The sequence below is a fragment of the Aulostomus chinensis genome, chromosome 8 (genome assembly GCF_037954235.1).
Source record: "Aulostomus chinensis isolate RoL2024-O1b breed Wild chromosome 8, RoL_Achi_v1.0, whole genome shotgun sequence".
Lineage (NCBI taxonomy): Eukaryota > Metazoa > Chordata > Actinopteri > Syngnathiformes > Aulostomidae > Aulostomus > Aulostomus chinensis.
This window is the reverse complement of record NC_141327.1, coordinates 3,557,501-3,696,428: the sequence shown is the minus strand read 5'-3', so window position 1 is coordinate 3,696,428 and position 138,928 is coordinate 3,557,501. Positions and strand designations below refer to the sequence as shown.

General features: G+C 46.4%; 10 protein-coding genes across 26 annotated transcripts in view; 5 read left to right on the top strand and 5 right to left on the bottom strand.

Moving 5' to 3' along the window:
• Positions 1–18,850, bottom strand: part of sh3pxd2aa (SH3 and PX domains 2Aa) — a 118,501-nt gene extending 99,651 nt beyond the window's left edge. The window contains exons 1-4 of one of the 7 annotated variants that reach the window (XM_086210499.1): positions 18,757–18,850; positions 18,584–18,691; positions 18,324–18,462; positions 2,055–2,135 (exon numbers count right to left, since the gene is read on the bottom strand). In XM_086210499.1, the coding sequence (XP_086066625.1) occupies positions 2,055–2,135; positions 18,324–18,419 (177 nt within the window). In that variant the 5' untranslated portion in view covers positions 18,420–18,462; positions 18,584–18,691; positions 18,757–18,850. Of the gene's footprint in view, positions 1–2,054; positions 2,136–18,323; positions 18,692–18,756 lie in introns of those variants that run through there. The other 6 variants (XR_015117520.1, XM_086210503.1, XM_086210504.1 and 3 more) reach the window with 6 other exon arrangements.
• Positions 18,851–20,293: 1,443 nt separating this feature from the next.
• On the bottom strand, positions 20,294–29,014 carry stn1 (STN1 subunit of CST complex). Of its 2 annotated transcripts, XM_086210508.1 has the most exons (11): positions 28,305–28,431; positions 27,809–28,159; positions 26,693–26,784; positions 26,105–26,200; positions 24,468–24,545; positions 23,859–24,032; positions 23,396–23,507; positions 23,169–23,319; positions 21,346–21,468; positions 21,186–21,258; positions 20,294–20,907 (listed from the first exon to the last, which is right to left on the bottom strand). In XM_086210508.1, the coding sequence occupies exons 2-11, from the start codon at positions 27,835–27,837 to the stop codon at positions 20,741–20,743; spliced, it is 1,095 nt and encodes a 364-aa protein (XP_086066634.1). In that variant the 5' UTR covers positions 27,838–28,159; positions 28,305–28,431; the 3' UTR covers positions 20,294–20,740. The 2 variants fall into 2 exon arrangements, with proteins under 2 accessions (XP_086066634.1, XP_086066633.1); XM_086210507.1 differs by lacking the exons at positions 26,693–26,784; positions 27,809–28,159 and having other exon boundaries at positions 28,305–29,014.
• LOC147256856 (STE20-like serine/threonine-protein kinase) lies at positions 28,778–49,957 on the top strand. The gene is made up of 19 exons (XM_086210506.1): positions 28,778–29,574; positions 29,664–29,834; positions 31,860–32,024; positions 35,131–35,179; positions 35,328–35,477; positions 37,346–37,418; positions 37,612–37,806; positions 38,253–38,334; positions 39,198–39,329; positions 39,744–40,502; positions 41,148–41,278; positions 41,980–42,103; positions 42,316–42,495; positions 44,664–44,793; positions 46,469–46,593; positions 46,707–46,898; positions 46,983–47,108; positions 47,287–47,400; positions 48,269–49,957. The coding sequence occupies exons 1-19, from the start codon at positions 29,560–29,562 to the stop codon at positions 48,413–48,415; spliced, it is 3,060 nt and encodes a 1,019-aa protein (XP_086066632.1). The 5' UTR covers positions 28,778–29,559; the 3' UTR covers positions 48,416–49,957.
• Positions 49,729–69,306, bottom strand: LOC147256855 (uncharacterized). 2 transcript variants are annotated; one of them, XM_086210497.1, is made up of 55 exons: positions 69,146–69,306; positions 66,656–66,736; positions 64,908–65,354; positions 64,706–64,753; positions 64,045–64,098; positions 63,897–63,944; positions 63,664–63,798; positions 63,486–63,587; positions 62,432–62,497; positions 62,229–62,309; positions 61,969–62,019; positions 61,228–61,389; positions 61,038–61,118; positions 60,908–60,952; positions 60,071–60,193; positions 59,702–59,989; positions 59,564–59,614; positions 59,465–59,491; positions 59,335–59,361; positions 59,175–59,237; positions 58,993–59,097; positions 58,849–58,911; positions 58,481–58,516; positions 58,328–58,381; positions 58,096–58,167; positions 57,786–57,848; positions 57,410–57,481; positions 57,307–57,333; positions 57,185–57,220; positions 56,524–56,559; positions 56,302–56,418; positions 56,066–56,194; positions 55,871–55,951; positions 55,718–55,768; positions 55,538–55,591; positions 55,356–55,415; positions 54,856–54,882; positions 54,697–54,747; positions 54,515–54,577; positions 54,288–54,335; positions 54,088–54,204; positions 53,845–53,985; positions 53,660–53,764; positions 53,423–53,548; positions 53,271–53,336; positions 53,015–53,179; positions 52,787–52,927; positions 52,293–52,445; positions 52,097–52,213; positions 51,869–52,012; positions 51,623–51,763; positions 51,397–51,546; positions 51,244–51,315; positions 51,040–51,075; positions 49,729–50,327 (listed from the first exon to the last, which is right to left on the bottom strand). In XM_086210497.1, the coding sequence occupies exons 2-55, from the start codon at positions 66,717–66,719 to the stop codon at positions 50,278–50,280; spliced, it is 4,932 nt and encodes a 1,643-aa protein (XP_086066623.1). In that variant the 5' UTR covers positions 66,720–66,736; positions 69,146–69,306; the 3' UTR covers positions 49,729–50,277. The 2 variants fall into 2 exon arrangements, with proteins under 2 accessions (XP_086066623.1, XP_086066624.1); XM_086210498.1 differs by having other exon boundaries at positions 53,015–53,176.
• Positions 69,307–81,585: 12,279 nt separating this feature from the next.
• Positions 81,586–85,396, top strand: LOC147256854 (small integral membrane protein 26-like). Its single transcript, XM_086210496.1, has 2 exons — positions 81,586–81,837; positions 82,586–85,396. The coding sequence occupies exons 1-2, from the start codon at positions 81,714–81,716 to the stop codon at positions 82,750–82,752; spliced, it is 291 nt and encodes a 96-aa protein (XP_086066622.1). The 5' UTR covers positions 81,586–81,713; the 3' UTR covers positions 82,753–85,396.
• Positions 85,397–86,322: 926 nt separating this feature from the next.
• On the bottom strand, positions 86,323–93,345 carry LOC147256853 (uncharacterized). Its single transcript, XM_086210495.1, has 6 exons — positions 93,193–93,345; positions 92,963–93,103; positions 92,772–92,852; positions 92,552–92,682; positions 92,215–92,464; positions 86,323–92,037 (listed from the first exon to the last, which is right to left on the bottom strand). The coding sequence occupies exons 1-6, from the start codon at positions 93,274–93,276 to the stop codon at positions 90,499–90,501; spliced, it is 2,226 nt and encodes a 741-aa protein (XP_086066621.1). The 5' UTR covers positions 93,277–93,345; the 3' UTR covers positions 86,323–90,498.
• Positions 93,346–96,721: 3,376 nt separating this feature from the next.
• Positions 96,722–100,554, top strand: LOC147256852 (eukaryotic translation initiation factor 4 gamma 3-like). Its single transcript, XM_086210494.1, has 12 exons — positions 96,722–96,886; positions 97,072–97,431; positions 97,568–97,708; positions 97,809–98,045; positions 98,175–98,279; positions 98,374–98,781; positions 98,863–99,070; positions 99,200–99,291; positions 99,417–99,503; positions 99,602–99,683; positions 99,791–99,931; positions 100,137–100,554. Exons 1-12 carry the CDS (start codon positions 96,800–96,802, stop codon positions 100,358–100,360), a joined length of 2,172 nt encoding a protein of 723 aa, XP_086066620.1. The 5' UTR covers positions 96,722–96,799; the 3' UTR covers positions 100,361–100,554.
• Positions 100,555–101,082: 528 nt separating this feature from the next.
• LOC147256851 (pre-mRNA 3' end processing protein WDR33-like) lies at positions 101,083–108,126 on the top strand. The gene is made up of 16 exons (XM_086210006.1): positions 101,083–101,195; positions 102,249–102,443; positions 102,967–103,035; positions 103,207–103,311; positions 103,682–103,777; positions 103,957–104,108; positions 104,500–104,597; positions 104,786–104,912; positions 105,458–105,612; positions 105,870–105,948; positions 106,410–106,520; positions 106,600–106,685; positions 106,843–106,935; positions 107,064–107,191; positions 107,266–107,388; positions 107,719–108,126. The coding sequence occupies exons 2-16, from the start codon at positions 102,264–102,266 to the stop codon at positions 108,124–108,126; spliced, it is 2,010 nt and encodes a 669-aa protein (XP_086066132.1). The 5' UTR covers positions 101,083–101,195; positions 102,249–102,263.
• A 3,844-nt stretch (positions 108,127–111,970) lies between these two features.
• mtmr7b (myotubularin related protein 7b) lies at positions 111,971–127,007 on the bottom strand. 3 transcript variants are annotated; one of them, XM_086210491.1, is made up of 14 exons: positions 126,740–127,007; positions 124,891–125,016; positions 121,503–121,665; positions 121,229–121,386; positions 120,985–121,113; positions 120,732–120,866; positions 120,480–120,612; positions 120,277–120,386; positions 118,778–118,903; positions 118,591–118,640; positions 117,525–117,725; positions 115,917–116,051; positions 115,642–115,768; positions 111,971–114,943 (listed from the first exon to the last, which is right to left on the bottom strand). In XM_086210491.1, exons 1-14 carry the CDS (start codon positions 126,770–126,772, stop codon positions 114,578–114,580), a joined length of 1,992 nt encoding a protein of 663 aa, XP_086066617.1. In that variant the 5' UTR covers positions 126,773–127,007; the 3' UTR covers positions 111,971–114,577. The 3 variants fall into 3 exon arrangements, with proteins under 3 accessions (XP_086066617.1, XP_086066618.1, XP_086066619.1); XM_086210493.1 differs by having other exon boundaries at positions 114,726–114,943; positions 115,596–115,768; XM_086210492.1 differs by lacking the exons at positions 124,891–125,016; positions 126,740–127,007 and adding an exon at positions 123,749–123,871.
• Positions 127,008–129,127: 2,120 nt separating this feature from the next.
• LOC147256849 (uncharacterized) overlaps positions 129,128–138,928 on the top strand; it is a 66,632-nt gene continuing 56,831 nt past the window's right edge. For 2 of the 7 annotated variants that reach the window (XM_086210482.1, XM_086210486.1), the window contains exon 1: positions 129,128–129,343. The gene's annotated coding sequence lies outside the window, so the exon portion shown is untranslated. Of the gene's footprint in view, positions 129,485–130,108; positions 130,222–130,253; positions 130,396–137,486; positions 137,645–138,928 lie in introns of those variants that run through there. The other 5 variants (XM_086210483.1, XM_086210485.1, XM_086210484.1 and 2 more) reach the window with 5 other exon arrangements.

The following is a 138,928-nucleotide window of genomic DNA, read 5'->3' as shown; positions in this document are numbered from 1 at the left end:
TCCAAAGCTGTGGTTCAGACACCCACCAACAGTTTCCGAGCGCACCTCCATGTATCTTTTGTCTTGGCTTAGGGGGGCTGCTGAGAGCAGTAGGGTCTCTTCAACACATACAGTTAATGTCTGGATGGGAGAGGCTCCAGGACGTACTGAAAACAACGGGACCAACAACGGGATCAAACATGACCATCAAAGGCATCTCGCAATGGACAATCAAGGGAACTTTATCTCAGGTCGCTGTACCAGCCGAGACATCAGGCTGGTTTCAGGTCAAAGTGGGCACTGCAGCAGTCGGAGAATGTCACTACTGAGCCGTTACTTCCAATCCACAATGTGGCTGCAATATGCATACAAAAGCAGTTCAACAAATATGAAAAAACGAACAAGACGTACATCAGGTGCTGCTTAACTATTTTCGTCGCCACGGCATGACGTTCCGTTGCATTGCTCCAAAAGTTGGCTCCGGTTTGATATTTCTTGGATGGGACAGGCAGCTGCTGCGGCTTTAACCCTCACAGCTAAAATCGGAAATCCCCAGTTTTCTTCAGTTATTCTCAGTTTTATTCAAAGATAAAGTCACGATGAAAATGGAAACCAGAGAAAGTTGAGCACGAGCAGTGGGGTGCCGGTGATGCTCTGCTGCAGTGTGTAAATCCTGGACAAACACAGCTGTGAATTTTCACAATAAGAGTCATTGACCAGACAGCTGAGCAAAACTCTGCTGTGCAAGAACCAGGTTCTTTGACAACTCACTAAAGTACAAACCGAGTTTGAAGACCTTTGCCCCCCCATTGTCAGACAAAGCTAACAAAATCAATCTCGCCACTGCTGAAGAGGGGGGATTTTGTGCCACGACCTTCACAAGCCATTAAGGTTTATTAGTTTCCTCACAGGAGCACGCTTGCATACGTTCTGAAGCTCAGGAGGGAGACAAACCTACAGCTATGTTTTGGACTTTTCTAGAACATACATCAAATATATCGTCCTTGTTTTTACATGTTTATACGTGTGTATTTCATTCCACATTGGGATTAATCAGGGAGAGAGGCGAGTCTATTTCCATCTCACACAGCCCCGCTGCTTATCAATGGGACCTTTCAGAGAGGACCTTTCCTCCACTGATTGAAACATCATTTCCTGCTGGACCAGCACACTGAAGCTATTGATATGTGCCCCCTGTTACTTTCTCACTACAGCCCTTTCATATTTACTCGTGACCCAAAGACTTCTGGTGCAAAATGCATATGGTATCAGTTTGCAGCAGGCTGAGGGTTCAAGGGGCATAAATGTGCACAGACAAACATTTTCTCAGTATGGAAAAGTCAATCGGAATCACAGAGCCAGAGTTTTACTGCCTTAGTCCCAAAGAAGGAACTCATGACTTTCAACATAACTGTAAAACATCCGAGTCAAGTCCTGAGGACAGAAAAAGAAAGACCTCCTCTACAAAAGATTATATTTAAAGCATCCACCAATCAGTGAAACCAGCTCTGGAGAATCGAAAGGCGACCCACTATAAAGAATTGTACATTAAATAAGACTTCCATGTGGATTTCTTGCTTGTACTATAAAAAAGGCCTGTCAGCTCCCTGACGTTTTGAGGGCAACACAGAGATGAGATGAGATGAGAGAGAAGGAGAGAGAGGGTGTGAGAGAGAGAGAGAGAGAGAGAGAGAGAGAGAGAGAGAGACAGAGAGAGAGAGAAGAAGAAGAAGAAGAAGGAGAAGAGAGAAGGAAAGATGGGTGCAGATATAGACAGAGCAGAAAGATTCGGTGCATTGCTGAGTCTCTAAGAGGCTACGGGATATAAACCATGTCTCCCCTGCTCCCCGACCAATTACTAACAAACACATTGATTCATTGAGGCGACGAGGTGTGGAGAAGAGACACGGCGGCAGTGAGCAGTCGTGAGGCTTACACATTAATCTATATAAAACAATGCTGCAAATTCGCATGGCTGACGTGTTTAAAATAGATCAGCTGCAATGGAGTTGAGGACTTCAATGCAAACACGGCCCACAAGGTGCATGCAGAAGAGTCTGAGTGATGCAGATTACCTGTAGGTCAAAGAATTTGCTGTATCTTCTGTAGATGATGTGAGAGGTGTTGTCAGAGTAGGTGACATTGATGAGATATACCTGCCAAGAGAGGAAAGGCAAAATTAAAACCACCACAAAGTATAGAAAACACCATCGGAAATCGTCGACTCAGCATCAGCATGCACACCGTGGTCTTACGGTAGCAGTTGTTTGCTAAATTACAAAGAAAAACACCAGGTTACACCCAGCAGGGACTGGGCTCTCAAGTTTGTGTGTGCTGGACCCGACCAGGACTATTGTGACCGGTTTGTTTGGGATTTTGCGATTTGGATATTCATCGTTGTTTAAGGCACAGGTTTGTTCGTTTTTTTACACATTTCAGCTTCATTTCGCTTCCCAATTGTACATCGCCAATTGACCCCATCAAGCTGTCCTGGTTGTTCCTCCCCCTCTGCTATTCTGGAACCAGCGAACCCGACCAGCGGCTGGCATCACGGTAGGTCGTTGCACCACCTGGGTGCCGAAATGAGGGAAAGCTGTATTTATAGTGGCAGTTGATGAAACTCCGACAAGCAGGGACATATTAGTGCGTCCACATTCAATATGTGTGGCCAAAGCTTTGAATATTCATAATATGATGAGCTGAAGAAATTGTATTCTCCAAAGGCCCAGTCGCTATGGTGTGGCGATTATGAGGAAGAGATTAAAAAAAATGTGGCCCCAGTTTATCAGGATGGGTGGGGACAGGGTGCGATGCAGAGCATAAGAGCCAAGCAACCCAACAAACTTAATCAAACAACAGCTAAACCTGTGTGGAATCAATTTAAGAGCTGGAAGTTGAATGCGAGAGAGACAGTAGACTGCAGTCCTCTCAGCAGCATTCCAATCAGACTCCTTCAAAATTTCTTCCACCCAATTAATCGGACAACACCATGTCTGGGATTTTAGCAGGAGCATTTAGAGAACACCAACATGAAGCACTGAAGTGTGGATGCAGCAGTGAGCACCAACAGTTAATGACTGTCGCTTGCAACTACTCCTTTTGCACTAAAAACCATTTGCACTGATTCATTATTTCTGTAACATTTTTGTTCTTTTGTACTATTTTTTGTTGGAACAGCAGTGGATCTCCATACTTGTCTAGTCTGGTGGTATGACTACTCTACAGCGTGTGAATTAACAATTGATTTTAATATTTCTTAACCAATTACAGAGCATAATAAATGTATGTTGTACAAGAAAAAAAAAAAAGAAAGAAAGACCAGTTCTTCTGTACATAATTTTCCATCAAGCAACGAATCAATTCTGTAGTACTTGAGGCACTTGTTCAAACAAGTATAGCTTACAGTCAACATCCTCACACACCCCAGGATGAATTCCGCCAACACGAATGTTCAATGACACACGTTCATAAATCTGCCAAAGGCTGAAAGCTCAGGGTAGCGACCTGCTGGCCTCTACTTTTGGCTGCAGCAATGCAGCAAGACTGATAAAATTTAGATGGAGTCCATTTATCTGTCAGGAAGATTTAAGTGAGGCTGTAATCATCACTAATCTAGATAGCCAAGGTAACAGATCAAGAGGCCAGGACAGTTTCATCACAGTTGCTACGAGCAGTTGGAATCCCTTCCCTGCTGATGTAGAGATGTTCGCAAAAGGGCTCCGGACATGAAATTACTCAAGAGGATGGGTTGTTACGTAACATTAGGCTTCAAGCTTAGGAAGGGGAAATCAGACAGAGTTACCGGCTAACTGGTTCCACGTCCAGAATCTGCTAACGCTGTCTGATTCAAAGGCATTACCACTAAATCCACAAGGTTCCTTCAGCTCAACGCAGGAGACGCCACTCCCACAACAGTTTTGCCGTCACCACTATCCCATCCATCATCCATGTTCTATAACGCTTATCCGTTAAGGGTCGTGGGGGGGTGGAGCCTATCCCAGCTAACATGGGGTGAGAGGCGGGGCTCACCCTGGATGGGTCGCCAGTCTGTCGCAGGGCCATCGGGAGCAATTAGGGGTTCAGTGTCTTGCACAAGGACACTTGGACATGGTCAGCGGGGGAAGTGAGGATCAAACCGGCGACCCTTCAGTTGCTGGACAGCCACTCTACCTCTGAGCCACGCCGCCCCCAGCAACCACTATTACATTTACAAAAAAAATTGCCCAAGTGTGAGCACGTTGTTTTTGGCCAGTGACAATGTTGTGATATACATGAAATGTTGAGAAAAATGCTGACACTTCAAGTGTGGAACTCCGGTATGCCTGCAGGAGTCTACGAACCTGGTCCTCATTGAGCAGGACTTGAAACACTTCATCCACAAGATATGTTGTGCACCATAGCACTGCCTGTTTTTCATTTTCATTACATCACTATGAGAGGCCTTTGGTAAATTAATCCTAATGAAAAATTAAATGTGGACAGCACTGTGGCCTCACAGCAAGAAGGTTCCGGGTTCGAGCCCCGGCTCGGGCACAGGATCTTTCTGTGTGGAGTCTGCATGTTCTCCCTGTGCCTGCGTGGGTTCTCTGCGGGTTCCAAAGACATCAAGAGGGGACCAGGTTAATCCAGACTCTAAATTGACCGTAGGTGTGACTGGGAGAGCCAATGGTTGTCTGTCTCTATGTGTTGGTCCTGTGATGGACTGGTGACCTGTCCAGGGGGAAACCTGCCTCTCGCCCAAAGGCTGCTGGGATAGGCTCCACCCCTCCCGTGACCCTTAACAGGATTAACGGTAGAAAATGGATGGATGGATGGAAATAATATATACAATTATTTATAATTTTGATATTTTTCATTGACAATTTAATCGGTAATCAAATTTTGAACAAATTCTCACCACCTGCCTGTTTTTTCACCATATTAAGACCTACAACAACGTCGTGATCATGAGGGTTTGTACGATATGGACGGGTGTAAATTGTGGTGTTTAGCCAGCTTTACTGCGTCTTAACAGTCAACCGGGTCGTATTTAGGGCTGCAAACGATAACGCAAACAATATTTTTATTTGCCATTTCTGTATGTCTCCCCTTCACTCAGCTGATGCATATGGGTGGTCATACGCATTACAAAGTCCTCTAACTCAGTATACGGTGATCTAGTGTTCAAGTCCCATCATAGATTTCCACCTTTGCCTCTGAGGTAGAAGTCCTGACCACGAGACCGCAGAGGAAAATAAGAATTTAATCATCTGGACCAAAAAAAATCTAAATTGTTGTCTTTGTGGTGAACACACAGGAAACTATCAAACTTCAGCTAAGTAGATGTCAACAAACATTAGCTTGTAATTTTTTCTTCTTTCTTTATCAATTACGTTCCACAGGCGTATCAGATAACCTGCACACTGCGTATATTTTATGCAGGGTTCACGACTGTACATCCAGAATGGCGACTGTGAAGTGATTTACAATTACAGGGGTTGTTGTCGCACAGCCAAAGCATCCCCGATAAGTGAACCGAACACAACAGACTAGAAACGCACTTTGCCTGAATCTGCCGTGAACACAGAAACAATTGACTTTGCTTCATGTATAGCATTCAGATGAAATAAAGGCAACGTGCTTCCCTGGTGAGCAATTTTTACCGCATGCTCCAGCAAGCTCCATCTTTCAGACGGCTCTCGCTCTCACGCACTCACACCTGCCAAAATCTTCCAGAGCTGAGTGGAGATGAATATGGTTGAGTGAAAGACCCTGATGTTGCCGTAGGAAAAGCAATAGCCTGAATCAAAAGATGTTACACAACAAAGCCAGGGGTTAAAGGCCTCATTGCTGCTGGAGGGGGCTCAGCTGCCGATGGCGAGGAGCCAGTGCAGTGTGTTCCCTCCCATGCAAACACAGATACTGGCATCCAGACACTGGGACTGTCACACTGAACTGACAAATTTGGTCTCAGCACAGTAGGGTGTCACCACACTGATTAGTTTTGGCATTTATTGCTAGGAAAATGTTCTCCCCAGGGTACAACTGGGTCACAAAATCACGAAAGCAAAACACTGGTTTCTGCAGCTACAGTGAGTTTTCTGTCTTTGTGACTATCAAAACTGCACTTCAGTATTGCTGACAGAAAATACAGCGCTGTAAAAGTGAGTTACCTGTTAGTGTCAAACTAGAGCTCATCCCGGCTTTTAAAAGTAAGTTTTAGTATCTTTAGGAGTCATTATCACATGATCAAGAAATGAGAAAAGAAATGTGGAAGAAATTAAATTTTTACAACAGAGGCTTTACACACAAAATTAGTCATCAAACACTATCCCGAGGGCCAACTACTCAACCCAGAGAGTCACCAGGCAAACTCAACTCACACAAACTGACAGTAAACCAGATGCAGCTCTCAGTTACTAGCAAACCTCCTCAGTGTGGAGTACCCGCGACAACACAATAAGACCAGGATGTTTTACAAGAGAAAATAATCACAGCCACACAATAAGTTCGCCATTTCTTCATAATATTGCAGAGCAAGGCAATGAAATAACTTCATTCTATGTTTATATATTTAACAGTTGATAATGTATTAGGCTGCACGGTGGTGCAGTGGTCAGCACTGTGGCCTCACAGCAAGAAGGTTCCGGGTTCGAGTCCCGGCTCGGGCACGGGGTCTTTCTGTGTGGAGTCTGCATGTTCTCCCTGTTCCTGCGTGGGTTCTCTCTGGTACTCCAGCTTCCTCCACAGTCCAAAGACATGCAATTTGGGGACGAGGCTGATTGATTCTCTAAATTGACCGTAGGTGGGAATGTGAGTGTGAATGGTTGTTTGTCTCTCTATGTTGGCCCTGTGATGGACTGGTGACCTGTCCAGGGTGAACCCCGCCTCTCGCCTGTAGATGCTGGGATAGGCTCCAGCCCCCCGGCGACCCTTCATGTAGGAATAAGCAGAAGACGACGATGGATGGATAATGTATTAATCCCAACATGCATTTTTAGCTATAGCCACCAGGGGGTTCAGCGAGCCCTACAAGCCAACCATACTACCTTTATCATTCCCAATTCCATCTTTGTTTTTATCTTCCACTTCTTTGTTCATTGGGACACAAAATGTTTGCTAATGACCTTTTTCTCATGATTAAAACCAAATGTTGGTCAGCCTTAGGAGAGACCCTTCATGATAAGAAAAGTGCAAAATGTGTAGGTTTTGTTTCAGTTAAAATGGTGTGTGTCTGTGAGAGAATGAGAGAATGAGCGAGAGAGAGAGAGAGAGAGAGAGAGAGATGCTCAGTGTGAAGTTAACAGTAGATATTGCGATGATGATAAATTAATGAAATGCCTTCACTCTCAGCAGATGTCAAACAAAACAAAAGAACTTCACTCAGGTCTGGACCAATTCAAGCATGAATTTAAAAAAAACACACGCGTACTGGTCTGTTTATGGTGTCACTTATTGAGCCATAATAGTTTTATTTCAGACTGCACAAGCTTCACAAATTCTCTCTCTCTCACTCACACACACACACACACACACACACACACACACACACACAGATTCACTCGCCCTCTCACCTGTGAGAGAGCATTGGCCCCGGAAGTCAATGTAACTCAAATGGAGGATGGAAGCAGTGCAGTTTGTGTACAGCAGAGGGGGCTGTCCCTCAGGCCAAGATCCTGAACCTGAAACGTTTTGATGACGTCTGGTATGCTAACGCATCCCATCCATTACCATTCATTATGCTAAGCTAACCAGCGGTCAGGCGGTTCCAAATGCAGCAGAGAGGAGAGGGGGCTACCTATCCTCGTCTGGCTCTGGGAGGATATCAAAACAGCCAATTTCCCAAAAAGTTGGCATGTTTCTTTAAGTCAAGCGACCGTGTGTTTCTAAAACCTAATCACGGAGACGGGTCTTTGAGTCCTTTTTACAACACCATGTTCACAACTTTAAGCTAATAGATGATGTTTGACAAACCTTAACCAAGTGGATTTTGAGGCTCAACCAAACCAGACCTCACCTGTATTGACACATCAGTATACATCATTTCATTTCAGAAGGCTATTTTCAGTGAAAACTGTTTAAAATTGTTTAAAAAGTTCACCAAACTACACGAGCAGCAGGGAGAATATACGGTTTCTGGCTCTGCAGAAACATGCGGAACAACCCGCCAGTATATAACAGCCTGTAGTTATCACCATGACCTCCGGTATATACGCACATATTTATGCGGAACTACATCTGATACCATGACTGTGTGAGCGTGCGTTCTATAAACTCCCCTGACCCTAATGGTATGCCAGAGTATCACCCCCCCCAGCAGGCCTCTGGGCTGCTAATTCAACTCAGAAGCCAACCAAGCTGAGCGGAGGTACAAGATAGGAGCCGGGCTGCAAGATGTGGGCTCCCTCACTCTGGAAGCAGATGGATATGTGATGACAACCGCAGTGGAAAACACAACCAACAAGCATCCAGGGTCTGCCCATGCCCAAAATATCCAGCTTAAACCTAATGCCCTCCCAGCCCCCAGAATATTCTCCTTTAATTCACTCAACACAGCCTGTAAACGATGGCAGTCAGAGCCACTGCCTCTCACGATGAATAAATAAACATCAAAACATTTTTTCATTCACCCATAATGGAATCTACATAGTTTAGCTCGCAGATTCCGAGGAAGTAACTCTTACAACACATGGAACAACTAAAATGAGCCGATGTGCTACGGGGCTGACTCACAGCTCAAGTACACCCAGTCGTGAGTGCATGTACAGCCAAACTGTCCTTGATCAAGCATGCGGGGAACACAAAAAAAAATGACTCACTCAAATTTCCATGTGGCCATAAGCTGTTTGCCGGTTATATCAACCTATAGAGGATGCAAGATGCACCATGTCCATGGCAGAAACAACAGAGAGGACAACACCATGCGAAAGCAACTCTCCAATGTTCATTTGGGGATTTTAGAACCGCAGAAATCAAAATAAATCTTGTGGTTGCAGGGAGACATTCTTGTACTACAGGTACCCAAGGGGCGATAAAACATCACTGCAATTCCTCCGTGAAGGCTGAAGCTTGAAGATGGTCATCACCTTTGTCTCACTGACATCTCATTGTCTCCGTTTGGACAGGACAGACAGGAAGACGTCCTAAACTAAACGGGACACACGACTACAGCAGGAAACTACGGAAGCCGGGAGCGGCATTCTCTTAACTTGGTTATTTCAAGGCCACAAGATATTAATAATTAGAAAAAGCTGTATCTTGTGCCCACTAATTAATAAAATTGAGGGAACAAGTGACATCTCAGTACCGTGAAAACCACTAAAATGATGGAACAATTTAGATCTCACGGTTATATTTTGTGTCCTCTAAATGATTGATTTTTCTGCCTTTGGCCACTCCAGGGCTCCGTAGCACAATGAGGACGCTGAATCATTATTCACTGGGCGGTGGATGACTTTAAAGGACTGGACGTGAGTAAGCGAGCAGATGCACAGCCGTCTGGGTGAATTTTTCAGTGGCTTTGAATACTTTTTATGAAAAATATCAAAATCAACTTAAAAACAAGCTATTGTTGATTTTGAAGTCAACAAAAGCTGGTTCTTGATCACAGTCGACAACAGTAGTAAGATCTGATATGTCAACGTTCTTTTCAAAGAATTGGACTCATAAATAAAGGAAACACAAACAATGGAGACATATAAAACAATTCAAAGCAGGCATTTGGGGCCTCAATGTCCCAGATAGCAAGAAAAGACCTTGTACGTCTGTTATTCCCAAGGAGAGAGAAGGACTTGAAGACGACATTTTTTATTCATGCTCAGAAGAAAAGAGAAAAACATGAATTCTTACGACAGAACAAATTGGACTCCTGATTATTCCATCATGTTCATCTGAAATGGTTATGAATATTCAGTTAACAGCTCTCCTGAAGGAATCGTGTCTCTAATAATACGAATATTAGCACACTGCAGAGCACAGATCGATGATGAATAAAGAGAAGGACTCACAGTTTGGAAGGAGAGCTGGAAGCCGGTCCTCGAGTGAAGAAGGCAGAAGGAGAGTGTTTGGTGGGGCACAGAATGTGGGCCTAGCCACTAAATGCAGTGAACCCCGCCTAAACGACTAAATTTAAAGTAACATATAAAACAGACACACATCATACTTTCAGACCACGAAAGCAGAAAAGATAGAACTACAAAAGGCCAGGTTGGAACATTTCTCATCTTTCCACATGGAACCACAGCTGGCCTGTTTCATAAGCTGCATTTAGCCAGAGAGGTTGACAAATGGTAATAAAGCTGGACAAGTTCTTCAAAGCTGTCTCAGGAAGGGGGTGTGGTCTTTGGAAACCCCTGACAATTGATTATTGATATTTTTCCCATTGCCAAAATGGTTCCCTCTGTCAAGCCCACACCAGGCCTCGACTCCCCTGAGCTGTGGTCACTGTGGTCCACGGTGAATAGACCCGTCTTTGTCTTGGTGGTGGCCGCAGACTCACAGAGGTAAATGTGGATGCAGCAGTTACATCCTGGAAGCTTTGATGCCTCCCTGACCTTGACCTCACTGTTACGCAACAGACAAACAAGATGGTCTTGTAGTTTAGCCCAACAAACTGAAGGGCAGACCAGGTCACGCACCTCACCGAGACGGATTAGAAGCACGGCTTCTGAGAGTTAGTTAGCAGCTCTTTGATATGTGATTTTGCTAATGGTGAATAGGAGAACTAATTGGCCTCATGTGCTGCCTTGGCTTAATTCCTATGTGGCAGGGATTTAGATTTCCATGACAACAGAGCAACCCACTTGAACAAGTGTTTTTTTGGGTTTTTTTTTTACTGTCGACGCGCTTGTCTTCTCTTATCGGTGTGTAAAAGCAGCAGGCTGACTGGTCTCTGACGACTGGTCGAACGAGATGTTCTGAAGCCAAGGAAGAACATTTCATTTCCTATGAATTTTTCACAATAAAAGTCAAAAGCAGGAAATGTAGGGTTTTCTTCATCAGCAGCAACACAACAGGACTCCTACGCAGCAGAGGGTGCAGCACACTAAAGTACCAAGTGTCTTTTAGGGTCATTTGAGTCGTGACAAGTCAACAAGTCATAGCTCAACCACAAGTCTAGATTATAATTAATGTCCCTGAATCATTTCAGCGTTTTCCTTTGTTTACACTGCTGACACCACGTTCCTCGAGCACAGGCCTAATTTTCGTGGCCTTGCTATAACCTCACAAAAGACTTGTTGTTGTGCTGTTGATTCATTCTAATTGGCACTCCGAGTTTACACACCAGGACCTGTTTACAAGTCAAGATGGGACAAACTAAAAACCAGTCATCTGTGTCACCAGGCTGGTCTCGTCCTGGGCTCGGAGACACCTGACCGAGTCACTGGGCTGATCCAGTGAAGGAATACTGCATTGCTTAGTGGTGACTGTAGGCATTGACTATTTGTATGATACGGAATCAAGTCTCCCTTTAAATGATAGTAGGTTGGAAAATATTCATAGATTGGTAGAATGTATGTTTCATTAAAGATTGCCAATTGTTAATCGAATCATTGATTTCTAATAGTGGTTTTGTAGCTAAAGATATCTCCTCATGCTCATCAAGTTCATCTGTTCTCATAATTTTTCAGCCAATTTCCCTGACAATCATGTAATCTCCCAAAATAGGGCTGGAAGCAAGACCAATCTTTTTAAATTTCCATTTCTTCCTGCCTCATTCCCTCTTACGCAGTAATTCTCCCGCTCACACAAAAACACACGGCAGACGACGCTACCGCAGGACGCCATCACACTCGGTGATGTCAGCAATGATCTGTTCAGGTCGTTGTGCCACGAAAGCACAAACCAGAGCCGGCAGAGCGGAGACCTCCCATGATGCCCCACACACGCTATCTATCTATCTAGCCGCAGATCATCGGCAATCTTGGGTGACGCACATCGAGCCATTACGAAGATTGCCAGGCAGCCACAGGGCAGAGCGGAGCGCTCCAACATGTGTCGTTACCTTGATTCAAACCGCACACAACTGAACCAAACAAGAATACTGCAGTGCATTTAAGACCGATGTGGGAGACAATCACAGCCTCTGCTATTGGACACATGAAAACAACCACGAGCATGCATGTGAGGTCCCGCTAATAATAGTGCCGGGAGGTTTTGTCTACCAGCCGTGTCAGTGAATGCAACATGATCAGTGTCAGGGTAAAGCAACATCAACAACAGTCAGGTTTCATTTTAAACTAGGGTTTTGAAACTTGAGCTCCGTCCACACAAGAATGTAGGATGAATTTACATCCACACCTGAAAACACAAAACTCATGAGAGTTAACGTACACTTGGCAAGTACGTACGAAGCAGAATGGCCACTCTGTGGTCACTCGTAGAAATCCCTGGGGAGGGGGGGGGGGCATTTACTAAAAGTACCGTGACTATAAGATGCGCTAGGCAGAGGAAACAGACTGGTAGCTGTTGCAAATAAAACATAACAACAAAGTTGAGCAGTAGCGAGAGCATTATCTATCGCCAGGGAAACCATGGCGACGGGGAAGAAGTACACACATTTAGCAGGGACGCACTCACAAAAGGCAGCCTTTGCTGTGTGTCGTGTATCTGGTAGAAGATGACAAGATGCTTCACTCTGTGCTGGATGTCTGGACGTAATCTGGAGGCAGGAGGGTGGCGACGGCCACACAGACTCAGGCGGTTCACAAGCATTAGCAGTTTTCCAGCTAAGTAGAGTTAAGTAACATGCCGGCCACAGACGTCCTAATGTCGGCTGTTCTCTGGTCAATTTCTCTGGAACAACAACACCAACAAAATTCTGTTAGCAAACTCAACATGGTGAGTAATGCCTAGAACTGCTAAATGCTAAACTGACCTCGGAAAGTACATGACAATGTTTTTTTTTCCCAGGGATCATGTGATGTACTGAACAAGTCATCGTGTTCAGAGGTGTGCTGGCGTACACCTCCAGAGAATCACCACAACAAAGCAAACCTGGAGTTTGGAACTCCACTTACAGTTTGAGCAGTGTGTGAGGCCCAAACATGGTTACAGCTCTGCGATGGAAATAAAAACGTGTTAGGCGTGGATGCAGCCTCAGCATCAGGCACATACACCTCACTAGACGTTCTGACTCTCCTCACCCTCCCACAAACACAGACCTTGAGCACTTCCAGCTTGTCATCAAACTCTCCCTAACAATAGCAACCCAAACAAAAGCCAGCTTCATAAGCCTCCCGCAGCATGCGCCTCCCAGTTAGGTGTGAGCATCTGAAAACTGGGACCCTTTTCACCAAACTTTCCCTCTGTATTTGATGGACCAATAAATATTTGAGTGGGGAACAGCTCTCTGAAGAGATGTTTTATGGCGCCAAATAACAACATCGTCTTCTAGTTGGGGCCTTTGCGCAGCACAGGAGTCTCTAGAAAATGAAATGTTATGGGACTGGGACTTGTAGGGGAAACAGAAGCTTAAAGTAAACATGGTTGTGCCCAAACTCACTTTTATCACCTCCTCCAGCAGACAAACACACAGGTCGTTCCAGGGGGGGGGAAGTGTGTGATGCTTGTTTGCGACTCAGCGGTCCAGCTCCCCCCAAGGTCCGGCGAGCACGTCCCTTTGACAAAGCGTTGAGTCTTACTCCCCCTCCTCTCACAGGATAAGCATTTCCAGCTGGTTTCACACACATTACAAATGAGATTCAATGGTCGCCACAGATTGTGTCTTTCTCTGGCTTTCTCTCCTTCCCTCTCTCTCTCTCTCTCTCTGCTTCTCACAGTGGCTCGCCTTGTCTCCTGAGACAGGGTAGCTAGGGAAACTAGGCCACAGACCGGCCCGCTGAGACAAAAGAGCCCCAAACACTGCACAGCTCTGCTGGGCTCAGCTCTGACAAGCTCCTGTTACACACTACATGCTACACTTTACTGCACATAAAGAAATCGCACGACTTCTCCACAAGCTTTCCTGTTGACTTCAGGAGGCTCATGTTACTTCAAAGTACTCAGTGGAAGCAATAACTGTACATTATATCAAAAACAGTCCATTAAATCACTGTCTGTAAAGAATACACCCTGCGTGGGATTCTTACATGGGGCTGACCTATACAGCACAATTTACATTTCAGTGTTTTACAGCTCTGGTTCCTTTGCTGTGGTCCAAATCAGTTGGCATCAACGTGGAGCGTTAAGGGTTGTTTTCACACTGAGAAAAACTAGAGCACGGCAAAAAAGTGCACCTGCTTACAGGAGGCACAGAGGCTCCAACTAGCAGAGTACACTGGTAGTGGGGTCGGGCCGAGGTCGGATCACATCCAACTCCTGTGGCAGCTGGACAAAGATTGTTGTTGCTATTAAGCTTTGTAAATTTAATTAATTTATTGCTGCAGGGCGCCTAAACAGACTTCTACTGACCTCCACTTTATTAAACTGGAGTCAGAAACTAAAGAAATCTCACAGCTTTGACAAATTAAACTGAAGATATCAGAGTTAGGACACAAAATAAGACATTACTGGGAGAGATTCAAGTGAAACACCGCCGTAAACAAACGCAAAGCACCAAACGAACCCACACAGGTACCAAAGCAGGGCTGGAACCAACTACCAAGCAGACTGATCATGCAAAATCACTGGAATTTAAAGCTGTAGTACATGTGATTGTTTCATTTGTTGCGCCACATTGGTTATTTGTTGTTATGTCTGCAATGTCAAGTATTCGATTCTGATTAGGATGTTAAATATGATTTGGGCTGATTTTTTTTTTCTTTTACCCAAAAACATCAACAAAAGGCGCCTGCGTATGATGGAAGATTTCCATTCTTCCTGCACTCTCCCTCTTTGCCACTGCCTCTGAATGAGCATCAATAGAAACCATACCACTGTTTTCCAGTCACAACTCTCCACTTCAGAACTCCAGTTTATATCAAAATGAAAAGAAACTTTATGTTATTGGCGCTATTATCAGCAAACTAGCTAAATCAGTGCGACAGCAGTCCCTCTCACTAGTGAAGAGTGCTGGTTCATGACGATTTGTGGGTCTGACAGTGAAGGATGGTCTCACCACTGCAGGGACATTTGACCTGGAGGGGAATTCTGGGATGATTTGGGGACGCAGGGCTGTTATCAGCGGAGAACCTGCAGCCAGCATGCTGCACCGTGCCGGCAGACCAGCAGGTCCTGACCGTCGCGTGCCTGACCACTCGCCAGCAGCCGTGACCGGTCAGTGCTCATAGTCCACGGCCACAACAGCTTACGTTTAAATCTGCAAATTGTAGGTTTAATCCAGATAAAACTACCACAGATTAAAGTTTGTAACACTCACCTAGCAGCTACTTAGAATGCACATAAACACAAGTACTACACGAATACTACACTAATAACCACAGTCCTCTGCTCTTCTCCACAAGAAAATACTGGGGGGCGACACATATGATCCTAAGGCTGAACTCACGCAAATAAAAACTAATAGTTTTTTGACCAACTCAAGTGAGGAAACTGGCAAATCTGGCAGAGAGAAGTTGAGAGAGCTTCTCAAGTTGAATCTCAGTCGACCCGGGGGATCCTGGCAACCCGGAGGGCTTCACTAATATTCTCAAACACGAAAGTCTCTGAATATGTTTTCATCTCGACACGAACGCTACTTCATCTACACAGTTGGCCCAGGCCCAGGAGGACCACTCGGATCTGTAAGAACATGAACTGGAATGAGAATATACACCACTGTAGCACAGTGAGATGCTTTTCACCTCAACATCAAGTCTGAATTATTATTTCACTCTTTAATTCTGTGCTTATGTGAGGATGAAATAAACACAGTAATTGTCACACAGCAAACCTGGGGTCAGATGACTATCCCAGCAGCTTCCAACAGCTGGTGGCTAACTGCAACCCAGCCTCCATGTGGAGGCTGTTGTGTACTGTACTTGAGGAGTACCGGAAGGCATCAGTGTGCACACACAATGCACAAAGAGCGTGAGGAAGAGAAAGAGAAAGTTTCAATAGAAACCCATTTCTTGGTTTTGCCCTGGGGGCCCTGTACAGTGATGCTTCACCAGTGTGACAGTCTAGGGACCAGTTCCATACAGCCACCTCATACTGTAGCTCAGCAGGAAATCATCCAAGTCAGGTTCATGCATGCGGTTTCGTCCCGAGCGTGAAAATGGCTTGAATAGAGAGCTGAGGCGAACATTTTGTCAGATTTCATTCATAAAAATCAGGTGTACATTTGCTAGCTCCAAAATGAGCATCATAATAAATCTAAATCTTCCTTAAACAGATTAAATGAAGGGAGGATTTGGTGCAAAAATACTACCAGCTGTACCTAATAAATTGGTAAGTGCATGCATGGCGAGAGCTTTGTGACTTCCTCTTTTCGAAACAGAACAAGTGTGCTAATTGTGCCCGGCTCATACCGCTAGACTCAGGGGTCTGCAAGTCTGTAATTGCATATGAGCAAGATCCTGTTCTTTTCATGGCGGTCATTTATTATGACTTGTTTATGAGCTGGAAATAGGAGGTGAGCTGAAGCCGTGGTGTGCGCAGCTTCTACACAGACGCTTGCTCAACACAAGAGGGGTATTGATGAGCACAGCCACAGGAGACAAGGATCAGGAGGGTAAGAATAATCACTGAAGCCTGTCTGGAGATTTGCTCCAAAGGTGGAAGAGAAAGTGTCTTACTATCCTGATAAATAAATAAATAATATAATTAATGTATATAAAACAACTGACGATAACACATTAACGCGGAATATTGGACCGACACATTATGGGCCTGGACAGCTATCAAACAAGCCCCGTGACGGGATCATTTTGCACCGACTGATGAAGATCCCGAGACACCATTGAAAGCTCAAAAGCAGCAACTTAAACGAGCCTCGCTGTGACATCATGGGCTCAGTTGGCCGCCAGTGAACTTGAGCGTTTTCACTGAACATCACCTCAGAACTTGACTTGAACTCATGGACAAAGATATGATACGTGCCACAATAAATGGGTCACAATAGGAAATGATCACCATTTATTTTGGTATACGATTTACAAAAATGTTTAAATGAATGCACAAAATACAACTTGCTGTGCATCGCCTGGACTGTCTGATATTATGTAAATCCCATTCTAGTGAGAACCCAGCAGACACACGACTGTGCAGCAACATCTACAGGAGTGTGCGTATCGATACCAGGAGCTGGAATGTCGACACAGTATCATGACTACAAATATCAGGATTTATGGCTGGATTGATTTTTATGGCACGGCCCTGCTTAGAGATGAGTTTTGATGTACGGAGAGGAATATTTGAACTAAGTTCCGGGTCTTTACACTCAAGTCCTCAGTCAAAACAGTGACAAGTCTGAAACTTTGGGTTTCAAGTCCTGAACAAGGGCTCATTATTGCGTTCATTATGAATGTAAATACCACCGCAGAAGCAGGGATGCATGATAATATCAGCATGTCATCGGTTTCTGCAGATGTTTTTATTCATCTTTTTAATAAAGCGGTATCAGTCTGCTGGCTGATATCCCGATCAGGTCCCTTCTGCTGCTACTTCTCAATAGTTACATGTTTTTAAAGTAAATGTAAGTATCATTTCAGCCTGTATTTACACTGATAATATCAACATTGGAAAATGTCACCTACTGCTATCAGCATATGTGCAAAAAAACAACAATCCAACATAGGCACACTTGATTAGTGATAGATACTAGTGTATGAAATAGAAGAGTGGGAGCTCAAGTCTTCCATGAGAAAAAGTTCAAGTCCAAGTGAAGTCACTGGTGTTGAAGTAGTTTTTCCTCTGACTTCGATTGAGTCTGAAGTCATGCAATGTGTGACGAGTCCACAGGTGCAGTGGTGATGCAATGAGGAGGAACCGTCTGAGATGTTACCCAACACGAGTGTCGTTACCTGCTGGGGTTACAGGGTTTTATGTTGCATGGCTTCGGTTCGACGTCAGCGTAGAAACGCACAATCAAGACGTTCACGGGATGATTTTTTTTCTCTCTCTTTTTTTTAATTCAATAAAAATGCAGGATCGACTGGTATTGCATGAACTTGAGAATACTGGATGAATCACTTCAACTAGAACTGCATGAAAAGCAGCCAGACAGATGCACCACACAAGGGTGATGTATCCACGGATGACCTGGACAAGCTGCATTAGCAGATATGATGGGACACAGGTATGACAGCTCCGCCATGAACTTATGCCAGAGTGTCATTGAGCTCCTCGCACAGCAGTTCGGACACATTTATGGAGCAAACGCAACGTTCGGGGGTCCTGTAAGACCGGGAACAGGCCACACTGCTCTCAACTCCAACTGGAACAAGGTGGCATTTAGCTGACATCGATGAAGATGAGAAACTCACGTAGTGTTTGGACGGATTGCGCCTCTTCTCCACGTCCACCACTTTCACGTCCAGCACCGTCCGGAACTGCATCTTGACCCTGCAAAAGCTATGCATAAACGCGGCGGGCGGGCGGGCAGGCAGGCGGCTGCAGCAGCTCCTATCACGGCAGAGAAATCACAACATTCATCGCTGTGTCATTTCACAAGCGCCCACTTTGGCAGCTCCCATCCGTTGACAAAACGATCATCAATCCGATTAGAAACTTATCAATAGTCCACCTCGGCGGTACACACGGCGCCCAGTCTCCAGGCAGGGATCTATTTTCACGCTGCCCACAGACACACGGGCTGGCCAGCGGCGGAGGAGGCACTGATGAAGGCGGTCACCTTAAAAATAGAAAAAAGTGAAGCGAGTTCCTTTGTGTCTGCCTACAAAGGGGGCATCTGCATACCTGGAGGTCACGGTGTATGAATGGAGGCTAGCCGGTACATCCAGCGCCAAACCCCTCCTGCGAGCTCCAGCAGGCGCAGTGAATTTAGGGAAGGAGTGGGACGGGCTTCGCTCACGTCCTCGGGGCTACTTGGAATAAAGCACTCAAGAAAAAAAATATTTGGCTTCCTCCAATCAGATATGTGCCTCTGCGAGCCGCCGATAGACGGCGTGTTCGCTCGGTAAATAACTTTCCTCCCCGCAGGAGGGGAAGTGAAAGGTGTTAAATATGACGATGGGTTCCCATTGTAGCTGCTTCATAAAGACGTCCCACTCGGCTGTGGAGGAAAACGTGACACCGGAGCTTACAACCACTTTAACACTACGCAGGCTCTGAGTCATGAGCTGCTTTCTGGCCGGAGACACCAACAACTGGAACTATGGATACAGATGTTTCGCGGGCGACCAATCAGCAGCGTCCTGCTCGATATGATGGAGCCAATTAACGACTAAACGCTGCCCCCCTGTGGCCACCGTCTGTAAGCGTGCTCATGGACGACTTCAAACTTTCCTCCCCTCCAAAGAAAACGGATCCATTGAGATGGTTTTCTGAACATCCAGAGCCTCGTCAGGAGCACCTTTTCAATCCTCCATGAACTCATCGTTTTATTCTGCTAGCAGCTCCTAACATCAGCTGTAATGATGTCAATGAAAATATTTAAACATTTTAAAACATTCATACATTTCAAGTTCCCGGGAGGTTTCATGTTTTAACTGCAGCCTTCTGATAAATTATTAGGGATGCTGATCAATATTTGATCAATAATTTCCAGGGCTCGTGCCTTTAGAGAACGTTCACCTACCTTTGAGAAGAACATTCTGGGAAAGAGCGAAAACGATACAAACATAGCACATCATATTCTCAGAGCAAGACATTTTAGCTGGGTGTGCTACCATTTCGAGCCTAAGGCTGGAATTCCAGCTGGACAGCTGCTCACGGGGCCCCACAGCTCCCCTCCAGGGGCCCTAAAAGCTCCAAGCTTACTGTGTGTCAGTTGCTTTGTAGTGATAATTTGAATATGCATGGAAAAATTAACAATGGCCCCAGGGCCCCAGACCTGAAGGGCTTCGCTGGCAACTGGTTTCTTTACCAAATAAGAAGATGGACATGTCTCCACAGTGACCCTGCAGCTGTGCTTTGCCACGGTGAATCTCTTTATGGTATATATCACGTAGTATCGGTTTTGGCATGAAACCAAATTCAAACTAGAAGCAGTTGGAGGAGCAATGAGGCCCTTTGCAGCAACAAGATCGCTGCGCAGCATCCACTTGGCAAGAGCTGCCATTTTTTAATTCATCGCAAAAAAATCCCCCCAGCAAAAGGAAAACTTCAGCATTCCCACTAAAATCATGAGTCAAATCACAATCAGATCTTGTGACGGACAGAAACGGCTGTTGTTTACTGCAGCGTGAGACAGCTCATATCTAGAGAGTAACTTTGATACTCTGATAAAGGAAATGCATGGTGGGCAACATTAACAGAGAGGGTTTGGCAGTTGTGCGTGTATTGTTTAATTGTTCTTGTGGGAAACTTTATGAAAAGACTTCGAGAGAAACAGGAAACTCTATTCCCAAAAGCGGCAAGAGTTAGAGGAGCACCAGTTGAGGGGGGTTCAGGGGTCCTGGGGGGTTAAGCCTCCAAAACATTCATCTTCGGCCATTTATTTATTTAGATGGAGAGTGAAAAAGAACGACGGCTGATGACTTAGGCTGCTTACGTAAAAAGTCAGCTTTGAAGCTTCCCTGACAGCTGTTACAGCTTCACATACATTTAAATTGAGGTCATTTATAAAATATTAGTATTATAAAATACAACAAAAACGTGCAGCAAGTGTAGGGCTTGTGCACCCTATTTACATGATCGATTAAGTCAATACAAACAGCACGACCAGGTCCAACTAATTAGAAGTTCCCATTTTAGAGTGATAAGCTACGCTGGCCCTTCTTCACTCACATGAAAACACAGTATAATAGTTTTCGCTGGTGCTGATGATGTCACTGTTGCACTCCAGTGATTTGAGGACCAGCTCCAGTGCCTCTTTGCTCACATTGAGACAGAACCGCTGCCTCACTGCAGCCAGGATGTGAAGGATGTGGCAGCCCTTGTCAGCATCTGCAGACACACGTGGAAGCAGCTGTCAGCACGCAGGTCAAGCAGAGCCGGGGTCAGTCATCCAAGGGAAGGGAATCAGGGCAACCACAGAGATCAACTGTTTAATAATAATAATAATAATAATAATTTAATAATTAATAAGATCTTTGGCAAGCTAAAGCCTTTGGCTCCGTAGTATTCTGTCAGAATAATTACTGCCATTCTTAACATTCTGCATCACAAAGGAAAGTTGTTGCTCTGCTCCATCTTCATCTGGAGCAAACGTGACATCTACTTACACTTGGTTCTCCTGGAGTCCTCCCTGAGAACATCTTTTACCGCCATGAGCAGACCTTGATCCTGCACAGTCACCTGGTCAGAGACGACAGCATCAAACACACGCTTCCATCCACCAAGAGGAGCCAGTAATCACTCCTAATCATCTGAGAGATTTCTTACTGAATAGACTTCATCCTGCGACTTGACCTTTCGGTAAACGACACCCTCGTTCTGTAGAATCTGTAAGGCCTCTCTGAGAAGCTGGCGCAGCTGCTGGCATGCAGACGGACCGGCCACCGGCTCCTAAACAGCCAAACACCGTCACACATACAAACCTGCTGAAGTTCAGCTTGAAATACCACAATATCACAACGCTTCAGTCAATATGTGAATCCTTAATGATATCACTTCCTATCACCCATCACACAAAAGGTACTCTGAATAGGAAAGGGCCAACTGTTCATTTCACCGACACCTCACACTCAAAACCTCCCTCACTGGCCCTTTGACAACCTAAATCCTTCTAGCTCATCCTGGAGACCCAGTGGACAACTGAGCCGGATTTGATGAGGTTCCCTCAAAGCATCGCAGCGATATTGTGTCAACAAAAATTGGGACGCATGTACGCACAGACAACTCAAAAAAAGAACTCTTCCAGCCGACTGTTTTCACTGGTGCAGGGGCATAAGAAGATTCAGGGTTTGGGGGGTTTTTAATCGCCGATCCACTTCTGATGGCTCCTTAAATCTAACTTTATAGTCAGCAGAGACGTAAAAAGACAGATTTGACCAAACTTGGGACAACAGGGGCAAGATACAGCTTCTTGTCTCTAAACCCGCAGCAGACCAAAGGAGCAGCTGATACTGACTGACTGTGTTACTCTGTTGTCAGTAATCTAATTGATGATGAATTAAATATTAATTTTAGTAACATTAAAGTTGGTTTTTTTTCCAGTAAAATACATTTACACTGTTGTTGCTGAAGGGACTGTTCAAATTTACAGATTAATTTCATTCAGTAAGAAAAAAAGATGGGTTTATCATTTTAGATCGAAAAATTGTTTGAATATTACGAACGCACCAGATAAATAAGGCCATGTCAGACGAGATGTTATGGGCACTGACTGGGTTTGACGCTGGGAGCACTGGACACTGCATCCCGTCTTCAATGCTCTCTACACAGGCTTTCTGACAATTGTGCATGAACAGTAAAAACAAAGACTGCAGAAATATTCAAACAAAATTTGAGAAAAAGGAATAAAAAAAAAAAAACCACTCACTATCACCTCTTGAGTTACAAAGTGGTATTACAAGAACCACAAGCTGCCTAAGCTCAGATTTCTGCAATACAATACATAGTTAAATTTGATATAAATTCCAGACTGTTATTTCTTCCCATTCTGCTAATAATATTAGAACATTTCAAGTTAAAATATCTTCACTGGTTCCTTTAAATACAGGGCTTATATACATTTTAACCAATAAATTTACATTAATTTTTCACCTCTATGAGGAAAACTTTAACAATGAAAAAGTCTCTGTCTCTGAAATCTGTTTAAACATTAAAAAATAAATTCAAATCATGTAACAGTTTAACAGCATATATGTAACTAAACTTAATGACAAGCGATGTGATTCTATACTGCATAAATATATATATGCAGTACCTCAATACTCACCAAAAGACATTCCCAAAGTTGAGCTTACAAGAAGTACATGCACTCTAAAATTCAGGTATTTGTGAATGATGTTTCCATGACTTTTCCAAAATGTTTCTGGTTTCGTGGGTTTCTTTTTTCCCCAAAAACTTTTCCAGACCTGGAGAGTGCTCCTTAAATTCCATGGATTTTACATGACTGAATCAACCCTATAAATGCCACCCTCCTGGACAGCACCTCCAGCCCTGCTAGCATTTATTTTGTTCCTCCATCACTCTCTGCTAAGGACTCTTCAGGTACATCTCTGTTATTTGGAAAAGACTCGCACGTTGTTATCCTGGCTTACCTGCTCTGCTGGTGCTGTCTGGGTCCGGCTGGAGACAAGAGTTTGCAGGAGGTCCTGCACATCATAGGGCCTGAAACTGGTCACCGACTTCTGCTTCAAGAAGTCCTTGATGATATTTGTTGCCTTGCTGAGGGAACTGATGGTGGCGTCACTGAAAACCAGATAAAGAGCGTTCTAGATGTCTGAGGTGATACAGACACATTTCCTCACAGCGGGAATCACTGTACCTTGTGGCGTTCTGTTGCAGCTGGAGTGGTTTGTCATAGCACTTCCTGTAGAGCTGAGGAACCTCCATCATCCATTCTATCTGCACCGCCATCACTGGGTCGTTCACTTTATCTGGAACACACACATCCACAGACACACACATGATGAACAGCAAGTGGGGGGAGATGGAGTGTACTCTCACATGAGGAATGTGGGGTTGTGTATGAGTTGAGGCACATTTATGGCACGATGAGATGATATTTCAGAGAGGATAAAGAACGTCCTTTCTTTGCCCGACACTTCAACTGTGTCTGTGTGCGCGTGTGTGGTTGTTGTTTTTTTTAAGCATTTGTTGTTACATAGGGAACAAACTCAGTTAAAAACAGAATTCATTTTTCGTAGAAGTAGACTGAGTATTTGTCACCCCCCGCACACACACACACACACACACACACACACACACACACACACACACACACTCACAGTAAGAGGAGGCCGTGATCTCTCTCTGCTGCCTCGACGTCTTCACCGGCCCCCTGACACGGAGCAGCTCTCCGATCTCCAGGCAGCAGCGACTCTGCTGGGCCTGTCTCAGCTTCTTCAGCTCTGCCACCAGGTTGAAGTCCCCCTGAGCCCCGTCACTAGGTTTTACTTTCGCTGGAGATAGAAAGCAGGACAGCGTGTATGTGCATCAGTTAAATTATTATGACACTGCAGGGAAAACAAATGTGAAATATGAAAACATAATACGTTGCACTCTTAATCACTACACATAATATCATGTGACCAGCAGATAAAATATGACAGACTCACTGATAATGACGGCGCAATGTCAATTTCTTTTTGTTTGTCAGCATACAGGAGAGAGCGGGAGGGCTTATTTAGGTTGAGTGAGGGAGTGTTGATGCTAGGAATTACTAAGAAGCACGTAATGTTGAGATGTATATCATGATAAGTAGTGCTGCATCAATTCCTCTAGGATTCACCTCCACCTTTTTATCGAAACAGGCGTGTGAATTCATGCGGCTTCATCTTACCCATCAAGACCACACAAGCAGACCAATGATGAGATCCATACATATGCAAACTCACATTTGTCAGGCTCCGCCTCCTCTTTCTCAAGGTAATTTTTCCAACACAAGCAGTTTATTACACCCGTGCCATCGTCCACTGTCAACAGAAGGAAATGTAGTCACAAGCATCACATCATTTGAGTGCTTCTGCACAGCAACGGGTGAGCATCGTACACGTGCCAGCTGACACAAAATCTGTCAGACATCATCGATGTTCACCTTGAGCATGAAGGGTATCCCTTGATGTGTATGCATGTATAGCAATAATCCAACTATTGCTCTTCTAAACTGGACAATATTTCCATTATTTGTTTTTGTACATGAGCCTCTTTAGCAATATTCATTCATATTCCTGTTTACATGCTACAAGCAAAATGTGACAGGATTCAAACGATGACTGCCCACATTACGGCCCCACGTTTCCTTCCAGAATTTGACTTGAAATCTTGGTGTCATGCTACAACTGGTTTTGAGTGTTTTTGTGATGATGATGCAAGGCTGAGCTTAAAGACGGTGTTTAAACACTCACCGGAAGCTGGAGCACACACCTTTAACAGGTTCAGTGCCATACAGCATCAAAAAATGCTCAGAAAACACCAATAGGATTTCATAGTGCCATTATGATAACATGCCAGCTTCTGGAAAAATTAGCTAGTTTGCCATCTTCCCCAGAGCCAGACAAGAAAATAGATACCCTCTGTGCGTGAGTTAGGGCGTTTAGACGCACTGCTGGTTAGCTTAGCACGATGAATGCTAGTGGATGGACAGGTTAGCATCCCTCCATCAAAAGTCATCAAATGTACTTTTCTACAAAAAAATGTATTCCTGCATCAATAAAAGAAGGGTTTTGTATATCACTGGCCATGAAATAATAATCTAAAATTATGAGGCATTGTAATTTTAGAATTAGACACATAGCCAGAACTACTTTACCAGCTGTGAGCAGTGATTTGACGAAATACCACAAAACTTCAGCAAACGAAAAGAAACAATGGTTGACGAGTCGAACACTCTGTTAGAGAGGATGAGGAGGATCACTTCTGGACAAACCAAGACCCTGGTCCTGATCTGGCCAGAATACACAGAGGAGAAACTGCAGGTTTTAATAGCTGAGTGGACAAGACAGAGCACTGCTAACCTACCCATCCACTATTATTATTATGCTAAGCTAACTACAAGTCAGCTGGTCTCTCCAGGTCTCAGCTCACAAACCCAGAAACCGAAGAGATGTGTATCTGGAACCATCTTGTCTGGCTCTGGGGGAAAATAGCAAAAAAGGGTATTTCCCAAAAAAGGTGGCGTGTTTATTTGAAGATGTATGCGAATCTGCAGCACACATCAAAAATTGAAATCTTGCACGTATTGTTTGATTATTGCTTACTCTTACAATGACTTTATTCAGGTTAGGGTCATTAGAAACTGCAGTTAACGTGGTAGCATCTTACTCCAAGAATTGTCAACACACCTCAGGACATTACCATCCACGTAAACCTAGCCAGAGTTTTGCTCACTTTAATACAGTGGACCCAAAAAACAGCATTCACTGTGATGAATCATTGATTCATACAGCATCAACATTATTGTTTACACAACACATAACGCTGACAGCTTCTGACAAATGATTCTACACAACAGTTTCGCTCCATACACAATTACCTCCGTAGCAGAAGAAGTCGTCTCTTTCTCTCTTGTACACCACAATCCCGAGAACATCCACTTTGTAGATTGGATGCGAATTGTAAAAGTAAATGCCTAAAGACACATGGAGGGACACAGAGCAAAAAATGAATACTCTCAAAGCAGCTGCTGTCATCATCAGGCATCAATCCCTGAGTTCCCACAGGAGCCAGCTGTCCTGTCAGAAGGGGCTGATCCTGGACTGCTTCTCATTTTATAGAAAACTTAGCTTGGAAGGCTGGTCAGACCTCAGTGATAGAGGTTTGGAAATGGATCGATATGGCTGTTAAATCTTAAGCATATTACGTTACTGACACGTACTGCAATTACATTTCTTTAGATAGGATGTGCAGTCACAAGTTTTATTCTGGAAACGCACTGGGCATTTCACTGCTATCTAATAAACTCATTATAATAAATTAGAATTTTGGTTAGATATTCTATCACCTGTTCAGTTACCAGGAGGTCAGACACCGAGACATGCGATGTCACTTTAAAGTTAGTTAAAGGAACTGCACTTAACTGGTTCAGGTCATATTTACTAGGTCGATCTCAGTTTGTACTCACTAATGATAAACCCTCGGAAACCACTGCAGTCACTTATGGTGTTCCTCAAGGCTCTGTGCTTGGACCAATCCTCTTCACCCTTTATCTGCTTCCTCTCGGTCACATTATTAAGAAACACTCAATTCATTTTCACTGTTATGCTGACGACACACAGCTGTACTTATCAATGCATCCTCATGAAATAAATCAGCTGACTAAACTGGAGGCCTGTCTGAAGGAGATAAAAACTTGGATGACCCTTAATTTCCTTTTATTAAACTCCGATAAAACTGAAGTCCTCGTCCTGGCCCCAAAACATCTTAGGAGACACCCTATCTAATGAGACAGGTACCCTGGAAGGAATTACCTTGGCCCCCAGCACGACCGTAAGGAACCTAGGAGTTCTTTGATCAGGATCTGTCCTTTAATGCCCACATTAAGCAAATTGCTAGGACTGCTTTCTTTCATTTACGAAACATTGCTAGGATCAGACACATCCCGTCTCAAAAGGATGCAGAAAAACTAGTCCATGCTTTTGTCTCTTCCAGGCTGGATTACTGCAACTCCCTCCTACCAGGCTGGACTAATAAGTCCCTAAAGACTCTCCAGCTGGTCCAGAATGCTGCTGCCCGCGTGTTGACGAGAACTAGTAGAAGAGACCATGTCTCTCCTGTACTGGCTTCTCTGCATGGCTCCCTGTCAAATTCTGAATAGAATTCAAAATTCTCCTTCTAACATACAAAGTCCTCAACAGTCAGGCACCTTCATACCTGACAGAGCTCCTAGTCCCCTATGATCCAGCTAGAACCCTTCACTCCCAGGATGCAGGGTTACTGCTGGTTCCTAGAGTTCTAACAGTAGAATGGGAGCCAGAGCCTTCAGCTAACAGGCTCCCCTCCTGTGGAACCGTCTCCCAGTTTCAGTCCGGGATGCAGGCACCCTCTCGACCTTTAAGAGCAGACTTAAGACCTTCCTTTTTGATCAGGCTTACAGTTGGGCTGCTTAGGCTGGCCCTTAGATCTGCTGCTATAGGCTTAGGATGCTGGGGGATCTCCAATGGTGCACTGGGCTTCTCTCTACTCCTCTCTGTCCTCCTATATGTGTCATACATAAATCATACTCATACATATTACTAACTCGTCTTCTTCTCCGGAGGCTCCCCTCATACCAGATCCCGGTTGCTGCTGGAGGAGGCTGCAGACCTGAAAAGGCTCAAGCTGCCACCCGTAGCTCCACCTGTTCACGTCCCCGTCTGTCCATCAGTCTCTTCCTTTCTCCCACTCTTTCCTTCTGTATATCTGTCTTCCTCCATTATCTGTCTCTGCCCTGCTCTCCTGCTCTCTTTCCCCCCAACCGGTCACAGCAGGAGGCCGTCCCCATTGAGCCTGGGTCTGCTCGACGTTCCTGCCTGTTAAAAGGATATGCTTGCTCATGGAGAAGTGTTGGGAGTAAATTCATTGAAGGAGCGTGGTACTAGACCTGCTCTACCTGGAAAGTGTCATAAGATAACTTTTGTTGTGATTTGGCGCTACACAAATAAAATTGACCTGACTTGACTATCGTGTTCAAAACAATAAAACGGAGCATATGACAGATACACCTGCGTGTGTACTGAGGCTAACGTTGGCGTTACCTGGCACCTGACGGGACTCGGTCATCTGGAGAATATCCCTGACATACAGCCTGGCGAAGGCACTAAAGATCGGGTCCAGTCCCCACAAGATGGAGGAGAGCTCTTCCGTAGGGTCCGTGGTGGCTGCCTGCATTTTATCATCTCCGCTGAAGCAGAGGATTTGGCTTTACCTCAGTCTCTTTCCGTTTTGAGTGTTTAGCAACAACGTCGCAAAAGTTAAGCTAGCTGCGGCTGCCCAAATAAGGGTCACGTGACGCATGCTAAACGTTTAAAAAGCATATTTTTATTTTTAAATCGACATCGAAGCGATCGTTTGTTTACCTGTTTGAGTGAATGTAGTGGCAGAATGCAACCATTTTAAATTAAAAAAAAGTCTTTAAAAGTTTAATTTGCATTTTACCGTCCGCTCCGAAAAAGCGCGCCCCTGTTTCGCGAGGGTGTCTGGGACATGTCGTTTTACAGACACAAAGCGTTGAGCGCTCTGCTGAGGCGGTCTGGAGTGCTCGTCTACAGCCAGACACGTGTTACAAATAACGGTTCACAGATTAGGGGGTCTCAAACATGTCCCCGATTCGACGTGAATGATCCGAACGGGTCCCGGTGCACGGTGTGTGTATGTATCTATGGGTTCGGTCTCCCGTACAGGTGAGGGCAGCAGAAGATTCGAAACGACCCCTATCGCTCACTCCGGCACGAGGACTTGACAAGAGAAGAGAGAGAAAGAACGGTTCTCTGTCTGGCGTGCGTGCGCGCGCGTGGACGCGCGTGGACGCGCAGGGACAGTAAATCCGCTAGACTACTAAACCCTTCCCACACCAAGGAAAGATGACGGGTTTTGCAGTTTTAGCGATTGTTTACTGTACGGAAGAACTGTAACGTTGCCCCTTCCTATCCTCCACGTTACTCATGCGCGTCTTCTGTGGAATACAACTGTTCGGGAGAGGACGCCTCACTCCTTTTTTTCCCTTTGGTTGGGGGGGAAAAGCAGCCCACAGGGTAGTCGGGCAAGTGGGTCGGCAGGAGTTGGAACAACGACGAGCTTCCCGTCCTGCTTTGTACTAGGTGACGGTTTGAGTGGCTTTTTAAAGTCGAAAGCGTTTATAATAACCTTTTAGTTGTTTTTTTGGGGGATTAAGAATGATTGAGAAAACTGGGAGAGAGAGCGATTCCCTGGACTGGACCGAAGAGTGTCAAAGGCTAAGCTAGGCTGTATGTGTGTTATCAGAGCTAACGTGACACTGCTGGGAACAAATGGATGTTAATCACTAAGGTTAGCCTGGATCCATGTTACCACCAAGACTGAAGTTACGATAAACAAACAAACAGTCTCAACTTTGAATTCCTCTCTCAACTTTCTAGTTGAATGACCAAGGAGTCAGTATGTCGTTTTTTAATTTCCGTAAAATATTTAAATTGGGAGCCGAGAAGAAGAAGAAACAATACGAAAACGTACGCAGGGATGAAAATCCAGAGGAGATATGGGACATTATTGGTGAACTGGGAGATGGAGCGTTTGGAAAAGTGTTCAAGGTAGGTAGTCCAACTGCTTGACCTGCGTGTTCTGAATGTGGGCCAATGTTTTGTAACCTCCCTATAGCCAGAAGCCCTACGTGATGGTGCCAGCACTGTCATCTGAGCCTGGCACTACTGAGACCCACCCACCATCTGCAAACCATTACTGCTGCAGCCCTGTGACAGGAGAACCATCACACGGACTGCTGAGGTCCTTCTCTGGGGAAGGGGTCTATTCGTGACAGGCTTCTCCATCACGAACTCTCATACATCAGCAGGGGTCGAACCTGGGAGGTTTTCCCAAGCAGGCAGCTCCATGCACGTTTATTAGAAACTTCCCAGCTGTTTTCAGCAGCCAGGAGGAGCTGAACCAGCGACCACATTGGGATGAGTTAACACCAACATGCTGACAATCCCAGTGAGCACTGATTAGTCATTACTGCTCTCGCCAATGAACACTGTGTGGGTCTAACTTGGCCTTCATTTTGACCTAAAAACACCTGTACAGTTTTATGACTTTGGCTCAGATTGGATGCTATCAGGGTGACAAAATCTTTCAGACAGCTACAGATCATCCATAGAAACAAACAGAACCTCTGAACTGAGGTTTAGATAAAGTTTGAATGCTTGACTTTGAATGATTTTTCTTCCTGTTGCGCAAAAGAGGTAATAAATAACAAAGGCACATAAAGCATCAGCATCATCATGATTTTAAGCATCTCCATCACATCAGACAAGAATTTCCTTTGTTGTTGCTGCCACAAACAGTTGGCATCTCTCTGATATGATATTATTGATTATTTGAACAATTTTATCTGAAAACTGATAAGGTTCAGGGGACTGTGATTGATGTCGAATGTGCCCATTAACAGAATCGATTACTTTCATACCACAAACTCGCAAAAAGCAACTGAAAATAATCCCTTCTTTTCAAAAACAACAAAATAAAAATGACTGCGGAGGTGTGGAAAAGGTAGAGCAGACATTCAGTAAGAGTTTCAAAATACAGATGCACCTTAGATGATGAATCAGGAAGCGGTTCAATAATTAGATAGATTTTCAGAAAGGACGCCTGGCTTCAAAGCAATCTCCTTGTCATCATTTTAATGGTTTGACCTTAATGTTTATCTGTAGCCAGAAGCCTAATTTGCCTGCCTGACAGAAACTGTTATCTCACAGGAGAGCGCTACAAAGTCAGATACCAGGAGCTCTGTGGCCAATGAAAACTGTTTGCTTTGCTTTTTTGTTGATTGTTGCCAAATTCTGTTTTTGGGGCCTCAGAAATAGACTGACTTACCCAAGATTTCATCCTGGTGTTACTTGGTGTCATTCGTACACTAATCTTCTAATCTTCTTGCACAATGATTTGGTCACAGGTTGCATTCCAGACCACCAGCAGGACTCACATGAGCTACATTCACAGTTGGAAAAAGGAGAAACTGCCACGAAAGCTGTCTCTTTATCGTTAGAATTTCATGTTTCTGCAACTGGTTGTGGTTCGGCTCCATTAGGTCTGCTCAGGATCGATTGCTGTGCAGCCATACCAGTTTAAATGCCCCACTGCATCGACGCACCACTTTGATAGTTACCGGTATATTGATTTGTCATGAAACACAAGCTGTCTACTTTAGCACTGAGTAATAGATTATCATTATTTTTCGTGGCGTGTATAGCAGACCACAGAAAACGGCAGGTCACCAGGAAGTAGCTGCATCCCATATCGCTGTGGCGACCTCATTTAGCACATCCTGCCAGAAGGGGGGCCAAAACAAACAGAAGAAATTTCCACTTCAACAAGAAATGTCTCTCGGCCTTCTGACTTACATTGACCCACTGCTAAGCAGAGTGTTTATTTGTTGCTTTTAGATACTCTTTTGATGCAGTTTTTTTTTGGGGGGGGGGGGTGTTTTTTTCTTGTTTAAGGTCAAGACCCGTATACAGTTAGAAAATATGTCTGTCTGTACTTGATCATGACGCTGGATGAGCAAGAGCTGAATTAGAAACAATTACCATGCGACCCCTAATAACATTTGTGTCTTCCAGGCTCAGAACAAACAGACTGGCGTCCTCGCTGCCGCCAAAGTTATTGACACAAAGACAGAGGAAGAGTTGGAGGACTACATGGTGGAGATCGACATCCTTGCCTCTTGTGACCATCCAAACATCGTCAAACTGCTTGATGCTTTCTATTACGAGGGCAAACTCTGGGTGAGTAGAGGGAAGAGCTCCCTGGAGTGACAGTGACATCAGTGTTTACTCAAGAGGAAAATATGGACCAACTGGAAGACAGTGATTGAATATAGACTATGCAGTCAGTAATGTGTTTTCTAGCTCAGCTTGCACAGAGCAAAAGCTGGAGTGACGGTAAAATACCGGTTTCAATTTTTCAGTTTATGTTGCTGTAAATGCCATTGTTTGTGTCAGCTAATAATTGGCCACTGTCGGCTCTGCATGCCTCACTTCACTATAAATGCGAGGGTTTTACAGTTAATGCAAATGTTATGTTCGCTGTAGCTTTCTTATCAAATTTTGAGGCCAAAGTTCTCATGCAGAAAAAATAGCTTTTAAAGCTGTTAATCATCATACCAGTTTATTATCTGTCAACCACTGATATAAAGTGCTGCAGGGTGGGTGAATTTTTGTAGGCCAACCTTAGGCAGAGTTACCGTCACCCCGGATTCCCTCGACGGACCACCAGTGAGATTACGACACTGGATTTTGAATCATTGCAGAAAAAAATGCTGGATCGAAAAAAATGAGACTTGCACGTTTTTTTTCATAATGATAATCTTCATAAATGAACATGACTCTTTCTTTTAAAGCATAAATGCAGTAGGAGGCCACATACGCATGACTTCGGCATCACCTCAACTGGCTTTATGCTTCTGTTTTTTTGGCTGATGACTTCTATAGACTTGGTTAGCCACTTGTTGGCATACACGGTTTTGAAGACATCCACAGAACTCAACATTAAAATATCTTAGCGTTGTACACAGACTCTATTTCAGGCATTTATCAGAAAAACCCCTTTTTGAAAAATCCCCTAGACTCTGAGATGAGGGGACCCAGACATTCAATGATGCAAATGCACATCGATGTTTTTGGACTCATTCCCGTTCCACTCTATTGGAGGTCACATGTGGAAATTTGGTAAGATTGGTCAGTATCAATACCAGTAATTTCTATGAATCTTGATGCCAAATTCAGCCCCCAAATGATTAAAAACAATCTCATCAAAGTATATCAAAAATCGGCTGCAAACACAGTTAGTCTCCCTGCACGAAATGTGTTTTGAATTTGTGGGCCTTGACATTTTATTGTTTTTCCCTGGCGAGTGGGAAGGGATGGTTGAACAATGGTATGAGGATGAGCATGCTACAGTTGGTGGATACCCCTGACAGTTCCGGGCAACACACCATGACTAGAGATCAGTGGCCTTCCAGGCTTTCTAAATGGTCTCTGCTATTATTATTATTATTATTATTACAGGCCTTATGGATTTGCCATCAAAGGCCTTCTCATCTGAGAGACTGTGCACTAATCATAGTGTTTACGTCATCATCTGTCCCTCAAGCTACATGGATTACCAGAAACGGCATGCTACTTGGTTTCTAAACTGATAGCATTAATTGTACTGGGCTCTTTGTCTTCAGCATGTAGTAATATATCAGTGGAACATGTGCCAGGCTGGATTGTTTCATTTTTTTCATATTATTCTAATTTATAGCAGATTATGGGTACGAAGCATCAGGGCTTTCCTCTGTGTCAGTACAAAGGCATGGTACAGTAGGGTCTCTATAAACCCTTATGACTACCTGGGTATTTAATTTCAGTGGTTTCATTGAGCACTCAGCCTTTTCCTCACCATTGTCTGGTGAACAATGGTCCGAGCCTAATGGAGGTAGCCTGTCGATGTTTATCTTGGCTTGTGTGGCACCTGATCGTGCGAGGAAGAGAGTGTCCACATCATTTCCTCCTACAGATGAAAGGATTTATTCCACACAGTCCCCTGAGAGCTGACCTGCTTGATAACTTCACTGCAGATTGGGGTCACCCACTCACCCCTGCTGTGTTGTGCTAAAGTTTCAGTTACCCACCTAGGCTCTCTTTTCATGTCATTTGATTGTGATGTCGCTGGAATTTTCCTCCATTCAGGCCTTTTACATGAGATCATTTACAGTCTCACATCCTCCCTTTCTGTGCCATATGAATGGGCTTTAAAATATTGGGTACTTACTTCTCCGTGCATTTGCATATGAGTCAAATAAACAAGTGGGAGAGGAAGCCACAGCCCTGGTCCATGGTTCCTCTCTGCCGGCCGACACTTGGACAAACCACTGTGGGAGCCATTGTACAACAGCACAGCCGCTAAAACAACAGCACGCCTACAGAGAAACACTAGAATGTTGTGGATGTTGAATAGCTGAGATTGTTTGGAGACTTGAGTCATTGTAAGGGCTTTGTTGTTGGAAGTGGATCAGTCTCGAAAAGCTCTGTGAGAAGTTAGAGGTTCTCTTTTGATTGATGGCTACCTATGTTATTAGATCCCTTTTGAATATAACTAAAGCTTGTGCCGCAACTTACACATCAACCACAGTCAATTTCTCAACGGTTACACATTTGCGGAAGATCAGCTTCACTTCCACTTTTTTAGGAGTGATAACTGGCCACGTGTTCCCCAAAACTGTGTACAAATGAGTTAGTACCAGGCTCTAAGACTAGCCTTTGGTTTAGGCCACAAGCACCAGATGCTTTGCCTCACCTACCACATTTATCCCTGCCTGTCTGAGGTGCTGTGTTCACACTAACTTTAATCCTATTTACAGCAGAAGGTTGAGCACAATATAGCTAGCTAGCAGCTGTGTGAAACCATTTTCACAATGTAGCCCCAACTGGGCCAATCCTCTTATGTCAGTGGCCATATTGAAAGCTTCTAAATGCCTTAAAGGGCTCAGAGTCTTCATTCATGTAGACCAGGTGGAGGTGTAGGCCTCAGCATAGAGGCATAGATACAGGATGATCATCATGCTGATGAGATCCCTGTTAGTGCTGTGTATACAATGTTCACAATTACACACATGTGGCCATGTGCTCTCTCAACCTGAGAACCTTCCAGAGACTCACAATGGATTGGAGAGGGCATTGGGTTCAACCATAGCATTATTGCTCCATGAATAACCTGAACACTCTGCTGTTGTCAAATACCTTTTCTGACAATAATGTACACAGTTTTAGTGCTGTGTATTCTGCTTAACAGTAATGTTTTACTATTTGGAAACTATACTGAATGTTCCTTTTTCCTCCACATTTGCAGATTCTCATTGAGTTCTGTGCAGGAGGGGCTGTGGATGCCATCATGTTAGGTGAGTCAGCAATTCCACTCACGTAATCGTGATGACGTCAAAACAAAAGCAGCACTTAAGGAAAATGTCATTTGCATGGCATCAGAAGGCCTTGAAAGACTGATACATGTTCTGAGCAAGTGCCTGTGTGTCCCTCACCCTCCTGTAGAACTGGAGAGACCCCTAACAGAGCCTCAGATCAGGGTCGTGTGCAGGCAGACTCTACAGGCCCTCGTCTACCTCCACGACAATAAAATCATCCACCGAGACCTCAAAGCTGGCAATATTCTCCTTACGCTGGATGGTGACGTGAAGCTGGGTAAGTCAGATCCTGTGGTTTGGACCAGAGGGTGCTACAAGGGTTAGCTGGAGAACCTGTGTCATCATTAGGTACCCACTGATATTATATTCCCTCAGAACATATTTTTAAACTGTGTAAATGAAGGTTAAGAACTGGCTTTGTCTCACTAATTTATTTTTCCTGTTTCAGTTTTGCATTTATTTTTGACATTTGTGAAAGGAAAAATTCTAAATGTGTTTATGGTCTAGCAATGCAGACGAGGCCTTTGGCAATATTCTTCATGTATTTTCCTCGTGTGGTTCCTCATTTCTGGAAAGGGCACAGGAATGCACAATGCTGCCATCTTGTTTACGCCATGCTCGCCTCCCAGATACAGTGTAGGGTTCAGTTGTCCCGGTAAAGTATTGGTTTTCATTGCTCAGCTCACACACAGGTCCTTCAGAGAAACTGTGTCGAGTTGAGGTGTCACATGGCGCCGTGTAGTTCAGAAAAACAAGTACTACAAAGCTCACCACTCTGATTTTCAAAGCCTTTAAAATGCCAGAAGCTTACGAGTTCACATGATCCTTCCAGGAACATATATGCTGCTTGGTAATGTACCTTCATGCTTGTAAAAACCACTTGAGAATAATGGGACATTCTATGCGCTTTACTCAGAGTGATGCTGTTATTGTTACCGAATAGCAGATTTCCAGGTTTAATCAGAGAACCGGGGTCTTATTTTTCACATGATTGCTACCAGTTACCAGTTATAGTTACCAATAATAACTAAGGGAACAGCCTTTGCATAATTTAGTTCCCAAGTAGGGCTGGTCAATATATTGATATAGTATCAAGATCATGATGTTAAAATTGAGATTGTTTTCGACTTTAAAGACTGCATTACAGTAAATAATGTCATTTCTGGACTTGCCAGACTTCTAGCTGTGGTGAGATCTGCATTTGCTCACTTGGCTGTCACATCCAGATTAGTGATTAAGTATCAGAAATTCAACAGTGTTTACATTTTGTGAAAGAACCAAAAGTCCTCTCTACATCAGTGTCAGATTAAATTATTTGGGCAAATATATTGTGATGTTTAATTTTGTCTCTATTCCCCAATTGCCTTAGTCTCAAGAAAAGATGGTCCAGTAGCCCAAAACAGCAACCAAGTAGCCTCCCTGTGCACCCCCCCCTCCCCGAAACACCGCGTCCATCCATGAGACATAACAAGCAGAGCGACGGTCACTTCAGTTGATAAATCATTGTGAGGAATTGGGCAGACGCTGCCGTCACCACATGACCCATCTCTGTCTTTTGAACAACGGTTGAGGTCTGGTAGAAGACATAATATGACTGTTTTACAGGCTGGGTACACCTCTCTGTCAACTGTAACTTAGATTCAAGGAAAGTCCAGAAAAAGTGAATGGAGAACTTTACAGCTCCCATGCCAAGAAGAGTTACCGGTCTGTATCCACAACAGCAGTTGCTTGTTTCTGCTGCTCAGTGTGTTGATGAACAGCAGATGCAGTAATGTAGCTTTTAAAGATGGCTATGAGTCACCGGTGGAGGGAACACACAACAAGCAGCCAGTGTCCTGTGACATAACACACACAGAGGTGCCTGTGCAGTTGCCTGCCAGTGCTTACTCATACACGTACATAATGAAAGCATGGAATTAATGTCGTCATGCACATATAAGACGGGTGTCATAACAACATGGCGTCTTATGCTGTGTAATTTTGTGTTCATTTTATGCCCTGATTGGATTAGCAGTTGTTCTGCCTCAGGGTACAAGTGTTCATGGGGGCTTTGATTGGTTTGTGTTACTGCATTGGGAAAATAAATGATAGCAGTTGAGTTCCTTTGGCTAATCTCTGGCTTTCCTTTAATCACATGTCCTCTAGCTGACTTTGGTGTGTCCGCCAAAAACACCAAAACGCTCCAGAGAAGAGACTCTTTCATTGGAACCCCTTACTGGTGAGTGGAATGTCAAGCAAAACAATAATCTCTTATTCATTAAATATTCATTTCCTGTCCATTTTTTTTTTTAAATCCCCAAAATAATCTAAAAATCATTTAGTTTTCCTTTTCCCCTGTTTGGCACTAAACATCCGTTGACTCAGAACCTCCTGGTAGTGACTTTTTCTCACCACTGCACGTTTCCTTCCAGGATGGCTCCCGAGGTTGTCATGTGCGAGACTTCCAAGGACCGTCCCTACGACTATAAGGCTGACATCTGGTCCCTCGGTGTCACCCTGATTGAGTTGGCCCAAATTGAGCCGCCCAATCATGAGATGAACCCCATGAGAGTCCTGCTGAAAATAGCCAAATCAGATCCTCCTACGCTGATGCAGCCGTCACGCTGGTGAGTCACAGCGAGGAGGACCAGAATTATCAACAGCAATGTGTTTGTTGTACATATTCCTACTGACAATATTCAAGATTTGCCCTAAGCCAGATACATTCCTTCATTTATATATTTTATAAAGTTACGAGAAAGCCACCACCAAGTTAAAGTTTACAAGGGTCAGCTGCACTACGATTCTGTTGGTTTGATTACAGTCGATAGGTGGATAATTAGCTGCATGACTGCAGCACATAAAATTACATGTAAGAGTAGTTGAAAACATTATTATTTCAGAACTGTGTAAAGAAGCTGTGGTCACTGCTCTTCAAATAGCACGCTGGCCATGATTGGCAGTTAAACCAGCTTGTTTACTTTGTGCCCTTCTGTCAGTAGCATTGACATACATTGGCTACTTTGAACCACTTCAATAGGAATTTGAAGGTCTATGTTTTCCACTTTTTAAGGTCTCCTGAGTTCAGTGATTTCCTAAAGCGATGTCTGGACAAAAATGTGGACAACCGGTGGGGTGCGCCACAGCTTCTCCAGGTACCTTTGTCTATCGAGTATTTCAGTGTCTGTCAGATCCTCCGGCACCGTGCGTTGCCACTAAAATAATCCTTGTTTCCCACACACACACACACACACACACGCGCGTCCCATCCCATCCCATATGCAGTTACCACCTGCTATTCAGAGTCCTAGACAACACCTGCTTACCAGCGTGTTGTCCAGCACCATGTGTGCCTGCCAGGCTGACGCTCATCCCCTTTTGCCTGAGCTCGCGTCAGCAAAGTAGGCTGTTCTTTTTCCATAGGGTTTAAGGTGCTTGCAATGTCACAGTCACTTACTTACAGAGAGACAAGCAGCAACAGGGACACATTCTCACACACACACACAGGAAATACTTTACGGTACTGCAGCGCAGGGATTCTTCTGTTCAGAGGAGGACTCGATGGGCTTGAAAATAGAGAATAGCGCTCTGCCACCAGTGAAGATTTTGATCTCCAAGAAGCTGCATATTCTCAGGCCAGCCATACAGTATGTGCAGCAGATTTCTAAGGCAAAGAAGGTGAGATTGTTTGTAGTCTTATCAAGGAAGTCTGTTGTTGTATTTAGTTACTCGTTATAAATGCACTCAGTAGGACAGTTTCATATCACAGGAGATGGGCAAGAGCAGGTCATTACTGTTGAGCATGTGTTTGGCCCATTCAGTTTGTGTCACATGTACTTTCAACATTTATTTCTGTTTCTATGCTAACCATCTGACAGTGCTTTTACTCCATCAGTTAATCAACATGTCATTAACTGTTAAAAATAAAATTGCACCCTGATTTCTAAGCATTTGTTTTGTTTTGCTTTTTATTTTATTTTTTTATTTTGGTTTTTGGTTTTTTTGCTCCATTGGACAGCATTCATTTGTGTCTAGTGTGGCAGACAGCAAGCCTCTGAGGGAGATTATAGCTGAGGCAAAGGCCGAGGTCACCGAGGAGATCGAAGAGCACCGAGAGGAAGAGGAGGAGGAAGAGACGGAAGCACATCTGGTGCGTAAACATAAGACAGCACTGGTTTTGCTGTGTGTTGGATATGTTAAAGGGGTCCTAATCTGTAGCCATTTGCTGTGGAATTTACTCAAGCTGAAGCCATCATTCATTTCCAGTCTTGACTGATTTTTCATTTTTTGCCGAACTATTTGACTGATCAGTCGCCTAAACCCCTGAGATATTCCATTCACAGCAAAGGGAGAAACCAGTTAGTTTTCATTTTGTGGTTATTTGGAACCGACTAATCTTTGTCCCTGTTCTTGTGAATGGAAACAAGTTTAACTAATGATCAATAGCAAATTTGCTTCCAATCATGCAATTGAGAAATGTTTCAGATCTAATAGTGTCACAACTTCAGTGGACCCCAACTGTTGACTGTTTTGCTGAAACCGAGTCTCTCTGCCTCTGCCCTAGGGTCATAAACGCGCCCCGTCTGATGCCAGCGTTGCCAGCTCCGAGGATGAGAAGATCCCTCTTTCTCCCTCCATCTTGGAATCTGTACCTGAGAAAGCTGAACCAGCTCTGCCCACACCTGTGCCCAATGAGCTCCCAGTGGCCAACCATGTGGTAGACACAAGCTTTGTAGAGGAGCCCGCTGCACCTCCAGCAGGGGAACAGACAGAGGAGACTCTAAACGTTCCAGCTGAGGATGGAGAGAAGGAAGAGAAATCGGTGGAAGAAAAGCAGGAGGCAGCAGCAGATGTTGCCTCACCTGAAGCAGAGACAGAACCAGCAGCACCTGCGAAGGAAATGGAGCAGCTGCAGATAGCGATTGAGGATGAAAAAGAAGTGGACACAGCTGAGGTTCCAACCAATGCGGATGCCACCATGGAGAGTTCAGAGGTCACAGAGGCTCCTCAGGAAGAAAATATGGCTACTGTGGAGGAATCAAATACACAAGCGGAGGAGGAGGAGGACCCATACAGACATCTTAAAGTGACTTTGACCCTACCAGGTCAAGAGAAAGTTGGAGAAAATGGCAAGAAGCTTACAGAAAAGGAAAAACTGCATACAGAAGATGAGAAGACTGTTCGAGACAAGGCAAAGGATGACAAGGAGAAAGATTCAGACTCAGGAAGTGGCTCAGCTGCAGATAACAGCAGTGTCGACCTGAATCTGTCTATCTCAAGCTTCCTGTCCAAAACAAAAGAGCCTGGATCTGTTTCTATACAGGTAACATTCAACACACACACACACACACACACTCAAATTCAGCAATATTATCCTCTACACGGATACATTCAAAGCCATTTCTCACCAGTGCCATGTGAGAATGCAGGAAATTAGGATGTGAATTTACGGTTTGATGTACGTGCAAACCAGATCCACAGCAAATTGTCCACATTGCATTGTTGAGCATTCATCCAAGAAAGAATGAGAACTGGTGTGAGATGTTGCATTGTTTGTCTACTGGCAGCTCCCCTAATAAAACCAATGAGACGCTGTCCCATGTTATGTGCAGCCAGGGAACTATCTGCAAGCTATGACCTGTAGTTGAACAGCAAACTCTCTGCTGGTGAGATTGAGATTCTTCTGAAAATGATATCCTGCAAAGTTGTACACGCTGCAGCCAAGATGGTGGCCCTCCACCTCCACATTTAAGAGGAAGTCATGCGGTCATGGTGGATGTCACACTTCTTCATGCTGTTATTTTCATGAACAGAGTTTGTATTTTGTTGTTGTTGTGTAAATAACCACAACCCTGCCCCTTAAAATAAAGGCTCCCAGTCAAGTTGTCGAATGAATGACTGGTGACTCTGTGATGAAACCCATCGAGCTACAAATCAAACTCAAAATGTTCCTTTCATTTATTACCAGGATACCAGGCGTCAGAAGAAGACGCTGAAAAAAACACGCAAATTCATTGTGGATGGAGTGGAAGTTAGCGTGACAACGTCAAAGATCATCACCGACAACGACACCAAGAATGAGGAGATGAGATTCCTCAGGTACAAAATACACCTGCTCAGGCATCAGTTTGAAGTCTGTCACGTCATTTTTTGCTGAGTGATGAATAACGCCCAGAAATAATTACCGCAAACAATATTATTGTCATTTTTTTAATACCATCTCAAACTGCAATTTTTGTTCAAAGGTCAGAAAGCTGGATGGGATGCTTTAGACGAGTGGAAGGCTCATTGCATTGCCACTTTTCGTTACTTCTGCTTTGTAACAAGGTCTTAGGGTTCATTCATGTTACAGGGTTCTACTGTCACATTTGATTTGAGGCCAAAATGTTCCCACACTGGAGCTGAGGAATGCACCTTCAAAACCGAGTTACTTGGTCTTCCAAACTTCCTTATTTTTAAAAGCTTTGTGGATGGAAAATCACTTATTAGTCTCAAGTAATGTTAACTTCATCTGGTGTGTGTGTGTGTGTGTGTGTGTGTGTGTGTGTGTGTGTGTGTGTGTGTGTGTTTGTCTGGTGAAGTAATTACTGAGATAGATGTAAGCACTGTTAATCAGATAAAGTAAAAATGATTTGCACAGGAATCTCTGTGTGAATGCCGTCTCTGTGGGCTTCTGGCTGTTTTTCGTAGTTGAAGTTGTACTCAGTTACGTCTCAGAGTGTCTCCAGAGGTCGTGCTTGCTCTCCACTGTGACCTGCTTTCTGTTTATCACCATGTTTGTTTCCACCCACCCCCATTAGACGCCAGGAGCTGAGGGAGCTGCGCCTCCTGCAGAAGGAGGAGCAGAGGGCCCAGCAGCAGCTCAGCAACAAGCTGCAGCAGCAGAAGGAGCAGATCTACCGGCGTTTTGAGCAGGAGACCACAGTGAGTCCCCCATTTCAGAGCTGTCTTGGCCCTGGCTGCTACCTTTACAAGTAGGGCCAGCTCATGTAATAATCGTTCTCTCCTATATTTCTCAATCACCACAAAAATGGGCAATCTATGTTTGAAAAGTTAGTTAAGAAATGATGTAATTCATCTTTAAAAAAGGAAGCCCCTGAATGCATGTTTTGATTAAATGACCATGTATCCTGCAGAGTAAGAAGCGCCAGTATGACCAAGAAGTGGAGAACATGGAGAGACAGCAGAAGCAGACCATCGAGAGGCTGGAGCAGGAGCACACAAACCGGCTGAGGGACGAGGCCAAGCGCATCAAAGCCGACCAGGACAAAGAACTCTCCAAGTATCAGAACATGCTGAAGAACCGCAAGAAAGAGGTTCGAAATATGATCACGTCACCACTCTTTACTCCTCCTGTCAAGTTCCTACACATATTAGAAGGTTCTGCTTGGACATGCTTCTCTCATACGTCTGTTAAGTGTTTACGTAACTGCCTGGTAGCTGTGCAGGGCCTACGTCAGCCTGTGCTGCCACTCCTCATTCGTTTTGCATGCAGGACTCATCTATCCACAGCTTTTGTCTCTTTTTATTTCCATCATGGTTGTCCAGGCACAGGGCAAACAGGAAGTGGGACTTTCTCCAAAGCATGTGAGAAATGCTCTCATGAAACGCTTTAAAGAGGATATTATCCAAACTCCACCGGAGGAGGTAATGAAGGTTGAGTTTGCTGTGGACTTTGACCTTTGAACATCACAGCTTCCTCTCAGTTCTTACATACACATTTCTAAAAAAAAAAAAAAAAAAAAAAAAAAGCACAACGGAACACTGATGAGCCTTTTATTGACTGCTGTTTTTTTCCTCCTGCATGAGTTTGACGTGTCCTGATAGTGGCAACGTGTGCTGAAAGACTAATGTGTAGGAAGGTAATATTTGTGATCCACAGGGACTGGCCCATGTTATGATTCAGTCCTTTCAGTTGTCCTCCTGCACCCTGTGCAACGCTCCCATACAGGATGTAAGTTAACCCCACGCCTCCTCAGACTTGGACCTTGTGTGTCTTAAATCATTACTTATTACTCCAGAGACTAGACACTCTTTTCTCAATACATTACTATGTGCCAACGACTCAACACCAGACACTTCCTGTGAAATATGAATCACTCTAGAATTAACAGCGGTACCATTAAGCACCCATCCCTTAATTTCCTCAGGTTAGCCCCAGGGTCGAAGAGGTATTAAGATGCATCAGCTTTAATTACATCGAATATGAGGCCTTAGAGGGATACTTCACCCAAAAGGTGTATTTTGCCTTTCATGTTCTCCCAAATAGTTTTCTTTAAAGTATAAATATGTTTTTATCTCCTGCATCTCCTCTTTGTGGCTCCAGAAAGCAGAAGCCACATACGGCAACTTGTTGCCAACAACAGTGACAACCAGCAGCAGAACAACAGCAAAACTGCCCAGAAACGCCTGTTTACAACCTCTCAAATGCATCCCTCAGTATCGTCGACGTCTTCTTTGTCTAGCATTGTGCTCAGCAATGCACAAAACGCCTACTCATGAGTACTTTAAAGGCAAGATGCCTTTGTTGGGTCAAGTGTCCCTTTTTTAAATTATTTTAATTAATTTCATTGAAAAATTATTGAAACTAATTTAAAAAGGTGTTATGTTTTCACAGAATGGAATAGATTCTAAAGTAAACTGTCAGACGTCTAGCATGTGTTTGATTTTGTCTGAACAGTATGAAGCAGCTCAGTTAACATCTGCGACTGTGCAACAGCTCCAGCAGAATCAGGCAGTTGTCAGTACAGAAAACATCTCACACCTTGTTACTAACCAGCTAGCATTAGCTTGTTGCCTCAGGATGTCAATGTGTTGTTTTAACCCTAAAGGGGCCGATTACGACTTGAGTTATGTCAAGAGCATGAAAACGTGACGTATGCGCTGCAGCCCACGAGCAGCAGGTGGCAGCTGCAAGGGTCTCTGCGCACCAAATTTACCAAGCAGCCTCTGTGAGCTGTGCTGAGAGGTCATTAGTCCTCGGTGCAGTTTTTTTCTCTTGTGGCTGTGAGGTTGGCATTAAGTCTTATTCTAAGTGGTTGGTCTGATTGATTTTAACAAATATCTAAATGTGATTGTTTGACTGCTATCGAAATTGCAATTAGGTTTGCAGTATCGGAGGGATTGTGCAGCACCGCTAAGTGGTGGTAAAAAGGTTTTTGCAAGTGTTACATTGATCTGGGAGAAGCCTAGGGGTAGCCTGTTCTGGTCCTTGGCACGAAACAGCAAATCATGAAGCACCACATGAGAGTGATACATGTCAGCTTCTGCTGTGTGAGACGAGCCAAGTAGGCCGGAGCACCGGGACTTAAAAGCAGGTTTAATTGTTTACTGTCTGGTTCATCGGCTCAAGCCGTGCTTAGCCTGCGGTTCGTTTGGCAGAAAGCCCGAAGGCCTGCAAATACACACCGCTGGCCTCATAAGTCTTGGCCTGCTTCAGCGGCAACGACAACTCACATCATGTTCTGTGTTGTCCTTCTCCCAGGAGCAAGAGTTTCTTCAGAAGCAGCAGCAGGACCTGGACAGCGCTCTGAAGAAAATCATCCAGCAACACAAACATGAGCTGGCAACCATTGAGAGAGACTGTCTCAACCACAAGCAGCAACTCCTCAGGGGTGAGCAGGACACACCGTCCCACAACGCCGGGAACGTCTCTCCATTGTTTCTCATGGTCGTATTAGTCAGTGTCAAATACAGGATGTGTGTGTCAGGTTTTTGTAAAAATCAGTAAAACATTCTGTCATTTTACACAGATGTAGCTGCAGGTCTGTTTGTTTTTTTAAGTTTTTCTATGCTAGTTGTACTTCTAGGAAAAGCATAGTTGCAGTGACCACATTTTAATCCCGTAATCTTTAAAGAAACCGCAGAGGCATTCATGTTCTCCGGTCATCTGTCCGTCTGCTCCACGTGTGTGGGTGTGAAACCTCAGTGTCACCTGAAAGGAATTCCCTTCAATTTGCCACAGGGGTTCACTTCGATTCAAAGAATGATTCCATTTTGGGGGTCACAGGTCATTGTGACTGCACAAAATATTTTTGGGACAGAACTATAATTCACATGCTAATTAATAACCGAATTCCTGATACCCTGAAATGATGCCATTTACATCCAAGAGGTCAAAGGTCAACTTCAATTTCGTGGAACAGCTACAGATAAGAATATGAAGCAAAGACATGTTCTTGTGCTTGGGATGTCACTCACACAGAAAACCCAGTCATCGATGAGCAGTGAGCAAATTGCGCACCAAAATTCACGCAATATTTTCTCCTCTTTGTGTGTCAGATAAACTTTGTTTCAGTTTTCCACTCCACCAAGCTGTCGTTTCTCCACCTCCTCTGTCTCATGTGGTGTCCTCAGCCTCATCTTTTCACCTGAGAGTGGGGGGGTTTCCCTGAGGGGTTATAGCATGTTGGAGGATCATGCTCGTCCCCCCCCCCCAGGTCACCTGGTAGAGTTTTGGCATGCTATTCAGGTGCTGCAGTTCAGACTGCTTCACTGCCACCTCCCCTTGTTCAGTCACCAGCCGGTGCAGTGCACCTCACTGGTCTCCGATGAAAACATGATATTTGTTGTCTTTGGCTCAGGGCAAACACACCACATGTGGAGTGAGTCAGATAAGCAGTAATCCTGCTCTCTTTGGAGCAGCTTGGAGCTCTCTGACCACATTCCTCCTCACAGCAAGCGCAGCCCCCTCCTCCTCAGCAGCTCATTAGCACGGCCTGGGACTGCAGCCACACAAATAACACCTCTCAGGAATGCTCAGTGAACCGAGCCACGGGAAGTTCTAACCAGGGTTCATAAAGAGCTTTCACAGGGAGAAGAAATTATACTTCTGTAAATAAAATGTTGGGGGACATAAGCATCCTAATCAGGCGTTTTAAAGTGACCAGGGCTTTGCAGCAGAGGCTCAGTGAATGAAGGCGAAAGGATATTTTCCACTAAACATCTAGACTCTTAATCTGTTTTCGTTGTACGGAAGCGCATGAGACTTCCCAGTGCATCTAATTGCACCTTGTAAACTCAGAAGATTGTATTTGTTCTGTTTTTTTCTCTGAAATTGACAAATCTGTCATGCATGGCTGAGTAAAATAAGAGTCCTATCTTCAAAATGGATAAGATAATCCTGTCAGGTTGCTTTTATAAGGTGTAAAGCTTCGTAGTTTGTCTTTTGGCTTGTAAGGAAGTCGTAGGTTGGCAGGTAGAATTATTCATCTGTCAGATATTTGCCTCCCAATAAGCCTGTGAGTGGTTCACCTGTTCATCTTTGCTGGCTTGTGTGTTTTCACGCAGCTCGGGAAGCTGCGATGTGGGAACTGGAAGAGCGCCATCTGCAGGAGAAACACCAGCTGTTCAAACAGCAGCTCAAAGACCAGTACTTCATGCAGAGACATCAGCTGCTAAAGAGACACGAGAAGGTACAGACAGGAAACCAGCTTCAGTGTAGATCCCCTCCATTAGCCTTGCTATCACAATCAAATCCTTCAGCACATATGAAAAGGCTCTTTTCTTGGCACGTGTTTCCCTGCAGGAAATGGAGCAGATGCAGCGCTACAACCAGCGTCTGATTGAGGAGATGAAGAACAAGCAGACGCAGGAGAGAGGCCGCCTGCCCAAGATACAGCGCAGTGAGGCCAAGACCCGCATGGCCATGTTCAAGAAGAGCCTCCGCATCACCGGCGCGGCCATCACCCCCGAGCAGGAACGGGACAAAGTCAAACAGGTGATGGCCGACACATTGCAGCTGTTCAGTCAGTTTTTACACGAGTATCAGCCTGTAAGACATAAAGGTGATTCTGTTTTTCAGTTTGCTGCTCAGGAAGAGAAGAGACAGAAGAACGAGAGGCTCCACCAGCACCAGAAACATGAAAACCAGATGCGAGACCTTCAGCTGCAGTGTGACGCGAACATCCGAGAGCTCCAGCAGCTACAAGTAAGGATGTGAAATGTTTTATAGAAAGATTAATTCATAACTTTGTGCACATGTTGTGGGCAATTCTCCATATAAGGTACAGTCATTTGGTTCACCCTTCCTGCCTTAGAGACAGCAGAAAAACAGAGTAACGTACAATCTCTCGGTTGGTCAACACCTGGTTCATGTGTGCCAACAGAATGAGAAGTGCCATCTGTTGATCGAACATGAGACCCAGAAGCTGAAGGAGCTTGACGAGGAGCACAGCCTGGAGTTGAAGGAATGGAGGGAGAAACTTCGCCCCAGGAAGAAGGTATCCGTCCTCCGTACATACCTGGCCCCCTCACTCCGACTCCAAAAGGAACATTTAAGCTTTTGGCAGTCAAAGGTCGAAGATGAAGTTGTTCAAACTTAGTGGATCACTGTGTTGTTTGGACACAAATGAGGCAAAGTTCAACCCAATTTTTATTTTTCGGGACCTGGACTGAGCGATACCCATCTCCAGCTGACAGCTGGTGCATAGGGATCACGTTCAGCCAGGTCAGAGAGAACATGGCAGTTTCAGGCTGCGGATTTAACAACCAACAGTTCACACAGAATGTCTGACATGAGAGGGACACTCGTGACCACTTCTGTGACAGAGGCACATTTTTCAAGGTTCCAGGATGCATCAGCAGACTGGAGCCTGTTGAAGCTGCTGTGAGTTAGTGGGAAACGAGTAACCTCACTAGATGGGAATCGCTTGTCCCAGGGCAGGCAGAGGGAGATTTGGAACGATTCACACCAGTTGGTAATGTAACATAACACGAGTCCCAGACCAGTTTGGTATTCAGCCGAATGGACCGGACTGGTTTACTGGACTCGACCACCAGGTGTTGCACTTCTGCCAGCAGTTGTTCTATTCAATGTGAACTGTCTCCCTGTTCTGAAAACATTGCTGACAGATTTAACTAAACCGTCATGAGAGGTCATGAGCTCACTTGGCGGTGTCTCCTCTGATCTCTGAGCCAGACCAGAACAGTTAGTGGCTTAGCTAAACTACTGGCTGTTGTGGGGCCAGTTGTGTTGTTTACATTGTATTAAAGTGGTCACTCAGAGAGAGAGAGAGAGAGAGAGAGAGCGAGCGAGTGAGTGAGTGAGGCTGAGACCAACGTGGGTTTTTTTTTGCGTGTGCCCTGCAGGCCCTGGAGGAAGAGTTCGCCAGGAAGCTGCAGGAACAGGAAGTCTTCTTTAAGATGAGCGGAGAGTCGGAGTGCCTTAACCCTTCCACCCAGAGCCGCATCTCCAAGTTCTACCCCATCCCCAGCGTCCACTCCACCGGGTTCTAGGAGGAAGCGGAACACTCACAGACTTGCACAGCGCAGGTGGACTGGAACGATTGAACCTGTGCTACTTTCCTGTTACACCCAGACAACACCAGAGGATGTGGGAAGGCTCGCTGTCTCCATCTTAATTTTCTTCTCTTTGTCATATATTCAGTTATTGTGAAGGAGATTTTCAGTTCTCAGCTGGAAACCTGCAGTGAAGAAGCTCCCTGGCTACCTTTTTCGGACTGAACCATTTTTTTATGAGGAATTCAGTGCCTGTAGTATTTGACATTTTGGGCTTTTAAATTCAAATGAATGATGATTATTCTCTGCTGGACTCTTTCTGGTTAGACGTTTGCACTAAAGAAATGATAGCCTTTTTATACCAACTCAAACATCATTCTGTATCTTGATACCGTTAAATCTAGACCAGCAACCTGATCACTTCAAACTAGAATGTATTTCTGCTCAAAAAAAAAAGAAGAAAAAAAAAAAGATGCAGCACAGTAAAACATACAGTATATTTTTCTAAAATCATACGTATCTTTGTGTCTAGTTTAGGCAGTGATTTTTCTCCATCAGGGCTATTTTCTTTTCCTTCAGAATGCCTTCCTGTCTCGAGACTCGAGACGCCAGCAGTAAATGGGGGAAACCATTCTCTCGTTCGCTGGGAGCGGTGGATGAGACGTGGGTCACCTATCGATGAAGCAGCGTGTCAGAGCTGTCTCAGGTCGCACTGCGATCCTTGATTCCACAGCAGCGTCATTCAGGGACAAAGAAAGGATTGGAAAGTGTATGATAATAATAATAATACAGATACACAAACTTCCAAGCACAAACAGCTTTCAGTTTCAGCAGGGTTATGATGTGTCTTGATTATTTTGTTCTCTTCATCTGCCTCTTCGTCATGCGTTTCATCAGCAGGTGGATCATGAGCGGCCTGCATGGCTTTAGTTCTCTCCCTCTGTAGAACGGTAGAGTTTCGAGCGAGCTAATCGCCTTCGTACTGCAGAAAAGCTTCATGGATGTAAAACCCGAGGCTTGATTTCATTCAGCTTTTATTGCATCCGTACTCGAAGGAACACAAACAGAACTTCAGCTCCTTGCATGTTTTTAAAGCTGTGTATTCTCAATTTTAGTGTCGTATTTGATGCAGTGGGTGCAAAACAATGGACCTGACTGGTTTAGGCCATCTTGACTTCTGATTGGCTCATTTTATCATCTCATTTCTTTGTCACTGAGCGTTCGTCGAAGGTATTTAATGACACGGCTGTTCTGTACAAACCCACAATGCAGGAGTGCTGTGCACCTGTTTACAAAATGATACTCTCAAATCGCAGCAGCTATTTATTTTTAACATGTTAACATTTCACTCAGTCTTTCAAATGATCAGCAATATAATTAAAAAAAAAACGAAAATGAAGTAAAATGATTAAATTCTGAATGTCGACTGAAAAACTCCATATCAGGACCATTATGCATTAAATAAATGTATAGATTTAGAATGCCTGTGTAATGTAGATTTTCATTTTGCTGTAAATAAACCATTTCCTCTTTACTACACTTGTGTTTAAGCCTTACTTGTGTTGTATTCATTTAAAAAAACAAAAAACAAAGACACACCCACAACAGTAAAAGTCCCATCTTCATTCAGTCCCCCGCCCCACTGATACACACCCGCCAGGGTAAGTCAATACATACAATCCCACACACACACACACACACACACACACACACACAGCTCAGCATTGCGGATAATATTCAATTTTAAAAAATCCATCAGTTCAATTATAGAAAAATAAAGTACATCATTTTGTGAGAAACATCCCTCGTGTGCTTGAAACTACGCATGTAGCATCCTCCATATGTGCATACCGAGCCTCTCAAACCCCAGCGTTCCTCTTGGTTCTCCTCGCGATCCAAGAGTAGTCTCCTGAAGAACACACAGTTGGTAGAACGATCAGCTCCTTCAGGTTAACTTTTGAAGGGTGAAACTGATGAAAGATGTATTTCCAGCAGAAAATGCTGCCGTTTGACCATAGAGAGCTGAGAAAAGTCGCTGAAACGATGTTGAAAATTGACGAAACCCAGAACAAAAGAGCTTGAAGACTTAAGTCGTAGGAAAGATGGTGAAAACTAAAAAGTTACAAACACGAGCAGTGGAACAATACAGTTTTCCATTCACTTCCACAGCAAGAAACATTTTTTTTTATGTATTAAAAAGGCAGAAATCCAAAAATACTGGCATTCATTTCCTGAGAGCAGAACATTTTTATATATGAAGAGTTTCTGTACCTGAAAGTATGAAGCTGCTTTAAGAGAGCAGCTAACATAAAGAATAAACTTACGGCTCTTTAAAGTGTGAATGCTAGCTGAGAAAAAGTGTCCTGAAAATGAAATGTGATGAATATGAACTGAGACAATCTGCTGAAGCAATGCTGCAAATAGCTGAAGCGCATTGAAAGGAAACCAAAACCGAAACTAACAGAAAGATGAAGAGAGCTGCTAACTGAAGGAACCAAAAGTTTGGATTCATTTCGATCAAATTTAATCTGAATATCATGAAAAGTAGGAAAGGTAGATCGCAGATCCCTGTTTTGATCCCAGTTTGAAGAACCCCGAAGCAAATCAAGCTGGAAACTCACCTGTGTCACCTTTTGGACCAGGAGGACCTTGATCACCTGACAGACGGATGGAGCCAATTAAACCTTGGTTGGTCATTAAAATCACTTGAGACAAGCCAGCACAGCGGTGACGACGACGACGCGTTTGACATCACTATCTAGTCTGACTCACTGTAAACACCGCGACAACTCTTATCACATTTCCATTCCAGTGTTAGTGAGTACCTCTGTCTCCTTTGGGCCCTGGGAATCCCATTTCGCCCCTCTGCCCCGGCAACCCCATGATGGCTCCGTGAGCTGCGGAGGACATATTCGCTGTCAGCACTCTGAAGGCACGAAGCCAGTTTCCCATACTGGTGAGAGCTATGTTTTATTTACTTCTGATGAATTCCACTAAATCAGTGACATTCGCCTGGGAGCCAAACAACCGGCTGTATCCAGGGGGCCCCTGGGGGCCAGGTGGCCCTGGCGGCCCTTGGATGGCGTGTTCGCTGGGATTCCGTGTGGGTTCACGTAGCAAACCTCGAGCTGGAAGACAGGTCACACACGCGTCAAACAGTCGTATCCTTGAGTTCTGCGACCAGCAATGATTACGGTTGCTCACATTGTAGATATTCCACCAGATCAGTGGCGTTTCCATGGGAACCAACCCAGCGGCTATGTCCAGGGGCACCCGGTGGTCCTGGGGGTCCTTGGAAGACATGATTGGTGTAGTCCCTTATAATGTCATGCAGCACACCGTGGGCTTCAGAGGGAGGGGGGGGGGGCGGAGGGGTGGAATGATACAGTCACTGTATTAGCAACACAAAGGGCCTGAATTTGACCACAAACTCCTGGGTAAGAGACTTACATCTGATGTATTCCACGAGATCTGTAGCGTTTCCATGAGTACCAAACCATCTGGTGTGGCCTGGAGGTCCTGCGGGTCCAGGTGGTCCTTGTGGACCTTGGGTAGTTCGCTCATAGTGGCTAGGGTCCAGCAGCAGACTGTGGGCTTTGGTTGAAATGTGCAGAGGTTTAATTTGTGATGCTTCTTCCACTTCACCAGTGACAAACGACGAAGCTCACACTGACTTACATTTGAGGTATTCAACCACATCCACCACATTTTCACGGGAACTGACCCATCGACTGTGTCCCGGAGGACCAGGGGGTCCTGGAGGGCCTTGCACCACATCCCGGAGAAGACCATGAGCTGCATGTGGCGCAGAGTCCAGTATTAGGCTTCTGACATCAACTGTGAATTTTGACATTTGTGCTGTGTGACCACCTACTTTTGATGTAATCAGATACTCTGACAGCCATACTGGGGTAGTCCGCGGCATCCAGGGTCCAGTCTCTCACGCCAGAGACACCTGGCACTCCCGGGGGTCCAGGAGGGCCTGGTGGACCAGGACGTCCAAACATAGCTCCTCTTGCACCTTCACCTGGTGACAAAAGAAAGTGCCAAACCAGGATTGGTAAACCCTGATTACACTCAAACAATCTGTAACTAAATATAAAATAAAAATGTTGGAGCTCTTTTTTTTTGGTACCAGGTGTACTACTTCCAGTTTGACATCATCTAAAATACACTGCAGTTTTGTTTTGTTTTGTTTTTTTGTGATCCATTTGATCACTTCGACCAACACATCCAGCCAACACAGGCCATCAGCCTGTCTGTCGACGCTCAAAGTGAGAATGCGCTCAAGCAGAGTTGCTAGTCACTGACTTGAAGTGACACGGGAGAAGATCAATGGGTTTGACTCCTGCGTTCCTTCAAACTCACTGTTGACATAATCCTGTTGTTCTGCTCTCAGCGGCTCCGAGTTGGAATGCCCAGCATAGGACACCAGGCTGCGAACTGGACCAGGGGGACCCACAGGTCCAGGAGGCCCAGGGGGGCCAGGAGGTCCTCTCAAGTCAACACCTATTGGAGGGAAATGAAGCAGATGCAGGTGGACATGTCTGGTACCATTTCTAAAATGTTTCCCTTAAAACAACGAAGCAAACTCACTTTGCAGGTAATCACGAATATCTGAGCTGCCGTAGCTCCCAAGTCCTGCTGGTCCTGCTGGTCCTGATGGTCCAGGTGGACCAGCTGGTCCTGGTGGACCTGGGACACCTGGGACACCTGGGATACCAGGAGCCCCCTGAGGGCCCATTGCTGTTTCATATCCTGCTGGCCAATGACAGTGAAGAGTCGTTAGCTTCAGAAATCCACTAATTGGACTCAAAAGCAGAGCTGGCTTCTTATCTCTGTTGTTTCTTACCTGATACAAAACCTCCAGGAGGGCCAGGAGGTCCAGGGGGCCCAGGGACACCTATCATCCCCCTTTCTGGTGACAGACAGGAGCTACGGTCAAACACATTCATGTTCCCACAACACAAGACCTTTAAACAGGTAACTGTTCTTACTACACACCGTTCATCAGACTGAGAACACGGTCTGCCACTGCCTGGGTGTTAAATCTACTGCTCCCATGTCCTGGAGCTCCAGGAGGTCCTGGTGGACCAGAGGGACCAGTGACAAGGCTTCTTACGTCCTCTCCTGGACACAGACAATCAACACTCTGATGAGGCTTAACTCAACAGGCTCTTAAGACTGGGGTTGTGGTTCCTACAAGACATACAACTTTTTAGTTAGGCCAATAAGACTTACGTTGTAATAGACTGATGATGTCACTGACAGCGACGGAGCCAGGTGGTCCTGGAGGACCAGGAACCCCAGGAGAGCCAGGAGAACCGCCACTTACTCTGTTCTGACCTGAATAATAGGAGGAGAGTTTTACCAGCTGCTCGAAGTGAATGTGATTGAATGCAACATTATGATTTCAAAAATCCTACTCTGGATGTAGGCAATGACTCGATTGGCCACATCATCCATCGCCCCATCTGTTGAGAACCCATGGGCACCAGGGGTCCCAGGTGCCCCAGGAGGACCTGGAGGCCCGGGAGGCCCTGTGAGATACTGCCTAAAGTTGCCATCTATGCATAAAGAGAATTTGATATGAAATTCATTGTTACCAACTACACACGTGCCTTCACTCTAGTGATACGTTAGCCAAAGTGAACGACTCCACTACTCACTCTGAAGGTACTCTGCAATGTACTGGCTCATGTCACTGGACCCTGACACACTGCCATCTCTTCCAGGCTGTCCTGGTGGTCCTGGAGGGCCAGGTAGGCCATGTCTGACTATGCTACCTGGAATGACCAGACATAATGTTATTTTTTTTGTCCCTCCATCTGTCTCTGAGAACTAGCCATCAGTGGCAGGATGGTCGTACCAGTGGAGACTTCAGCGTATCCTGGGGAACCAGGGAATCCTGCATCACCTGTGAGGAAATTATGGTTAGCATGTGTTTGCTGACTTGTACTGAGTGACAGACGGTATCTGAGACGCTTGTGTGTCAGTATTCATTGTGGTTGAGTCCTTCTCCTTTGGTGTAATGAAACAGGAACAAAGGCAGGTTTGAAATTTGGTGTCACAGACAAACATTTGCCTTTAGTTTACCTTTAGGTCCTTGTGGGCCTTGAGGTCCAGCTGGCCCCATAGGTCCTGGCTGACCTGGGAAACCTGACGTGAAAAACAAATCATTAATCATATGGAAAGCTGGAATTTGCAGTGTTGACTTAGTAAATATCACCATGACCACTCATGTACCATTGATGGCAGAAAAATAGGAACATACATACCAGAACCAGAATCCCCTGGACTTCCCGGCAGACCCGGCTGACCTGGTTCACCTGATTCAATCATCATTACATTAAGCAAAAGATTATGTGTATGGTTCTAAATAATATGATGCATGCAAAGTTGTCTCATAGGCACAGAAAGCTTGTTCAACTTCTCACCTGGGTAACCTCGTGGTCCTTGTGAACCTGCGAGAATGACATAAAGCAGAGCTTTGTGATTGATGAAGACAGTGGTGGTGACTCAAAACGCCTCAGACACTACCAGATGGACATGTTTTCATCCATGCCACTAGGAGCCTATCCCAGCTGATACTGGGCGAGAGGCAGGGTTCACTCGGGACGGGTCACCAGTCTGACGCAGGGCCATCAGGAGCAATTAGGGACTTAGTGAGGATACTTGATAGGACAAGGATACATTGACGTGGTCACTGGGGTAGGTGAGGACCAGCAACCCTTCGGTTGCGAGACGGCCACTCTACCTCTGAGTCATGATGCCCCCCCCTTCCAGATATTTGAAGAGACTGAATCTTCAAAGGACAACTAAAACATGCATTTACTGATTTCTTCAGTTTTAAGCATTAATCCATCATACAAGTGCAGTTATTTCTACGAAATAATTTTGTGTAAAAAAAAGACACTTCTTAGATTGTCAAGCTTACCTGCTGGACCCTGTGGGCCCTGGGATCCAGGAGGTCCTGGTGGTCCAGAAAAGAAGGTTTCTAAGACCCAAAAAAAAGGGAAGAATGCATTAGGTACACCAACCAAAGCCATTAGAAGCTGAATATGAGATGTTTCAAGACGTCAACTATCAAAGATCTAAAGCTTGATTTTGTTCATCAACCTGACGTGGGTACAAAGCTTCCAGGTTCTCCTCTTGGTCCTGGTACACCAACACCTGCAAGACCAAACACAGATCAATATAAAATGTATTGGACATGTCACCTTTCATGTGAAAACTGCTGGAATCATTCTGTATGCAGATGATGTGTTGATCTATGTGGTCATTTTTTTCTGTTCTTACCTGGTTCTCCGGGGGGACCTCTGCGTCCTGGGGGACCTGGTCTAGAACCACCTTATTATGAGACAAAGGAAGTTGAATAATCAATACTTTGATCAGCTAAAAAACTAAATTGTGTGTGTGTGTTAATGCTCATGCAAATAGTGTTTATCATACCAGGAGGACCCTGTGGACCAGGTGCTCCAGGAGGCCCTGGAGGTCCCGGTGGGCCAGGAAGTGCAGCTGCTGAAGATAGAGCTGTAGGAATGAAAACGAGGGGGAAAACAAAGTGCATTAAAATCTAAGACACTGTTTTTATTGATATTGCTGGCAGATGGTGCTACAGTAAAGTAAGGAACTAAAAGTACTTACTACCAGTTCGGGTGGCACTGACAGTTTCTGACCTTGAGGAAATGATACCAGGCTCACCGGGGATTCCTTGCTGTCCCCTCTCCCCCCTGTCTCCTGTTTCTCCCTTCTCCCCTCTCTCTCCCTTAAGGCCTAAATGATTATATAAGTGTACCATCAACACTCTTTTCAACAGATACAATCCTCTCAATTTTTGATCCATCTCAGTTGCCTGACATTTCTCAAAATGCTGGATTTACCTTGTTGTCCTGGGACGCCAGCAGGACCAATGGGACCAGACAAACCAGGAGATCCAGTTGGGCCTGGAGGCCCAGGTGGTCCTGGTGGTCCAGGGATGGCCACAGTATCTGAGCCAACTGGGGACAAAGTGAGACACACACAAAAAAAATCTCTTACATATAAGAGAGCAGCAGGTTTTAACGGCACGTCTGTATCAGTCCGACAATTGTCGTTCTTCTTACCTGGAGCGATGACTTTTCCAGACGGACCCGTTTCACCTGCAACACACGGCAATGTTACGCGACAACAGAGGCACAGTTATAGAATTATGTTAATAGTTTGATGACTGACAAAAACGTCTGTAGCATTTTCTTTATTGGAGAACCAACTTCAGGCAAGCATGGACGCCTGGCAAGTCTTAGCACATGGTTGGTACAAAGGGCTTTTCCCATAAAAGCATCCATAACATGAAGCAATCATGTGCATTCTAGCAATCTGATATTAGCTTTTAGCTCAGAGTTCCACTGTGTCCCGTGAACGGCAGTCTAACAGAGCCGCTGGTATTGTTAAAAAGCTGCAAGGCTTTGTTTTGTTTTGTATATTTGAAATTTGTCCAACCCATCCACCTTTTACATTCCATCTTTCCCTTTAACTTTCCTGTACATGCTGATGACTCCCTGGTGTGTCTGTTCTGCGCATGTCAGTAGTTTGGACTGTTTCATTGGTTTTCTGTCCTTCTGAGTACTGAAACATTTTATTGTGTTTATTGTTGTTTGTTTTATTGAGTACATAAATCGGCACAGCATAATGAAGTGCTACACAAATATACTAGATTCCTTTTGACAGATTGTGATTTCTTGTGATTGCTGCTTATTTTCCGATACACAGCAAATGAAGCATTACCTTTAGCGCCAGGCTGCCCTGGAATTCCGGCGATACCTGTGACAATGGGTCACATCAGAATATGTATGTATATTGGAAGCTGTAAAGGGATCAAGAGTATGAATATTGTATATTTCTCATACCTGGTGGTCCCTGAAGCCCTTGAATACCTGGGGGGGGGGGGGTTGTCAGGTTATTCAAATTAGGAATGACTGAAGGCAGGTGATGTGACTGTGTGTGGGGTACCTGGTGAACCGATATCTCCAGGAAGTCCCGGCGGTCCTCTCACACCAGGAGGTCCCATCGAACCTGCATCACCTATGATTTACACACAGACTGTCGTTTACTAGAGCAAGAGTTGGACCTTCCCCCAGCTTTACCTTCCTGCTGTCGGCATAATGGGTGCTCAGCTTGTGTGCCTGATGTTTCTAACTGTAACTGAATTTACATGTCCACTGACGTGTGCTGTGGCTCCGGTCTGGTCCCATCATTCATCATATTACAATACACCAACAGGATGGTGACATCACACATTTCCATAAAAGGATCTCGGTGTCAGTATAATGTAACACCTCTGGCTCATTTAGACATAACATTCAGGAGACGTTTGATATCACCTCACCTCCAAGTCCCTTAGATCCCTTTGGTCCAGCAGGGCCTTGTGGTCCAGCTTGTCCAGGTTCCCCTTAAACCAGGAAAACATCCAAACTAAAGAAAAACTGAAATTTTTGACAACTTTGTGCTTAGCTGCGTGTGTGTGTGTGTGTGTGTGTGTGTGTGTGTGTGTGTGTGTGTGTGTGTGTGTGTGTGTGTGTGTGTGTGCGCGCGTGTGCTGTAAAGGCAGGTTCCTGTTCCTGACTGTAACTTGTTTTCAAGAGAAAAAGACCTCATTTAACTTGAAACCACACATTAATTATTACTCTTGGCCACACCTGCAGGTCCACGCGTCCCTCGCTCTCCCTGATCTCCTTTGAAACCTGGCAGGCCTGGGGTTCCTCGATCACCTGCATTACAGTCACAACTATCAACGCAATGCCCAGGCAGTTACTTTATCAATACTGTCATTGATAAATCTGTTGATTTTCCACGTAGACCAAGTAATGGAATCCTCTCATGGATTTCAGCCTCATTTCTATTAAACTCTGTCTGAAGCCTTAAATGTACCTTTTTCACCTGGAGCTCCTGCTTCGCCTTTGAAACCCTTTTGACCAGGAGCACCTGCAGACAAATGATCGTTTACTTGAAGCACATATTTGATACCTAACTGCCAAATGGTAGGAAATAACAGACAAACACTGATTGTGTTGCGTTTTTTACCAGGACTTCCTGGGGCACCGTGCTCTCCCATTGCACCTGAAATAAATAAGACGCACTCAGACCGTCTCCATCTTCATGTAGCAATTTTAGATGTAACGAAACAATTATTTTAGGACCATTTAGCCTTCGAGTAATCACTTGTATGAGTACTACAGTACTACATGTGTGCCAGTGTGTTTTCTCCTCACTGCCACTGGTTTGTGTTCAGTACTGATACTAACCATCCGTTTAATCACAACACTTGCAACTTGGTTTTGTCAAAGTGCCAAAGTTCCACTTTTTATGTGTAAGGGGTGGAATTTGCCGCTGACGTGAACCAAATGGAGCGAGCTCTCGCTTTTTAAGGAGCTTTTAGAAGTTCCCCTCACCTTTGGGTCCCATTGGTCCGATAGCACCCAGAAGACCAGGATATCCTGGCTCACCCTGAGTTCCTGTCAAAGTTAGAGTTCAATATGAAGGACTGAACACCTCACCGGCTTCATTATTGGTGATATAAACGATTCATTATCAACCTTTTTCTCCTTTTTCTCCAAAACCAGGTGGTCCAGTCTCTCCACGGGGGCCTGCTGCCCCATCCCTGCCCCTCTGGCCAGGTGGTCCTTCAGGACCTGCTTCACCTATTCAGACAAAAGACTCAGCCTGTGTGCTCCCTTTCGCGAAGCGTGCCATGAAACCAAACCAAATCAAACACTACCTGCTCCTCCCTTGGGACCTCTTGGCCCCTCTGCTCCTGGGTGACCAATAAGTCCAGGAGGACCTGAAGACATGAGAGGAAAGAGAGGAGACGGATGAGGTGGGGAGTTCCTCATCAAAGTCATTCAAACCAAAACAGAGGACAAATCTCTCAGTCTTACCTGGCAGGCCAGGAAATCCACTATCGCCTGCAAGAGACGGACCACATGGCAGTTTATTGAGCCTGACTTTCACATCTGACACTCTTCAAGCATGAAATTAAAAATCGATGAAATAAAAAAGGATTCTCACCTTTTGGTCCAAGTGCCCCTGTATCACCTGTGAAGAAAGAGTCGGTTTAGTGAAGCAGGTCGTCGGAAACCATGTCCAGATCAGTGTTTGTGCACACACCTTTAGTTCCTGGCTCTCCTTTAGCTCCTTTCAGGGAGTATGTAAGTGTTTCTAGAAAGAAAAGAATGAGTCATTCACACGTGGTGCAGCTGCCTGAAGACCACCACCTTGCTTGAGCTGCAGGTAATGAGTCAGTACCTCTAACATCATCTGAGCGGAGCTCAGCTCTGACCAGCTGCTGGACGGCCCTCCGCAGGTCAGCACTGTCCTGGACTGAACCACCTGCTCTGGACCTTGCAGTCCCCAGGTTGATCCCGTTGTCAGAGTGGGCCAGCGTGGAGCCAGAAGAACTCCTCTCAATATATGCCGACTCCAGTGGGTCAACGATGTTGATGCCAGAGGAGGTGCGGCGGCTGGTCCTGGCTGATGTGCCAGCGATGGCTTCTAGAGCGTCAACACGGCTCCTGAGACGTTTGACCTCTTCACCTGTGAGAGCAGAGGGAGCATGATTGAGACCCGCAGGACACGCTCACGGGCAAGTATGAGGAGCGGGAGAATCTGTCGTACTCAAAGCGATGAGTCCAAAAAGGAGGCCCAGGAGCAGGAGCAGGCTGAGCAGGAGGCCCAGGAGCCACTTCCACCAGCTGCAACATGAGCAGAGCCGCTGCAGGGATTCGCTGTGAGGAATCTCTGATGAACACAAGAGTTGACAGATGGAGTTATCGTTTCGGCCCTGTTTGACAATCAACTGTCAATCAGTCGGGCTTTCATGTTACTAGAACTACACAGTTGATGTAAGGAGCCATCAGGCTTTGCTTCCTGTCTGTGAGACTAAACTGAGGGATAAAAAAGTCCCTAAATGTGCAAGAACAAATTAGTGCATGAGAACATTGAATGAGTGAGGCTCATTTTCCTTCCACCGCACTTACATTTTCACAGTCTTAGTAAAGCAATTATTGTCTTACACACAGTCTACATAAAAGATTACATGAAAGTAGATTGAAAAGCCAAGCACAGGTTTCATGTGAATGAGCTGACATGAGGACCACTGGGATGTGAACTGCAGCAGCGAAATGGAAATGAAACCCTGCGTCTGGTTCACAAACCAACATTCAGACTCCAGAAAAAAACTCCTTCAGTGGCGATGCAGACGTTGGCGCCTTTATCATCGCATGAAAATGTCAACGAAGACATTTGCTAGTTCCTATCAACCCTAACCTATCAATAGAAAAACAACCATAAGAAAGATGTGTTGTGGTTTGACGAGGCGATTATGAGACACACTTGATGGACAAACACACTTCTGCTGATTCCTAAACACTCGGAGCTACTTTGGTTTTGGTTTTTGCTCACTCACTCCTGTTTGACATCTCTTTTCAGCACTGTTTCAGGTGTAAACTGTACCTCCATAGGCAGCTTTGTCTTTAGTAGAAGCATTCAGGGTGGCAGCTGTGAAATATTAAAACATCCGTGAACGATAAATGACACAATTAAGACAGGGAAGTCGGTCGGTGACTGTCAGGATGCGTTGTACCTCTAACGTCTGCACCTCTGTCCAGCGAGCTGGATGTCAGCTTCTGTTTCTCACTCTTCAGGGAGTCCTCTGAGTAGGTCGCTGCATGGAGGGCAGAACGCACACCCATGATCAAGAGGCTCATATACTTGTTGTAGTAGTAGTGGTAGTAGTAGTGGTACTGCTGGGTGTGGGGAATGTTGAGTCGTACCAGCAGATACGGAGGAAGGAGCGGACATGAACTGCTTCCCTGTGTCTTTGGCCATGATCAGCCGCTCAGTCTCCTTCTTGACCGGAGCGTTCTCCTTCTCTATCAGCACAAACTTGAAGTCTTTGCTGGGGGCTTCATCAATGATGGGACTGCTGGGTCTCACTGTAACGCACGCACGCACGCACACACACACACACACACACACACGCACACACACACACACACAATGATTTCTCTGGGTCATGAAATTGTTTTTTTTTGTAGTTTTTTGATAGTTGTCTTGGCATTGATTTCATTGAGGGTGAGAGAGTTGAAGTACTTTCACTTGGAAACAACAAACTATAAGAAAGTTTTAAAAATAGTTCTTAAACTTAAAGACCTGCAGCGTCACACGGCTCCGCTGCTTCGGGACATGTTCACAGTTACCTCAGAAATTACAGGATGGACGTTTCAAACTTTATTTTTCTTTTAGGCCTCAAGCACACATGTTGATTGTTGCAGTGCACTTAAAAATTCCAAAATGGAATTTAATACTCTGCAAATAATAAGCAGAAAACAGTAAGTGGGGGGGGGGGGGGGGGGGGTCAGGAACACCACCTCGATTACGGTATTCTAGGGAGGCCATGACTCAGAAAGGTTGAGAACTTCTGTTCTAAAGGTCCTAATTGTCTTACAGAATGTTAAAAGTGTCTTGTCTCCCCAGCAACTCTCATTCTGAAACCAACATGTCTTCTGTCTCACCTGTGGTTGGACTGAGTCCAGCACCCGAGACATTTTTCTGCACTCCGTAAACTGTAAGACACACAAAGACATTTTGAGAAAAGAAAAAAAAAAAAAGGCCACAAGAATGAAGATTTCCTCAGCACAACTGCAGATTCGACTCAGGTGACAAGTGCGTCAGAGACAGAACAGTAAAGTACAGACTGTGGAACACACACTTCTTCCTAACATGTTCAGTCAGATATATCAACAATCCTGGTAGAACCATAAAGATGGCTTACTGAATTGTGAGTGGGCTGTGGTGGGAGAGAGGACAGTGGGACTGGTACTGGCCAGGTTATTCTGAACACCGTAGACTGGGACTGGAGCAGACAGAAGGGGGGAGACACACACACACACACACACACACACACACACACACACGGTTAGTGAGCCCCTGTGTAGGCTGTGCTGAAACTGCGGTGGCAGGTGAGGAGGAGCTCACCTGTGTTGCTGGCAGAGAGGCTGCTGTTCACTGGAGGAGCGCTGAAAGTCATGTTGTTCTGAACTCCTGGACACAGAACACAGGAGACGCTCGGGTCAAGGTTCTGGTGACCTGATCTACTAACTTAGTCCAAAACAACACGTTGGACCGCTCCATGCGGCCTGGTGTTTCTATCAATACTGCAGCCTTTAAAGAGCCTATCTTACACGTGTCACCTGTGGGTGTACCTGTATTTACTCATCATACACACACGTAGCGTGTTTTACATCACGTCCCCTCGTTATGAGAGTCTAGTTGAAGCTGGTCGTGGACCTTTACCTCCTCGTTCTTCACATTCCCTCTCTCTCATGCACCAACAGCTTCCTGAGTTATGCAGGAATTTCAGGAAATGCCATGAAAAATTCCTTCATTTGCAAGGAGTTGGACCCCCGGGACGATGACCAGATTTCAGTTCCCACCACTTTCTAATTCAGACTGGATTTCTACACTCTTACTTCAGGATCACACTCGTGCCTGCCGCTCAGCTGCTCTCCACATTGATAATCGCTGGTTGTTCAAATGATCAGCCCGTCACTGTCACCTTCTCCAGCCTTAACAATGTAAACCATCCTGGTAATTCCATGTGCAACAACCAGGTCTTTTGCCGACATATAAAATCTTGAACCTGCACCTGGTCCCGCCCCTCTTCAACCTTTCAAATATCCGATTGAGTTCTAGTGACTGTGGGGGCCATGGTATCCTTAATTTATTAGCTAATTATGATTTAATTGATCATAAATCTATGTTTCACGAAAGGCAATGTGAATTACAGGTGGAATTAACCTGTCTAACTTCAAATTCTGGCACAGGAAGCGGTGTTAGGCTGGATTATTTCTTTCTTTGTAAAGTGGCGCAACAAAATATGTAGTGTATAACATAGACCAGGACACCAGGCTCAGAGCTCCCTGGGGATTCTCTGATCATCCCACGATTAAAAGGGGTTTGATTCATTCGCGATAATCTGCACGGACATCTTCTGAAAACAAAGGGAACCCCTGGTGCATGTTTGACTGACCTGTCTGATAGAGGGTGGATGTGGTGGACAGGTTGTTGGGGTTCGTACTGTAAGTGTAGCTGCTGCTGCTCACACCTGCAGGCCAAACACCACCATAGTTTTCTAGAAGTAAAGACACATGCAGAAAAGTTAAAAGACGGAAAGCCTGGTCTAGGATCTGTAAAGGATAGAAGAGGACCTGTGGTGGTGCTCTCAGACACGGTCCTGGCCTCCACTGCGGCCTTCTTGGGGATGGGCAGGGAGTTGTTGGACAGAGGGGGGCTGCTGGAGCGGTTTCTCCTCAGCAGACGCTTCACATCGTCCAACTCCGTCCCTGCACAGCACAGCAAAGAATCCAGCAGAAGTCTCAGCTCCAGTGCATGACAGCTGACAGTGAGACTAAAGTCTGCATGGACAAAGACTGGGACTCACAGCTGGCTGAAGGAGAGGCACTCTGAAGTCGGGCTCTGATCTCGCTCTCTGAAATAGAGACAGGCACATGAGTCAGCAGTCTAAGAACCTTCAGAATAAAGGTTTGGTGTCGTTTAGGTATTGAACTGGTTCTGGAGCATCACGGTACCTCTGCTATGAGACCGCCCTCTGGTGGTGGTCGTTGTGGTTACATTTGAAGAGCCTGCAAGAATACGTTCATTCAGTGTGAGTGCACGTGCAGGTCTGTCTGCCTGTCTGCCTTTTTTGCCTGCCTTTCTGTCTGTCTCACTGCCTACTTGTCTCTCTGTCTGTCTGCTCGCTTGTCTGTCTTTCTGTCAGTCAGCCTGTCTCTCTGTCTGTCGCTCATCTGACTTTCCTTCTACCAGAAAACCTGTGTAACCACAGAACACGTGATATCACCACGAACTCTGACTGCCATGTTACCTGGTGGTGGTTGAATCACCTGGCGGCACCACAGAACGTCCACCACTGGAGTTCAGTCTGTGTCCTGTGTCTCGGTTGTCACATTGATGGCGAAGTCTGCTTTATAACACAGTTTTTTCCATCTTTGACTCAAACTATGACCTAACCAGATCGGTCAACACTTCAAAAAACATGCAGCGCCGCTCAGTGTTTAATGTGGTCGTCCGCGACTGAAGGATCCTGGTGGACCTTCTCTTTGTTCCTGCGGTGCTGGTTTGTACCACATTCAGCAAATAGAATAGCAAGAACTTGTTGTCATTCCATGTAAGAATCGACACACGCACACACACACACGCACACACACACGCACACACACACACACTCACCATACTCCTTCCTGTTGTACTCTGGAGAGGAGTTTGCGCTGGAACTCTCTGGAACATGATGACAAGTAGAGATCACGTTAGCCTACATTTCCTTTTGTGTTGTTGTAATGCTGATTCCACTTTACTTTCCATCGTCTTTCAGTTCTTTCTCTTGTGTTCTCAAATGCGCGATACAAAAAAGGCTTACTATCATGTGACTAACCATCAAAAACCTCAGCGAACGCTGCAGCCATGGTGGTCTTCCTCTCCTTTAGAACCGGTGAGTAAGTGAGAGAGGATGACCCCTTCCTTACTTCTCCAGATCTCTCTCCACTGTAGCTGGTCTTGGTCACCATGGAATCACCTAGCCCTCTTCCCTCCCCTCCGGAGCTCCCAAAGCCGGAGGAGATCCCAGAAGACCCCCCTCCAGCCCTGAACCCTGCCCCTGAGCTCCTTGAGCCTCCTGAACCTCCTCCACCTGACAACAGAGCAGAGGAACCTCCTTGTGTGCTGGTACTGATGCTGCTGCCTCCTCCGCCTCCCCGGCCTCCTCCCGATCCACCTGAGCTGGAGGTGTAGGAGCTGCTGGATGTGATGAGAACCGAGCCGCCCGTGCTGCCCGAGCCCTTTCTTCCACCAGACAACCCCCCAGCACTCAGGGAGAGATCACCTAGATGGAAGGACAGGTTCAGATTCAGTGATCAGCATTTCAGTTTGGTGTTTTCCATCCGCTCTGCGACCGGCTCAGACATGAAGCTGCCTGCTGGGCCTGAGAGCGGCTGATCACGCGAAGACAAGACACCACCGGTGAGGTTAATATCATCATGAAAGCATTTTTGTCATGATTTCCCAGCCAAGCCTCTGCCTGCCTGCTACTGTGCCTCAGCATGTCTTATTATGGCAACGTTCACACTAATTGGTTGATTTATAACACGCCGGCGGTGCTGCCCAGGGCGAGAACTTTCCCGTGGAGTGTGGCCTGGGTGACCTGCAGCTCCCCCTAGTGGCAGAGTGGCTGTACACGCGGTACAAACATAACATTCCCAGCGTGCTTTACAGCTGCACCAACACCAATGAAGAAATAAACCTAAACAGTGGTTTGATAGTGTGCTGAGAATTATACCTTGACTTTGCACTTTGTCACATTAGATGTTCCATTTTGGTTCAAAATCCAAAAGAAACACCGCTCGGACCGTATTCACCGTCCAGGAGCAGGTCGGGCAGGTGGGCAGGGAAAGTCCAGGAGACACACATAGCGGAACATGTGGCCATAGTGGACTGCTTGTGAGCCTGTGTGCAGTTTTAGAGCTGACAGAATGCAAATTTTGAAGGCATAAAACACTCCTAACCCTGATGTGATATTTGTTTGAAACGCTGTGTGTTCATGAAGACGGTGCAGGTGCAGCAACGCCCGTGTGTCATGTAAAATGTCTTTTGTGTTTTAAATGTCTTCAACGCAGGGATGCAAAACACAATTCAGGGGAAACTTGACAATAAATGTGTATCGTGTCGAGCCACACTCGGTTAGACTGCCCCCAAGTGGTCAAAAATAACACAAAAGGAGCCTGAGTGCGAGTTGAAGTTGAATCAAAGCTGCGTGGAATCTTACAGCGAAGAAGTGGCCGCTTGCATTCATGACTGCTGGCCCAAGTAGCCTCGCGGTACCTTTCATTGCCGCTGTTATTTATTTTTTATTTTATTTATTTATTTATTTATTGCGGTTTTGAATGAGCAGATTTCACTGGAAAAACATTCAATCACTCTGTTGTGTTACGGGTTGATTTTATGTGATAACAAATTGCTATCACCAAATAATTAATCAAATGATTATATATATATATATATATATATATATATATATATATATATGTGTGTGTGCGTGTGTGTGTGTGTGTGTGTGTGTGTGTGTGTGTGTTGCTTTTGCAGATAGTATTTTGTGTGTTTTTGGTGTTTGACTAGACGAGGCCTTACCTTTCATATTTCCTCCGCTCCCCCCGCTGGAGCTGTACGTCTTGGTTGTGATTATATTGTCCATCTGATGGCTGTGACTCACTAAAACAAAACAGAACACGAAGCTCAGTGTCTGCGCTCCAAAAGATTCATGAGGGAGGAGTGATTCTGCTGTGCTGGAAAGCAGGGATCAACCCCTGAACACAGGCAGCTCTCCCTGACATTGACTCAGGGTGGGATTTTGCCCTCAGGCTGATGTGCTTACAGTCTTTTTGTGTCATAATTTTGTGTGATCATATTTCTCTCCTTTGCAGCTGCGTCTCCACGGGCGAAGGCTCTTTAGAATCCCACATGCCTCTTATTAAAAGGCTTTACCTGGAGCTGTATAGAAAGGGCGTAGCTCTTTGTTCTCATTATAAATGTCTCTGTTCTTGAAAGACAGAGAGAAAAAAAGAAAGAAGAGAAAGACCTGCAGTGATGGATGAAACGGATCGCAGGTCTGGGTCATGCCTGGAGCAAAGGACAGGAAATCTTAACTGAAAGAATCATTAATTCATGAGGCCGAGGGCATGTTTGCACCGCTGCCACGTTTGATAATGATATCTACAGTCGAGGAGGGAGGGAAGGGACCCGGAGGGAAGAAGCACACAAACACCTGGAAACAAAGTCAACCTCAAATGCTTCAGAAACACGGCGTCACTCTGTAAATCACACCAACACCACACATGGAAACATTCGTATATTTTTATTCACTTGCAGGGATTCAAACAGGTTTCTTTGGAATCTAAAAGTTTATCTCATACATTTACAACTATCACCTGTGGACTCGCGACGTCCCCGTCTGACCTCAAGTGTCAGCGCAGCGCCGATCTGGGCAGGTTTTGAGGTTTCTGATTGAATCGGGCAGGAAATGCATCCAATCTTTTGTTTGCTTTTGCCACACCTCTGTTCAGGCTGCCTTCTCACAGCTGTTGTAGAGGCCGGCACTTACGAGGGATTAGAGATGTAAAAATATGATCACCTGGGGCCGATTTGGCCTCCAGTGCAGTTTCAGGTAAAACGTTTTCCATCATACAAACATGATTTCTCACGTTCTGGCTGTGCGGCACTTCGCATAAGCGCCACGTTCTGTGTGTGTCTGAGCGGTTATGTTCATGCATGACATTCATGAGAATAGTCCGTATGTTTGCTTCAGCGTTTAAATTTTGGTAAAATCCGGTGGCACACATTTATTTCATGATCAGAAATGGTTTTCAAAAGTGACATCAAACATTTCTGAAATTAGATTTTTGGGGACTTTTTCTCTCGATTTGAGCGCCACCATGTATAAAATGTTCCAGTGATGGGAACATTTTCAGTATGTTCTGATTGCACGCGTTTGTCTGTAAAACTGCATTTCTCATCTATTAATTGTGTGGTTCTCTGTGTTCCGGGTTCGGCTGGTTGGAAGTATGGTGGTGATCTGCACTGCCGTCTGCTACAGTGTCTTATTTCTGACTGCCTCCAGGGGGCACCAGAGTCTGGTGTTCTGCATGGTTTCTTCAAAGAAACATCGAGAACCTTCACTGAACAGTAAAAATTATGGGAGAATGCAATGAGTGGCGACGGAACCAGCAGAGACGAGTCCATCCGCGCACTGAAGAAAGATCGGAAGAATTTGGACTCATCGTCCTGTGTAGCTGCTGCATCGTCTAAACGTGGTTTTCCATCTCGATCCAACGCTCAACAATGAGAAAGAAACTGTGTCCTCAAATCAAAACCCAACGTACGGACGAGGCCTGTTTTTTTTTTTTTTTTAATTAAATGAACAATCTGAGTGGTGATTCCACAAATAATTGTGTTGAACTTCTTTATTTTCATGTTTGAAGCGACTAAAATGCCATTTCTGCTCTTTGGAGATGCGAACAAACCTCTGAAGGTGGCATGTCAGAGGTCTGGTAGCGTTCAGTGAAAGCAGCTACAGGACAGGAGGCTCGGTGTATTTTAAATGTGACCTGACAGGATATGTTGGCTTTCCAGCTCAAGAGAATAATAATAATAATAAAAACCACCCTCAAACATCTCAACTTCGCTGCTTTGACCTGTAATGCCGATATCAGCAACTAGAAAGTCAGAGTCTTGAGCTTCAGCCACTGCTAACCGAGCGCTCCAGCTGCATTAACGCAGTACCTACAATGTTATCAGAGGTTTTCAAACAATAACGCTGAGTCATAAATGCTGAGAACATGAATTCAACACGGCTGCGCGGCCAGTTTTCATTATCAAGTACAGTCACTGTGTGAGATGTAAGCTGTGTGCTCGGGGGAGCAGTGAAGCACTGTTACAGTCGAGCACCAGCTTTGTCTCCAGACGTGTGGAGGCAGTTAGCATCTACATCAGAGTACTCAGGGCAAAGTCCAGTTTTTGAATGTTAAAAAAAACAGCTGCACCAGCAGCTTCTGGGACCAATAACATTAATGCATGAGTTCTTTATATCTTATAACTGAAAAGAGTAGAAAGAATCTCCTTTACCTTTAGATCATGTTTACAGAAAAGAGGATCCGTCCTCCTTTATGCCTCCAGCAGAAAAATCTGTCTATTCACCACCTTGCAGAGTTTTAAATCCAGGTGCTAAGTGAAGCTGCGGTCCCTTCACGTGCCAGGAGTGTTTATGTATAAGATTAGTCTGACTCATAACTTCAGCTGACAAGTCCCAACAAAGTGGAGGCGGCCGTTACTTCAGCCCGTGAAATGTTCAAGTGCAGAAAAAAATAGCCCCGGGCTCCATAACTGAACGAGACAAATACTCATTTAAAAAAAGTAAGAGTTGTTTTTATCGGTGCGTAAAACTCTTGTTTGGCTAATTGCTTTTGTCCGAGTCTCTTCAGGGATCAAGAGTGAAACAGAGGAAGTTATAAATCAAGAAATTAAAGAGAATGATACAAACTTGCTTTTGGCAACAGCAGGGCTGCCGGATTTGAACCAATACCAAATAAGGGCTCCGTCACACCTGTGCTGGCATTGCCACACCAGTTGCCGTTTTCTTGTAAAAACTGATTTTAAAGTTATATAATCCTGCACCTTCCTTGTCTTGGTTTTCATGCTCCACTAAGCACTCTCATGTCCCCCCTAAGCTGGACTTGCTAGATGGTCCTCAGGTGTCCCCCAGGACATCTGCTCAGGCTTCCCTCTCCGGCCTGAGATGCCCACTGAGCCGGCAGCACACCTGAGCCATGACGGCACTGTGGTGCATTCATTTAGTCTCCGTGGAGCAGAGAGATTCATTCAGTAAATACACACGTGCGCGCGCACACACACACACACACACATTCACATTCAAACAAATGTGGTTATTTTCATCCTCCACTATCAGATCAGATGAGCTCAGATAGACTTCAACAACAGGAGCTCACTCGTTCAGTCAGGGCAAGGAGGGGCTGATGAATAGAACGAGTAAACCGAGAGACGGTAGAGGGCCGAGCCTCCTGTATATATTACAACTGTCATGTCTCCCATCAGCCTTCATGAGCTCAGCACATTAATGTCCTCCTCCAAACCCTCCACCTGTCTTCTAGACCCCATCCCTACTAAGCTGCTGAAAGACTCTCTACCCCTCGTTAGCCCCTCCCGCTTAGATATGATCAATGTGTCGCTGGTGTCTGGTTACGTCCCACAGTCCTTTAAAGTAGCAGGAATTAAACCCCTCTCCAAAAAACCAAACCCTGGATCCAGAGGTTCTGGCCAACTACAGACCAGCATCAAACCTTCCTTTTCTCTCCAAGGTTCTGGAGAAAGCAGTTGCTAAACAGCTCTGTGACTTCTCCACAGCAACAGCTGATTGGAGTCAGGTTTCAGGTTTCAGGTTCATCCTAGCACAGAAACTGAACAAGTCAAAGTTACCAGTGACCTCCTACTGGTACCAGATGAGGGACTGGTCTCTGTGCTGATCCTATTAGATCTGTGCAGCTTTGATACCATTGACCACCATATCCTTCTACAGAGACTGGAACATGTCATTGGCATTAAAGGAACCACACTAAACTGGTTCAGGTCATATTTACCAGGTCCGTCTCAGCTGGTACTCACTAATGATAACCCCTCTGAAACCACTGCAGTCAGTTATGGTGTTCCTCAAGGCTCTGTGCTTGGACCAGTCCTCTTCACTCTATACCTGCTTCCTCTCGGTCACATGACCAGGAAACACTCCATTAATGTTCACTGCTATGCAGACACACAGCTGAACTCATCAATGATCCACATGGAACAAATCTGCTGACTAAACTGGAGGCCTGTCTGAAGAAGATAAAAACATGGAGGACCCACAATTTCCTTTTATTAAACTCTGACAAAACTGAAGTTATTGTCCTGGGCCCAAAACACCTTGGAGACACCCTATCTAATGAGACAGGTACCCAGGATGGCACCACCCTGGCCCCCAGCACTACCATAAGGAACCTAGGAGTTCTTTGATCAGGATCTGTCCTTTAACTCCCACATTAAGCAAATTGCTAGGACTGCTTTCATTCATTTACTTCACATCGCTAAGATCAGACACATCCTGTCTCTAAAAGATGCAGAAAAACGTCATGCTTTTGTCCTTCCAGGCTGGATTACTGCAACTCCCTCCTACCAGGCTGGACTAATAAGTCCCTAAAGACTCTCCAGCTGGTCCAGAATGCTGCTGCCCACGTGTTGACTAGAACTAGTAGCAGAGACCATGTCTCTCCTGTACTGGCCTCTCTGCATGGCTCCCTGTCAAATTCAGAATAGAATTCAAAATTCTCCTTCTAACATACAAAGTCCTCAACAATCAGGCTCCTTCATACCTGACAGAGCTCCTAGTCCCCTATGATCCAGCTAGAACCCTTCACTCCCAGGATGCAGGGTTACTGCTGGTTCCTAGAGTTCTAAAAGTAGAATGGGAGCCAGAGCCTTCAGCTAACAGACTCCCCTCCTGTGGAACCGTCTCCCAGTTTCAGTCCAGGACCCAGACCCCCTCTCTACTTTAAGAGCAGACTAAAGACCCTCCTTGTTGATCAGGCTTATAGTTAGGTCTGCTTAGGCTGGCCCTTAGATCTGCTGCTTTAGGCTTAGGCTGCTGGGGATCTCCCATGATGCACTGGGCTTCTCTCTCCTCCTCTCTTTCCTCTCTGTCCTCCTTGAGTGTCATACATAAATCATACTCATACATATTTCTAACTCATCCTTTTCTCTGGTGGCTTCAGGCTCCCCACATCCCAGATCCCAGTTCTGCTGGAGGAGGCTGCAGACCTGAAGAGGCTCAAGCTGCCACCCGTAGCTCCACCTGCTCCTGCCTGTTAAAGGAAGGTTTTGGTGGCTGCTGTTGCAGGATGTGCTTGCTGATGGAGAACTGTTTGTTGTTTGTTGTTGGGTGGAGGTTCATTGAAGGAGTTTGGTACTGGACCTGCTCTACTTGTTAAGTGTCATGAGAGAACTTTTGTCTCTTGTGGGTGGATTGTTACCGTCTTCATCATTCATTCGTCACTCTCATCGTGTTCCCTGCTCCTCCGTGTTTTCCCGTGAGTCCTTGGTTGTCAGTCTTGTGTAGAGCTTCGTTTTGTTTGTACTTTGAACTTGTCCAGGACTTAGGCCTGTTGACCCCTTTTGTTGATATTTTGTATTTCCCTTCCTTTGGACTTTGAACCCCACTTGGTTTTACTTTGCCTTTTTGTAATGAGTTTTTGTTGCACTCCCTTGGCTGCCGTCTGCATTTGGGTCGTGTTTCCTTGTTCAACCCTGACAACAAAATTGTAAAAGAACTAAATACCATACATAAACCTTTGACTTTTTGTAACTATATAAAGAATTATGTATGTGTGTGTATATATATATATATATACCTACTACCAGTAAAAAGTTTGGACTCACCTTCTCATTTATTGCTTTTCTTTATTACTATTTACACTCTAGATTCTCACTGAAGTCATCAGAACTATGAATGAACGCACATGGAATTATGTAGTAAACAAACCAGTGTGAAATAACTCAAACACGTTTTATATTTTAGATGCTCCAAAATAGCCTCCCTTTGCTTTGATTACTGCTCTGCTCACTCTTGGCGTTCTCTCCATGAAAGCTTCATGAGGCCAGGTCATCAGGTGCAGCCCTCCATCACTCTCCTTCTTGGTCAAACAGCCCTCACACAGCCTGGGGGTGTGTTTGGGGTCGTCGTCCTGTTGAAAAATCAATGATGGTCCAACTAAACCCAAACTGGATGGGGTGGCGTGTTGCTGCAGGACGCTGTGGTAGCCATGCTGGTTCAGTGAGCCTTCAATTTTGAATAAAACCCCAACAGTGTCACCAGCAAAGCCCCCCCCCCCCCATCACCCCTCCTCCTCCATGCTTCACGGTGGGAACCATGCATGTAGAGACCATCCAGTCACCTTTTCTGTGCGCACAAAGACATGGTGGGTGGAACCAAAGATCTCAAATGTGGACTCATCAGACCAAAGCACAGACGTCCACTGGTCTGATGTCCATTCCTTGTGTTTCTGGTCCAAACAGATCTCTTCTGCTGGTTGCTTTTTTTTGGTAGTGGTTTCTTAGCAGCTGCTGGACCATCAAGGCCTGATTGGCGCCGTCTCCTCTGAACAGCTGGTGTAGAGACGTGTCTGCTACCAGAACTCGGAGGCGTTAATCTGGGCTCTAATCTGAGGAGCTGTTAGCTTGTGATTTCTGAGGCTGGTGACTGGGATGAACTCATCCTCAGCAGCAGAGGAGACTCTTGGGCTTCCTTTCCTGGGGCGGTCCTCATGTGAACCAGTTTCATCGTAGCTCTCGATGGTTTTTGCACCTGCACTCCGGGACACATTCAAGGTTTTTGTAGTTTTCCCGACTGACTGACCTTCAGTTGTTCAAGTAATGATGGACTGAGCTGATTGGTTCCTGCCATAACATGAATTCTAGCATTGTCAAACGGAGCTGTCAGCTGTGTAGCAACCTGACTTCTGCTCAGCTCAGCTGATGCTCCCGATGTCAGATCGATGTTTGACTGTCACCATCTGGATCTCTGGTGTTTGGAGATGATTGGGAGGAACTGGAGAAGATCTGGCTGAGACACGGAGGGTCGCTGCCGTCGTGACTTGTCAATCATCTGTATTTGACTCTACACGAGACTGTAATTTAGAAAAGGAGCAGAAAACTTTGAAAGTGGCGAATGAGACTCCTGACGTTTACTGTGGACATAAATCAAGTGGAGAGTCATTTTCTCATCACGCCAAAAGAATGTTCTGTCTTTGGCTGTAAGTCAGCGCAGTTGGCAGCTGCAGAAAACGCTCGCAGCTCTCACGTCCTGACCCTGACAGCGGCGTCAACCGTTGCCGAGCACCGATGCGACACCAGAGCTTAAGATGCACTGAGATGGGTGGAGGCTTCCTCACACTGCAATTCAAAATCCAGTGAATAAATGCATGCAGATAAATGTGCTGAATTGGTGAGATTTATCAACTGCAAGTGGGAAATAAAAAAAAAATACTTTGAAACTGCAGAACTTTTCCTTTTGGCTCCCTCCACGCTAGTCGCTCGCCTTCATGACGTTTGCATCTGGAAAAATCCGAACAACGACCTCAGGGCGAAGTGTTCCGTGGACTTGATGGAACCAGGAAATAACCTCAGTATTTTCTGCAGTTTGTCAACGTTTGAATCCATTTCAACTAATTATTACTGAGTAACAATCACTCATCAACCAGCAAATCTATAACCTCCAGGTCAGATCGTTTCATAAGAGGTGTGACTCAAATATCGCTCAAGTAAACACAGCAGCATGGACACATCCGAACAAAATAAACAGAGACATACCAGGAATTTGTGATCTTCTGGTACAATTATACTGCAGGCTGTTTCAACAAGTCTGAAACCACTTCTCAATGAAACCTGTCAGGAATAAATTCTTCTCTGACATGGACGCTCCTAACGTGACTCACGCTATCTGTTGCTTTAAAACAACCCTACTTTTCTGTAAAAGTGTGGGAGTCATGATGCTGTGATTCATTTGACTTCCAGCCTGGTTTTAGGCTAAAATAGTTCCGGTGACCCTGCTGAGAAGCTTTTATGGTTCTTCTGCCTTGTTTTCCGCCCTGAGCTGAGGGAGGAGTACACCAGAGGTATTTGTACCCCCAAACACTGTTACTCATGTAGGCTTCAGCGGCAACATGTTCCCCAAAAAAAACAACACAAAAACAAAAAAACATTCAAGGCTGTAGAAATGTGGAAGTGAACCTACTCCAGATTTTGTGTTTCTGTGCCGTGACAACGACTTTCCCTCATATGAAAAAATAGAACATGATTGCGATACGCCGGTCTAGTTACGATCAGTAAATGTCACAAACAAGGTTGATTTAAAGTCAAATCGCAACAAAAAGGATCTCGAAGCTTTACAAATAGAGGAGATCTAACACCGAAGAATAATTTATTGTGACCCAGCCTCTAAAGGCCGTCAGGAGGGGAGCCCTACGTTTCTGAGAATCATATTTCCTCATCCAGACGCACATCACCAGGTTCCTCATGATTTAATTCTATCTTATAATCTCGAACCTTTACTCAAACCTGACTGAGGCCCAGCTGACTCTTTTCAATGATGACCTGGCCAACTGGCGACAGCAAGAATATTCAAATAAAGCCCTCCATCAGCTTGCGTCTCGTCTGAAGCAGACACTCCAACTGAACCTGCAGGGCTGCCTCTTCCTCCACGATTAGTTCATGTGTTGTACAGATGCAGAAACATCAGAAGCACTGTGTTGAAAATGAGAGAATGCAGAGGTCAGTGTGCAGCAGTCAGCCTGGACCCGCGGCAGGTTACGTTTGAACCCCACCCGTACAACGTAGCGGCCCGATCCCGACTCACATAGCTGGGATGGACATGGAGCTCATCAAGTAGATCTAAGTCTACCTTCTGTGGACTACATCACCTATCAGCAGTGAGCCTTGGAGACTACATTTGGCTTGTGGGAACTAAGAGTGGTTTTGGCGTGATTCTGACTTGCTGCCCTTTCGGGACTTTGTTTTAACTATTTCAATGATACCAACTCATGAAATGTAAATGCATCATTTGTCATGTTTTGTTTTAAAATGTTTCAGTCCCGCTGCAGTTCCTCCCACACAGAGAGGCTTGCAGCTTATTCAAACTCTGGAATCGGATTGGTCCCCACCATCGGCTGACTCCATCTCGCCCAGGGATCTGGATCAGTATCGGGTCTGGAGAGGTGGATCCTTGCATCCCTAGTTTGGACATGTCGAGGGATGAGAGAGGGATGTGTTTTGATCTGTGTTCCAATAGTTTGAAGCTACAAAATGAAAAGAGTTGCAGCCAAGAACATTCTTTTGGAATGATGACTCTCATGAAATTATGAGCCATAGACACAAAAAGCTGGAAGCTCCATCGATAAATGACAGGGTTTCATTTTGAGTCAAATAGGTGATCGACGACCCCTCAAGCCTTTCCTTCAAATCATCTCCAGACCCAAAAGATCAGTTCATCGTTCAATCAAATTTTATTCTTAAAGCTCAAAATTTCAAAGGAGAGTTTGCCTCAAGGAGCTTTACAACGTCTCCCCCTCAATTCAGGGTGAGGAGGACCCAGGGAGAGTCCCAGTAATCCCTGAAGTAGACGTCACAAGTACGTGCACACAAATGTATGCAAAAGGTCCCAGATGCCTGTCCTTGTCTCCTCCAGGAGCAAACCAAAGAACCTAAGCAGTCAGAGTTGGGCTAGGAAACACAGCTCTACTCTCTACGTAGAGACACAGAGAAAGAGAGAAGGAAGGGAGGGGACCAGGGGACAGAGACCAAACAGAGACGTACGTCACTTAATTTGAGTCTACAGTTAAACTGACTAATTCAGGGTTGGTAGGTCAGTAATCTCGACTGTAGGAGCTGCAGCGAGACTGACACCGACAGAGTCAGGGGGTCTGACACACTCGCCAGGCTACGGTGACCTGTTCACGGACAACGTTCCAGAATTTTCCTCGAAGGCTTGAGTGACTGTCACAGACTGAATTCTGACCAGTTCTGAGGGCCTGAAACTGAAGTACCTCAGACACACGCAATGCAACACACAGAGGTGGCGGATCCTTATACTCTCTTCGGTCCGCCGCTGCTGCAGATGTGTGTGTGTGCCGACATCAGCACTCTCACTGAGTCCATCGCTTTTAAAGCAAAAGACAACCCTGTTGAATTGTTTACTAGACTCTTCCATACCATGAAGTTCTACTTTTCTACATTCAGAATATCCGGATGTCAGTTCACGTATTCCTTTTTAATATCAGAAACACAGAATCTGCCTTTAAAGTCACTCAGAGAACTTTTTCAAAGGCGGCATCGTGGCGAGGCGACGTTCTTCTCTCCTTACTGCGGATCGTCATGTGGTTGGAGGTCAACAACAAGGACTTGGACAATTCATGAATCATTTCATATCTGACAAGTGTCTGAAGTCCGAGTCTCGGGCCTACAGTTCTGCTGCCCTTCTGTCTGAGTTCACTCCATTGTTTGTGTTGAGTGTTTGTGAACCCACCAACAGCGAACCGCCGGTGAATCACACACGCTGCTGTTCAGAGGGAACATGGGCTGTCCTGGCAGCCTGTCAGTGGCCAAGAGGCATTCAGGTGGCAGCTTTGACCTTTCAATCATGTATCACCAACAATGGGCCAATAAATCAGAGGAATAAGTGTGGCGTGACTCATGTTTAATACATGAAGTAGCATGAGCAGGGACTCCAGCAGGATCCCACACTCCTCCTCGGCTGCTGATTTCTGTTGACTTGTATACCATTACATCATACGACTGATCCCATGAGACCAAAGGCCTCCAAAATAAGCATGCATCGTTTCATTCATTCATTCATTCATCGTCTTCCGCTTATTCCTTACTAGTAAGGGTCGCAGGGGGTGGAGCCTATCCCAGCGTCTACGGGCGAGAGGCGGGGTTCACCCCGGACAGGTCACCAGTCCATCGCAGGGCCAACACATAGAGACAGACAACCATTCACACACACATTCATACCTACAATAAATTTAGAGAATCAATCAGCCTCGTCCCCAGTTGCATGTCTTTGTACTGTGGAGGAAGCTGGAGTACCGGAGAGAACCCACGCAGGAACAGGGAGAACATGGAGACTCACCCAGAAAGATCTGGTGCCTGAGCCGGGACTCCAACCTAGAACCTTCTGTATGTGAGGCCACAGAAACACACATAGTTTGTGCATGACAACTCCAATCGTGGTGCCATATTCTCTAGTTGCTGTGGAATTTCTCAAATAACTTGCAAGTACACCAAGAACCGATGATCCACTGACACGCGCCGCTCATCCTTGTCCCAGCACGCTTAAAGACAAGGGGGCTTCTTCATCTTTAAATGTTACAGAAAGGTGGGATTGAACGTTTGTCTTCATGAGCGATCGCACTCATCCTCCGACCAGCGGGAAGCTTTTCTGGCTGAGGAGGGGCTGAATCCTCTGTCCCTGCTCCAGACCCCAACAGATGCAGTTCTCATGACAAGAAACGCATCAGGAGGCAACGACGGGCCTCTTAAAACGGACCAGCACGCCAACAAAAAGTGTTTGTCTTGCAATTAAGGACTTTTGAGATGGAAATTGTTCAGCTTTTGCGTATTGGTATTTACGTGTATTTTCAAGTGGCGTGGCCCTCTAACCAGTCACCTTCCAAAACAGTCTAGAAACGATGGAGCACAGTCAGATCCACCACAAAATGCTGCAATCTTAACACTGAAGTCCTTATTTGTTGGTTTATAATATAACCCAAAGAAAATAAACCTACAAATGATTCAGCTCTATAAATTCATTATCCACCCAGTTACATCAGAATGGAGAGAAACACAAATGTCACTGCATAATTTCACATAAAATCACTGATAAATGGTCTCCTGCTGCCCCCCTCTGGAGGGTGAGAGGAACTCGGTCACTGAGCCCAGGTGAGCGTCCGGTCCCTGAGAGGCTGTTAACACCTGATAGAGCTGAGAATCAGACGTAGGAATACACAAATACATAAAAAGTAGTTTCAAACACGGTGAAGGGTTACAAACATCTAACAACAGACAATAGAGACAAACACACCAGCAAAACTCAGAAAAGACATGTTTAAGGCTGAAGAAAATATTTAAAAAATTTTAAAAAAAGGCCCACAAGCTGAAATATAGATTTATATTAGCTATCTAGTTTGGTGTGAATGTCCACAATATCATATGAATCTTAAATTTTACCCCATGTTTAAGTTTATGTCTGCTATTTTATTATTATTATTATTATTATTTTCAATTTGATATTATTTGTATTTTTTTTCCGGTATCTTTCATTATAAGGTATCCTTGGGTTCCCAGAAAGGTGCCAAAAAAAAGAAAGAAAAAAGAAAGTATTATCAGCATTATTTAAAGTTTTAAAGAGTGTGAACACAACAGATTCAAGACGAGACTTCACACATTCCTATTGCAGTGGGTTTGGTAGATACATCTTGACAAATATTCCATCTTTCTCTCATTCTTTTTTTTTCCCTGTTGTTTGCTTAGTTTTCTACAAAACATTGCAGCCGAGGTCATGTTTTTGCTCCGCTCCGTCTCGGCTGCTTCCGGAAGCTTTCACGCGTACTTCCGGGTTGACTGTCAGTTTAGTCGTAGCGTAGGGAGGACAACCCCGGCGGGAGAGGTGTGGGGAATGATTAGGAAAATGGGAGGGGATAGGAGGGAGTGGGACTACCCAGTGATGACAGCAGGGGGGGAGACAGCAGTGCCAGATAGGGAAAAGGTGGAGATGATGGATACATAGTGAGGCTAATTTAACAGAAGAGGAGAGGAGGGGGAGGGGGAGGGGGTGACTTTGGGCAAGCATTTAGGGGTGTTGGACAGGAGGGAGGATATGGGTGGGATTATGGATGATAGGTTCACGATGGCAGAGTTGGTGAGGGCTATAGGTAGGGCTAAGCACACGGCTCCAGGGGCGGATCAGGTGGGGTATGTTATGCTGAAGCACTTGGGTGAAGGGGCACTGGAGGCACTGCTGGGGCTGTACAGTAGGGTCTGGGAGGAGGGCAGGATACCAAGGGTGTGGAAAGTAAGCAGTGGTGATTCCGGTTAGGAAGCCAGGGAAGGATCCCACTCACCCTTCAGGGTACAGGCCCATAGCCCTTACCTCCAACCTGGGTAAGGTTATGGAGCGGTTAGTGTATGTGTTGGGGGGGGGGGGGTAGCTGGGTATCAGATTGGCTTTAGGAAGGGTAGGAGCACTATGGATGCAGTGGTGAGGTTGGAGAATGAGGTTAGGAAGGCTCAGGTAAATAAGGAGTCAGTTGTGGTGGTGTTTTTTGATATTGAGAAGGCATATGATATGATGTGGAGGGAGGGGGTGTTAATTAAACTGCACATGCTGGGGGTAGGAGGGAGGGTGTTTAACTGGGTGAAAGATTTCCTGTCTGAGAGGGTGATACGGGTTAGGATAGGGTCTGAGGTGTCAGGTGAATACACAGTGAGCAATGGCACACCACAGGGCAGTGTAATTGGTCCACTGTTGTATAGTGTTATGATTAATGATGTGTTTTCACGGGTAGGGGGGGGGTGTAGGGAGAGCACTGTTTGCTGATGATGGGGCGCTATGGAAGAGGGGTAGGGACTTGTAGTGGGTAAGGTACAGGAGGCTATAGATGTGGTGGTTGAGTGGGGCCATGAGAGGGGGAGCAGGTTCTCAGTAGATAAGACGCAGACAGTGTTCTTCACTAGGAAGAGGGATGTGGTAGGGAGCTAGAGAGAGTGGGGTCCTGTAAGTATTTGGGAGTAGTTTTTGATAGTAAGTTGACTTGGGTGGAGCACATTGGGAGGGTTGAGGGCAGGTGTAGGAAAGTGATGAATGTGATGAGGTGTTTGTCAGGTAGGGACTGGGGGGCTAGCTTGGCACTAGATTATGGTGTATAGTGTTATGGGTGTATAGTGTATGGGTCGGCTGCTAAGTGTCACTTGCGGGTTCTGGATGTGGTCTACAATAAGGCACTGAGGGTGTGTTGTGGGGCACTAGGGACGACACCGGTGGCAGCACTGCAGGTGGAGATGGGTGAGATGCCCCTGGAGCTAAGAAGGAAGCAATTAATGGTGAGGTTTTGGGCTAACCTGCAGGGTCACTCAAGGGTGCATCCAACCAAGAGTGTGTTGGATGAGTGTTGGGAGTAGGGGGGGGGGGGCACAGGGAGCACTTTGGGAGGATAGGGAATGTACTGGCTAGGGAGCTAGGAGTAGGGCACATTAGGGTGAGTCAGTCAGTGGTGTACCCAGAGATGGCACCGTGGAGGATGGAGTGGCCAGAGGTGGACTGGTGTTTGTTGGAGTTGAGGAGGAAGGGGGAGGGGGAGGACTTGGTTAGGGCTCACAACCGGTGTATGAGAAGGGTGTATGGTGGATGGGAGAAGGTTTATACTGATGGATCGATGGACATGTGGCAGGGAAGGTGGGACAAAGAGTAGGAGGGTAGGCACTTGTATAGGGTTCAGAGGAGTGTGCGGCCTAGAGGGTGTAGGGGTGGAGGTGGGCAGAGGCGGGAGGAAGTAGTGAAGGTGAGGCTGAGGCTGGGACACTGTGGGCTGAACGGGACTTTGAAGGTGTTAGGGAAGCACGACACAGGGCTGTGTGAGGGCTGTGGTGAGGAAGAGTCCGTAGAGCACGTACTCCTGAGGTGTGGCAGGTATGAGGTGGAGAGGAGGGTGATGAGGGACAGGTGGAGGAACATGGGGAAGGGTGAGATCAGTCTGGAGGGAGTTCTGAGGATGGAGGATAGGGAGAGTGTTAGGGTTCTTTTAGAGTATTTGAGGGATACAGGACTGTATGATAGGATTTAGGTTTAGGGACTGTGTTTAGGATTTAGAGGTAGGATTTAGGTGTAGGGGTTAGAAGTAGGGAAAGATGGTGTTCCGCGATGGGACCGAAGAGGGCGGTAATGCTCCATCATGTTGGTTGCCAACCGCCGTAAATACCGAAGAAGAAGAAGAAGAAGCCTTGTCATGGCGGCGCCCTGACAGCTCTAGGTGAAACCAGCTGTACATCTGCGGCTTACTTTATTCACGAATAAATCCACCGAGCAGAGCAGCCCGCGGTGATGACGGTTAAAGAAGTGTTCAGGTGGAGCAAACGAGCGTCCATCGTTTACGCCATAGGCGTCTGGACGATGTTGGGTTCCTACAGTTATTACGTCTACACGGGTCGCTTCGACGAGGAGAAACGTGAGTCCCCGTCAACTCTTCACATTCCGGCCCAACTGAAGTCAGGCGACCAGTTGAGCAGCGTTACCTTCTGTCACCGTAAATCGACAACTCCGTCGTGCTGGTCCTTCACGTTCAAGCATTCTCCCTGTCGCGGTGCTAGTTAGCATTAGCAAGCTACTGGGTTATAACGGAACTATTAACACCATACTGAGGGTTTAAACAGATATAAAAAGTTACTGTACTTGTACTTTTCTATTCTTGAATTATTTTGTTGATAGTACTTAATAATTATGTTGTAGTTCATTCATGACATTATGCCCCCCCTCTGTTTTTAGTACATAATTACAAAACAGAATTATTGAAAAGCAAATGGTATTAATGGGGTCTGTAGCAGCAGATATGGGCCATTTAAAAACACCATCATATGTCATCTGTTCAGTGTTGACTCTCATCTTATTTATTATAAGGAAACAGTGCAGTCAATATGTGTTTTACAGGTTTCTCCTCCTTCTTTATGAGGAAAAAAGCAAATTGTGCTTTTTGAAATGCTCAGTATTTCTATGTGTTTTGCAAATATGCTCAACAATGTAAACATAACTTTGTATTTATACAATCAATGCCTTCTTCTTTTGCCTATTCAAAAAACAAACTAAATAAAAGTGTTGTACTGGAGCTATCTCGCCGCATCCATGGGCACTTGGCGAACACATTGCAGCCTCTGCTCAAATATCTCATGATTCTCAAGTGCTGCCTTCTGTCCCACCAGCTCAGACTCAAGAGGTGCAAGAAGATCCCAAGCAAGTCGTCTACCAGAGTGGAAACCTCAAAACTATCATCACCTACAAGGAAGACTTTGTGCCATACACTGAAAGGATCTCCAACTTCCTCCAGTCCTTCAGCAGCGGGCCGGGGACCGAAGACAAGGACGAATGAACAGCTGCATCTCTGTTTGAGACGCACGATGAACGATGAACTGTCCTGGGAGGATCTTACTGTCACGAGCACAGGAAATGCAACTGCCTTCCCCCTGTGCAGCCATAAGAGAGCCGCCATTTGTGTTTAGACGCTAGTAAGTCTGCCACCAGCCAGACTTGTACCATGAAACGATAAACAGCATCGTTTCATGGTACAAGTCTGGACTAGGTCCCTGTATACTGTGTATATTCGTGTCAAACTGTCTGTAATAACTTCTGACAAGCAGCTTTCAGAGGAGGCGGGAACGACGCTGGGCGGCCTCGAAACACCCGATAGAACTGAGCTCACATTTGAAGACGTGTGACCAAAAATACTGTGTGTGGGATCTTCAGGACATCAGGGGGCTGTCCACTGGCCGCACTGATGCCACATCCTCGTCATCAGTCGTCCGCCTCTCAAATGGCTCAAAAGTTCGAAAACAATCCGGGTCTTCGTGGGTTTGAGAACCTGCTGTCAGCTGAGAGGAAAGTTCTAACAGCAGGAGAGCTCCTTTGGTTTCTGGTCAGTCAGGGGGCGTCAGGTTTCCCTGTACAGCGGCTGATGTCCCAAATCTGCCTTGTGATGAATTGTTTGTATGGTTGATGCAGTTGTAGTCCATCACTATGGATTTGACTCCTGAGATAGAAGTTTATGAACCCGAAAAATGCTCTCGATGCATGAATGGAGTAAATGAAACTGAGAGACGCGTACGCCACCATCGTGGGCTTCAGTGGCGAGCTGAGACCAGCTGACGGCTGGTTAGCTTAGCGCAGTGGGAAGGGTTAGCATACCTGCACACGTAGCAATAGCAAGTACCACTATACTGGACTGAAGTGATGCGACTGGGTGTGATAGTAGTCGTTGATCCACAAGCAAAAATGTATCAATTATTCATGTCTTCATCTTTTTAATATCCGAGTCCGAGACGCTACAAGGTTTGTTATCCTGGTGGTGTTTAATGTTTAGCTCGGGTCACCGTAACTTTTATGGTTTGGCACAGTTTGGTAAAGCATGTCTGGGATCGAGGCCAGGTCTACGCTGGGGCAAGAGGGGGCACTGCCAACTAGCCTACTGTTTTCAGACACCGTCGGCTGCTGCACGTGGGCCCTGCAGGGAACGGTCCTGGCTCCGTTCCTTTTCACCCTCTGCACTGCAGCCTTCTCCCACCACACACCCACCTGTCACCTGCAGAGGTTCTCTGACGACTCTGCAGTTGTCGTCCTCATCTAACAGCTGCAGAGAGTCCAGAGAACTGACCCAGGACTTCCTAGACTGGTGCCTGAGGAACCGCCTCCAGATACACGAGGGGCATAGAAAGCCTTCCAACATAATTATTATTATTATTATAGTGAATGTGCTAAATGTTGTGACCATTAACGCCACGACAGTCAAATGAATCCAATAATCCCCAGTGTTCCCTCCAAGGAGAACGCCCCTCTTGAGACTCTAGCAATGACTGCTGCTGACACAGAGGACCCTGCTGATCCACAGAAGAAGAAGAAGAAGAAGAAGAAGAAGCTTCTTGAAGGTCACCACAGACGAAGCTGCTGCACATCCTCAGCAACAAGGCCAGGCCGTAGCTCTTGAGTTGCAGTCCTGTCTCCTGTCAGAGACACTGGATGCTGAGGAAGACCCACTGAAGTGGTGGGGGGAATTCCAGAAGCTCTGTCCTTGGCTTTCCAAGCTGGCAAGGGAATATCTGTGTACTCCAGCCTCAAGCGCTGCTTCTGAGAGGAAATATGGTGCCACGTTAGCGCTCTTCTCCAAAACACGACCATGTGACGCCATGCTCTTTGATTGAGTGACTGTCTTGATGGTCTAGTCTGCAATGTTCTTTGAGTAATTAGTAATTAGTTACTGTCTGGAATTTATTTGGTAGTGTTTGCAAAATTTTTGAGGACATGAATCTTTCAGTACGTTCTGTTTCAGTACAATAAAATATGAGGAAGTTCATTTTGTTCTTAATCACTTCTATTTCGTCTTCGTATTATTCGTCACGGTGAATGGTATTTTTATTTTTATGTTTTATTCTATTTTATTTATGATACATATTCATTTTGTAATTTATTTTTTAATTGTAATGTATTTACATAAAAGCAATTGTTTGTGTTTACGATCAGTATGTACTTCCTTTGTGTCACACAGTGGTGAGGTTGTCTTGTCCTGGGTTTGTTTTGTCCTGTCATGTCCTGTTTTATTTTGAAAAGTAACTCGTCTTTTTGCAGGCCACTTGCCCTTCCTCATGGAGTTGAGCCCATTGTTGTTGATGTTTCTCGAACTGTCACATCGGTGGATTACTCAGAACAAGAATATCTCTGGTCTAAAAATATCAGACCAAGAATACAAGATTCCTTTATTTGCTGATGACGTTTTAATTAGTTGGTCAAACCCCGAAAATTCAATTTTGGAACAACTTTCATTCTTAGATGCTTTTGACTCGGTCTCAGGCTATAAACCGAACATCCAAAAGTCCCAAATACATACTTCAGTTCCAAATGTAGCCAAAACATTACCTCTAAGATTCAACTAAAATGGGGTCTGGAACATATGAAGTATCTGGGAGTCAACATCCCAAAAGATTTGTCAAAGTTATACAACTTCAGTTTTGATCTACTAAAATAAAAAAATAAAGGAAGATACGAAGAGATGGAATCTTATTCCGATACTAAGTTTTGAATCTCAGATTGAGTCGGTAAAAATGAACATCTTGCCAAGGATACGATAGCTACTCCAGACCCTCCCAGCTGAAATGAAAGATAAACAATTCAACGAATGGCATAAATTATTATCGCGCTACATTTGGCAGGGGAAGAAAAGACGAGAACAAGGTTGCAAACTCTTCAGTTGTCAAATAATGAGGGTGGACTGGCTCTTCCCGACCTAAAAGATGATTATACATCAGTCCAGCTAAGGATCCTCTTCTGTTGGTGCGTTTCAGATTACGAAGCAAGATGGAAGGAAATGGAAGAGAACATATCGGGGACGAAGCCAATTCAAGCAAGACCAGGGGGTGACAGACTCATTAAATGTTGATCAACCTATCACTGAGAGCACGGCTGAACGTTACCACGAGAGATGACATGTTAAGAGGAGGTAAAGATCCTGAAATGGCGCTGCCCCGACCTTGGGATGGGTGAGCCGGGGTCTCTCCTCTGATTGTACCTGGTTCAGCCAGACAACGCTGAAAAGCTTCCAGATGTTGAAGAGACAACACAGTCTCAAACAATCGTGACTTTTTCAGGTTTCTTCAGGTACGCCACCACCTAGAGAGCACAACAGTTGATTAAAAGTGTTGATCAGTGCTTATGGGACAGATTCCATGCTTAAAGTCATCTAAGACTTTACAAAGGCCTGCAGGACATAAAAATGGTGAATTCCACATTCATAAAACAAAAATGGGACTGGGAAACCCACAGCTGCCTTTAAGAAGATACCTGGATTAAATACTGAGGACATCGTGCTCAAACTCATGGCTGGAGGTGTCTCATTAGGTATGTCATCACCCCGGCTCAGCCTGGCCACCATACAGGATCTTCTAACTGTTGGAGGTTGTGTCGTTCCCAGGAAGCCAATCATTTGTTCTGGGTCCGAAAATTAACATTTTCTGGCACAAGGTTTATTCAGAACTAGTAACTATATTTGGAACTGACATGACATTTAAGTGGGGCTAACTCCTTTTTGGACTTGGACACTCAGCTGATGTGAAGTCCATCCATCATCATCGTCTTCCGCTTATTCCTTTCTATTAAGGAGCAGGGGGCTGGAGCCTATCCCAGCATCTACGGGCGAGAGGCAGGGTTCACCCTGGACAGGTCGCCGGTCCATCGAAATCATAGAGAGACGAACAACCATTCACACTCGCATTCATACCTACGGTCAATTTAGAGTCCCAAAATTGCATGTTTTTGGACTGTGGGAAGAAGCCGGAGTACCAGAAAGAACCCACGCAGGTACGGGGAGAACATGGAGACTCCACACAGAAAGATCCCGCGCCCGAGCCGGGACTCAAACCCGGAACCTTCTTGCTGTGAGGCCACAGTGCTGACCACTGCACCACCGTGCTGCACTCTGACGTGAAGTGTGAAGAAAAAATATTTATTTGGGACACTGAGTCTAGCTGCTAGAGAAGCAATTACAAAGAAATGGCTCGAACCAGACGACCCATCTACTGATTGGGACGCTATGATCTACAATGTGCTTGTAATGGAAAGAACCACTTTTTCAATGAGGCTCCAACAATCCAAATTCAATGACGCCTGGAAGCAATGGAAAATGTGCACTTCCCTGAAACGCCCTTCTTTTGTTTTAGCTTCTTTTCTACATCAGGTTGTACTTGATTAATTAACAACTTTGTTGTAACGTGGTAACAGACAAAAACAGCCCATGTTCATGTTGTGTTACTTTGTAAAATGCTTTGTAAAAGGAAAAGCAATAAATAACAACAACAAAACAAACAAAGCCACAGTCATGTTGCTGATGCAGTCCCGTGTAACGAGGAGCGCTCTGACCTGTACACAGAGAGACAAAACTACAACTGCACAAACGCGTGGCGCAACACAGGAGAGCCACAACCACAGACCAGGACTCAGCAGTCCACCTCCCCCTCCAGGAGAAGGGGCCGTCCTTTCAAGACCACAGGGTGTGCGTTCAAGCCAGAGAGGACAGATGGTTTGAGAGAGGGGTGAAGAAGACGTTGATGTCGAACGAGAACGTCCATCTTTGGACAGAGGAGGGGGCCTCAGGCACCACCTATTACCCACCTGCAATGCCGTCCTTAGATCTTCCCCAGGAGGAGCAGCCAGCGTTCACGCCTTCACTCAGGTGACCTGAACGAGGTCAGGAGGAACCCACGCAGGAACAGGGAGAACATGCAGACTCCACACAGAAAGACCCCGTGCTCCAGCCGGGACTCGAACCCGGAACCTTCCTGCTGTGAGGCGACAGTGCTGACCACTGCACCACCGTGCCGCCTTCGCCTGATTCGTCTTGTTAATTAACAATATACATGTATGTTAGCAAGCTGGTTAGCCTGGGAGACACCTTTCAGACAGAGAAGCTGACTGAGCTGTGTTGCATCATGGGGGATGTTCGCCATGCTGGAAGGTGGCGTAGTAAGCAGCACTGCACCGTGATCCCGTCTAAGATGAGAATCAACGCTAGCAAAAGGAGGGGATTCACCTGGAGAAGCGAGCGGTCTTTACCACTTCCTGTAGGTACGTGGAGTCACCGTCTCTATAATTCCACTGATAAAAATGATCCACATTTGTTGATGACAATAACATGCATGGACGCTTCAAGGGCTTTTTCTGAATTGCAGACTTCAAGAAAGACGACAGTAGAAAAGTTTAAAAGGCCAACATGTCTGCTGGACAGTGTGAAGACCTTGACCCCCGCTTACTGGGATTACTGGAAACAGACCAGTTGTTGACACTACTGGTGTCAACAACTGGAGGCTGGCAAGTCAACATTGCAGTTGGAGGAATTCATTAATGGAGAGTCTTAAATGTGAAACAAGACCAGCTCCCGTCCTCTGGGACTTAAACTCATGAACCTAGAGGACAAGGACAGGGGACAACAGTGACCGAACCAGATTGGTGCTGATACCAGTGTTGTATATTTGACAGTGATGAGCTCATCGACCGCTGAGGACGTGGTGAAGCACCTGAGAGGCGTCGTGGGAGGAAACGTCACTCTGCCTGAGCCTCTGGTGGAGTTTGGATTTATTTTATTTGACTGGAATCTTCTTGTTATGGTGAAAGACAGAGAATATAAAATATTGGAGGGTAAAAACAAAAACAAGCTTCAGTGGGACAAAAACTCTGGATATGTTACCATCAATGACCTGCAGAGGAGCCACTCAGGGATTTATTCCATCGACTCAAGAAAAGGACATGTTTTTACGACAGCGTATGAACTCAAAGTATACGGTAAGTCGTTGTTAACATGTTACCCTGGCTTGGTTTCAACCTCTGGTTTAAGAGAATAAGATTCACTGGAGAAACTGGAGTAACACTGGCCACCAGGATTCTACATCAAACTTCCATTCACTGAAAGTTTCCAGTCGTGCTCGTGTGTGGTTTGAGAGTTTACACTGTTTTAGATGCTCCCAGAGTTCTGAAGAGCAAATTTAACCTCCAAGGTCTTCGTCGTGTACATAAACCAGAACATGTGAAGGGTTGAGAGAAGCAGACGTCCACGTTCAGAGGAAATCTGAAGATCATCACCCTCTTAAACTCATGACCTCAGTCACCTTTTGACCTTTTTGCCATAAATCAACTCCTTAGGATATTTTGCCTCCAGTTTTTTTGTGTTTTCTAAACAACTTGAAAAAAATGACTTAAGAAGCTGCGATCTGCTGCCCAAACCAATGAACGTATTCTTTACAATGAATGAATGATCAGCAGGTGTACGGAGTTCTCATCATAGATGAATCGCCATCACTCAGCGCAGGACCATGTCTGAAAGACTGACTTGCAGAGAGCACATCTGGCGACTTTCCAAATCCTCTTGGCAACTTTTATTGTGAAAACCGACTAGCAACAAATCTGGAGACTTTTCCTGGTACCGGTTTCCCAGCTCAACACACAAAAAAACCCAGTATTACAAGAAAATTGGTACAGTAGAATAATGTGGAGTTTTTGTACCGCTGTTTTTTTGGATTTTTTTTTTATTTTGACATCCCTAACAGGAATTTATTAAAGTTATTTGAACACACACACACACACACACACACACACACACACACAGAGGGCACTTTTTAATACGACGCAAAAAAAGGGCTGGGGCTCAAGCACCCCTACGGCCCTTAGTGTGCTCGTGCCTGGATAGAAGCAGACGTCCACGTTCAGAGGAAATCTGAAGATCATCACCTTCTTAAACTCATGACCTCAGTCACCTTTTCACATTTCTTTGCCTAAATTTGAGCCCAGCACACTCCTCATCACACAGCCAGGTTTTAGAGACAGAGTGGGTCAATGCCATTGTCAGATATGAGTTCATTCACTAACAGCTTTTGGCGTCAGAGATCTGATATTTAATAATAACAGCTCCGTCCAACGTGGGATGGATGCCGTCCCTCCTAATCAGACCAGGTCTCCCCCAGAAGGTTTTCCAGTTCTCAATGGAACCCACTTGGTGTGCTTGGCGCCACCTCGACTGCCAGCGGTTGAACGATGACCAGTGACTAAACTCGCCGTCGCCGCTCCGATTAGGCAGGGGTCCAGAGACTCTACGGAGTCCAACATGGTCTTGGCAAATGTAAACACCGGCTCAGTCACAAAACTTTGAGCAAAAGAACATTTAATGAATAAGGCATGAAGACAACATGAAATGATGAGTCAGCTGTGAGTCCTCTGAAGGTCTGCTGGGCAACAAGGATCTGGATCCAGGTAGTAGACCCTGCCCTGGCAGCTTCAGCCCCTGACCAGCTTGATCCACACGTCTGCTGAATTCTTGTTCCTGAAACAAGCAGCTAGTGAGAATAATTTGAAAGCATCTCGGGGGGCGCAGTCGAGGTACTTTTACACACCCCTGAATTCCTTATGTTCCATGACCGGTGGGTGCTTGAGCCCTATTTAATTATTCACACTTTTCCTGGGGAGCCCCCTGGACCCTCCTCAGACCCTGGACCCTCAGACCTCCAGAACCATTGCCTTATAATACAGGACTCATCAGAGAACCAGAATTCTTGATCCACCAGTGCAGCCCCCACCCCAGGCTGGGTCATCAACGTCTGATGATAAGGGCTGCTACAGCCACAGGGATCAGGGTCAACCCCAGACAGATCCCAGCTGTTTTCCAGAGGGACCTTCGCTTCACTTCTGGCACTGCAGCGTCCTCCAGAGGTTCAGGGGCTGTTTGAACAGGTCCCGCCCCCCCTCCGGTGGTTGGACGTCTCCCCCTGTGGTCCAGTGACTGCTGCATTCCCTCATTGTCCAGGTTGTCCTCCTGGACTTCGGCTTGGTGAACCCCCACCTGTGTGTTAAGCTCCTCCTGGTGGGTCTCTGCCTCCTCAAGAGCCGTCTCACACCTGTTCCTGACCTCCTGGCGGAGGCGGCTCTCTTGCAGCTCCTTTTCCAGTAGAGCGTTTTTCCGCCTCTCCACCTGGAGGTCAGCTGCCAGTTTCACCACACAGGCCTCCAGTGTCACCCTCAGGTTCTCCTTCTCCCGATGAAGAGAACGCTCCCTCTTAGCTGCGTCTTCTCGCACGGCCTCGATCTCTTCAGTCATTTTGAGACGGAGTGTTTCCATGTCCGTCTTCAAGCAGAGGGCCTGGAGCCTGTACTCCCTGGTTCTGTCCATGGTGGACCTCAGTCCAATCTTTTTCGGAATCCATTGGAGGTTCTGAAGCTTCACCCTCCTGTTTTCCTTTCCCTCGTAGTCGTCTCCAACCAGGTTATATGACGGTGAATGCTGAGAGTCTTCATGACTGTCTTCATTGCTGGTCTCAGCATCGTCTTCATCACTGGTGTCTTGACTGGTCTCCTCACTGGTCTCCTCACTGGTCACCTCACTTTCTTCATCATTGTCTTGATCTCTGTCCTTGTCTTCATCGCGGTCTTCATCACCATCTTCATTACTGTCCTCATCGCTGTCTTCATCGCGGTCTTCATCACTCAAATCATAGCTGGTCTCATCATCATCATTGTCCTCATTGCTGTCTTCATCGCGGTCTTGATGACTCACTTCATAGCTGGTCTCATCATCATCATCATCATCATCTTCATCATTGTCCTCATCGCTGTCTTCATCGCAGTCTTCATCACTCACATCATAGCTGGTCTCATCATCATCATCATTATCATCATTGTCCTCATCGCTGTCTTCATCGTGGTCTTCATCACTCACATCATAGCTGGTCTCATTGCTGGTCTCATCATCATCATCTTCATCATCATCCTCATCGCAGTCTTCATCACTCACATCATAGCTGGTCTCATTGCTGGTCTCATCATCATCATCTTCATCATCATCCTCATCACTGGTCTCAGTCTCATCGCTGTCTTCTTCACTGTCCTCATCGCTGGTCTCATTGCTGGTCTCAGTCTCATCGCTGTCTTCCTCACTGTCCTCATCGCTGGTCTCATTGCTGGTCTCAGTCTCATCGCTGTCTTCCTCACTGTCCTCATCGCTGGTCTCATTGCTGGTCTCAGTCTCATCGCTGTCTTCAAACCAAACACCCCCATCAACAAACGGGTGGGTCAGGATCAGCGGCCATGACAACCTCTCCTGAGGGTCTCTGGTCAACAGACCTCTCAGGAAACTCTGTAAAGGAGACGTCACATGGTCACGGTGAGCAGGACGATACACTTTTGTTTGTCCTAATTAGCGGCACTAAGCATCTCTGGCTGTTAACGTTAGCTTGTGTTTGAGCAAGCTAACGCAGTAGCTAGCTAGCTAGTTAGCAGCGGAGTATGCAGTATAAGAATGTAGCTGTTGTACCTTGCAGCTGGCGCTCATTTTGTTGGGCCAGTCAACCGCGCCTTCCAGGACGAGCTCCTTCAGGTGGTGTATGGATTCAGTGAGGAAGGGGAGCTCCCCAGTGTGGAGCTCAAACAGGGTGCAACCCAGAGCCCAGAGATCAGCAGTGTGATCATAGGGCTCCCCCTTCAACCGCTCAGGGGACATGAAGGCTGGGGTTCCCATCTGAGACGTCAGCTTCATGGTGGGCTTCCTCAAGACGCTGGCAAACCTGAGACAGAACGGCATCACATATAAACACACTCGTAGATGATGACGCTCACAGCCGTGTTTTCCTTCAACGTCCAAATCTTCTTACCCAAAGTCGCACAGTTTCACCACGCCGTCGTCCCCCAGCACAGCGTTGGCCGTCTTCACGTCCCGGTGGATAATATGGCGTGAGTGTAAGTAGTGGCACGCTGACAGCAGCTGGCAGGCAAACCTCTGGACCTTGGAAGAGGGAGAGAAATGCAAATGTTGATGGGGTGAAGTCTCAGTGAGTGTCATGTCCGGCGTGACTGTGTGTAAAGAAGGAGTACCTGGTGCTCTGGGAAGGTCCCACGATCCTGAAGGGCCTGGAGCAGGTTGGAGCCTCCAGCGTACTCCATCACAAAAACAAGCTGTTGACACATTGGAGAGATTTGGTCACACAATGAGACGATGGTGCAGCGGATCGAGGATCCGCCTGAGAGCAGGAGGCATTCAGAGGCAAGATTAATGGCTATCTTACATATTTTTTCATTTCGAAGTTGCTAAACAACGTCACAATGTTGGGATGGTGGATTCTCTTCATAATGGTCACTTCCCTGTTGAGGAGTCGGATCTCCTGATCTGAGCGACCATCTTTCTCGATGAATTTCAGAGCTACAACCTGAGGGACACATGAGAGCAGATGTTGACACGGGGAACTAAATTGATGACAACAGTCCGTCTAATCCTATTCCAGCTAAAGCTTCTTACTCTGCCAGTTTGTGTTTCCTTGGCCCTGTAAACTTGGCCGAATGCGCCTTCTCCCAGCTTAACCAGTTCCTGATAGGGAACCATTATGAGTTGCTGGTAAACTGGTAGACTGGTTTGTGTTTGCAGAGAGTAGGAAACGTGTTCCTTTACACTCCGGTGTCTTTGAATGTGTCATCCTAAGATCACTGGCTGTTGTCAGTGATGTTGTCAGTGATGTTGTCAGTGATGTTGTCTCTGATGTGTTCTCTGATGTTGTCATCTTGACTTAACACTGAGATTGGCTTCTGTCATCTTCACTGACACCAGAACTCTGGCCGTACGCCAGCCTGCCCCCTCCCTCCACATTCACTTTCACCGGTGGCGGCTGAACCATAGAGGGCGCTAAGGCGCCGCCCCACCACTTTACCTTCATTAAGACATGAACAAAATTAAGATAAAATGAATGGCAGGTGACAGGAGTTCTCTGTGTGTCAGAGATGGTGGTCAGTTTTATGACGCGGAGGAAGAAAATGTCCCTGAACTCAAGGTCTTCTAGTCGTCCTAAACTGCAGAGCGACAACATGCCAGCTATGCTAAGCTGGATGCCTTCAAGTCAACAATGTGGACGCAGTTTTCCAGAGAGATGTCATTTTCTAAACTGATCCAGAGTCAGCTCAGGACCAGATTTAGGGAAGATGGGCTCTCCCGTGCTGCCATCACCAAGAGAGACAAGCAAGGTCCTGGAAACCTTCAATCACATGACCAAGAGAAGAACTCTCCTCTGGTCCCACAAACCTGACTGAGCCCCTCAGGGTGCAGCTCATTCTCAGGGGTTGGAGTGTTCATAGTTCCATGTGTGTTTCATTGCAGAGCTGCAGAAGTTAAACATGGAATAAAAATGTCTGATCTTAACCACAGTTTAGAACCGTTTCATTTGAAGTGTGTGTGTGTGTGTGTTTGTGTGTGTGTGTGTGTGTTGTGTTGTGTGTGTGTGTGTGTGTGTGTGTGTGTGTGTGTGTGTGTGTAAAATTCAAGGATTTATAGCCGTTTTTTAAATTATTTTTGGAGCCTGTTTTTGGGTTCTTGGTTGTTCAGGTTTTCTTCAGGATTTCCTGTCATGAAAGTGAGCCTGTTAGAAACAAACCACAGGTGGATTTTAATAGTCAAAGTGTACAGAAGGAAAATTAATAAATGGATCAAAAACAAGAATCTGAAAATGGACGGATGTGCAGAGGAGGGGAGGAGGAATCTGCAGACAGATGAGATGAATTCCACGTGATGTCATCCAGGAGGAGCTGGACTGAGTTACTGATCATCAAAAAGCCCAGTGGACCCGGCTGGAATCGTTGGAGCCTCCGTGGGTCGCTGAGTCTCCCCTCTGGAGAAAACCTGAATTCATGTTAATCCTGCCAACACTCGAAAACACACAGCACAGATCACATGACCTTCCAGGTGGAGGTGACGACAACAAACATGAGAAGAGCCGGATTTCTGTTGCTCTTCACCCAGGAGCTCTCCACCTGCCTCTCAACAGCACAACTACGGAGTCCTGGAGTGGCCAATATTGCTGTTAGCAGCAACTTCAAACCTCTCTGTGTTGTATCCTGTGGCCTGAATATGTTGTTTTGTGCGCTCCAGGTTTCTGTCCCACTGCGGAGCCTCTCAGGTGTGGTGGTCTCCGCTGAGAACCTCTCGGCTGGACCTGATGGTTCTCCTGCACCTACCTAAGAGGTGTTCCAGCGTTCCTCCTTGAGAAGATCGACTGAAGCCCACAAACGAGCACAGAAGACAAACGGGGCACCGTCACGCAGTTTTAATGTCAGGTCAGATGGTGCCGCAGCGAGGGGGCGGAGCCATCCTGTATTATCTTTGAACAGAAGAACCGTTTTGACACTCAGCCTCCACGTGTGCGTCTCTGGAAACCTGCATGGCCACGGTTCTGATTGGGTGTTTTTATCGATGAACAACTGTTCTGTGAAATCCAGCAGAACGTTGAAATGTACTTCTTTGTGGGTGTGAAACATTTTCAAGGGCTGATATTTATTTTTTACTTCATCAGCGAAGAGCTCTTTTGGAGGCTGATATTCTGAACTGAACAGATTCTCAGCTTTAAGGGTTTCGTAGAATGTTTAAAAGCTCACTCTCCACTTCCTGTAGTGATGGACAAACACACACACGCTCATACACACGCTAGCGTCACGTTCTTAAATGGAACCGACACCTGAAGCGCTAAACTGCACCGGCTGTCGCTCGTTGTGAGTTTGTTACAATCTCAGATGTGTTTTTTCGTTTCTTGTGCCAACTTTATGTTTCATTTTCTGTTTTTATTTTCTTCTTGTTGCCTCCATTGTCTTTTTTATGTCAATGAAGCCCATTTCTCCAAAGCAAGTGCTGCTGTGTCACCAGCAGGAGGCGTCTGGTGGTCCTGGTGTTTGTGTGTGGAACCTTAATTGGGTCTTTGAATAAATAATATTCTTTACATGACAGTGAGAGAGATTCAGATTCACTTTGTTCTCATTGTAACAGTACAATGAAAAGGAAAGGTGCAGGCGTTCCAGTGCAAAGAAGACATATGAATATCAAACAATATAAAACAGTGATGACCAATGTACAGATAATATGAACAATATAATATACAGACTTAGGAAGTCCAGGGAAGGAATTTACGTAAACATGGTGTCCATGGTAGAGAGGTGGGTGCAAAAACGGTGACATTGCATTGACATTGGATGTTTTAAAAGAGGGAGTGACCGTTGCATGGCAGAGATTTAGTGCACTTATTTTCTGGAGGAAGCATTTATGTCTCTGACAGCAGTTGGAAAGAAACTGCTTCTCCATATTGATGGATTAATAATTGGGTTCATGTCATAGTTTTTTTTTAAAAGTTGGGGTCAAATCTCCTTTTTGGTTGATAAGTCTTGATGGATCTTTGCAGCCCAACACATCCAGCCAGGAGCAGGAGGTTGAACTGTGGTTAATTAAGCTGGTAAATCTTGACATGGATTTCTCTGTTTCTGTTCCCTGTATAAACAGACATGTCAAAGAGGGAATGCTGAGTAAAATATTCCTCATGACGTCAGAAACTTATGGGAACGTTCCAGTACAAATGTGAATGAACCCTGAATGACCCGGTCCTGACGAGGGGCTTGAAATTCATTTGATTTATTTTATTGTACAGTCTTTGATTCAATTAGTGACTGGATTTGGTAATTTGATGAAATGCAGTGTAGAATAAATAACATGAGATGATAAACGCACCAGAATATACAGAATATAAAAATAAACATCTGCCTTGGATTTGAACAAAAGTTTCTGTTACATTTGGTCCAGGTTTGTAGTTGCACTTCTCACAGTCATCCAGCAGGTGGTGCTGTTTGTATCTTGTACCTCATGGAACTGCCCCAAACATCACAGACTAAGCCCCGCCCCTTCTACAGGTATGATGACAGCGACATCACATGATGACACATCACCCCATCTCTGTGATCTTTGATGCTTGGCTCCTCCCATGTCTCTGATCTCAGGACTGTATAATGAGGTGACGCACCTTCTTCATCCCACCTTTGGTGCTACACTGAACAGACGTCACCAGAACACAGCAGCATCCACCCTGGTTCACCAGGTCCAGATGGCTTTTCCCAGCCGCGATTACCGTCGGTGGACCAACAAGGCCGAGCCCCGGTCCCGGAACATGCAGATGAGGGAAAATGTGCAGGTGAGTGGACAACAAATGCGGTCTGCGCGTGTGCTTCTCCGAACTGACCCTTACCTGCATGAATGTAACATGTAATTTTAGAATCAGATGTGTCTCTGGGGACTGAACCTTACCTGTGCTAAGCTAACCAACATTAGATGGTTTGTCTCAGTGGGTTTAAGCCAACTTCCTGTCCTCCCTTGTAGACCCCCATGGTGCATCGGCCTTCAAGGGATCGGCGGACTGAGCCCAGGAAGCTGGTCACTCTTGAATCCTCCAATGAGGTACACCTGAACACAGCTGCCAATGCCTGGAAGCCCTCCATGAAGAGGGCCTCTGGTGCCCACCCTGACATGGACCGGCACCGTGAGCTACTGGGAAGCCTGCGCAGCATCCTGAACAAGCTCACCCCGGAGAGGTTTGAGAGCCTGACCAAGTACGTCCTGGAGCTCCCCATCAACACGGAGGAGACCCTGAAGGCAGCTGCTCAACTGCTCTTTGAGAAGGCCGTCTCAGAGCAGCACTTCTCCTCCATGTACGCTGACCTGTGCCGGCGTCTGGCTGAGGTAAGTGACGCGCCGTTTCCTGAATCTTTCATTGTTGTTTTGTTTACTCACCGTCTTTTAAACCTGGTCAGTTACTGTCGTGTCAGTAAGATGATAATATTAACTGAGGTATGTAATCAAGGCGTCTTCCTCTCAGTTGAAGGTGCCCACCTCAGACGGAGGGACGGAGTTCGTCACCTTCCGTCAGCTGCTGATCCGTTGCTGCAAGGCGGAATTTGAGAAGGGTGGAGATGAAGCCTTCATCCGCAAACAGAAACAGGTGGAGGCTGTTCATGATGTAAGAATCCTTTTATTTCCTCCTGTTATTGTTCCAGCCACGTCCGTCTGTGTCCTACCTGATCATTTGACCCCTAACGCCCACTTGTGTCTGTCCTCAGGAGGAGCAGCGAGAGCTCTTGATGATGGAGCTTGAGGAGGACCGCAGCAAAGCCAAGCGGCGCTCCTTAGGCAACGTCAAGTTTATCGGGGAGCTTTACAAAAAGAACCTGCTGAAAGACTCAGTTATTCACAGGTGCTTGGTGAAGCTGCTGGACAATGGAGGCGAAGACTCCCTTGAGAGTCTCTGCAAACTCCTCACCACAGCAGGGAGGGATCTGGATGTGGTGGACGCCAAGGTATGAAACCAGGACCTCTCCTACAAATTACTGATAGGAGTGGAATATGAACTGCTCTGAACTTTTTCAAGGACTGACTGTTACTGCTGAAAAACCATCAAGACATCTTGTTTCTTTTCTGTGTCTCAGGCCCAGATGGATGAAGTCTTCATCCGAATGAACGCCATCATTCGGGAAAACAGAGCGTCTTGCAGGATACAATTCCTGATCCAAGATGTTGTTGACTTAAGAAAGGTAGACATTCAGGAGTGACAAATTGTGATGCAAAACGACAAATGTTGCAGCAGAATTCTCATTGTTTCAATGATCCTTCCTCCCTGTGACACAGAACCAGTGGATTCCTCGAAGGGAGGTGCAGGGTCCAAAGCGGATTGGCGAAATCCATCAGGAGGCTGCACTGGAGAAACTTCAGGAAAACTCAAGGTTCCAGCCTCCACAGGAGGTCGGAAGACGAGGAGGTGGAGCCGTTAGAGTCCGTGGCCCTCGCGCTGATGGGCCTCCCCAGCACTGCCGACCTCGTTGTGAGAGGACGGAGACAGTGCCCCTCCCCCCAAGGCCTCACACTGATGCCCCGGTACAGCCGCCGCAGGAGGTCGGGAGACGAGGAGGAGCCTTTGGAGGCCGTGGCCCTCGTGCGAATGAGCCTCCCCAGCACTGCCGACCTCGCTGTGAGAGGACGCAGGCAGGGCCCCTCCCCCCGAGGCCTCACACCGATGCCCCATGCAGGAACACAAAGGTGAAGTCCAAATCTTTTTTGCTGAAATCTCGGTGAACAAACTTTACGGTCGTAACTTGAAATCTTGTATTTTCTTTGTAGCCTGCAGCTGAGGACCGTCCAGGGGCCAAAGCTACGTGGGGCCACTGGAATAAGGCCAGAGGTCCTGATCGGTCCAACTGGCGGGACCGTGATGACTGCAGTAAGACGCAGTACCACCAGAGCGTGAGAGAGGTCCAAAAGGAGCTGGCACGTGGTGTGACCGGCGTGGCGGCCAACAGGGACGCACGTCCAAGGTCAGACGTCACAGGTATGAACCCTCAGCTAAAGCAACTTTGGAAGAAAGTTTGTCTTTTTTTAATGATTATTGGAATCAAATGAGGATTTAGGACCATAAAGGAATGAACTTTAACTCTGTATTCTCATGGTTTTCCTCCAGTCAAGCAGGAGTCCCGTGGTCGTGGCGGCCTGTCAGCTGCTGGTACTGGGCCTCTGAAGCATGAGGACGTGACCAAGCGCGTCAGTCGACAGGTCAGCAGGCTGTCTGGGGTTGAGTGTTGCAGTTTCTTCTCTTGTTACTTTACGTCTGACAGAAACCGCATGTTTCCCGTTTTAAAAGATGAGGAGGTACTGATGAGTATTTGATCATATTTCAGAAGTTGACCACCAGAGAGCTGAGGCAGCAGCTGGACGGGCTGCTTCAGGAGAACGCCAGTGACCGGCGCATCAGGGACTGGCTGGAGGTGCGTGATCCTTTATCTTCCTGGGGTGACAGGACCCGTTGATCTGGACCCTCCTGATCCCTGTTGTTGAATTTGGATTCTCCTTCACTGTTTTTCAGGCAAACCTGGATGAGGAGCAAACTGCTTCAAAGCAGTTTGTCACTACTTTGGTGACCTCAGTGTGCAGGTCGTCCATCGTCGGTACGTAGGACCTGTGACAGCAGGAAGGGACAAGAAGTCTGGTTCTTGACTGCACTTTTAGTGTAGTTTTACACCAATTTTCACAGGTCTTGATTTCATCATTTTAGGCGAGGACCCCTACTGGCTGGACTTGGAGCGGCTCAGGGGGAGAGTTGCTCTGCTCCGGAAGTACCTGAGCGATGGCGAGAAGCAGCTCCAGGCCGTCTACGCCCTCCAGGACCTGATGGAGGAGATGCGTCATCCCAACAGTGAGTGCTGCTCTCAGTTACTGCTACAAAACAGGACTTTACTCTCCAGTTGTCAGTGAGCTCCTGGGAGGCTCTTCAGCATGAAAACTTGATGTTACTTCCTTTCTTCAAAGTGGTTAAGAAACGTTATTGATCAACTTCTTTGCCACAGATTCATGATGAAACTTGATTTTCCATGGTGACATCCTCTTCTTCTGTCCCTCAGTGCTCCTGCTCACCATTTTTGACGTCCTGTTTGTCGAGGACGTCATCAACCACAGGGTCTTCCTCAGGTGGGAAGCCAGGAAGGATGCGGACCAGCGAGAAGGCAAAGCTGAAGCGCTGAGATCCGTGCGTCTGTTTTTCTCCTGGCTCAGCAAGGAAGACCGTCAGCAGTTCCTTCCAGCACGCAGACCTGGACCCTTTTGGCAGAGAGGCAGAAACCACTGAACTCAATCACCAACACTTTGGTGTTGAAGCAGTGGCGCCTCTCTGCTGACACTTCTCTTAATGTTCTTTCAAGCTTTGTTGTTTTTTTAGTTTTATTCATGGGAATTGTTTAATTTTAATTGATTTCTTTAATTCCCTGTGCAAATAAAACGAAAGATAAATGAAGACCAGTGGTTGTGAGTTGTGTTTTGTTTTGAAATTTTACAAAATAAAAGAAACAAACTAAAACTGCACATCTTTTGTCCTGTCTGAGTTCATCATCCAACATAATGGACACCCCCGAGTGCATTATTACACCAGGGTGTCTTTCCTCATCCATGCATCAATCCAGCCACGCCTACGGGCAATTTACAAGTCTGGATTAACGTCGTCCCCTCCGTCGTGGGAGGAAGCCGGAGAATCGGAGAGAACTCACGTAGAACAGGGAGACTCACACAGAAAGACCCTGTGCTGCAGCCGGGGCTCGAACTCGCAACCTTCTGGCTGTGAGGCGACAGTGCTGACCACTGCACACCCGTGGTTTATGATGTCAATACGTAATCATTACGTCATTTTCAACGAGCTAATTGTTTTGCTGGTGTTAAGTATTTTTTCCGGAATAGCAGGAAGTTACTGTTTGAATGAGCGTTGTTGCTAAGAAACCACGGATCTCAAAGAGCCGCGGAACTCTGATGGAGAGTAAAAAGGTCACGTGATTCACTCGTTCGGTACGTTGGTTTCTTCTTAGAAACACAACAAACTGGAGTTTCCTGGTGGAGTTTCAGTTTTATTGCAGACTTGAAATTTCTCTAAAACACCACACCTGTTGAGCTGAGGGACTTGCAGCAGCCATTCGGTAAGTCCCACAAACCTTCCAGCACCCAGTAGTCAAGTACCTGACGGACACCGTTCAGGATGGAGGGATGTAGCAGTTTTCATTGAGCTTTTACTCCCCACTAGCGGCCACTGCTAGCATTAGCATGCCTCGCTGAAGCTGCTTGATTCCTGTCTTAGTGGATCATTTGGAATAAAAGCTGAAACGGTTGTCAACTCATTTGTTGTCTACATGACCAACGTTTGCTGTCATTCATGAGAAACGCCAGTTTGCTGGAGGCCACAAGGATTTCCTCCAGGACCAACAGGTCCAAACCCCTAAAATTCAAGGACCCAACAGTTGCAGGTCTGAAGCAGCAGCCAGAAAGACTTGATGTGTTTGTCAGGGTTCATGCGGTCATGAAAAACCTGCTACAGCCATGGAGTTTTAAAAACAGCCATTTCCAGGCCTGGGAGAGTTTTGAAGATAATGCCAGGATGTTTTGGAAAAGTCATGGAAATACACCTGAGAAATACCTGAGTACTGGAGTACAGGTGTGGTTCAGTCAGCATCACCTGAGAACAACCTCCAGGAGACGTTCTTTCATGGAGGTTACACCGACGCCTGGTCTTTCCCAGTTTATTGTTACGAGTCAGCAGACGTCTCAGAGAGTGTGTGGTCGTGAAAAAGTCCTGGTGTGTTTGGTGATGGAAGTTGACGACTGCTCAGTCCAGATGTTGACCAGAGGTGTTTGTTACACAGGACTACATTTGGTTCATGTGACTTTGTAACAGAGCTGCACAGCTGTGGAAAAAATGTCTGATACTGATGGGAATATTAATGTCATACATCACTCATCTCATTTTCATTGAAAAGCCATTCAGATGGCACTGGTGCGACTGGTTGTGGAGTGTGTGAGAACCCAAACCTCCGCCTGGTCTCCATGTTCTCTCCATGAGCTGAACAGGTGCAGGTGTCCTGGCGCAGGTCTGATCAAGTATCTGACTGGTGGATCAAGGATGGCGAGAACCTCAGCAACAACAGCCGAGGTCTCACAGCACTGGAACACTAAGCAGCATGTCTCTTGTCCTGTAGAAGCAGCTGGTAACCATGACAACATACAACGGCTCCAAGCTCTTCAGGCCTGAAGCCTCGCATCGTGTGTTCAGGAGACCAGGCGTTGCTCTGCAGAAGGCCATACGCCAGCTGTCCTTCGATGGGAAGCGCATGAGGAAGGCTGTGAACCGCAGAACCATCGACTACAACCCCTCTGTGGTCAGGTACCTGGAGGTAACTACAACTTTATTGAAGCCAACTACAACTTTAATGAAGCTAACTACAACTTTATTGAAGCTCACTACAACTTTATTGAAGCTAACTACAACTTTATTGAAGCTCACTACAACTTTATTGAAGCTAACTACAACTTTATTGAAGCCAACTACAACTTTAATTAAGCTAACTACAACTTGATTGAAGCTAACTACAACTCTATTGAAGCTAACTACAACTTTATTGAAGCTCACTCAAACTTTATTGCAGCTCACTCAAACTTTAATGAAGCTCACTCAAACTTTATTGAAGCTAACTCAAACTTTATTGAAGCTAACTACAACTTTATTGAAGCTCACTCAAACTTTATTGAAGCTCACACAAACTTTATTGAAGCTCACTCAAACTTTATTGAAGCTAACAAGCTGTTAGTGACATCGTAGCAGCACAGGTCTTTTACTGGATCTTCCCGTACGTCCCGATGTCCTGAACTCTGCTCTGACGTTCCGCCACAGTTCCGACCCGTTTGTTTTCTCCGCAGAATCGTGTGTGGCAGCGAGACCATCGCGACTGTCCAGCTATCCAGCCTGACGCAGGAAGTTACGGCGATGTGAGTGTTTGTCATGAACTTGTCAACGTCTGTGACAGGTTCTCAGAGATGGAGATGAATCCAGTTTTGTTCGTGTCACCATTTTCTCCTGCAGGAAACAAATTTTTCCCGTGTGTGTGTGTGTGTGTGTGCTGTGTTTAATCAAATCCTGGCCTGTTGTGTGTCCTGCAGCTGGTTCCTCCTCTCGGGATGCTGAACAAGCCCGTGAATGCTGTCACTACCAAGTGCGTCCAAACCGTCAGCAACAAGGTCAAGTGTCCAGTGTTTGCTGTCAGGGTGAGTGGCTGTGCATCACTTCCTGTTTCTACTGTCAGCTGCATTCCATCCAAACTGTCTGAGGCAGAGTGTTGGAGCTCTCCCAATCTGGAGACCTTGGTTCATCTAAACATTGATTGATTGATTGTTTCCTCTAAATCGTTGGAATAAAGCGACAAGTTGATATTCAGCAAGTTTCACATTCACTTATGGCAGAGAAACTCAAATGGTAATGGAGGGTCGCTGCTCCTCATGGAGGCAGTGCCACGTTTCAGTCCCTCCGTGGGTTGTAGAGAGCCATAACTGACGTTAGCGCCCTCTAGTGAGCAACCACGGTGGCTGCAGGCACAGGCTGAGTGTGAAGATGAAGTGGTTCTGTCTGTCACTCTAGTGGACCCCTGAAGGCCGGCGTCTGGTCACTGGCACGTCCAGCGGAGAGATCACGCTGTGGAATGGACTCACCTTCAACTTTGAGGCCATCGAACAGGTAAACATCAGCTCTGACCTCACTTCCTCTGAACCTTTGTCACGTCAAGCGTTTCAGGGTGTTTCTGCAGATTCAGTGTGAACGTAACGACTGAAACGAAGCTGACAGTGTCACGTTAACTGTTCTAATTGTGAAAACCAAACCCAACATGTTTCCTGGTGGTCTGCCCGTGTCTGCAGGGTCACAACAGCGCGGTCCGAGCCATGACGTGGTCTCACGTCGACAAGTGGATGGTGACGGGGGACCACCAAGGCGTTGTGAAGTACTGGCAGCCCAACTTGAACAACTGCATGACGTTCCAAGCTCACCCCGAGGCGATTAGAGCCGCCAGGTTTGTAGCCAGTCTGAAGTTTTCTGAGACCACCCCAGTCTCTGCTGCCTGCTGTCAGTGCTGCAGTACCGGGCTGCCACTGCTGGGGGCACTGCTGCCACATGGAGTTGTTGTTGTGGTTGAGTCATGAGAGATGGACGTGGCTGCTGTTGTTATTGTGGCTGATGAGTTGTTGTCTCAGTTCTGGGATGATGTCATGTTGATGTTTACAGACGGACGCCAAACAGTCAAAGATCAAACGTCTTCAGTTTATCATCAGATGGTTACCCGGAGTCACGGCGACCAATCACATTCATCATAGCAGTTTCTGACCTTCATGGGGGACTGGGGATGTTCAGGATCAGGTTCTAGCCCAGTAACACTGACTTCCTGTCTTCTCTTTCTCCTCCAGTTTTTCTCACAATGACAATAAATTCGCCACCTGCTCAGACGACGGCACCGTTCGCATCTGGGACTTCCTGAGCTGCCACGAGGAACAGATCCTCAGAGGTACGAGGCACCGCCCCGTCACGGCCAATGGGCGATTCCTCGAGTGATGACACTTCCTGTTACATCATCCAGATAAGTCAAATATCCAGAAGACAAACACGACAGCACTAAAGGCTGAGTGTGTGTGTGTGTGTGTGTGTGTGTGTGTGTGTGTGTGTGTGTGTGTGTGTGTGTGTGTGTGTGTTTAGGTCACGGTGCTGATGTGAGGTGTGTTGACTGGCATCCAACCAAAGGTCTGGTTGTGTCCAGCAGCAAAGACTGCCAGCAGCCGGTAAAATTCTGGGACCCAAGAACTGGAGAGAATCTGCGATCACTGTGAGTACACACACACACACACACACACACACACACACACACACACACACACACACACACACACACACACACACACACACACACAGAGCCCCCCCCCCTTGTGTTACTTGTGTAGCAGTGACAGTGAGTGTGTAGGTGTCTTTCTTCCGTGGTAGAAAATGTCTGAACTTTGACACTTGATTTATTTTATTTTTATCAATAAAAATGATGAAAAATATCATGAATGATGATGAAGAATTATGATGAAAATAATCTGAAAATTAGAGAAAAAAATCTATTTAACAAATGTTTGTAATCATTAAAGTGACGTCAGTGTTTAACGGTGGGATCACTTTGATTTATAACGTTTCAGTGAAACTGTCCGTGGTGTTGCTGAGGACCCCTGTGTGTTCCTGGAACCTCACTTTGAGAAACCTTTCATAATTATGATTCAGCTCGGTTTCATTTAGCGGCGTCCAGATGTGTAACACGGACATCTGACCTTTGACCTTTTGAGTAGAATAGTCTCCTGTTGACCTGCTCCTGACTCTCACGCCTCTCTTCAGATACGCCCACAAGAAGTCGGTGATGGAGGTGAAGTGGAACCTGAGCGGTACTTTGCTGCTGACGGCGTCACACGACCACCTGTGTAAAGTGTTTGACATCAGGAATATGAAGCAGGAGCTGCAGGTGTTCAGAGGACACAAGAATGAGGTCACAGGTGAGCATCAGCAGCACTTCCTGTCCACAGGTAGAAAACACAGGTAGGACCCAAAGAGCACCTGTCCCACCTGGAACGTGGGAGGTTTATGACATCACAGGTTTGACACCGCTCAACATGGTGGTGTTTGTGGCTCCGCCCACAATTATTAGCTTTGAGATTTAAGGAAGCGGCCGTTTGTTGTCACATGAATGTTCTTATCTTGGAAGGGAGAGGCTGTGATGTTGGATCTGATTACTTCCTGTTTCCTTCCTCAGCGGTCGCCTGGCATCCCATCCATGAAGGTCTGTTTGCCAGCGGAGGTTCTGATGGTTCTCTGTTCTTCTGGGACGTCGGGTACGTAGATCAGCCTCCTGTCACGGACTGTTAACGAGTCATCAGTCAGTACCGTCAGTCAGGGCAGAAGTCGGCGCTTGAGGTCAACAAACCACTGAACCCTAACCCTAATACATTCATGTGTCAAGCCACCCAGCTGGTCATCAGTTGGAGTTCGATGGTTGATGTTGACATGCAGTTCTTCTCCAGGTTCTTTTATGCGTAAACAGATGTTTGAGAGAACGTGCGGTCATGAGAACGTTCCTCAGACGTTGGGGACGTATGGAGCACACGACTGTCTTCATTCCAGCCTTTTTACCTATAAAAACTTCAAGTTGTGTCATGGTTTCTGGGGACACTCGTCACAGCAGCCCACAGTTTAGGTTACAACAACCCCAAAACAATGACGAGAACTGATGATGACCAGCTTGACGGTGGCGTGCTGATGTCACTGTGGACACTGAGGTGTGTGTGTTTAACAGGGTGGAGAAGGACGTGGGCCAGGTGGAGGCAGCTCACAAAGAGATGATCTGGAGTCTGGCCTGGCACCCTCTGGGACACATCCTCTGCTCCGGCTCCAACGACCGCACCAGGTAGCGGCAAACTTCCACACAACACACGTCGCGTGATGACGTCCTTGTTTCCGTCTTCACGCCGTCTCCTGTGTTTCAGTAAATTCTGGACCAGGAACCACCCTGGGGATAAGATGAGGAACAACCTGAAACTGCCTGAGCCCCCGGAGGACCACACAGTGAACGGTGAGCCTCACAACCCAGTGACTGTCGAGGATTCCTGGTGTTTGATAGATCCAAGTAGAAAACGGTGTGTGTGTGTGTGTGTGTGTGTGTGTGTGTGTGTGTGTGTGTGTGTGTGTGTGCGTGCGTGCGTGTGTGTTTGTTTGTTTGTGTGTTTCAGATGAAGTGTGGCCCAGCAGTGTGATGTTCCCCAGTCTCATCCCCGAGCCACTTAAGGCCAGCATGGAGCAGGAGCGGAGCAGTAAGTGTGTTTGTGTGTGTGTGTGTGTGTGTGTGTGTGTGTGTGTGTGTGTGTGTGTGTGTGTGTGTGTGTGTGTGTGTGTGTGTGTGTGTTTGTGTGTGATAGGAGTGACTGGGTGTAACTCTGACTGTCGTCTCCAGGTAAGGGGGAGGAGTCCATCCCTGGGCTGGGCTGGGGCTTGGACCAGATCATGGCGGATGTCACTAAGGAGGACGTCCCACCCAAGACCAAGCCGTACACCAAACCCATCCCAGCTGAGTTCCAGGAGGTGAGCGTGGGCTCGTCAGCCCCTCAGGCCGTCACCGCTGGAATACAAGCTAACGGGTGTGCTGCTCTCTACAGGCCTGGACCCAGAACAAAGTGCCCAGGAGGCCCCCTACTGGACATTTACAGAAGAGGAAGACTTGGTTGGAGCTGCAGCTGGAGATGGTGGCTCTGCTGTACACCAGCCCCACGCAGCTGAAGGTGAGCACCAGACACTCGACATTCACATCACATGCTCGTCACGTGACTCTTTTGACGGCGTCAGCAGGTCTTTACTGTTTCTGGTACTATCAAGAGTCTGTCCCATGTTTTATTTTGAAAATCAGCCAGATGCTTGCGTGTCTGACTTCCTGCTTGTCTCTAAATATGACTGGACACAAATTTACTAGAATGGCTGCGATCGTCTCTGGCAGCTGTGTTGGACTCTGAGTGAGACCCAGTGGGGTCCAGTAAGAAGACCAGAACAAGCGACTCCCTGGATGGGGGGCCCTGGCATCCTCATGGTAACGTGCTTGTGTCTTTGTTCTTGAGCAGCAGATAAAGATGGAGCTGGAGAAGAGGAAGCGGATGAGGACCAATGTGAACATGGTCCCCCCACAAGGCCCCCCCTTACCTCCTGTCAAGCCTCGTGGACAGAGGGGGCCTCCCTCTGGACTCCGATCCCACCAGGGGCCCCCTCCAAGCATGATGGGACCACCAGACATGCAGCAACTGCCAGACCCCCACTGGCACATGGGCCCCCAAGGACCTTATGGCATGGGCCCTGGACCGATTCAGGGGCCCCCCGATTGGTTGATGGGGCCCCCTCCCCAAAGAATGGATCCCTGGCACCTACAGGGGCCTCCACCACAGTGGGGCATGATGCCGCCTCAAAGTAATATGATGGGCCCCCAGGGTCCAATCTTTGCTGGACAGATGGGGCCTCCCTCTGGACCCTGATCACACCAGGGGCCCCCTCCTAGAATGATGGGACCACAAGACATGCAGCAACATCCAGACCCCCACTGGCACATTGGCCCCCAGGGACCTCATGGCATGGGCCCTGGACCGATTCAGGGGCCCCCTGATTGGTTGATGGGGCCCCCTCCCCAAAGAATGGATCCCTGGCACCTACAGGGGCCTCCACCACAGTGGGGCATGATCCCGCCTCAAAGTAATATGATGGGCCCCCAGGGTCCAATGTTTGCTGGACAGATGGGGCCTCCCTCTGGACCCTGATCACACCAGGGGCCCCCTCCTAGAATGATGGGACCACAAGACAAGCAACAAATTCCAGGCCCCCAGCACATGGGCCCCCAGGGACCTCACAGCATGGACCTTGGACCATTGCAGGGGCCTCCTGGTTGGGCCCCCTCCTTAAGGAATGGATCCCTGCCACCTACAGGGGCCCCACCTCAGTGGGGCGTGATGCCACCTCGAGGAAAATGATGGGCCACAGGGTCATATGTTTGCTGGACAGATGGAGCCTCCCTCTGGACCCCGATCCCACCAGGGGCCCCCTCCAAGCATGATGGGACCACAAGACATGCAGCAACATCCAGACCCCCACTGGCACATTGGCCCCCAGGGACCTCATGGCATGGGCCCTGGACCGATTCAGGGGCCCCCTGATTGGTTGATGGGGCCCCCTCCCCAAAGAATGGATCCCTGGCACCTACAGGGGCCTCCACCACAGTGGGGCATGATCCCGCCTCAAAGTAATATGATGGGCCCCCAGGGTCCAATCTTTGCTGGACAGATGGGGCCTCCCTCTGGACCCTGATCACACCAGGGGCCCCCTCCTAGAATGATGGGACCACAAGACAAGCAACAAATTCCAGGCCCCCAGCACATGGGCCCCCAGGGACCTCACAGCATGGACCTTGGACCATTGCAGGGGCCTCCTGGTTGGGCCCCCTCCTTAAGGAATGGATCCCTGCCACCTACAGGGGCCCCACCTCAGTGGGGCGTGATGCCACCTCGAGGAAAATGATGGGCTACAGGGTCATATGTTTGCTGGACAGATGGAGCCTCCCTCTGGACCCCGATCCCACCAGGGGCCCCCTCCAAGCATGATGGGACCACAAGACATGCAGCAACATCCAGACCCCCACTGGCACATTGGCCCCCAGGGACCTCATGGCATGGGCCCTGGACCGATTCAGGGGCCCCCTGATTGGTTGATGGGGCCCCCTCCCCAAAGAATGGATCCCTGGCACCTACAGGGGCCTCCACCACAGTGGGGCATGATCCCGCCTCAAAGTAATATGATGGGCCCCCAGGGTCCAATCTTTGCTGGACAGATGGGGCCTCCCTCTGGACCCTGATCACACCAGGGGCCCCCTCCTAGAATGATGGGACCACAAGACAAGCAACAAATTCCAGGCCCCCAGCACATGGGCCCCCAGGGACCTGACAGCATGGACCTTGGACCATTGCAGGGGCCTCCTGGTTGGGCCCCCTCCTTAAGGAATGGATCCCCTCCACCTACAGGGGCCCCACCTCAGTGGGGCGTGATGCCACCTCGAGGAAAATGATGGGCCACAGGGTCCAATGCAAGAAGGAATGATGAGGCCCCCACCCAACCCATCAAAACATCATACCTGCAGACCCAGGTGAGCTGATGTTGGACAGGAAGTTGTTCGATTGCATCATCAAAAGAATCTCAGGTGAGGGGACACCTGTCTGGCCCCTCCTTCTGACATTCTAAGGTCTATCAACCTGGTCTGGTCTTTCCAGGGTCAGAACTCGTGGCCCTGATGTATGGACGGGGAGGCAGGGGCCCAACGGCAGAGGTGAGCCTCCCCTGCGTGACTCAGGTCAAGTCTTTTGATGACTAATTGATTGGTTGATTGATTTCTTGTTTGCTTCATTGATTGGTTTCTCTCCCTGAGCCTGGTCAGGTGGGGCAGCAGGAGAGAAGTGAAATGTTTTATTTGGGTCTCGTTGTGGGTTTTTTTTTCCTGCATTTCAACAGCACGTAGAAGTCCAGCATGAGTCGCTTCCCACGTAGGACCTAGTCAGACCTGCAGTCTTTGCAGAACTCGAGCCCACAGGACCGAGTCCACCTGAAGGCTGCTAAACACAGATGTCACATGATCATCTTAGTCCCGTGAGATTGAGAGAGTAGAGAGAGAGAAGAGTCGAGTCGTCCTTTATGAGCCCCTTGAGGGAAACTGGAAAGTTACACACCCAAATTGTCGACAAAGCTGTCCCAAATAATCACAATTATTACTGGTGGACCGTAATGATGGCACCCGTCAAAATTCTACAGAGCACACGTACATCTGTTTGTGTATGTGCGCGAAACTTAGGAGGAACCATCGTCGTGCAGTTTCCAGGGTTACGGATCCATGTCCTCCTCAAGCGTTTGGGGGACAAACGGATCCATCCTTGTCACTCTGGTCTCTGTTGCCTTTCTGTGTCGGGCTGCTTTTGTAAATTGTGCCTGGTGAACAGAGCCATCATGTCGCTCCAGAGCCTCCACGTCATATCTGCTGGATAATTTCAGTAAATTTGTGTAAAATTCTGACTTTTCTAATCCGGCGTTCCCCAGAAGCACAGGCGTTGGTAACCCTGGTGAGGCCCTCTGCTGATCCTGGGCCTGCGTGGGTCCGCTTCTCCTCTGGTCAACCCCTTTTAGGCCAATGAGATTCATGTGAATGCTGTTGAAATGCAGGTTTTGCTTTTCCTGTTATTTGCCATCAAAAAGCTAAAAGGCACTGGTAACGGTCCTCCTGGTTTACTGGGACGGGGTTCGATTCCCTGCAGTGTCCTGCTGATTGATGTGGCCGTCACCCTCACATTCATTTGTAAGAGTCGTCTAAAAACAAGATCTGATAATTCCTTCGGTTCTAAGAACGCCAGTCGTCATCATGGATGGATGTGTTGACGTCTCCACCCACATGTAAGCGTGGTGCACCTCTGCAGGTTCCGAGCTCCAAGCTGGCACGAGTCGGATGTGAAAGTGACTCAGAAGTTAAGGGTAAGTCAGAATGTTGAGTCCTGAATCAACAGGAAGTGCGTGGTGTTCGCCGTTTATCCATCCTGCTTATCTGCAGTCAAACAAAATCATTTTGAGACTTTCCGCACAGCAATCAAAATTTATTTGCTAAGAAAGCGGAAAGACGAGCTCACATTCATTTTTTTGTGTTGCAATGTGAAGAAAAAAGGCTTCGGTGTAAAGTTTTGTAGTGAATCAAAGTTCTTGATGTCTGTGAGGAAGTCCTGCTCTCGAAACCATCGTGTGTGACTGCATCGTGAAGACTGAACCAGCTGCAGCTGCTGATGCTGTCTGAGGTTCTGGAGCAGCGCTGAGTCAGTCTTCAGAGGAAAGGATGGCTCCATAACTTGGCAACACTGCCATCTAGTGGAGCTCAGTGGAACAGCACGTCTCTATCCTGGAGAAATGACCAGTTTTCTTCTTCTCATCACTTTTACATTTCAAATGTGTCAGAGCAGGGCGGCACGGTGGTGCAGTGGTTAGCACTGTTGCCCCACAGCAAGAAGGTTCCGGGTTCTGTGTGGAGAGACATCAAGAGGGACCAGGTTAATCCAGACTCTAAATAGACCGTAGGCGTGGCTGGGAGAGCCAATGGCTGTCTGTCTGTAGGTGTTGGCCCTGCCATGGACTGCCCACCTCTCACCTGAAGGCCACTGGGATAGCACCCCCCCCCCCCACACCCGCCGACCCTTAACAGGAATAAGCAGAAAGAAATGGATGGATGGATGGAATGAACAGAGCATTCAGTGTGTGGCTGTTTACCTTCAACAGTGCTTTTATTAAGTTATTGTTTACATCAATGGATACCGAGGAGACACACACACACACACACACACACACACACACACACACACACACACACACACACACACTACGAGCTGCAGTGAGCTGAACAAGCGTGATGAGACTCTCTTTTTCTCTTGAGAAAATCTACATGTGGACACGCATCACAGCACCCACCCAACAGCTGTGACACCCAGAGTTCCTCAAAGTAGGGTCTGGGGACTCCCAGGCGTCCGTGAGCAGCATGTGTGTGTGTGTGTGTGTGTGTGGGGGGGGGGGGGGGGGGGGGCTATTCAACTACATGTGAAAAGCTCCTGACAGTTGACATACGAGTCTCTGGAGACATGATTAAAAATGTAGTTCTATTCTTTGTTTTGTTTGTTCAGCTGCTGGTAATTGTACTCATTTACTCATTCCTTGTTTGCTTTCAGGTAATTTCTTGTCCATATTACACATGGCCTTATTTCCATGTTTTCTGGAAAAAAAATCAAATCAATTTACTGGGGGGGGGGGCAATAACAAATTAACAAAATATCCTGATGGGTATTTGTGAATGGATTTATCTGACTGGGTCAGATCGGTGGTGCTGGATCAGATTTCTGGTGTTACAATGCTTGTGAAGGGCGTCTGGCTGCAGCCTCCAGCTCCACGCGTCTGGATCAAACCCTGCTGGCTGAGGAACTGCAGCTCAAACCCCCGAACCAGCGCCTGCAATCAGACCTCTGCACGTTTGTTCTTGAATTAGAGGGGAACACCACACACGTATGAAGGATTTCCATCACAGCTCTTATTGTAGCTACAACACACTCACACACACACACACACACACACTGCTCATTACACAGAGTGACAAACTGAGGCCAGCTGACACGCCTTCAAACCTCTCTGCTGGCTTTTTTATGGTGGGAGTGTAAAAGGAAACCGATCACGTGATCAGACTCCAGCGTGTAAATTTGTGCGACAGCGTTTGAAAGACCTCTGGACTCCTGACTGGCGGAGGGTTGGCAGCCTTCTCACACAGACTAGAGTGGTGCTCAGTCTCATCCTGGAGATCCTGCTGCTGAAAACTGTTGTACAGTACGTTACAAATTATGGGAAAAAAATAAAAACAAATACAAATATTGCACAAAAAGACAAAAGAAAATAATGCAGTTCCAGCATTTGATGTAAACTTTGTTCCCATGTTGTTCTGTCCTCTTCTTCTCATTTGAACTACGTTACGTTCGATAAAGTTGAACCCCTAAGGACTAAATACAGTAAATACGCATGAATATGTACTTTTCTTTACTTGTTCCACTAAGACTTAAATATCTTTTTTTTTTTTAGCTCAGGACAAGGTACAATGTTTAATTTGACAGAAGCAGGATGCCCCGCTGTCGTCTCAGTGTTTCGACTACGTAACAAAACATTGCCTCTAGCAGCTTCACACCACATCAACACCTCACACTGTCCTCCTAGCGCTGAGCTCTGAGTCACCCTCAGCGGCTCGCTCCTGGCTGGCTTACACATGTCCAAGTCTCTCCCATCAAACATACCAAGACACTGAAGACATTGGATGTGTGTGTGTGCGAAGGTTCAAGGAACACACCTGCTCAATGGGACATAAACATACTGTCGATCCTCCCAGAGCCAGACGAGAGATAGACCCCGTCTCTTGGGAGACCCTCTGAGACCAGCTGACTGCTTGTTAGCTGAGCACAATGAATGGGAGTGGATGGGAAGTGTTAGCATGGCTAACGTAAGAGAGGATGAGGAGGATCAGGTTTCGACGAACCTAATCTATCTGAACCAGAATACACAGCGGAGGAGCGCAGCGCAGGTATGCTAACTAGCCCATACGCTACCGATCGTGCACTAAGCTAACTCAGTCTGGATCCCAGCTGCCTAACACAGCTCAGAGGAGAGAGAAGGATCCACCTGCTCGTCTGGCTCCCGGTATCATGACAAATCAGACTTTTCCCCTCAAAGCTGATGTTCTTTTACAGCATCGACTGATGCAGAATTCAAAATATGTTCAACAATGTGACGCTGCAACTATTCTGACAGTCGTCTTAATGCAGAAGGAAGACGTGACCTCCAGCTGTGTTTCAGTTACTTTCAGGTTTGTTTTGAAGTGATGTAGATGACTTCATACGATAAAGACGGACGCCAGGATGAATCTCCTGTGTATGCAGCTGCAGTGTGTTTGTTCTACTCCGTATCTCTACTATATTTCATGTTGCTTCCAGGAAATGTTTGTCCTCCTCCTAGTAGCAGTGCTTTCCTCAAACAAAGTAGAAATGACAGTAATGAAACAAATAAGCACTTTTGTAAAAAAAAAAAAAGAAGCCGCCTGTCCGGCTTTGAGCAGCAACAAAAATCAATGAAACACAGAAGGCAAACTGATCAGCAGCCAGCGCCGTTCCTCCCTACGTTACCCTGACTCCCTTTAAATCACGAGATAAACTGGGGCAGTAAACTAGAAAGCAAGAGATCAAATGCCGGCGCCTCTCAGTCGGTCAGTCAGTCGCCATCTTTGACTCGTCCTCGGCTCCCCTCCAGCTGTCTGAGTGCGTATCCCTGGGATCTACGAGGGACACGTCCTCTGCCACCTTCTGGCCTGCAGGTCAAACTCGATCGTTTCAGTCAGGCAGTGGTGAAGGCCGCATCCTCCGTGTCAGGGTCCTTGCCCTCATCCCCGCCGCTGGATGAGCGGCTGCTCAGGTCAGCCACGCCCGACTCCAGGTCGCTGTAGGCAGAGAAGTCCTCAGGGTCGAGATTCTTGAGATGGATAGGTAGGCTGAGAGGCAGGCTGAGGGCGGGGCCTTTCATCTGAGCCTTCTGATTGGCTGGTTCCAAGGTCCTGTGGTCCTGTGCAGGGCTGGTGATTGGGTCTGTGTACGTGGTGGGCGGGTCTGGCCCGTAGTGTCTCTGCTGCAGGCGGCTAGTCCTCCTCCGCAGAACCTCCATCTTCTGCCACGTGATTGGCTTTCCCGTCAGGGCTGCGATCCTCTGCAGGGGCGAGAGAAAACACGCTCGTTCCTCCATGCTCTTCAGACACATTCAATAACTAAATCATCATTTATGTGCTCCAAGGTCCCACTTGCACCAAAACTATTGGTCCCCATTACACGTTCCCAAGGGTACAAAGCTAACTTTAGAGGGAACCGCCCACACAGCAAGACTTCCCGGAACCTTCTTGCCTTGAGGCGCCAGTGCTGACCACTGCAACACCGTGCCACCTGCAGCAAGACTTGCTACCCCTAAATATATTTTATTCTCTGAAAGTAAATCTGTAGCTCTCTCCAACTTACTGTCGCTCATCTGAACCAAACTCCATGTGGAGAACCATCATTTCTAGGGTTGACTGTTTGTGTGTCTTGCAGAACTGCAGATCTGCATCACAATGTTGCTACTTTGGCATTCATTTTGATTTGTTTCTGAACGCGACAGTCAAGCAGATGCAGGTCTTGGACGTGGCTGTGAAGCCCATGAAATCTGAACTGACGACAGAAATTACATGTTCAGACTCGTCCCCTAGTTTGCGTGTGCTAGGAATGACTTCACGTGTTTCCTGCATGATTGTCAACCGGTCGTTTCTGTTCTCCGCTCTCAGAGGGGTGATGATGGTGGTGTCGTAACAGTGTCTTTGTGTGTTGTATGCCTTGTCTGGAGCCCGGGTGGTGGTGGGCGGTTCCTCCTGGCGCTACCTCCTGGTGATTGGTCAGCTCCTCCTCCAGCTGCTGGGACTCCTCCCTCACAGCGGACAGGAAGTCAGACGGCGACTGGCGAGGAGGCGTTGACTTCTCCACGTGATTGTAGAGACCCTTCCACATCCTGGAGAGACAGATGGAGAAGGACAGTGGTAGTGAAACCCTGAGAATGTTATTTTCATATATTTTTCTTGTATCTGCAGCCATCAAATCACATGCTTCAGTCCAGTCAAAGTGTATATGTTGCTGATACAAGTGCTGCAGTGACTCACTTGAAGCAGTAGGGGGTGGTGTTGGGTCTCAGCACACCCTGGCACTGGCTCAGCTCAGCGTTGTACAAAGGATTGATGAAGTCTGCTCTGTCCTTCCACAGCTGAGGCCACACGGAATGACTCCGCTCACAAAACCTGACGTCAACCAGCACACGTGCACATGCGCGCGCGCACACACACACACACACACACACGCACACACAAAATTTAAGCCTGAATGAGCGAGGGGAGGCGTCTTGTTTGGGCCTCTTTATTAAGTTTGTCAAACTAAAGTGACTCTACTGCCCTAAAACTGCTGGTGCGGTGCTGAATGGTCTGACGCCAGAGGCGCTGTGCTAATTAATTGATTACATATGGATCTTCTCCCGTGTCATTTATAGGCCACAGACTGGCGTGCGTTCTGTGCCTCACTACTAATTTGTAGAGGAACAGGAAAGTCCAGGGTTTTGCCTTTCAGGACAAATATCATGCAGCTACATTCACTGAAATGTCTGCTTGCACATAAAAACAGCAGAAAAATCCATGTCATTAAACTGAAATCAAGGACACAAACAAAAACAAAAATCAGCAGTTATCAAACATGACTTTTCTCAGTTGAGCTCAAACCCACACACAGGCTGTTAGGGACGGGAATCAAAAACTGGTTCTTGTTGAGAACCGGTTCCCAGTGTTTCAATTCCTTGGAATCCTTTGCCAGTTTTGCAAATGATTCCCTTATCGATTCCAGTGGGCATGAATGGCGTAGCTTGCATTAGCAAAGCAACATGCGTGGTGACGCCATTCACCAGTGCAGCCGTCGGGAAACATGGCGCCAAAGCAGTACAAACGCTCGAAAGTTAAGTTACAGTTTATGAGAAAGGACGGCAACAAGGCAACTTGCAAAGTGGATATTTCATCAAAGGGAGGAAGTACTTCCACTATGCAGGAACATTTGCACACACAGCCTGCGATCAAGTGGAATGAATGTCGCGTTTTCGATCCGCTCCGGAGTGAATCTCAACCCAGCAGCAGTGTTAGCGCGTCCTCTGCTGTTATCCGTTAAGCAGAAAGAAAATGGAATCGGAATCGTAAAAATCGTATCAGTTCCCATCCCTACAGGCAGGTATTTGTGAGGCAAATCTAATGACCGTTCAATAGTCTTGTGGCTTTATTCATCTGTTTAAAATACCACTTTTCTTCTTCTACGACTTCTTATGACAGTATGAACCTGAAACCCTGAAGTTGTGGATGTGAGGAAGCAGGCCTCTGACTGTTCACAGGAGCAGCAGGGTTAATTTCAAAGTTGATGTCACCAAATTAAACGCCATAGGACATCCACGATTTCTACAACGTGTGAATTGTGAAATTGTTGGGAAGTTTAAAACCAAAAACATAGAACTTGGATGTCTCTACCATCATAATTATTTTCATTGTGTCATGTTACATTTCACTCATAAGATCTCGAGACTTCGATATGGGCATGACATGATCTTTGATACCAACAATCCAGGGGCTATGGAACGAGATCTCAGCTCCATAAATAGGAACCTCTGCACCAACAGGGACGTACTTTGATGCACAGAGGAAGGTTCTGCTGTGAAAACACAGAGGCGTTTCTCTCCCTCCTACCTCAAATCCCTGCGTTCTTTCTGGCAGTTGCCCAGGAAGGTTCCATACTGGCAGGAGTAGACATGGGTGTGTATGGCGATGAGGAAGCGTTCATTATACTCAAAGGCACACGGAAACTGCTCAGACAGCTGCCACACACACTCCAAGAACTGGTCGATGACTGGTGACACCTCTTTGGGGTCCCCGTCCAGGTGGGCGTATCTGCGGGGCGACAACATCTTCCTTTTAAGTTGACAGAACCCGACTCTATTTTCAACTGCTGAAGGAGAAATAGATGTCACAGTTGTTTCTGTCCTCCCCCGAAGTGACGATTTAAAACACAGAACCAGCCTTTCTTGGACCAGTTCAGTATCTGGACTATCAGGAACCGTGGGCTTGAGAACTGCTCAATGGCAAGAAACAAAGGCATTTCTTCTGGAACTCCTCCTTGTTCTCCTGCTCTGGATCTCACACTACGCTGCGTACTCCTCCCTTCCCAGAGCAGCGCTACTTGCCTCTGGTGTTGCTGTATTCCAGGTCTGGACTCAGTCTCCAAGATGGAGAGCAACTGGGCTCCCTGCTGCACTGTAGCCTTGTTCAGCGTTAGTCAGTGACTGCGCTCTCTTGCTCCTCTCACATAAATGTGAATGGGGATCTCATGGACTCATAACTCACCCGTCTGACCCTCGCCACACAATCAGCATGGATGTTTCCTTTAACGGTTTACTGCTGTCAGGTATTAGATGTTTCCATGTACGCAGTCATGTCACTTCGGCAAATGCTGTGTAACATTTAAGCAGTAAAACCATAAACCGAAGCTGCAAACTGGACAGGTCAGAAGGGACCTCCAGAAGAAACTGACATCAACCTCGAGCTTGGAAAATGGATCTTTTTGTCTGCTACGGTTGACAGCTGCCTTCCTTCAAACTATGTCACTGACAAGTTAGGAACCTGGGCTAGCATGCGTCCTCATGAGTACGTGGTACCGGTCGATCCTGTCAGTACATGTGTGGTGGGAAAAAGGATTTTATCATTGTTTTATATTAATTTGTGTTTGTGTGTGTGTGTGTTGAAGTGAGTTACTTACCTGTGCGAAAACTTGTGTCCAAAGGAAACCCAGTCTCTCTCTATCAGCAGCTACATGAGAGGAGAGGAAGAGGAGCCAACAGTGTAGGACGGAGCTGGTTACAGGGACTGGACCATATGTGTGTGAGTGTACCATTGTCTCAGTGTGTGTGTGTGTGTGTGTGTGTGTGTGTGTGTGTGTGACTTACCATGAGTCCTTTGATGGTGCGGTAGTATGGGTCCAGCAGTATACTGGCTACTGAGCAGGCCTGGGCTGTCCTGTCCCAGCCATCTGAACAGTGGACCAACACACTGACCCCCTCATCCGCCACCGCCTGCACACAGACAGGAAGTGGTCAGTCAGACAAAAAGGAACCACACATACACTCTTTTTACGATACTTTTCAAAAATTGGCACCTAATTTACCCACAGTGCAGCATGAGCACAGACAGGATGGACAGATGTGGGTGCGTTATGCTGGCAGCATTCTACAGCCGAGGCTTTTTTACGTGTTCAAACTTGCAGTGCTCATTCCAGAATAATCGCATAGTTTAAACAGACTTAAAACACATTCTTTCATGTGGAGTCGCCAAGTAGCCTCACCCCCCTCTTCCCGATCGTGTATTTGACTCTAAGTAAATCATAAAGGAACATGTTCTCAAGCTGAGGATGTGAAACAAAATTAAACTCGTGAATGAGGTCAGAAATTATTTTCTCATCCACAACAAGAGCACCAGGATTAGCAGGTATATGGAGGTTGTTTTTTTTTTTACAGGTGCATAGCATACTTTGACAGGTTGACGTAGTACCCTTAGTACTGAAAAACAAAGCATTCGTGGTAGAGTCGGCCATTGTTATGATTTTATCAATATTTATACTGGTACTTATTGATATTATTCACACAACTCTCCATATTGGTATGAAAAAGACAGGGCACAAAAAGAGCTGCAGAGGCACTCATCAGGTCAGAGCGCTCGTTTACAGGCCCAATACGTCTCAGCTGACGTCCATCAGGACAGTACAAGAGCACAAGTCAGTATTTCTTCATACAGGACCAAATGACTACTAGTGTCAGCACACAAAACTCTTCATGTCGTTTAAAAAGACCCAAAAACTCCCGATGAACAAACACGTCTGCTACATCAGCAACGCAAAACTGACTTTTAACAGGCAGAAAAGAGACGACCCAGACGAGTTGGGGTGAGAGAGAGAGACAGATAGACAGACAGAAAGGTAGAGAGACAGAAAGGTAGAGAGACAGAAAGGTAGAGAGACTGACAGGCATGTATACGGAGACTGACAAAGAGAAAAATATGGTGGTGAGCAGGTGACAGTAGAAGTAGGAAAAAAGTAGAAAAATTAGCATCTTATTTCTGCATTCAGGGCAGTCCCCCTCCTGCAGGCCATTAGACAGAATGCAAGTGTCTGGCTCATCCGCCTCACATTTCTGGCTCAGACATTTGATCCACTGAATACACGAGGGATTCTACTGAGCTTAACGAAGCATTTACGTGTTTTTATAACATGTCCTTACTTAGGGTCCTCTGTTAATTAGTGAAACCCAATACATTTTACGTGGTAAAGAGATGAAATTATCATTTGTAGAGTGCTTTATAACCCCAAATTTCAATTTATGAAAATGATCATGATGAGATTGCGAATGTGTGTGTGTGTGCGCGCGCGCGCGTGTGTGAACTATATACGCACTTTGGCTATGAAGACCCCAGCATCTAGGATGGCTTTAATATGCTTGAGCCAGCCAGAGTTCTCCAGACCCCACAGGAAGTCAGTCATTGATGGAGCTCTCATTTCACCTACTGCAAGGATAAGAGAGAAGGAGATTTACACACACACACACACACACACACACACACACACACACACACACACACGCACGCACACTCCTTTACCATCAATGATTTTCTGCTGGCTGTTCCTCATCACATGAATGTTTTCGATGCCGATGAAATGCAGCTTGATGTTGGTGTAGTGGTCCTCGTTCTCGTAGCCTTTACCAGCTGCTCGGTTTGCCATGGCATTGAGCTGGACACACACACACACACACATCAGAGTATAGGAATATTACAACTCTTTGCTCTGTGTTCGTGTGTGTGTTTGTGTGTGTGTGTGTGTGTGTGTGTGTGTGTGTGTGTGTGTGTTACCTTGGGCCTGGTATCCACCACGTAGATGTAGTCACTTCCAGGGTTGGACTTCATCACGGCCTGCAGCATCATCTCATCCTCCTGACAGCGTCCACTGAAGCCTGATAGAGGCTGACTACACCGGCACACTGCTGCCTGGAGGGCCATCACAGTATCATATGATCGGGATTAGATGCAGGACTACTATATACTGATACTGACATAGTGCCTATATGTGTGTGTGTGTGTGTGTGTGTGTGTGTGTCATACTGACTAGTGTGTCCTGGTGGAAGTACGACAACGCGGGGAACCGCCCTCGACTCCTAAACCTTGAGCTGCCCACGATGATGGCGGGCGTGGCCGACTTTGGAACGAACAGCTCTGATGGGTACGTGTCACACACCTGGGAGAAGATGGACACACATGTCACCAACAGGGGGATCTGGTCAGACATGCGCAGTGTGTGACATTAAAGCTGAGGCTCACGAAATTATCATATAAATGATCCAACAACTGACCCTGTATTCACTGTTGGCCGCCGTGGTGACCCAGAGGTTATTGGGAACGCCCATCCTCTTGTAGTCCGCCATGAGATCCAAGAAGGTCCACGACTCTTCTCTCTCCTCCTTGTTCACATTGGGATTGAAGGACAGACAGTACAGCTCGCTGTACTTCTCTGTGGAGAAATGACTTGTTAACATACTGGAAAAAAAACCCAACAAACTTACACACGCTAGCAGCCACTCAAAGACACAGTGACTCAATCACACACACACACACACACACACACACCTGGTCGTGACATCCTGACCAATGAAGTGTGGACATCAAAACAGTCTCTCTCTTGGGGAATGAGAAGCTGGAAGACCCGGAAGTCCTTACAACGCAGGATCAGCTGACTTCCTGCAGGCGTGGTGGGCGGCCTCTCCACGCTGCTCACCATGCTGTGTAACACCTGGAACACACCTGTCCTATTACTCACAGAGGACATTCTAGAAGTCATCATCCATCCATCGTCATCTTCCGCTTATTCCTACACATTAAGGGTCGCGGGGGGGCTGGAGCCTATCCCAGCGTCAACGGGCGAGAGGCGGGGTTCACCCTGGACAGGTCGCCAGTCCATCGCAGGGCCAACATAGAGAGACAAACAACCATTCACACTCACATTCCCACCTACGGTCAATTTAGAGTATCAATCAGCCTAGTCCCCAATTGCATGTTTTTGGACTGTGGGAGGAAGCCGGAGTACCGGAGAGAACCCACACAGACACGGGGAGAACATGCAAACTCCACACAGAAAGATCCCGCGCCTGAGCCGGGACTCGAACCCGGAACCTTCTTGCTGTGAGGCCACAGTGCTGACCACTGCACCACCGTGCAGCCCTAGAAGTCATCATGCTAAACCAAATATTTACCCCATCATGTACTGACACCGTATCTACAGCTGACCTCCACTGGTGAACACACACACACACACACACACACACACACACACACACACACACACACACATACAGAGGTTTGCGTAGCTATCCTTATTAAGACATTCCATTGACTTCCATTCATGTGAATATCCTAACCCAAGCGCTAATCTTAATCCTAACCCTAACCAATTGATGCCTCACCTCAACCTCAAGCTAACTGCAGGTCACACCTTCAGTCTACCTTTGACCAGGTGTTCATGAATGAAGTTCTGCCGCATTAGGACCGGTCTTTGGTCCCCATGAGGACTAGGGGTCCTGATAAGGCTAGTGTTTGTACCAGAAAAGGTCTCCAAAAGATAACAAAAACCAAGTACACACAGACACACACACACATTTTTACTCTTCCTGGCTTTGTGTGAATACCAAATGAGGACTTTAACAGGAAGTATGACAGAAAGCACGATTGATCAGCACTAATAAAAACCCATGAAGTCCAGCACAGGCCACATCGTTGTGTAATCCATCTTGTGATTTAAAATGTCAACATCAGTTTGAGCAGATGGTTTGGGGTTTTTCTAACAGGAAGTGAATGCTGCCAGTAGAAGAACAGGAAAAGGAGGAAGTTGTCTAAACTGTTGTGTGTGTGAGTGTTTTTTTTTTTTGCCTTGACATAAGCCAAACTGCATTTGTCTTATAGGCTCCTGCTAATCCAGTGGACTCAGTCCGTCAGCGCCTGTTGGGTGTAAACTGACTCCAGTGGATGCTTCTGTTATCAGACCCGGGGGGGTGGGGGGGCGGCAGCCTCATCCACCTCCTGCAGGAGATTTGAAAGAGGAGAGGCTGGCGAGATTAAAAAACTTGCCATGAAAGGACTTCACTCTGCTTGACTTAAAGTTTGCATGGGTGTGACAGTGCGTGCCGCTGTGACTGTGTTAGTTCATGAGACGCTTCTGTCACCGATGCAACGTCCAATAACAATCCACCATATCGGATTAAGCCTCTCTTAGTAGAGAGCCGTCCGTGTGTTGATGGGATGTCTTCTGCATCTGCATCCAATCAGCCAAAGTGACGGGCATGTGTCTCCACTAAGTTCTTTCTCGGGTCGAGTATGGAAGGGAGGAGAGTCAGGATAAGGATTGTTTACCTCCGTGAGCCGAGTCAATCATCAACACTGACATACAGCGTTTCCCGTTTGTAAAGGTTTGTGCATTAACAACATGCTGGATACGACTGTGAATGCGCTGCATTGAAACTGCACTGCACTGAAAACTTAGTCGCTTTGTACAGAAAAGCATGTGAGATTTGGCCATGCGTTCAAAGTGCAGAGATCTACTTTGGGAAGGTTGTTTACAGGAAAAAGTTCTTTTTTTGTTTGTTTTCTTTTGCTGGCAGAAATACATCCTGTCATTTTTTTACTTCTTCTTTTACTATAGCATTTATAAATAATCACATATCAAAGCAAAATCATTGTAATTTTCAAAATTTGATGAACGTATAAAAGCTTTGATGACTGTTTTTATTCAGCAGTGCCACAATTTGTTATTAGAAATGCATGAGATGTGTCAAAAAAGACTCTCTATATCTGTTTGTTTTGGCTGGTGGATTCCCTCCTACCAGGCTGCACCAGTAGGTCCCTAAAGACTCTCCAGCTGGTCCAGAAAGCTGCTGCCCGCGTGTTGACTAGAACTAGTAGAAGAAACCGTGTCTCTCCTGTACTGGCTTCTCTGCATGGCTCCCTGTCAAATTCAGAACAGAATTCAAAATTCTTCTTCTAACATACAAAGTCCTCAACAGTCAGGCACCTTCATACCTGACAGAGCTCCTAGTCCCCTATGATCCAGCTAGAACCCTTCACTCCCAGGATGAGGGGTTACTGCTGGTTCCTAGAGTTCTAACAGTAGAATGGGAGCCAGAGCCTTCAGCTAACAGGCTCCCCTCCTGTGGAACCGTCTCCCAGTTTCAATCCGGGATGCAGGCACCCTCTCTACTTTAAGAGCAGACTTAAGACCTTCCTTTTTGATCAGGCTTATAGTTGGGCTGCTTAGGCTGGCCCTTAGATCTGCTGCTATAGGCTTAGACTGCCGGGGATCTCCCATGATGCACTGGGCTTCTCTCTACTCCTCTCTGTCCTCATATATTTGTCAAACATAAATCATACTCATACATATTTCTAACTCCTCTTCTTCTTCTCTCATCCCAGATCCTGGTGCTGCTGGAGGAGGCTGCAGACCTGAGGAGGCTCAAGCTACCACCTGTAGCTCCACCTGCTCATGTCCCTGTCTGTCCATCAGTCTCTTCCTTTCTCTTTCTCTTTATCTCTGTCCCTCTCTTTCCTTCTGCATATCTGTCTTCCTCCATTCTCTGTCTCTGTCTCTGCCCTGCTCTCCTGCTCTCTTTCCCCCCAACCGGTCAAAGCAGAAGGCCGTCCCCACTGATCCTGGATCTGCTCGACATTCCTGCCTGTTAAAAGGAAGGTTTTCTTCGCCGCTGTTGCAGGATGTGCTGCTGATGGAGAATTGTTGGGTGGAGGTTCATTGAAGGAGTGAGGTGCTGTACCTGCTCTACTTGCAAAGTGTCATGAGAGAACTTTGGTTGGGGTTTGACGCCATCTAAATAAAACTGACTTGGCTTGACTTGACTTGAAAGATATGGTAGGTGACATCTTGTGTAACCACAGAATCAGAGATTTGGCTGTTAACGTGCCCCCCCCCCCCCCCGGTATGTCAGAGGTCAAACGGCAGCCCCAGGCAGCTTACCCAGGTCTCCTTGCGAGTCTCAGGGTTGTTTTCCACAAACATGGTGTGTGTGGCAGAGAGGTAGAGAGTCCCAACGCTAGCCTTTCTCTGGCCAATTGACCGGTCCAGGAGACGCACATTTTCCACCTGATGGAAGCATGCGTGCGCGCACACACACACACACACACACATTCACCAGGAGTCAGAGTTGCTAACAGCTGGGCGGGACTCATCTGTGTCAAACAAGTATCAGTAAAGGTGATAGTGAAGTGTGTTTTTCCTCACACAGATGTTACTGAACAGGTGTTTTCTACAACAACAAACTCACTGGATGCAAAAGGTTGTTACCCACCACAATAAAAAAATGCATAAATAAAATAACAGAATACACTTAAAAAAAAAAACAGCTTAAATTATACCTCAGTAACCATCAGTAGCTCACTAACAGTATAGAAGCTCACTACAATGTTGAAGGAAGGTCAAGGTAATCAAAAATACGTTGTGATGATGGTTTGATCTAAAACCCCATTCACGTTATTGTTTTGTGTCCATCAGTCTCTCCTCCTTTCTCTCCCTCTTTATTATTTCCTTCTGTCTCTCTGTCTTCCTCCATTCTCTATCTTTGTCTCTGTCCATCAGTCTCTCTTCCTTTCTCTCTCTCTTTATCTCTGTCCCTCTCTTTCCTTCTGTCTCTCTGTCTTACTCCATTCTCTGTCTTTGTCTCTGCCCAGTTCTCCTGCTCTCTTTCCCCCCCACTGATCCTGGATCTGCTCCACCTTCCTGCATGGTAAAAGGAAGGTTTTGGTGGCTGCTGTTGCAGGATGTGCTTGCTGATGGAGAATTGTTGGGTGGAGGTTCATTGAAGGAGGGAGGTGCTGGACCTGCTCTACCAGTAAAGTGTCACTTTGGTTGTGGTTTGGCGCCGTACAAATAAAACTGCCTTGACTTGACTTGGTATAATAACAGGGAGACACATATATGGAACATACGTGTGTGTGTGAGTGTGAGTTGTATCTGGTGCTGCTGTGGGATGGTGACCTCTCACTGGCCTCCTGATGGTTGAGACGGAGATGGAACTTTAGTTTACCTAAGCCCTATTGTTATTGTCATGTTTATGAACTTTGGATGATACCCGGTTTACTACTATCGTTATTTTATTGTCTTTGTTATTATATATTTTCTGTTGGTTGGACCCCTGGAAGAGTAGCTGTTAACTCCTCCTGGTAAACCTAACACCGACCCGTAAGAGCTGCCTCTGCTGATGGGTCACTGTCGCCATCGGTTGGCCTTTCATTAATATACTGGAATGTGTTGGCTGAAGACAAAATTAATTATCAATCTTGACTAAATTTGTCAAGCTTATTGGCCAATATACTGATGTCAGATTTGTAATCACAAGTAAGTTTATCGGATTCCTGTATCAATGGGCAGCCGGTTCATGCCAAACTGACTCATGATCTGCCCGTAAACCCAGCTAGACTATGAAAAGGATGGGAGGCTTTGCCAGGCTGACAGACACAAGAAAACATGGTGGTTATCAGCACAATGCAACGTCATGCTTTGGCACATTTCCTTAGATTCACGATCCATGACTGATAAATAGGAACAAATTTCTATGTGGTAGCTGCAAGCGCTGCGCCAGCACCTGCGCCAATGGATTCAGCCGGCGCTCTCCATTGCAAAGTGAGTGAGTCCATTATCGGACATCGGACATCGGCCCCGGTGAGATGCTGCTGGGTAACGGTCCGGTGAGCGATGCGGAACGGAGACACACGGAGGAAGAAATGAAACGTCACACATTATGGCCACATCAGCACGGAAGAGATAGAGACTACCTGAGAAGACGACGCTGGAATGCAGTGAATGTTACCTTGGGCGTCCGGATGTGCTCCATCACTGACATCCAAAATGGTGGAGATGGAGACAGAGCGTATATCCTTTTTAGCGTCGGTGCTTATATTCCCCGTTTCCCTCCAACGGACGCTCTGTACTCTCCGTGGTTGCTTTTCCAGCTCCGTCCCGGAACATTTCCCATGACTCCCGCCTTCCTGTGTCCCGGGTGGTTTGGTTTAATTGGGGGAGAAGGTTTCTATTCGCCGTCTTCCGTTAACTGGTACCAAGCTAACCTCTGTCTCGAGTCTCCGATGAGCAGCGATGACAGCAGTGAACGACGCGTCGACCAGCACACCACCTCCGGTTGTACTTTTCAAAATAAAACGGGAAATCATTCCACTTAAACAAATAATGAGGGTTCTTTTCTGCGTGCTTGACTAAATATGAAATCTTCTAACATCAGATTTTCAAATATTTTTGTAAGCGTTTATTGATGTATATTTTTGTGTGTGTGTGTGTGTGTGTGTGTCCGTGCGTGTGTGTAGAAATTCCACTCATCTAATTGAAATACATAAACACATGAAATTAACGAAACAGCTGTGACAATAAAACAACAAAACAAGAGGTATCACCACGAGTGAAAAAAAGCACTCAGAGGGAGTTAAATCAACATAACATAGAAACTAAATGGTTGGGGGGAAAAATCGTATTAAATCTCCACTTTCAACTCGTGAGTTCCTCAATAATACAGTGTCCTAAATGACACATTACAAGTGAATTTAATTCAAGGTGTCTTTGTAAAATTTGATATATGTGTCTTGAAATGTTGCACATTTTAACACACATTAAATCTACAGTTTGCAGAAATATGATTTGCTATTATTTTTAAGCTGGCATGCCAGCTGTCATGTTGGACTCAGTAGATGGAGAGGAAAAAAAAGGATGAAGGATGAAAAATTGAGGGAACTGAGGAATTAATGTGACACGGTGTGGGGTGTCACCCTGGTTACAAGGCCTCTCCCCACATACGTCAAGTGGGCTGAGAGCGCCCTCTAAAGGGCTGTAAGATGTTTTCTCCCATATAGAGAGCTAGAATGGATGTGGAAGGTCAAGGTGGTGTGGTCCCTGTGGTAGTAGGAGCACTCAGGGTGGGCACCCTCAAACTGGGAGAGTCTCTCTCTCTCACACACACACACTGATTGCTCTGATACATCCATCCATTCCATTTTCTACCTCTTATCCTGTTAAGGTTGGTGGGGGGTGGAGCCTATCCCATCTGCTTTCGGGCGAGAGGCGGGGTTCCCCCTGGACAGGTCACCAGTCCATCACAGGGCCAGCACATATAGACAGACAACCATTGGCTCTCCCAGCCACGCCTACAGTCAGTTTAGAGTCTGGATTAACCTGGTCCCCTCTTGATGTCTTTGGACTGTGGAGGAAGCTGGAGTACCAGAGAGAACCCAGCAGGAACAGGGAGAACATGGAGACTCACACAGAAAGACCCCGTGCTGCAGCCGGGGCTCGAACCCGGAACCTTCTTGCTGTGAGGCCACAGTGCTGACCACTGCACCACCGTGCAGCCCATATTTTCAAACTCAATTAATTAATTCCTTTAATCTAAAACCAGTGATATATTATTATGTTTATTAGACACAACTGTGACCTGGACTGAAAAAGAGTAAAGCCACTGAAACAGAAGAAGCTTCAAAATTAAATAAAAACAGTCATTCTTCTTTTGGTCACTAGATGGCAGTGTTACAACTAAATGCTCGCTTTCAAGGCAGACGAGAATATCAGGTCCTTCACAGGGTGAACTTCATCAAACAAAATGATAAAATAGAAAATAAAAGTTAATTCTTCAGTACTATAACACACATGACATGTCTGCTGAGCATACAATCTACTAGACTAGGAATTTAGTATCAAAGCTGACAAGATCAGCAGGTTTTATAGTACATACACACCGTAAATCCCTGTTTGTGCTGTATTTGTGCGTATAACACTCTCATCAGTGGGGTCCCTAGAGTCCTGGCAGTAGTGACACTGGAAAGAACTCAGTCCACGGTCTCCTCCCCGGCACTTGTGCTCTCCTGAGTCAGCAGCCCGTTGTATGATAGGATAACCCGACACACACACCTCACAGTCACTGAAACCTGCAGTGTTGAGTTGCAGTTCAACAATGCACCATCTTAATTATGTGGTTGAGGGAATTTGAGCTTTCAGTTCCACCTCGCATCAGATGTTTAGCGGCTGAAGGCTGCTTTTAACAACCCTGTGCATTCGCTGCCAGCCCCGAGCCCTGGAGGCTGTTAAAGCTGTTAGTATGTTTCACATGACGACGACTGTTCCCGAACACGTGAACGTGCTATGATTCATTTAATTTGCTTCATCAACTCCTGTGGCGTCCACAGGTGTGCGCGTGAGTGTGGGCGTGTCTCGGCCCACGTCAGACCCGAGCGCTGCAGCAATTATCCATTCGCTCCGGTGGAGGGGAAGGAGTTGGTTTAATCACAGGTGGAATTCGGGGAATCCGCGGTCCGGCCGAGGAAGCGCTGCCGTGCGCCAGCCGGGGTGGACTCAGGTGAAGGCTTCGGTCTCAAAGCGTCACCAGAACAGAGGCTTGACGGGTCTCCCGGCAACGGTGAGAACCGCCAGTTACATCGGTGTTACTCCAACCGTCGTGAACTGAAATGCGCGGTGCCGCTCGGCACCGTCCGGTCGATGCTGATGAGCAACTTTCTACCGTTTGAATGGAAGTGCCGTCGCCTGCTGTTGTCCGACCGTAGGTACCGAACTCCGTCTGAAATATAACGGTGTCAGGTTTGCTGGTTTAAGGACGAGGGCAGGGACCGCTGGCTGAGCGACTCTTCGTGTCTTCTAGTTCAACGGACTCCTGCGTCATATTCGGCGTACACTTTGTCAAAAAAAAAAACAAAACTTAGCGTTCATAATAAAACATCGTTGCAGATATAAGGAAGCATAAATAGGCCACTTTTTGAACGGGGTTCTGCTCGCTCAGGTAGAACGAGCAGGTCTCCTCAGTTCCTCCAAGTTAACGGATTTGTCACTTTTATTAAACAGGTAAAGGTAAAAGAAAGGAAAACAAAAACCCTTGAAGTTTCCAGAATTTTCACTGAAACGGACTCTTAATTCAGTTTGTTCACCAGCAGGTTGGACTGGTCAGAAAAACATTCTGTCCTTAAATACCTACAGGGCTGCACACGTGTACGTTTGCAATGATGTGCGTTGGTGACGCCGCTGCTCGTGGCATCGCGTGCGTGTGTGTGTGTGTGTGTGTGTGTGTGTCCACCGCGGGTGTCCATGTGCCGGTGTGTGTGATGGACATTTCTGCTGCCGCAGCATTCCGTGTGTTACATAACAGGTTGTCCTCTGCGTCGTCCTGCAGGGCTGCCCAGGATTAAATAAAGACGCTGTTCTCCTCCTTGGCACGTTAGAGCTCCTCCTGTGTGGGATGTGGGACTTCACTCTGTACAGGACCTCCCGCAAGAGCCACAACCAGTGAGATGGGAATCATTATTATCTGCTTTTCAAACATCACTTGGTGGCCTTGAGCTGCTGCTGTCCTCCAGAGTGGAGGGAAGGCCCTGATGTAGCGAGGTGATGTAACCCTCAATCATTCCATTTCCTCGTTCCCATTCAGAGATTGTGAGGCTGAGGAGTTCTTCCCTGCAGGTTAGTTTGTCGGTGGATGTGAGCGCTGCTCGTTATTACTGCAGGATTATGAAGAATATTGTTCCCTTCCGCTTCTTAGCTTCATAGTTTGGTGATATGATGTGGTGCCGCACCACTCAGTCCTATGATAATTACATGGCACAACCCAAACCCATCAAAGGTCAAGCCGCACCAATCCCAGCCTCGGCTGTTCTTGGAGTGCAGCGATTTCCTGCCGGTGTTGTTGTGACATCAGAGTGTGAAACTTGAGGACACTCATCTGTTTGACCTTGTGATTTTAGGCCGATCACACTTGTGCACAGTAAGACTTTTTAAAATGCGTTCGTTGATTTCTTCTTCTTGGCCAACAAACGTTGAGACTCAAATTGTTTTGCTGCTCACGCATTTTACGTCCTTAAACTTTGAATCGTGAATCTTGGAAGCAAAGCTGTTTCTGTTGGTCTCCTCCAGTTGCTACATGTTCAAGTGTGTATTTGGGACTGTGTGCGACTGTGAGTCTGTGTGAATGTGTCGTGACTGGCGTTTGTGCTCGTGTGAATGTGGCTGAGGTCGTTGTGGACTCTGCTCAGACTTGTCATCGTGGTTAACGCAGGAACCTGTTGTGATTGACGGAACCATTTACTCAAGAACGGATGAGTGGGAAGGCACACTTTCCTCTTTGATGGTTACACTTTTGCTCCACCCTAAACAATCAAACACTGATTTGACCACGAAAGTGCCTGAAAGTTCAGAGCTGCAGGAAGCGCCAGCAGAAGGCTGTGGGGGGATCTCGGGCCGTGATCCAGCACACGGAGACCCGTCATGATCATGAGGAGCCAGACCACTCAGAGCTTTAGAAACAAGTGCTAAAAACCAGTTGTAAAACTAACTGGTAACCAGTGAGGGGCGGCAGGGACTGGTGTGAACTGGTCGCCTCTCATTACACGCGAGCAGCCTGGTGGCAGCGTTGTATGTCAGTCCATGAATGTTTGGTTCGCAGCTATCAGTTTAGTTCTAGTTCAGTGAGCCCGGACCAGGTGGGTTAATACTGAACCAGGGCCTGTTTGGGTCCAAAGTCTTTACTGTTTTGCTGGTTTAACATATTTAGTTTCCTTTTTTATTCCAGGTTAAAATGTTGTGAAAACTCCACATGAAATGTGTCTGAAAGGGCAGTTCTGAAGTCTGCTTCAGGAGAGTCTTAAAACCTGAACCACAACTCACTGGCAGTCACTTGCTACATTCATGTCACTGGTAGGTGGAGGATCACGCTTCACTCCTTCCTCCGTCTATTTTGGTCCGCCTCGCTGCCGTTGGTGAGCGGCTCGAGTGTGAAGCTGCGTCAGGTGTGTGCTGCTGCTGCTGGGATGAAGCTGTTATTTAGCACTTGAGAAGACTGAGAGACCGGAAGCCTACTGCCTCCAGGTGTGCTCCAAATCCCAGCCTCTCTGGATGTTCTTGGAACCCACCTTGCACCTTGCAGCTATGTTATGTTTGGAATGCAAATCGGTTGTGTGTGTCGTGTAAATTGGCAGTGCTATTATCCCTTTGTTTACCTTGGACTTGGGTTTCTGCGCTCTGCCTGAGGAGGGCGATGAGAACGTTGAAGGTGAGAATGGCCCTGAACGGATGAGTCAGACAGCTCTGCTATTCTTACCGCCGAGGAGGTGACGATGTGTCGGGGCATCTGTCGGTTGCTGTCAGCAGGATTACACCAGGGCCTGAGCACCAAACGCAGGGGGGAGTTCGCCCTGGTAGAAGTGGTTCTTAGTCGTAGTTTTGGTTTAGGAACACCGGTTGCCATTGCAAAGACCAAACATTGTTTTGTCCAGAGGCTGAAATTGTGAGTCCTTGCTAGCTGACTACTGATCAAGACCAACTGAATGAACTCCAACTAATCAAGAGGAATGTTGGCTGTTGTTTATGTTGGAGCTCACTCGTTCTGTCTGAGGGTAGAAGACCTGGTGATTGGATCCAAATCACCCAAGGGTGCTGTGGAAGAGCTGTGCCCCCCCCCCCCCGTCAGCCTGACTCGTATCACACACGTGGTCATGTTGTGTGTCAGATAAAACCCAACAACTCCTGGCTGTTTGGGGCACAGCACTTGTGGAAAACCTTGTTTTAGAATGCAGTGACAGCTCAATGACTGGTGTCTCCTCCACCGGTGGTCCACGCGCTCCCATTGCCACTTGAGCTTTTCCTTTTGCCACCCAACACCAGTGCAGCGCACGTGTGTGTGTGTGTGTGTGTGTGTGGTGCATGTACACAAGTTGTACACTAAAGTATTTTCAGCCTCACTGGAGTTGTCTTGGCATACTTGAAGCTTGAAACGTGAACCCATGTGACCACGGTGGCGTGGGCTTGATGCTCTCGGCTTTCTGAGATCATCACACATCACAAGTGCGGTTATTTCAACTTATAAATCGGTGTTTTTGGTTCTGCCTTCATATTCTTCTGCCTGCCCAGCACATGTAGTTAAAGCTCCATGGCTGCCCACTCACATGCGTGTTGAAGTTGTTTCTATAAGCTGTAGCACGTGTTTTATAGTGTGTGTGTGTGTGTGTGTTCTCGGCTCCAGTCTCACTGTTGTGGACACACTTCTAACTCTGAGAGATTTTATTGAGGTCATCATAATGACAGCGACAGTTTTCAGCTTGGTCCCGGTGCCCCAGGTCATACTTGGGTTTGATAAAGGTCATCAGATCATTGGCGAGCTCGTATCCTTGGTGCTGTGAGAGCGTCCGAGGTGAACTTCACGCTCTTGTATGAATCGCCCTGTAGACACAGACACACAGATGCTGGACACAAGATCATGTCTGACAGTAACAACGTGCATGGAGATGGAAATCCTTTCTTTTTTTTGAGGACAATTACACATTTAATTAGCCTGTTGAGAAAAATGGAATGGCATCAACTCTGGTGTAAGTCAGTGAGCAGCTCTCTAACCCTATGGAGTATTTAGGATTATGAACTGCAGTATTATGTGAGGTCCTGTCACTCCCTGGTAGAAATACTTCAAAGGCTCTGGTACACTTTTAGTGACTCTTTGTAATGCGTTTGTTTGCGCGGAGGCTTGATGGGATCGGCGTCACAGCTGTAACGTGACAACAGCGCCCGATGGAAATTCAGAGTTAAAGTAGAAAAAGCAAAAAAGTGTATTTTGACTTTTATCATCTCTCAAATCGGCGTCCTGAGCTCACAAGGGTGTTTTGTTTTTTTTCCTTCCAGCTTTTACTTCTTTGTGACTCCAGTCTGCAGATAGAGCCAACCATGAAGCTGTAGCTTGAAGCTAATGAAGCCCCCCGGCCCCTAACCACAGAAACCACATCCCCCGTATTACTGAAGTCCTCTGGGGCCGTGAGACATTCAAATGCTCTTTTTTTTTTTTTTTAACTGCAGGGTCTCACTGATGTTTGTCTAATCAAACTGTGAAATCAACTGTTTCTAGACTGTCGGTCCTGTTTTGCACTTCTGCTCGTTATCTTGTGCGCCATGAATGCAGGTCATTGTCCGAGGTGTGTGTGTGTGTGTGTGTGTGTGTGTGTGTGTGTGAACAAGCAGTGACCACTCACCGATATTTGACTGGCGATTGATGATAGTGACTCAGCTTTCAGCTGTCCACACGTGTTTGTCCATTATTGCAGTCTTCACGAAGTTAGAACAAAAAGCCCCCCCCCCCCGCCTGCCCAGTTTAAAGGCTCTCACAGATCCTCTACCACCCACGCTGAGCCTTTCAGCTGCTCAGTGATGAAAACTGACGCTCGGACAACTCATCCAACATCAGGCTGCAAAGACCAGAGAAACTAGCCTAAAGATCAGGACATTTTTCCTCTGAACGGTAGAATCCCCGCCTCCCAGGCTGCTTCTCATCAATGAATTCAGACTGTTTTTTAATCATGAACCCAACTGCGTGTGTTGTGGCAGTGCTGAAGTCGACAAGTGTCCCACAAGTGCAGCCAAACTCATGCATTTTAGTAAAATAATCGAGACTCGAATGAAACGCCAGCAGGCTGCGCGAACCCTCCGCCACGGCAGCGAGCTGGGGTCAGATGCCACCAGGTTTCAGTTTATTTATAAAAAGACCTCCTTTCCACTGCGTGGAGTCTCCTGACGGCTCCACGCCATCAGAGAGTGACAGAATTAGTACAGGAAACAGGGCCAGCTGATCTTTGTGCGTGCGTGACGGTGTCATTGTGAAAACCCGTTATTAGCCGTTGTTAGCCCTGCACCGTGAGTGTGTTTTTCAGTGGTTGTGGACAGTAATTATCCGTGTGGAGAATAATACACCTCTACTAGATGTATTAACTTATTTCAAGTCCCCCTGCTGTTGACAGTCATTTTTTTTTCTCCCAGCTGAGTGTTGGAGCTCCTCTGATGATGTTTGAGGATGGAAGCCTGGTTTTCACATTCAGTTCTACAAGTATCAGTTTTCTCTGTGCTCTGAGAGGCGGACCCACGGGCAGGATTTTGAAGGCGAGCTTGTAGGGTCGATATTCGGCTCACACACGTGTTATGGAAAACCTGCCGCCTCTCAGTCACATACCGTGAGAATGATGGAGGATTGGGAGACATCTTGTGTCTCCTCTCAGCACGGTCCCGCAAGGGTTAGGAACAGATCCCAGTCCAGGCTCAAGGAGCTCTTGAATGGAATCAGAAACCAACACCCACCAGTATCCCCAGTATGGACATCAAGAGTTCTTTCCTCTGTCAGGATAATTATGGCCACGAGATGGTGTCTACATGAACATGGTTTGTTTTTGTTACTTGTATTTTTGACCCATCTGCCTGTTGTTCAGGGGACAACCTGCTTGATAGACGCGAGCTGAAAAACATTTGTACGTTCACATAATTTGCAATTTAAAGAAAACAAACTCTTAAAAGTGAGGCAGGTGCCTGCAAAATGGTTGAAGCTATCAAAATTGAACACCTTCTACTTTTTCATATCAATGGTGGGAATTATTAGCCTTTTGATCTAAAGTTTTTAGTATCTCTTTGTAAAAGAATCCACTTGGTTTCAAAGTTGTTACACTTGCTTGTCACTAGGGCGGTAATCTCCCAGTCGACTGGTCGATTTGTTAGTCGATACGTTCTGGCTCGACCAAAATTCTGATTGCTCCTGATGAAATTACCGTGGCAAAAAAAATGGACCAAAGTACCAAAAGCACCCCTGTTTCAGATGACAGTCTGTCTTTGAACACCCCCCTTGTTTTTGCTATTTTGGACTCTCCCGACCCGCTAGAGACAGACTGAAGAGGACTAGAAGGCCAGTGCCTGGTGGTTTGATGAATGTCTATTTAATTTTGACGGTTTCTTCTAAAGTCAGTTCTCGTCCAACACGTCAAAGACGTCTGCAGCGTGGCAGCATTTCATGAAAACAGATCATGGAAAAAAAGTCAAATGCAAAGTTTGCCAACACCAGTTTTCATGTCACAGCTCCACCACAAACGTATCACCTAAAAACGGTGAGCTAACGTGTCCACCTTAGGTTGCCCCGTCAGTTTTGAGTATATGAACATATCAGAATTGACATTTCAATGTTGTAGTCCAATAATTGTTTTGTTTTAATTGTAAAAATTCTTACAGTGGACTTGCCTTTTGTGTTTGAGCGTAAAGTTTCAAGTCAAAAGTCTATTTGTGTCTCAGCCGCGATGCTGAGCTCCTGCGTTCAGTCTGGCTCTGTCAGGACCAATGATGGCGTCGGCCAATTGTTATAACCTGACAAAAACAATTGTCTAAATATTCCTCAACAGGTTTTGTGCTGATAGTTGACACAGTAGAGTTTTCATGTATAAAATTAGTCGATTTTTAGTTGAAATTTTAGGGCTTCAGTCGACCAAGAATGTCTTTGGTTGATTGCAGCCCTACTTGTCATAAGCTGGTGAAACCGTACGAGGGCCTGAGCGACCTGTCTGCCGACCATGGGCTTGTCACAGATCGAAAAACTTTTTTTTTTAACAGCATATGAAATGACAAAAAAATTCCTTTGAGATTTAAAAGCTGTGTAAGGTAGTGTGTCCAGCAGAGAGCGCTCCAGTGCCGGAGCTCCTGAGCACCTTTTTTTTTTTTTTTTTTTCTTTAGTCGTATCAGCAAGAAAAATTGGTGCACAACCAATGTCAAAAGGGTCTATTTTTCAGTCCCGCACAAAAACTCAGTATCGGTAATCACCGTTTTTATTTTTCTGCTCTTTTCTGATTGTGAGGTTGCGCCCCACTGAGGAGATGCCTCGGTTGATGGGTGTGGTCATGTTCCTAACAGACGCACGTCGGTTTTTGTGGATGGCGTCCAGTAGATCTGTGTCTCGTATGTCTTAATACAAGTGGGGAGGCCTTTCCAGTACTCAGTCAGGCGCAACATTACTGCCCAGGTTTTGGTACTCGGATGGCTCCTCTACTGAGCTCATCCCCGGCCTCGCCACTCCTCCCTCTCCTCTTACCTTCATCTCCACCAGATTACGTGCTTTACTTTTCCAAAACTCCCCTTTCCCCTCTGGTCTGCACCCCAAAACCTCCCTCTCTTTCTCCTCATACTCCTGCAGCCAATAACAGGGAGGGGGCTCAGCACTGCTTAGCAACAGCCAACCCGCTTAGACCGGACAGGACTGGCCCCTCCTACGTTTTTGTGGGTGGAGGGTGGACCCTGACTGGGGTAAGGTTACCTGGAGTGCACACACACACACACACACACACACACACACCTACCTCCCTCTAGTTCTGGTGTAGGAGGGGGATAGTTAGTCCAGTGTCTGCTGTGTTTACAAAGCAGTGGTGTGTGTGTGTGTGTGTGTGTGTGTGTGTGTGTGTCAGGGAGAGAGAGTCAGTACTAACTGCTGTCTCTGGCAAAGGAATACAGCAAGAGTGACAAGGCATTCCTCATCTATTTCTGTGGCACACACACATTTCTTGCATGTTCATTTTTCAGAACCAAAAACGGAGGTGGACCCCCCCCCCCATCTCCTCCCTGCTCCTCCTCTCAACCACCATCACATACTGCGTAGTCTTTCCCCGCCTGCGTACATGCGCTTACACACAGCAGTGATACTGTGAAACGACGCATGAACGTGCAGAGCGGTGGGTGTGTGTGTGTGTGTGAGAGAGAGAAGGAGGAGGGGGATCGTGTGTGTGTGTGTGTGAGTGAGGACATGCAGCCAAGTGGATGCCAGTCTGAAGTGGAGAGACGGAGCGATGTGAAGGAGCTTCCATGATGATTTGTCTTTTTTTTTCTCCTTAACGCTGGATGTGTTTTTGTGACTATGCAGCGTGAGAAGCCCAAACAGTAAGTTACAGCTCAGGTAACAGTTATGTGTGGGCTGTGTGTGTGTGTGTGTGTGTGTGTGTGAGTGAGAGTGAGCGAGCATACTAGGGCATAGGTCCGTAGGAAAGTAAATGGTCCGTGCACTTTGAGATGTTGATGGTTGCAAAACAAGTCAATCATTTAACAGTAACTAGTGTTTTGGGAGATTGTTTCCAGATTGTGTCAACTAATGTCCCATAGAGAAATGGAAATCTAAAGTTTTTTTTCAGTGCTTTAAATGTGATCTTTATTTTTTATGTTTAAACCGTTCTGTTTTGTTTTTTTTTTGCTCCAACAATGACTTGGAAGCTTCAGTAAATTCCAGGACAAATCCTCAAACGTGTGTATGATAACTGGGCCTGAGGAAGGTGATCCCAGTGTGACGGTGCTGCGGCTGAGCCGAACACACGGACCAGTGTTGTGGTTTCCTCTGGAGTCGGGGGGCTCGATTGCTTCCAGATGCCTTGATGCAATGATCGTACATGCATTCGTATCGTGGAGCTTTTCCCTGAGCTGAATATGGCGCGCTTGCAGGTCACTTTATGTCAAATGTGCTCAAACTTGTAGACCTAACATTAAATGGTTAATTATTTATGTAAAAAAACAACAACATAACTATCTGTCCACACAATGTTCAAAGCAGGGAGTCACCTGTAAAGTGTCAAGTGTGTTTTTGACCACAAGATTAATTTTAATGAAGGGCTTCACCTTTCGACAAAGGTCTGAAGGTGATGGATGTCCATTGATCAGCTGAGGGTGAGAGGGTTTGTGAGCCCCTGTGTGCAGAGCTCAGCCGGCACCTCGCTCAGAAGCACAGACATGCTAGCTCCACAAAGAAGGGAACTGGGACAGCCGGGACTTGAACCTGGGACCTTCTTGGGACAAAAGCCATTGTGGCTTTGTGAACTGGACATTGTGATGACCTTATTTTTTTCTTCACATTTAGAGACTATCGATTAACTACTTGCCCTAAAATGAACCTGCGCTGTCTGCCTACCGTACAACTGCTGCAGGTCACTAGTTGTTGACAAATAGATTAGCCGACACCATCAGAGGACAACATAACCTGCTAGTGGTAGAGGAGAGCAGCCGGAGCTGAGGCGTCCGTCACTGTTCCCGGTGGAGGTTCCGTCTGTATGAACAGGATCGCGCGGGTCATGCAGCCTCCATAGCAGCGACACGTCTAGCAGGTCACCCGCAGGAAGAGACCCTCCAGGCATTTCAGAAGCTTCTTACACTGCAGATTTTTGTCAGGGACGCTTTGGA

What these genes read in the sequence shown, in the direction of transcription:
- LOC147256851 (XM_086210006.1), top strand. Translation starts at nt 102,264, where the DNA reads ATGACAACATACAACGGCTCCAAGCTCTTCAGGCCTGAAGCCTCGCAT. An exon ending in ACACAAGAATGAGGTCACAG is followed by an intron (nt 105,613 to 105,869) that starts GTGAGCATCAGC and finishes TTCCTTCCTCAG; the next exon opens with CGGTCGCCTGGCATCCCATC. An exon ending in CCAGCCCCACGCAGCTGAAG is followed by an intron (nt 107,389 to 107,718) that starts GTGAGCACCAGA and finishes TTTGTTCTTGAG; the next exon opens with CAGCAGATAAAGATGGAGCT.
- LOC147256853 (XM_086210495.1), bottom strand. Translation starts at nt 93,276, where the DNA reads ATGGTTCCCTATCAGGAACTGGTTAAGCTGGGAGAAGGCGCATTCGGC. An exon ending in ACTTCGAAATGAAAAAATAT is followed by an intron (nt 92,853 to 92,962) that starts GTAAGATAGCCA and finishes ATGTGTCAACAG; the next exon opens with CTTGTTTTTGTGATGGAGTA. An exon ending in GTGAAACTGTGCGACTTTGG is followed by an intron (nt 92,465 to 92,551) that starts GTAAGAAGATTT and finishes GTTCTGTCTCAG; the next exon opens with GTTTGCCAGCGTCTTGAGGA.
- LOC147256854 (XM_086210496.1), top strand. Translation starts at nt 81,714, where the DNA reads ATGACGGTTAAAGAAGTGTTCAGGTGGAGCAAACGAGCGTCCATCGTT. An exon ending in TCGCTTCGACGAGGAGAAAC is followed by an intron (nt 81,838 to 82,585) that starts GTGAGTCCCCGT and finishes CTGTCCCACCAG; the next exon opens with CTCAGACTCAAGAGGTGCAA.
- LOC147256856 (XM_086210506.1), top strand. An exon ending in ATTACGAGGGCAAACTCTGG is followed by an intron (nt 32,025 to 35,130) that starts GTGAGTAGAGGG and finishes CCACATTTGCAG; the next exon opens with ATTCTCATTGAGTTCTGTGC. An exon ending in TGCTAAAGAGACACGAGAAG is followed by an intron (nt 46,594 to 46,706) that starts GTACAGACAGGA and finishes GTTTCCCTGCAG; the next exon opens with GAAATGGAGCAGATGCAGCG.
- LOC147256852 (XM_086210494.1), top strand. Translation starts at nt 96,800, where the DNA reads ATGGCTTTTCCCAGCCGCGATTACCGTCGGTGGACCAACAAGGCCGAG. An exon ending in ATGTTGTTGACTTAAGAAAG is followed by an intron (nt 98,280 to 98,373) that starts GTAGACATTCAG and finishes CCTGTGACACAG; the next exon opens with AACCAGTGGATTCCTCGAAG. An exon ending in TCCAAGGTCAGACGTCACAG is followed by an intron (nt 99,071 to 99,199) that starts GTATGAACCCTC and finishes GTTTTCCTCCAG; the next exon opens with TCAAGCAGGAGTCCCGTGGT.
- stn1 (XM_086210507.1), bottom strand. Translation starts at nt 28,437, where the DNA reads ATGCAGGCAGCCACCACGGACCCTACGGAAGAGCTCTCCTCCATCTTG. An exon ending in CGACTTCTTCTGCTACGGAG is followed by an intron (nt 24,546 to 26,104) that starts GTAATTGTGTAT and finishes TTCTGTTGACAG; the next exon opens with TGGACGATGGCACGGGTGTA. An exon ending in CGCAGGATGAAGTCTATTCA is followed by an intron (nt 21,259 to 21,345) that starts GTAAGAAATCTC and finishes GTCTCTGACCAG; the next exon opens with GTGACTGTGCAGGATCAAGG.
- mtmr7b (XM_086210491.1), bottom strand. Translation starts at nt 126,772, where the DNA reads ATGTCAGTGATGGAGCACATCCGGACGCCCAAG. An exon ending in CTGGGGTCTTCATAGCCAAA is followed by an intron (nt 118,904 to 120,276) that starts GTGCGTATATAG and finishes GTCTGTGTGCAG; the next exon opens with GCGGTGGCGGATGAGGGGGT. An exon ending in AGCTGACCAATCACCAGGAG is followed by an intron (nt 114,944 to 115,641) that starts GTAGCGCCAGGA and finishes TCGCCCCTGCAG; the next exon opens with AGGATCGCAGCCCTGACGGG.
- LOC147256855 (XM_086210497.1), bottom strand. Translation starts at nt 66,719, where the DNA reads ATGGACAATATAATCACAACCAAGACGTACAGCTCCAGCGGGGGGAGC. An exon ending in TGGAGATATCGGTTCACCAG is followed by an intron (nt 57,334 to 57,409) that starts GTACCCCACACA and finishes CCCCCCCCCCAG; the next exon opens with GTATTCAAGGGCTTCAGGGA. An exon ending in AGGGCCCAAAGGAGACAGAG is followed by an intron (nt 51,076 to 51,243) that starts GTACTCACTAAC and finishes TCCGTCTGTCAG; the next exon opens with GTGATCAAGGTCCTCCTGGT.